General features: G+C 34.9%; 1 protein-coding gene across 1 annotated transcript; it reads left to right on the forward strand.

Annotated features, from left to right (window-relative positions):
• Positions 1–15400: 15400 nt before the first annotated feature.
• On the forward strand, positions 15401–115050 carry LOC136027041 (bumetanide-sensitive sodium-(potassium)-chloride cotransporter-like). The gene is made up of 20 exons (XM_065703963.1): positions 15401–15543; positions 17422–17655; positions 29804–29954; positions 32134–32229; positions 33646–33899; positions 37149–37263; positions 38970–39109; positions 42560–42754; positions 44569–44800; positions 47706–47827; positions 57475–57610; positions 72941–73152; positions 77154–77395; positions 86226–86383; positions 88645–88771; positions 94758–94867; positions 99883–99997; positions 103090–103232; positions 109435–109549; positions 113900–115050. Exons 1-20 carry the CDS (start codon positions 15499–15501, stop codon positions 114033–114035), a joined length of 3078 nt encoding a protein of 1025 aa, XP_065560035.1. The 5' UTR covers positions 15401–15498; the 3' UTR covers positions 114036–115050.
• Positions 115051–144179: the final 29129 nt, after the last annotated feature.

Below are 144179 nucleotides of genomic sequence, written 5' to 3' on the forward strand. Positions count from 1 at the left end.
CGCTGCTCTGTGTGAAATATCTTTCAGGCAAATTCCCAATCTCTTCGGTTCTGACAATTTCGCCTTTTATCGTCCGAGCCCCGCTTTTTTCTCTTGTTTTTTTAATGAATGTGCATCTGCGTCCATGTCGTTTTCCTGTGAGTGTTCTTCATTCCATTGCACCGTGGCCCTAACGAAAAATCCCGTTTCCTATATACATATCATTAAACAAAAAATGCTTACGTGTGAACTCATCATTAAATTTGAGATAGTATGGTGGATAAATATTATAACGTAGAATGGAAAAGCACCCCTCCCTTCCGAAACCCAAAATTTTCTTGAATTTCGGGGCACCTCTATTCAAATTAAAAAATAAAATAACTCTGTCCCTGGAGTTTTTCTTATTATTTCCCCTCCACGAAAAAATATTCCTGTGTGCTTGTCTGACCACATCCATCTTATACCTTGAATGTTTCTCTTATTGATAATCTGATAATCTGATGAATCTCTTTCTCTTAGAATTTGTTTACTTTGTATGTTCTTGTATGTGTATTTACTTGTGTGTTGAAAATCTTAAGCGAACTGGCGAAAAGAAAGATATTCCGAAAGATAAGAAAGGCTTAAAAGACTTAATTATTATTCCAAACTTTTCTCTTATCATAATCTAACATTTTGATCACACCGTGCTTGGATACGTGATACCTTTTTACACTAATAAATGATAAAAGATAGACAGAAAAAAGTATTTAAAAAACAGTCATAGAAAATAGTTTTACACAAGGTGACAGAGAGCAGTATATGTGAGGCCATCGGCACTGAAAACTAAAGCATAAATAAAAAAATTAATTATGTAAGAAAAAAGTGTGTAGCAAATAACGTGCAATGCAAAACGCTACAGGATACATAATTAAAAGACAGGAAAGCATACGACAAAATGAAACAGGATAGGTAGCAATAGGAGGAAAGCTAGATCGAAATAACCATTCAATGACAAAACAGAAACTAATCCTAAAAAATGAAGTTTTGATATATGTCTAAGAAGTAAGGCAGGACCCATATCTAGGCTTTTGGGCTATGCAGACGTACCCTTCTCTTCTACTGTTTTAAGAGCGTATATCTGCGAAACAATATTCTGATGTTTTCATAGTAAAGGCAGTGTTGTTGGCAAATATTTGAACTTGTAAACATGGACCCTCAAAACGAAATTGTTTTAGGCCATCCGTAAATTAAAATATTAAACGAGATATTATGAGCGTAAACCCATATTAGAAGACTTTTCACAGATCCTGTGTTTACGCTATATTTTTGGACCACTGACGCTGTCAAGTTTGGGCCACTGTTTGTTCAGTTGGGGTGAAATCTGCCCTAGATATTAAATCCAATTAACTGAGGATAAAAACGCTGAAAGGGAGAGTTAGTCGTGAAAATTTCTAGGTGCAAGCATTCTACTAGTCGAACAGGGTGGAGTATGGGCGTATAGCTGAATATGCCCTTTTAGTAGAATACGGGCATAATTTGCTCATGTATTCTGCAGGAGTAGAATATGGCCATATTGAATAAATATGAACGATTTTAGTTTTAAATTCTACTTCTGTTGACCTCTTTAAATTATATCCAAGATAATTATATCCTATTTTGAGCTTATTGTTTGATCGCATTTCCTTTTATTTATCATTTTTGTTATAGTTATTATGATTAACCTCGAACCCACCACCTCAGTGACAGAATGAATATTTTATAATTTTCGAGGAAGTCTCTGACGGTTCATCTGATAAGTTTTATTCGTACCTTAAAGTCTTGATGATTAATTTAAGACATTAAATCTTTAAACATTGTCACTACAAATTTGAACTTTTCCTGACTAAGTTCCCATTGAAATAATGAAAATTGGTTGATTTCATTTATTATTATTGACGTTGTTGGCAAGATACAAACACTGAAGTTCCTTTCGAGGCAGACAGGGTTGCTAGAGAAAAAACCTAAAATTAGCGATTTTTATGGAAGTTTAGGAAATTGTAGGGGTAGTCGAATAAGTTTCAGATCTTGGTTAAAGATCATAGGCCCGAAGCCCGCCTCTGAACCCCACCCCTACCCCCTGGATCCACTGCTAGCATTCTTATAATCACAGTCATTCACCTGAATTCCGTTTTTTGGGAAGATTTTCTGGAAAAATTTTGGCTAGACTAATCTCGTACGTAACCTGAAACGCTTCCGTGGCAAATTCCTTGAGTGGCTTTTTTGTATTTAGAATTCCGCTGAACTGGCTGTATCGCTGCTAAACAAGTTTTTCTTAAGTTCCTGGAAGTCTGTATATGAACAAAATTGCCAAAAAGACAATTAAAAGGAAATGCAGGTTAATTTTATGTAACCTTAATGTCATGCAAGGTTGGTAATTTATTCTTCCGGCTAACTTGATAAGAAAACTGAAGCTTTTTTGTTTAACTGGGATTTTGACAGTAAATTGGTTACTTCCGTATCGGTATAGCCTCTTGGTTTAACATGAAAGTAGTCCAAAGTTTCTTTGAATCCATGTTTCAAGGAGTTAGGATCTCTGTAAATTTTTATGACTTCGCCATGCTATCAAAAATACAGTTTTCGGGATACTCCAGCTCCAAGAAAAGCAGACGTCTCTTTAGTCTGTGTTCTACGGAACCCTGTGAGTATTTAACTAATTAATATTGGGACTACACCATAGTGTTAGTGGGATGTAGTTCTTTTTTTAAGGAGGATGAACGAGCGTAAAAAGACTTTCTGGGAGGATGCAACGGTCTAAAAAAAAATAGAGCCAGAAGGGATCCGGATTTTTTCGAATGCTGTCAAATTTTGCCACTTTTGCATATTTTTGGTCTTCAAGGGGTGGGTGCGGGCAAACGCCTGGTCTGACTGCCCCCTTCCTCTCTTTGACGCTCTATGGTTGCAAATGGTGTGAAAGGGAGCAAGTCACCCACTAATTTGGCTATTACGTCATTATACCAAGTTGGGTCTTGAATGACGTGGCTACTAATCTGTGTTGATTTTGAATATATTCATGCTCTTCATAATATACCCTCAATGTATCGTTTGTCTGCCATTTCGAGGGATACTGTCCTGTCCCTACTAAAAAGCTGCATAAGTTATTTATAAAAAAAAAAAACAACATGGAACAAAAAGTAAGCCTTAGACAAAACAAAATTCTGATTTTTTGACAAGTTTGTAAAAAAAAACTATCTTAGAGACACGCACGCGACAAGCTAAAAAAAGAAGCAAATGAAATTGTATTAAAAGAAACTCCATGAAAAACATGATAAAATCCAGATAAATCGTATAAATCTCTATATATTTATTTTAGGGAGGGGGCTAATCAAGCCATCAATCCCATCCCCTATTTACACACAGGATACCAATGGGGAGGGGAATTTTTTCTCCCCCTTCTGATTTAGAAAAATACCTTACTTCGCTATTTCCATTGAATTCATTACAAAAAAAATACAATCCCCCCTAGATATTGAAAAACATATTTTGCATCTTCTGCATTTTCGTGAGTTGACGCCATTATTTGCGCATTTGTTCCTTGTGGAGACTGTTTGCGGGGTTTATTTAAAGACGAAAATCAAATCTGAATTACACTTTAATACCAATCTTCTTGTTGTTATTAGTTTATTTCTGATAGGACCTGTGTTATAAAATCTTCTCTGTTTTCGTGTTTTTTTTAAAGTTTTCTTCAGGAACACCCCCCCCCTCTCAAATTTGTTCCGTTGTAATACTATTTCGAGATTTCATGCATAAATTCATGGCAAATAGGTATTATTCTATGATAAACGGATGTTTATATGCAAATCATGTTGGTGCTAGAAAAACCCTTACTTGCTTGGTGCCTGAATTCGCGGAAATTTAGGAGGGGGATGTTTTTCAAAATTTAAGCAGGACAATTCTATTGTTTTCTTCAATTTTTCGGTGAACATTACAAAAGAGTATTTTTGAATGAAAATACCTCAAAACAGGCATTTTTAAAATCTAGGCAAATTACCCCCCCCCCACCCGCAATTAAAAAATCCATTTTTTCGGATGTTAAATGACCAGGAGGATTTACGATAGACTTTTCAGTGTCGTTGCCTTCCCCCACACTGAATCAACTCCTGTATGTAACCCTTCACACAGATTTTGAAACTCTTAAGTGATTTTCAGAATATACAAACAGGAATTAAAGTGCACACCGAGCACCTTGCATATACTGCCTTTTTTAGTTCTGCACTTCCATAGAATCACGTGTTTTAAATTCGAATTTAAATTTAAAACGTCAGCGAATCTCAAAAAACGACCTTGCTCCCATCTAATATAAGTTCTCTTATTTACAATTTCTGTATATGTATTTGCCATTGAATAATGAGGAATCCCTCCCACCTAACTGGCTAGTTTCATATCAAGTTTTCTTGCTTTTGATAAACTAGTATTTTTTAAATGATAATTTTTCATAATTAGAAGATTAACTCTTATGTTAATTAGCTCTTGTAATTACGTTTGATATTCATATTAGTTAGTGTTTCCTATATTTTATGTGGTTCTCTTCCGGTGATTTGATGTTCACAATAAAAAAGTACATTAGTTTCTATCTTTCGTTGTTCTAAATTTAGGCTTGTTTTGGGACGAGAGACTTCTTATAGAGTAAATAATAGCGAAGAGGCCACGTAGGCCTTACTGACGTGACCTTGAAATAGTATTAGGCAAAAGAATGCCTGCAAAACAAGCAATTGTAAACTTATTTATGAAAATCTATGAATTTACAAGAAAATATATCGGTTGTAGTAGTAGCTGTAACCTAGTTAATAGCGAACCACAGCTCATAGTAACCAAAAGTTGGAAAACGCGTTTTGAAAAAAAAAAAAAAGTCTAATGAAAAACACCATTTGACCCTGTTTCAGGAATGGTAACTATTATTTTCGTTAATCTTAAAAGTCAGTTTATTGCGAAAAAAAATTTATGGTGATTTGGAAAAACAGCCTGGAACCCCCCAAAAATGGCGTCGGATGAAAAGTGCATTAATGGAATCAGAATGGTTGAAAACCTTGCATTGGAGAATTACATTCCTCCAACTTGAACAACAAGGACAATCACTTTTTTGCATGGATAGCAATGATGTCAAAAGCTGACGTGTCTCTTTTTTGTCTACTTGGGCTAGCGGGTTACCAGAACATCATAGAGATATGCTTAATGACTTATTTAAAACCAATCGCTCATATCTACGTGCTTTTTATAAATTTATACCATCTGAAGTGCCACGCGGCTTTACAAATAACACTTTTGATGCTCTTTTTCAAGTGCTTGGACTAGCGGTGGTCCTAGAAGATCCACAGAGGGCTCGTTAAAACAGAAATTAAAATCACTAGAGCCCTTTCTAAATGACTAAACAGATTGCAGGGCTGCTAGAGACCCTCTCACTCCAACCCCCTTCCCTCACTGTCATCTGATCAAAATTATGAGATAGCCATTTTGTTCGTCATAGTTGAAACGTCCAATAAATATGTTTTTGGTGATGACATGACCCTCTATTGTCATTGGGGAAAGGGACAGTAGGTTACGCATTTTGTGGTGCTACATAAACCAGTAAATTAAATCAATATACGACTAGTTCAATCGTTAGAACATGGACCTTTAAATGAGAAATTAAGGGTTTGTGTCTTATTGGGCGCGCTTCTTCGATCATGGTTTTGTGCCTTCTCTGTGCGTCCAGTTCCTATAAGGGCACATTTGCAATATCTCAGTAATGATGAAGTGTATTATGTTAACTCCTTCAGCGAATGCTGAGGAGGATTTTCATTAAATTCAAAGAAACTAATTGTATCCATGTTGTCAAAATGACGTATCTGCAATATCTCTGAAACGATTAAGTCGAAATTTTTTAGAATTATCGAAGGGGATATTGAACTAAATCAAAAGATACTATGCGCATATAGGTGTTAAAACAGGCGCTGCAATATCTCAGGGACTGCAAAAGGTCATAAATTAACAGTATAAGGGACTTAGCTGAAACTCTAGGCGAATAATGGGTAGAGAGATCCAGTAGACTATAAATTTTGACATGGGGGGGACCAAGGGAGTTCATTAAGAACAACAAGTATTTGATACAAATATTGTATTGATTTTTAGCGAAAAAATGTTTTTTTGTGTGTTGATCTGATTAAAATTCCAGGTCACGAAAACGTGTTAATTAAAGTTTCATAACGAAAGCAGCACCAACGGGAAACAAATCTGGTTGTCCTGATTCTTGATGATCTTTTTTTTTTTTTTTTTTTTTTTTGTTTAAACAACAGATCAGTTCTTTGTAAGTGAGCTCAAAATGCATTTATTTAAACAGATAAGCAGGCCAAACACCAAAACAAATATAACACCATAAATTTTTATAATAGAATGATCGATTAATATTTGTCTATGCTAAAGATTATAACATCGTAGGATGGGGGTCAAAATGGCTTCAGCCCTATACGAGCTCAAGGGTTATTCAGATTTTCGATCCATTTATCCAAATAATCTTCCCCGCACCCATACATCCAGCTTAGTATAACACAACTATGAGAAAAATTTTCCCAAAATATAAATTATAAGCCAAAATCTTGATTCTTAAGGAGAAAAACCTAAGTAAAATTTCAAAAGTATTCCTATTATTAACCATTAAAAAAAAATTAAAAACGGACAGATATAAATTTAATTTTTTTCATAAGAGAAGTTTTTCAAATACCTTTTTATTGACAGTAAATAGATATAAAATTATTTAACTGGATATTTCGAACACATATACAGTATTCATCATCAGAAGTAAAACTAAAAGACATGAATAAAAATAAATAAATACGTCCCACATAAGAGCTTCCACAAGTACATCGGATTTTATAAACCCCACTTTGTTGCTCTACGGAAGTCCGATCATTTCCAGAATTTAAAAAACTAGCCAAAGTATTACTACCTCTTAAAGCTACCTTTAAACCATTATTTTGTAAAATTCTTTTAAGTTTTTCACTCAAACCTGGAACATATCGTAGAGAACAAAAAATATCTTTCTTTTCTGTTGTTTCCAGAATATCATTAGAACATTCTAGAAATTTTTTCCTTCTTTTCGAAAAAGTCTGGTCAATTAACCAGATAATGGTTACTTATTAAAATCTCTTTTAACAACAATAATTCCTCCTCAATGAATTTTGGAGAACAAATTCTAAAAATGCGGTCAGTTAAAGATATGATTAAACCAATTCTTACTTGGCGAGCATGACCGTAGAAAAACGACAAAAATCTGTTATTGTTAGTAGGTTTTCTGTAAATCTTAAAATCCAGACTATTTTCATTTTTTAAAAGAAAGACATCCAGAAAAGGAAGTTTATTATCCTCTTCTAATTCTATTGTAAATTTTAAATCCCCTCCCCAAAAATTAAGATGTTCTATAAAAGTTTTTAATTCCTCCACCCCATAATTCCATACTGAAATTATGTCATCCGTATATCTCCCCCAAAATTTATGTTTTAAAAATATGAATCTAACGCTATTGTTTCAATATTTTCTACAAAACAATTTGCTAATAAAGGACTTAAAGGGGCGCCCATGGGTAAACCATTTACTTGTTCGAAAAAAAACCCTCTGAATTGAAAAAAAAAATAAGAGAACATGTTGCACAACCTAACTAAATTCATAATTACACCGACTTCCAAAACTGTTTCACCACCAATTAAGTCCAAATTTCTTAGTATCTTTCTCTCAAGAAGAATTTCTGCGGCTTTTACATCAATACTTGTATACACTGACACTATGTCGAAACTTGAAATTTTAGAATTTGAAAAAATCTCAACTTCTTTTAGTTTTTTTACAAGCTCTGACGAATTCTTAATGTAAGAATTTTGTGTAGACATTAGTGGTTTACACAATGACACTAGTCACTTACTCAGAGCACTTGTTGGTGATTCGCAACAATTGGTTGTAATGGCAAATTTGGCTTATGTATCTTTGGAAGTCCATATAATTTAGGGCACAAAGAACCTCTTGGTAAGAATTTGTAGAAAAGTTGAGGTGCAATCTTCCCTTCTTCCTTCAAACTCTTTAACTCGTTCTTAAACTTCTTTGTGTATGAGTCCGTCGGGTCAAAAGAAAGTTGTTTGTACGTTTTTCATCTTTCAGTAAAGCGTTTAATTTTGAATCGTAGTCCTTGGTGTCCATTACCTCTAAAGTGTTACCCTTGTCTGCTTTTGTAATAATAATAGATTCATCCCTTCTTAAATTATTAAGAATCTTTATGTCTTTGATAGAATTGTTGGGGATTTCTGGTTTTAAAGCAAACTCTGACAGGGTTTTAACTGTAGAAGCTCTTACTAGGCTGACATCTTTGAGTAGGATGGGGTTTCTATGTAAAGATGTTTCTATTGAAGAGATAATTTCTTCTACAGGGACTTTATTAGTTTTAAAACAAAATTTTGGACCTTTTTCTAATACGGACTTTTCTTGTAACGTTAAGGTCCTTGACGAAAAATTAATTACACCTGGTCCAAGAGTTGACGAAGGTATTACGGCTTTATTTTCAGACAATTTTGAAAACTTTTTAAGTAATCTTTCTCTGGAAAGGTGAAAGTCCTGATTGAAATGATTTCTTCCTGTTTGTTGAATAAAACAAAAATCACTTGCATTCACCTTTTTTTATATAATATTTTCCAGGAAAAGTTTATCTTTCACTAATAAAGCTCTTTTTCTCCTTTTATCTTTAATCAGACGATTTAATGTCTTGAATTGTAGACCTCGTTCGAACTTTTTTCCTTTAAAAGTGCCTAAATGTAGATCGAATTTTATTGAAGGGGGCAAAATCCTTTTCTTCTTACATTGATGAAGAAAATCTTGTTGATTTATAACATTTGCATGTCTCTTATGGGTGTTTATATATTCAGACACATCCTTGGTCACATTATCCCCATATACTCGACGTAGATAACTTCGAAGACCACACTGCCTTTCCATGATGAAAGTAAAACAGTTCAAAATAGGGATGATACCTTTTTATTGACAGTGAATATATATCAAATTATTTAACTGGATATTTCGAACACATATACAGTGTTCATCATCAGCAGTAAAACTAAAAGACATGAATAAAAATAAACAAAATTTATACCTAATAAACTAATTACATATAGTTTAATGTAAACTAATTGTATATGTGTTCGAAATATCCAGTTAAATAATTTTATATCTATTCACTGTCAATAAAAGGTATCATCCCTATTTTGAACTGTTTTACTTTCCTTTATGCACCGGATGGAGGTGGGAAGAAATATGTACACCTGAAATGGAAATGAGTGCTTGGTACCAAATTTACAGTCACCATACCTTTATTACTGAATATCTGTAAATATACTTAAAATTTCACTTTCGTCTTCTACATTTTAACTTCCATGGACTAATTTTATTGGTTTCGATGACATCTCTAAATTCGGTTACAGCAATGAATTGCTCACCCCTCCCCCGCACTTGTTTTCTATTATTCAAATACTCCTGAAACTTATCTTAAAAAGTTTTTGGGGAAGAAAGATCTTTTCCCCCTTTCGATCAACAGAATCACCCATTCAGTGAGGTGGAAGGGTTCCATTGAACTCTTACTGTATAAAGTACATTATAGTTTAACGGATTGTTTTTCAGAACCGAATAAATAATATTGCTGAATAATGTGTGTTAGTTGCTTATATTTTGTTCTTGAGTATTTGATCGTGTTATGATACTTTAGATTTAAAAATCTTTCCTGTGCAAAACTAATCTTTTAATTAATCGGAGCCATCGATTATAATATTTTATTTTACAAATATGAATATGAAATCTTTGCGATTGGAGTATGCGCAGTAAGTTTTTTAAATTAATTTCTAAGCCAGGAGCAGCTCCAAATTTGAATTGAAGTGATGATTTTATTACATAAAATGTTTAATTAGATACTTGGACCGTAAATATGTTTTGTTGGTCATTTATCAGTATAACCTGGTGCTGATGGACAGAAATTTCAACTAAATAGAGTTGTTCGTAAATTTGCACTCTATGTGTGGGCAGAGAGTACCGATAGCGGGGGGCTAGTGCTGTTACAAGGCAAAGCTTGGGTGTGAACTCAAGTGCCACCCTTAGAAGCTTAGGGCTCTGCTTTGGAATGTATAAGAAATAGAGTTTTCGAAACTGAGGTTGAGGCCCTGTCTCCTAGAAACTATATTTATGACCCAACTTTAGGGCCTAGAAACCAAAAGCATGCTTTTAAAACCAACATTACAAAGCTGCTAATTTCTCAAAAATCCCGAAAAAGTTAGAACCTAAGTTAAAATTTTGTTTGTTTTGCTATAATCATCAGTACTACTCAAATTTCCGCTTTTACTACTTGTTGGGGTAAATGCTAATTAATTTTGACATTAGCCTATACTGAGGAGCAAAATAGTTAAGTTTTTATCTCGTTTATTTGTCTAAAACTGATGATAGTAAAGATTAACAGCACCATCTGGTGTCACACATCTTGGAGCGTTACACTTGGCAAACTTCCGTCACACTTTTTCGCGTCACACATAGCTTCCAATGCTAATGGGCCTATGTGAAGGTCTTATGTGAAGGTCTATGTGAAGGTCTTAAAACCATCAGTAGTATTTTAAAATCACCGTTGCAAATCTATAAATTCCTCAAAAATCACTAAAAACCTAGAAACTAAGTTGAAATTTCACTGCTAACTTCACATCACGTGTGACTACAATCTGACCACGGTTGGTGTACGCCCCTAATGTTTGCAATTTTGAAGAGTGAGCATCCCCTAATGAGTTGCTCAACTTTATTAACACAATAACTTCGATCTGGATCCAAGCAAACACGAAATTAACAAGAGTATTTGCTTTGTCCTCAATGCAATCACGCTAATCAAACAAATATACTTTCGGCTCTCTTGTTCTCATTTAATAAAACTTGCGAAAAAGGACATTATTCTTTGAAAAACTGAGAAAATAATTTAAAACTTGTTCAAATCCAATTTGCGCAATGTAAAGCTGCTTTTTATTTGCGCATTTTCGCATAAGTTAACCCGAAATAGTCCAGATAAAATACGGATCAAAACAGACAAGTACTGGGAGTAGGTAGAGGGCTTGGGGTCTGTTCTCCTGAATTCCAAAAAAAAATTCGTGATTTAGAGCTCTTCTTGACCGAAGTATCAAATAACATTTTTTTTTCTCTTGTTGCCCTCCCGGACGCTTGGATTAAAAGCTAGTATTTGGAGGTATCAAGAGCCCTTTTGGAAAAAATTGCTAATACAACGGCTATAGACGTTACATCTTCCAGGCTTTGAATCAAATGAGCTTTCCACCTCTGTCACATTGATGAAAATTTAAATTCTCCCCTTGTGTGAAAAACAAAAGAATAAAAGCAACCTTTTTAGCCTTTAGTTTGCGGCAATGGATGTTTCTTGTGAAATTTTGAAGTTTTTTTTTGTTGGGGTAGGGTAGAAGGTGTTGAAACTTTGAACTAATCCCCTCTTTTTGAGCTGCAAGATCAAACTATTTCTAATCTGGTAAAGCAATGGAAACAGTTCACACAAAACCAAGAATTGTTCATGGCGCTATTTCATTGCTACCAACGGTAGTTTTACGACAGGTTCATTTATTTAAATAAAAAGAGAGAAAGCGTAAATACTAGCAGGGAAAACAAAATTTTTATCTTGCAATTTCAGGGTGGCGAATGTGGTTATGCGTCTCAGTTTGTGTAACGTCCCGTTCTAGCTATTTTTGACCAGTGCGCTTACACACTATGAACATTTTAGAAACTATATCAAACATCCATAACTTGAATCAACGGTCACATGGAATTCTAATTTTTTTCTGTTAAATAAGCATATTTTTTTTTACTTTTCTCTTCAAGTTCTTTGCAGTTTTAATGGAGTTTCAGGTTTTAGCTAGAATAGAAACTTGACTTTTCATAGGTATACTTATTTAGACTATAAGTTTAGCCATTTCTCTGTGTTCAAGTCCCAAGTATAAACAGGCATATTTATATTTAACGTGAATGAACAAACCCTTTCTTAGTTTCATCATCATTTAATTCATAGTTTCCAATGGGAGTTAGGTTTCATTGGTTAAAAATTTTGACTGTTTGGCAAAATTTGGGAAAGTTGCACAAATTATACTTACTTTATGCCTATCTACCTTAGTTCTGCCCTAAGATGGATACTAGACTGTCATCGAGAAGTGAAATTAATCATTCTTAAACTAGTCTGAAAAAGTTCAGCCAGCTTTACTTCTCACAGAAACTATAGATCATGTCTTAACTTTAATTAGCCATGGCTTTTGCTCTGAAGTCTAGTCTATATTCACCTCCACCAAGTTGATAACTCCCTCTGTCACGGATGCTCAAAAAAACAAAACAAAAATCCAGAATCCAGGAAAAGTTCAATTGCTCCTACAATACACAGATTCAAACAACTTATATTTAACCATTGCTGGCTCAGTGGCGAAATTTCTGCCTGCTACGCAGGTGGCTGGTGATAGGTATCCGCTCGTTTTACATTTTACTATTGCTTCAAAAATTGAAATTGTTGTCGTTTAAGCAGAAAATTTTATTTTAATAAAATAGGAAGGGTAATGAGAGGGTAATGAGCCAAACTCGGCTCTAGACAGTCTGCAAGAGTTTTTTTTTGTTTTTTTTTTAATGACCTTATTTATAATAAAAAACAATGTCTTTAATTGATTTGATTGACTTATATTTTTTAAAGCTTGGCTTTTCATAGGTATACTTATTTTGACCCTAAGTTTCGGCATTTCTCTGTGTTCAAGACCTAAGAATAAGCTGGTACATATATATTTGAGGTGAATAAAGAAACTTTTCTTACTTTCTTTATCAATTACTTCATAACGTCCAATGGGAGGAAGATTTCATAAAGAATGAAAGTACGGCTTTTGATAAATATACGAATTTTGACTATATGTTGCCTCTCTCTTTCTTCTCCTGATGGACCAAAAAGACAACGAAAATTTCAGAATCCAGGACAAGTTCAATTGCTCCCACAATACACACACAGAAAAAAAGTATATTTACTCATTGCTTGTTCAGTAGTAAAAGGTACACCTGCTACCCAGGTGGCCACTGGTCGGTTTCCGCTTATTTAATATTTCAGTATTGGATACTTGTATGATAAAGCCCCGACCTAATATTCTTCATCTAAGTGGAGCCTGTTTCTCTTTTTTTCCGATCAAATGGGCCTTTTTCGGAGTTTCTACGACAGCAAATGGCCTTCTCAAAGTTTTTATCAGATGTATTTCGGGAAAAGACGAGGTACTTGGGTGGGCTATCCACCCTCCCATCAGTCTGATTCTCAAAAAGGGCACTAAAACTTTTGATTAGCAATCCAATGATCCCCCTACGAAGTTTATACGATCACCCTTTCTATAAATAAACCTTATCTGCCCCCAGGGAAGGGGACAATTAAATCGTAAGAGCAGAAGTAGTAATAGTAGCATCCCCAAAAGTTTCAACTTAATACCCCAGTTGTTCTTGATATATTTCGAAGTGTCTTATTGGCAACCATAAACAAAATGCCCTTTGGTTTATTTTAAAACAACATTTAGTTTTAAAACATAGCTCCACAATTGCATAATTCTGGGGGGTTGACAAGTCTAATATCGCTAAAGACATAGCTGCTGGACAATTCTACTATGCTGAGCAAAATGCCTTTCTCAAAGTTTTGACTGGATGCGTTTGGAAAATGAACGGGCTTGAGAAAAGGGCTTTTTGCCCTCAAATCTCTTGTTACTCTTAAAAAGGGAACTAGAACTTTTAGTTTTGAATTCACTTAGCTCCTTTAAACGTTTCAATGATATTTCCAGCTATTATAGAGTGATGCTTCCCATGATATTGCTCATATGCCCTTTTGAAAACCTGCATGCATATAGTTTTTTCCTTTAATTAAAACTCCTGAACTCTCCCTAAGAATTTCTTCTTAATACTTTTAGCATCATTAGTTACAATAACTGGAGTTAAATTATGCATTTAGTGCCTTCTGGCTAGTTCAAAAATCCCCCACAACTTACCCTTAAAGGCCTAAATTAATAATAAAAGTTGACTATCTGGAGAGGTTGACATCGCAAAAAACATTGTTACTGGATCTTTCAATAATGCTGAACAAAATAGTTCTCTTAAAATTGTGATTGGATGTATTTTGGGGAATGATAGCATTTTGTGGGTGGCTGGTTGACCTCTTTTACTTTTGATTCTTAAAAAGGGCACTAGATCTTCCGACTTCTAATTGAATAAGCCCCATCCGATCTGAAGCTTATACGACAATCCATTCCATAAGAATCTTATATGCCCAGGGCATAACTTACAACCCTTGTGCCTGGGCTCTGGAGGATTGTGTCCACCTTGAAGCCATTGTTAAATACTCTTTGGACTATTATGAACAAAATGGCTATTTCACAATTATGAGTAGATGCATTAAGGGAAAACAGGTTGTCAGGAGGGGGGGCTAGTTGCTCTCATCAATTTTGACTCTTAAAAAGAAACTAGAGTTATACATTTCCAATCAAATGGGCTGCCTCTAAAGTTCAAACAACCACACCTCCCGTAAAAAACTTATATGACCCCAGGGCATAATTTACAACCCCGGCCCCCTAAATCTGGTGGCGGGGGTATGTCAACCCCAAAGTTCCTTGCTATGTGATCTTTGGATTGTTTTGAAGACATGACCATCTCAAAATTTCAGTAATATAGCACATAAAAAAAAACAATTTCTTAATATAACAGCTTAATAGCTATAATACATACTTATCATTTATTAATCTTATTTTAGAACAAACTTATCTTGTCTTGTGTGTTTTAAACGAAAATATCTGTTTTGCTTTCGCTTTTCCGTTGAAGACTCAAAGGCCATTTAAATCTTCTCATCCTACAACATTAAACGACATAATACGTTTAAAATGTTTTAATCTTTTTAACTTTAATAAATAAAAATGATTAAAACCTTAAGGAATATATATCAGTATATGTATACTAAACTGACAATCCACAGCCATTTTTTTTAGTAAAGCGTAAATTATGTTCTGGTCTTGAGAAAAATATAGAAAATTATAGAAAAATATTGACTAAAAATGTGGATAACCCCGTATTTGTGTTTAGACATATTATGTTTTGTGTTTGAACATACGTATGAGTTGAATGGACTATTTTTCGTATGAAAATGCTCGTGTGTCGAATTGCAGCTGTTTGAGCCATCATCGTATTAAAAAAAAAAAACGAAAAAAACGTTATAAAACGTGACTCCTAAAAGAACCTTATCCTCACTTAATTAAGCATAGTTTGTTCAAAGTGTACTTAAGAGCCAAAAATCTCATAACAGTTTCGAAATACTTGTTCAAAGTTCGCAAGTTTAGCTAAGAATTTCAAAAATTTAATGATTCTCTCTTATCTGTAATTTCTAACCTCTCCTTTCTCTTTAAGGCAACAGCTTCTCTGTCTTGGGAAGCTAGTTCTTCACGGACTTCTAGTAGAGAAGTACTGAAGTTAGAAATCTCTACAATGGATACAGATGATTCAAATAGGTTTACTGTGGATTCAGTTGAGGTAAGGCCAGCGTCATCATGTTTATTTATACTGGTTTCTTATGCACATTACCTTTCATTAGGTCCGAAAACAAAAATTAATAAGGTGTAATTACGTTGAGAATTGGAAGATAGTAACTTGGTGAGCCTTTTTGGCTATTTTAAGCTCACTGATGAAGGCTCCTGAAGTTGGCCCAATAAAGGCGGCCACTCTGTCTTGATTTCAATCAGCCATTCCGTGTTCCTTCAAGTTTTTTCGCTGAATTTTTCAATGTTTCGGGCAATATCATTCAAATCATTAATAACAAAAGTAGGATTATAAAAAAGTTCTCAATACCATTTTTAATTTAGCATGAAAAGCAATGCTAATGGTTAAAATGCATTATTTTTTTGCTAAATCCAAAACAGCCGAAGTTGGAAAAAAAACCCACCAGAAACACTTGCTGATGGAAAAATTACGGCCATATTTGGAAAACAACATAATTAGTTCTATTGGAGTCAAATAGTTAACTTCTTTTACTGAAGCTGCCAATCCCTGCGATTTTCTCGAGGTAATAAAAATCCTGGGAAAAGTACGAAATAGTACCCTGAAAAAGTATATTAACTACATGTGTTATCATCATTTAATGTATTTTCAAGTCTTCAGATTTTCTGCAATTGAATCTTGTGTTATTACTAAAATTTTTAGTGGCAGCCCCAATTTTAAACCTTTCCAAAGTTCTTTTTGTTATTCTTTTTGTTACTTGCTTAAAAACAATTAAAAGATTAAAAGTAATTCATACACTTATGCTTAAGAGTCTGAAGCTTCAAAACAGTGCTGTAGCCTGTAATACTTGTTCAAAGTTGCTGGCTTTATTTATGTACCAACAATAAAGTGTTTAGAGGACTTTATTTAAAAGCTTATATAGTTTTTTTGCAGGTAAAAATATCCAGTTTTATTTTTATTTTGTTTAAAACCCAGCTTTATTTTCATTTTGTTTAAAACCCAGTTTTATTTTTATTTTTTTCGAAACTCAGTTTTATTTTATTTAAAACCCAGTTTAATTTTTACTTTGTTTATTCCGCTGTTATAAAGTTTTTCAATTTGAAAACATGTTTTTTGTATGTTGACAATGTTTGTCAATCCTGACCCATGACTGAAATTAATTAAATAATTGTATAATTGGCAAATTTCTGCCGTCATTGAAATTACTTAAAATCAGTAAGACTGATCTGAAATTGTAGCAGATTGTTCTAGCATTTAGCCATTTTTATTTTCTACAAAATAATCAAATATTTTGGAGAGAGAGCGTTCCCCAAAATATTTTTGAAGAGAGAAGATTCGTGACACCTTCTCTTATTCTTTATAGAATTTTTTTTTTTTTTTTTTTTTTTTTTTTTTTTTTTTTTTTTTTTTTTTTTTTGTTAAAAGCATAAACAAAGTATGGTTAGCTATCAGAAAAATTTTGACCGAAGCCTTGTCTTGATTTCATTTTCTTTATATTTTTCACTTTATGTTAAATTTGTATGATGGTTTAATTTAAAATACAGGGCTAACATTGTCGTGAAAGGGATTTGCTGGAGGCTTTAGGTTTTTCAGTTGCACCCATTTACATTTTGTTTTCTAATCTTTTTGAAGTTTTCACAGTTCAAATCTAATTGGTATAAGTTAAATTGAAATTCTTCATATGTGTTAATGATTTATATGCAGTAGTTTATGTGTATGAATCTTGTCAGTAAATTTTTTTTCATGCGAATAAACGAAATTCTGACATTACAACCCTGCATGTTCCAGGCTTACTCAGTAGCAAAAAGCAGTTTTCACAGTTCAATAATTGATATAAGTTAAATTGAAATTCTTCATATGTGTTAATGATTTATATGCAGAAGTTTACGTGTCAATTTTGTCTATTTTTTTCAGGCGAATAAACACAACTCTGACATTACAACCCTGCATGTTCCAGGCTTAGTCAGTAGCACAAATTCTGATAACACTCCAAGGTCACGAAATAGTTCTTTTTACGAGAAATCCTGGCACCATCACACAAAAGAAGCCTTACCAAGATTAGACAATTACAAAAATCTTCATTCGTTCAATGTTGGCCAAAGACCAACCTTGGAAGAGCTGTACGACCCGTCCCTAGCTAAGCTTGAGGTCTGTCTAATATTGAATTTTGATAGGCCTATACGTTTTGAAGTTCTTAGTCTTATTCACTTTCTTCATAATTTCCTCTTTTAAAATTTTCAATGAGTAAAAGGGGGTTTTCCTATTTTGTACCCTCTCTTCCTCCATGTCACATGTACAGATTAAGACATTTTTTTTTATTATGTAATAACTAAGAAAGGCTAAAACAGTCCCATTCCCCGTACTGACGGTAATGCATATGACGGCAATGCGGTAAACGTCTCTTCGGAATACTACTAGATATGAAAACTCAGCGAAGCAACGAATTTAAATTTGTGTCGGTTCACCTAATGTCGCAAAATAAATAAACCATGTATTTTATGGGGTTTTATATTCCTTTCCACTTCCAATGTAATGCCATTGTTTCAGCTCTGTTTCAGCTCTGTGTCTTCTCTATTGGGAAAGGAAGTTCTTAAAGAACCAAGAACATTAAATCAAGACTTTTGTACCCGTCTTGGTCTATTCATGCCCAAAAACCACAATTTTCGAAGATTTTCTTTTTGGCTGTTTCAAAATTATGAAGTTAATAGGGCAATAATACATGTCCGTCAATGTTACCATTTTAGACCTTGAAAATTTATAAGCAAAATTAATTAGTTAAACTCGACACTGCTTTTGTCTATAAAAATTTAAACATTAACAATCTGTTAATAATCAAAGACTACATCTTCAAAGGAAAGATATGTCTTCTTAAGCAATTTAGTACCATATTTTTAGCTTATTTTTTGCATTTTTCATGCACTTTTCGTTCTTCTAAATTTAAAATAAAAACACCTGCTACTGCTAAAAACTCCATAACTGTACATTGAGGTCTTTTTCATTAAAAAATTGATTCCTACTTTTTTGTAGTTTTAAAGGCATATACTTGTATGGTTATGTAAATGTCCACTTAATGGTTTCGAACGGCCCTATTTTGTTTTCCCTGTCCTTGGCACTTTGAGTGCTTAATCATATATAAATAAAAAGTAAATATTGCACGGAAAATGATGTTTTGCTTGATTAACAAATAAGAGATAGCTACTATGTGTATTTAGTAAAAACAGCATGAATGCGATATCAGTGATAGAATACTACAAGTTTGTCAATATGTTTTTTTTTTTTCCGAATATTGGACCTTGTACATAAACTTCTTTTTTCATGAAATTTATTGTGAGCATCCAAAACATTGCATCTGGGTACAATCACTTTTTAAAGCACCATTATCAAAGGTTCGACTGGTCATCTAGCGAACAAGTCACTAGTCAAACCTAGTCAATTAGTTACTATTTACGAGTCACCGTGATCTTGTCGACTAGTTAACGAGTCCTAGTCGATTAGTCACTGTCAAGGTCGTATCTTTGGGGTAGGGCTTAGGGGGTTTGAACCCTCCGCCCAAAATGTTTTCTGACTCGTAAAAATATAAAAAAAATGCATATAAAAATCTTGGATATGACCCTGGTCACTGTCATATATGTGCAGGACACTGACGTCTAATGTTCATACAGTGTCTCGCACCCCGGTGAATTATGTAACATGATTCGACACCCCTTTAGAATATACTGCAAAATATTCTTTGTATAGTTTCAGTAAAACTTTATACTAAAAAATAACATTTTTTTCAAACTATTGTAATTGAACAATGAGTAACAAACTGGATCTACTAAAAACTAGATAAACTTAGAATATTACTAAAAGGGGCACAAAATAGGTGGGGGTAGGGACAGGGGAGATCCAGGTTTTGAGCAATACCTTTTCCAAGTTAAAAAATCTTTATTAAATAAATAAAAAATCCTTCCCCTCCCGTACATTTTCGATGTTTGACGCGCCTGATTACTAAGTATAGTTTTTTTTTTTCTGCGATAACAAAACTAGAAAAATGAGAGGAACGTAGTAAAATCAACGTACATTATAGGCATTGGATATTTACAGTCACTTTTTAGTGCCCAACAACAGATAAAAGGGTTAAACTACATCACTAGGCACTAGACCCAATGGGTCCATTATGTATGTGTGTCTGTTAACTTGTACTGTTTTGTTTGTTTGTTGTTTTTTTTTGCCTGGTATGATTCAATCGTCAATCCAGGCTTTTCCCCAAAGATCTAAAAGACAGAATATTGACTTATATGTAAGAAGATGTTATCGGTTTCTACCCTCCCCCCACTAAAAAAAAAGAAAAAGGAAAACCTGAGTCTTTGTTTATTTCCAATTTTGAAAAATCTCCATTGGAAAAATATTATTGGCTGACCAGCCGAAGAACATCTATGTATTTACTTTAGAGAAACTCAAATATTATTTGTTTCGTAATCATAAAACAGGTCTTCAGTAAGTAATTTTGTGGTCATAAGGATTAACCTATTTATCTGGTGATAGATTATGGATTATCTGGTGATAGATTATTTTATGGTTTCCTAATTAAAAAAAAATCCTGAATTAAATTAAGGTAGAGTTAGTTTGGAAGTTACGTCATCCAAACTTCAGTGACCTCATTCAAGTGCTCATTTATTTCAATTGCTGGGTTAGGAAGACAGCTCTTTTCTTCATCTCTCTCTCTCTCTTTCTCTCTCTCTCTCTCTCTCTCTCTCTCTCTCTCTCTCTCTCTCTCTCTCTCTCTCTCTCTCTTTCTCTCTCTCTCTCTCTCTCTTTTTGCTTTGTTTTGTTTTTTAGCCAAGTAATTACCTCAAAAACATTGCTGTTAGTAACAGACACACGCGTATAAATTTATTTCGAAAGGCACGGCACGTGGTCCATGTCCCATTTTTGGTCTAACCCCAAAATAGAAGAGTTATACTAAAAATATGAGAAATTCTAGGGGGAGTTAAGAAATTTCAAGAAATTGGTAGGACTAACAGTAACACTAACGACAGTAAGTAACAGTAAGGACTAACGAAACACTAACAGTTATTTGATCTTCTTTAATTTATATAAACTAGTTAAAAGTAAAACCGCCTTTCTCGCTCAAACAAAACTTGTTTCTACTGAATAAGATCATTTTTCGAATCAGTAATTCAATCAAATAATAAGTGTAGTGCTTATATTATATAATGTAGTGCTATTATATTATATAATGTAGTGCTTATATTATATAAAAATTTCTTGACAGTGTATTAAAAATGGGTAGAATTTTTTAATAAGACAATGAATTGATTTTTTTTTTTACTTTTATCTACATAATAAACAAAAATGTTAACTATTACAGACAGAAATCATTACTCTACGGAAAAGTTTAAATTGTGCCAACGCGTATCGATTAAGTACATAAACATTCCTAAAAGTATTCTAAATTAGTAATAATAATAATAGTAATAATAATAAAAAAAAACTACATAAATATTCCCAGAAGCATCCTAGACTAATTAAAATAGTAATATAAAAGGAATAAAAAAGAAAATAAAGGCCATCACCTTCTCTCAAACACCCTCAGGGTAACAACCACCATCCAAATACGACTCCATCCATCCTCACCCCTTCAAACCACTCCTCCCTTCAGCCCTATAGCCAACTTGACTCCCCCCCCAAAAAAGAGAAAAGGCTAAAAAAACTAGTTCCCCAAGAAATACTCTTTTAATCTTTTTTTAAACTGTGGGAGGTGCTCAGTCGTCCTAACACTCACAGGAAGCAAATTCCATATAGCTATTTTATCTTCTTTTATTTATATAAATTAGTTTAAAATAAAATCGTTTTTCCCCCTCTAACAAAACTTGTTACCACTAAATAAGATCACTTTTCGAATTAATACTTCAATCAAATAATAAGTGCAATACTTCTATTACATAAATAATTTCTTAATAGTGAAATAAAAACGGGTAGAATTTTTTATAAGACAACTAAATAAAAATATTTATGCAAATAAAATGATAAATGCCTGAATATTTTGGCTTCATATCCGTAAGGCCTTATAAAAAAATTAGTTTGACTTTTTGTCACAATTCTTTATGAACGACTCCTGAAACACAAGGGTTGTTTAATTAAAGTAAGAAGCTTTTTAAAGTAGCGAAAACTTTAGCAAAAACTTTAGTGGGGTATTGAAGAGTGGGTAGCCCATTTTATTTACGGGATAATTTCTGTTGGTTTCAAGTTTCAATGTTGCACCTTGCTTTCATTGAAAAAAAAAACTATTCTTTTTGTATTTAGTTTCTGACCGTTTTTCAAATAATACCAGGGGTAGGGGTAGGTTAAGTGGACGAACCCTATATATCTCTGATCATAATAAACATTCGATTCCTTTGATGTATCTATTGTCAGCAAAACTCTTATTTTAGACTTTCGATTACTATTGAGCCGCGTCGCTCCTTACTTACAGTTCCTTACGACGAACTGTTTGAAACACATTAATATTTTTTTTCCTGTACGAGAGGTGGGTAACAGTGCTCCTTCAGTGGCGTTAATTCACCAAAAATTAGGGAGGGAGTACAATATTTTTCAAAATCCTGGCGGGGGGGAATTAGTTATTTTTTAATTTTCCATTAGTTACCGGGAAAAAATATTTTTCAATAGAAACATCTTAGAAAAAGGGAAAGTTGGCGAAAAATCATCAAAAAGTAAGCAAAACACGCCAAATCCAAACAGCCAGAAAATTGTCATTAAGCCGCTATTAAGATTGCAAACTGCATTAATGGCAAACCGAAATTGGGATCGCTTGACGTTTTGAGGGTGTTTCCTTCCTCTTTTTGAAAATCTAGCAAATATTCTCAGGTTCGATGTTTTTGATGGGTAACATTGAAATTAATGAACTTTATGTTTAGAATCAGTATAAAAAGTCAATTCTTTTTATGTATCTGCTGTTATCAAAATTATGTTTTTTTTGGAGTTTGGTTACTATTGAGCCGAGTCGCTTCTTACATACAGTTCAAGTTTAATCATTTTATTTGTTCACATATACATATATATTTGGCATAGGCCCATGGAGAGACAAGCTTGAAAAACTTGGCCTAGACAAAGGTAAAATAACAAATAACACTACAATACAAAGATAAACACGACGGTAAAGATACAATAACACAACACTAATATGAAAGTAGCAGCTAGCTCAGGATCCATGAATAAATACAAGAAATTTCAATATTATTAATTATAAATTAATACTAGAAGATAGCCGAGAGGACCACATTCACCCAGAACAGAAAACCATACAAATAACTTTATCATAATAAATAGACGCTAAATTAAAGATAATCTTGAACTAAATAAAATTAAGATTTATTTTTATTAATTGGGTAGAAGAAAATTTAGTAATAAGATCCTTATAAACATCCCAGCACCGGACTATTGACACAAACTGATCGAATTTAGATCTCTCAGCGCTATACTTGTCAATGTTGATACTCCTTTTTTGTCGGGTGTAATAATTATGTAAATCTTGTGATTGGAAGAATAAACAGTGATTGAGGTAATATGGCGGTAATTTTCTTAATGTCATAATTGAATTTGAAACGAATTGCTCCAAAAGTAAATTGTTGAGAAACTGGAAGTATATCTAGATAAGCATATAAAGATGCTGCTAGCGCCAAAGGCATATAAATTGGATCTTTCAACTATGCTGAACGAAATGGCTATCTTATTATTTTGATCAGACGACTTTGGAGGAAAAGGAGGCAGGAGAGGGGACTAGCTGCCTTCCAATCTTTTTCGTTACTTAAAAAGGACGCTAGAACTTTTAATTTCCGTTTGAATATGCTCTCTCTCGATGTTCTAGGATCACTGATTCAGTACGATCACCCCGAAAAAAACTGATAAAGACGTATCCATGATTGTGAGTTCCATTAAGATTTCTTGACTTTTACTTTGACTTAACACTCTTGCTCAGCAGGGTCTCCAGCGTAGAGAGAATTGGTTGACAGCGCTGTCAGTCTTCTCCAAGTAGCCCTGTCCAGGGCTAAGGAAGGGGCCTCATTTTGGTTGATGTCGCGGCTGACCAGGCGTTGGTTTATTACACCAGCCCATCTAGTGCGTGGCCTTCCTCGAGGGTGTTTCCAGCCATTTTCCGAGGGATTGAAGTCCGAGATTATCCTTGCGGGGGTACTTAGCGGGATACGGAGTAATTGGCCGTAACACCTTAGAGAGTGGGCTTCTACTTGGGTAGAGAGGCTCGCTAGCTTGAAGGTATTCAGGATCTCAGTATTGCGGATCTTGTCATACCATTTGAAGCCCTCGACTCAACGCAGGTGTCTAGTCTGAACGGCATCGACCTATCCTAGCTGTGCCTGGGTTATCGGCCATCTCTCAGATGAGTATAGCATGAGGCTTGAGACTGTGGCGTTGTAAATTCAGGTTTTGGTATGGCGGCTAATTTGCAATTTGTGGAAGATTGCTCTCAGGAGTCGTCCGGACACAGAGCTTGCCTTGACTGATCTGGCTGAGATTTCGGCGTCAAGTGTGTCAATTGAGGGTGTAATTGATCCGAGATATGTGAACTGCCTTAAACATCGACAGCTTGGCCGTTAATATGAACAGTTGAGAGTGGTGCTGATGCGGTCTTTTTTCGGGCGTGGTCTTCATTTTCTTCCAGTTGATATGCAGCCCAACTATAAAGGATGTCGAAGAGAGCGTCTTGAGTGCAGACTTAAGCTGATCGAAATTGTTACTAAGGACAGCTACATCGTCCGCAGTCAATATCGGACAGAGTCCTCCCGGCATAACTGATGCTGAAAGGGTGGGCATGGTGCGTCTCGTTCAGGATGTGGTTGATGACGCAGTTAAACATCTCAGGTTCAGCAGCACATCCTTGACGTACCTCATTTTGTGTGGGGAAGGAAGAAGAAAGCTTCCCATTAACCAGGACGGCGCTTTCTGTGTTGCTGTAGAGTTCTTTGAAGAGGCTGACTATCTTTGCGTGTATGACCACAGCTTTTGAGAATAGCCAAAGGGACAGTCTGTCAACAGTGTCAAAGGCAGAACGAAAGTCAATGAAAGCTATGTAAGCTTTTTTGTTAAATTCCACTGTCTTCTCAATGATCTGTCTAACCGTGTGAATCTGTTCGGTTCTCGATCTTCCTGGCATGAACCTGACCTGTTGGGGGTGACGCAAGACATGTAGGAAACTTGTTGCACATTTCAGCAGCAGCAGTCTAATGGTATAACTTCAGTGCACCCGATTATGCTGAACATCATCTGCAGCAAGAGTATCATTGCAGGACCGCCTGTTGCGAATAGCTCAGAAGCGATGCCATAAGTGCTGGCTGCTTTATTGTTATTAAGTTTATTTACGGTCGATCTGACCGTCTGTCTGTCTGTCGAGTGACGTCATTATACGACGTCAGAATTATTTCATCATATACCAATTCAAAAACGAATGTATTCAAGCCGAAGTAGCTGAGTTGGTAAAGCGCTATGTTCCAGGTTCCAGGTCCAAGAGGTTCAAGGCTCGAGCCCTGGCCTTAGCATTAATACAAAAGAAGAAAAAAAACAAAAAAAGGTAAAAAACTACAAAAAAAAACTAAAAAGAAAATACTAAAAAAACTAAAAAAGCTAAAAAACCAAAAAAATAAAAAAAGGTAAAAAACTAAAAACTAAAAAAGAATGAAAAACTAAAAAAAAACGACTACAAAAAAGGTAAAAACTACAACAAAAACTAAAAAAAACCTAAAAACTAATAAGAAAACTAAAAAAACTAAAAACTAAAATATATATATATATATATATATATATATATATATATATATATATATATATATATATATATATATATATATATATATATATATATATATATATATATTACTCAAATATTTACTGTCTTTTTTTACGTAGTTAATATTTACGTAGTAAAATATTTTTACTGTCTTTTTCAAATATTTTGTAAATATTTATAAAACGCAAACTAATTTTTTAATACGTGACATATCTCTTCCTGGCAGGAAAAGGAGCACCCCGACAAACACGTAACGTGAGGTGAAGCACAAGACGAGAAAATCTTTCCAAAATCTTTCCGGCAAAACATACCCCAATTTAATGCAATCGAATCACAACTAGACCGGAAACTTTCCTCTATTTGACAACATGTTGCCTCTCTTGTCTGATGTAACGAACAAGCGAACCGTGCTCCTAGATACATAAATGAATCAACGTGAAAAATAGCAGAAGTACCGATAGAAAGAGAAACTGGCTAATCACAGGATAACGCTAAAAATGTATACCTGGAACTATTAATTCGCACACCTATACTAGAAAATCCATGCAAGAACATATCGAGATAGATTGAAGAGCTTTGCGCGTTTTACCAATCAGCAATGCTTCGTCAGCATACGTGAGATACGTTATCTCCAGACCGTTAAGAAAAGAAGTAGGGAAAGGGCCATCAAGAACATCAATAATAGCCGTTTTAAATAGGCTGGATGAAAGAACGCTCCCTTGGCAGATCCCACTTTTATTTGAATCGGAGCACTCAGCCTCGAATTCCCTTTAGCAAAAACAATAGAATTGCAATACCGATAAAGTAGCGTCTCACATGCACTTTTATTGAATACCCTTTCAATCAAAGAAGCGATTGCTGAATTATGATTAACAAAACCGAAAGCCTTCGAAATATTAACTATTCAAAGGAACACGGAATCCTTCTTGGATTGTGCGTCAAAAAGGATCTTAGGCAGAATTCGATGGGCATGCTGAGAACCAAGACCCTTCTAGAAACCGATTTGATTTGCACCGCAATCTTCAATAGAGATAATGAGCAATATTAAATACTCGAATACTTTGCTCACATTACAAGCAATTGTGATTAGCCTAAATGATTCACAAAAATCTGTAAATTTAACTCTTTTTAGCATAGACATTATATGGCCAACTAGAAAACCATTTGGCAAGATTTCACTGCATAAAACCAGGTGAAAAATGAACTGGAGGTAAGAATGAAGTTCATTCGGTACTCTAACAAGGTGTTCTGGGCAGAGATCTTCAATGTAAAGTGAAAACGAGAGTTTCAACTTCAGTAAAGCTTATTGGAAGCTTGCGATTGTATCAGCAGGGATATTTGATTGCGTGGATCGAGCGGACAGTAGTAAATGAATACAAGCATTGATTGAAGGATTCTTATTGGAGAAAGTGTCCTTATAACATTCTTCCCATGCAGTTAGTGATAAGTGAGAAATTGGAAGTTTAACGGCCGTTTGAACTCTCTTCAGTTTTGTGAACTTACCGCCATGATTTCTGTGAACCAGAGAACTGAAAAATTCCTTTCGGGCGAAACACACGGAGTTCTTTCTTATACTTACGCTTTGTACTAGACTTTAGGTCAAAATTGATACCACGGTGTAATCTTCTCTAAGTAATCCCGATGCGCAGCCAAAACTTGGCATGCAGATTAGCCTTCAAGAGATTTGTGGAGAGAGATGAACCAGGTTTCTCTGAATCAACTCGGACCATTTTGAGTGGAACTGCAGAGGCCTCAATTCTACGTAAAGAATGTAGAACTTGCTCGTAATACAATTTAAGATCAAGCTTTGATGTCGATTGGCTCACCTCAACTGTTAGGAGAAGGTATATCACTTTAATAAGAGACAATAAAGCAATGACAGTTAGCGAAAATAGAGCGTTGTCACACTTTGACCAGTCCCTTTTGTGTGACCAGTCCACTTCGATCTACTCTTTGGTATATCAAGCGGAGGGGCGACCTTAAACGTAATCGGTTTGGTGATCAGTGCAGGTCTTGGACTCAAGGACTATGATAGGGGAAACTATATTTGCATTTTGCGAGCAAACAACATGCTCTAAATCATATGTAGCGCCTGTATTGCGAGTGTAAGTAATGTCTTCGCTTTTGTTACAGATTATATAAGCAGGAGACAGGCAATTTAAGAAAATGTCACTACGCGCTCCAGGGAGGTGTGGATTACAGTTCAAATCACCGCAAACAATCCATGGCTTATTTGTAGAGTAAGTAGCCCGAAGGAGCTTTGAGATATCGTCACACACTTTAGAGAATCGGGTCCAAAAAACTGTCGTGTGGTATTCAGTGGGCACATAAACATTCACAAGAACCATTCCCGGAATTGATAACGTTATAGTTCTATCCGTAGAAGAGATCAGTTTTGTCTTCAAAGCCCTTTTTGGAAACATAGCCAGACAACTGGAGAGGCATCCTGTCGTCTTCTTAGCTGCAACAAGAAATACTTCGTGGAGGATAGATCTTCGAAGAAAATTTAGATTGTCCTTTGTTCCTCGTGTGGTTTCTCCTGAATACAAATGACGTCATATTTGCTTAATAAATCCTCAGTTACTCTGACCTTGTTATAGGTGCCACTATATTCAACAAAATAATAGATAACTGTGCGAGAGAGGGAGTTTGGCTGGAAATTTTTAGTTTTTTATTACTTTTGGAAAAACAGGGAGTTTTAAACTGAAGCTGACGAGGTCCTTACCACATTTTCCACATTTAAGGTTGTTCGAACAAGGTGCATCTCCTCAGAGAAAGAAGGGGCACCACCACACCTCGCGCATTTCTCTGACTTATCGCAACTTGTCATCTCCTCCGTAAGAACCTGCTGGAACTGAATGGTTTGAAGCTATTAGCATTAGTTTGGATTTGTATTGACTTTTTTTTTTGTTATTTGAAGCTCTTAATTTTTGGTTCGCTTATTTGGGCCAATTCCATTTTGAAAATAATAGTCAGTTTTTAAAAGTCAAATTGTCCAAAAACGATTTCCTGCTTAAACCTGTAGAAAAAGTTACTACATTGAAAGATTCTCTGATTTGTAGCTTATCTAAAAAATATATCAGCCACTTATTCCAAGAATATCTACGTATTTACATATGGGGAATTTGAATATTTCTTTTTCGTAATGCTCAAACTAATCTTTTCAATAAATGATTTCGTAATCCTTAAAGCTTTTCTATTTACCGTCTAATACCTTTGGTCATGGATTATTCTATAATTTCTCGATTTTATTCTCTTTGGTAAAAACACCGTTGAATTATAAACGTTGTTCTTTAACGTACCCTCTACCAATCGTTCGGTTGAAGTTTAAACTCACTAAATGCGTTTACCTTTGAGAAAGTCCAGTTTGAAGTTATTTTGTTGCTGGTAATAGCAGGCACGTACACAAAAATGTATTTTGGACATTGTCCAATGCTTTAGAAGGGGGTGGGGAAAAAATGGAGCTATCCAAAGTCATTACAAAATACTCAAAAAGGATCATTTCGTCTGCCTTATCCCTGTTGGCTAGCCAGTCCTTCCAACGCTAGACCAATAAACACACCTGTACTGGCAATCTTTTCATAGCTTTTGATTGCAAACTTTAGAGTTCCATTAAAATCAGTTAACTTGAAATGATACAAAACACAGGATGTTTTTTACACGCTAATAAAAATGCCTTGATATCTTTGATGTCTGTATGTTTTCTTTTTATACAAGATTTTTCTTATGTAATCAGAAAGATGCAAACTGAATACTGGCACCTCTCGGAAAGCATACCTAAGACCACGGTATATGCATAACTACAAACTTGCCTGTGAATTTATATTATTAATTAAAGCTAATGCTACTGCTACTGCTAACAACTCTCTGCAACACCAAGCCACCCGAGGCCAACACAGCTACGCACGCTCCTCCTCCATTCCAATCTAATTAAAGCCTCCCTTTCTACTCCGCTCCAAGAAGCTCCCAATTCCCTTAAGTCTTTTCTTACGATATCCTCCCAATCCACTCACGGACAACCTGTGTTTTGTTTGGCTCTAGATGGCTGGCCGACAAGGAATGTCTTTGGCTAGAAAGTGTGATTGAACCAAATTTTTCACACAGCTTACTGTTATACATACGGCCAGTCTGTCAGGTTATCAAAAAAATCCGGTGGTAATTTCTCTGTAAAAGATCAAGCAAATCTTCCTCCGTCTTTTGGAGTGCCCACACTTCTGAACCATACTTGACCAATGACATCACTGTAGCCTTCAATATTCTAATCTTGGTTCGAAGACTTATCTTCCAATCTTTTTTCAACTGTCAAAAACATCCTGAGCCTTGGCTATTCTACTTTTAACATCCTCACTGCTCCCATCGTCTTTACTACTAATACTACCAAGGTATATGAAGCGACAGCCCCTTCAGGTAAATGTGCACTTGTTATGATTCCTTAATCATGAATCGACTGTATTTACTTCATAGATAAAACTCTGTTAAACATTTTAGCCTAGTGTGATTTTTCTTTTGCAGGATTCAAGCACCGATTTAGCTGAAAGAGGGGGTCATAGTCAAGGTACCAAATTTGGATGGATTCGAGGTGTTCTTGTAAGATGTCTTCTCTGTATTTGGGGTGTTATGCTTTTTCTTCGGCTCTCCTGGGTCGTCGGCCAAGCTGGAACCTGTAAGTGCTTAAAGATATAACACATGGCGTTGTCTTTCTGACTTTGGTGTTTTTGTCATTGTTTAGCCAGTTTTTTACTGCTGTTGTGCTATTTTTATGATTTTTGTTTTCTTTATAGTTTTATGACTCCGAAATGCAAATTCGATCCTTTTTGGCTTGTGATAGTAATTTTTGAAATGTAATATCTTATCTTATATTAATAAATTATTACTTCAAACTTTCAATATATCAGAACTTTCAAAAAATTCAATTCAAGCTAGTAGTATCTTCAAATAAATATTTCAATTGTAGCCCTAATAACGTCAGAGACTGTTGCTTAATTACGAATAATTCTTTCAAGCTTTTATTATTTTAAATACATATTCAAAGTTAGACTTAATAACATTTGGGGCTTGTCTAGTCCTAATAGAATTTGGGGTTATATTTCAAGTCCTAGTATCCGACTCAAAAGTAACCGAAACTATAAATACTGAATTTTGATACCAATAGATACGTCAAAAGAATCAGATTTTAATGCTGATTTTAAACATATAAGTTTCATCAAGTTTAGTTTGACCCATCAAAAGTTACGAGCCTGAGAAAATTTGCCTTTTTTTCGAAACAGAACGAAAAACCCCTAAAATTCATAAAATTTTAATGAAAATCACACCACCAGTTTTAGGGTATTAGAGAACCCTACTGTAAAGGTTTCAAGCTCCTATCTACAAAAATATGGAAATGTGTTTTTTTTTTGCCAGAAGAAAGATCACGAATGTGTGTTTATTTGTTTTTTTCCCATGGGTGATCGTAACGATCCATTGGTCCTATAATGTCGCAAGAGGGCTCATTCGAGCGGGAATTAAAAGTTCTTGTGCCTATTTTAACTGACCTTAAAATTGAAGGGCAACTAGGCCCCCTCCAACGCTAATTTTTACCAAAGTCACCGGATCAAAATTTTGAGATAGCCATTTTATCCAGCATAGTCGAAAAACTATTTCTCCGAGGACGACTTAACCCCATACAGCCTCCGGGGGAAAGACTGCAAGTTCTGGACCTTGTCCATTGCTTACGTACAGTATTGGTATCAGGAAGTTTACAGATATTTTCAGGGGGATTTTTTTCCAGTGGGGGTTCGCAAACCACCAAGGTTTGCTTGGTGGGGGTTCGGGGGAAGGGGTCACGTTAGAGATCTTTCCATGGAGAAATTTTTCAAGAGGAACAGATTTTTCCATGAAGGGGGCGCCGGTTTTCCCATTATTATTTTAAAAACGATTTAAAATTAAGTATAAAAACAAGTTTTTTCAACTGAAAGTAAGGAAGAACATTAAAACTTAAAACAAACTTATTAAAGAAGTCGAGATGCTTAGAAATGTGAAGTTGTTCATATTTAGCTCACCGAACAGTGACCCTCTGACCATGGGAGCTTTGCAGTCCGTGTAGTGCCTGAGCTTAGGTATCTTGGTATCATGATTACAGATTGCCAATAAAATTTGATTTGGTTGGCATGGAGTGGAAGGGGGCTAATTTTGAATGTTGTTTCGGATAGTTCGTTATGATTGAGGGTAGTGTGGGAGAGAGCGGTAAGGAGAAAAATTGGCAGGGAGGAATGGTGGCGGGGTGGCAGACAGGAAGGGAGGTTGTAGCAGGGTTTTGCTATGGCAATGCTATTGTGGAGGGAATCTTGTATTGTTAAGTGCAATTTTGTTAAAATTATTTTTCTGTTTGTGACTAAAGGAACCCAAATCTAGGCAAACAGCCACGGCCATTAAACGTGCTTGCGGGTCTATAGTCCTGAATCTTCGACAATGCTCCAGAATGTCCCTGGCCGAAATTTTCCGTTTCGTTTGACATTCGAATGTAATTTACCTTTCCAGTGTCCCTCACATGCTGACAATGAGAGTCAGGAAAAGGAAAATCAAACTGTGCTGCTATAGGTACACAAAATATTTACTATACATTCCCAAGCGTTATAAGAACTACAGATTTATACAAATATGATCTTCCAGAGCCATCCAAGCAATGGTCAAGCATTGAAGATCATTCACTGCTGAAGTGGAAATTGATTTCTCTTCCCTTTTATTGTTTTGTTTTCAACTATAATATTTTTGCAGACAATGTGTAATTAAATGATTATTATCATCATTATCTTAACTAGTATATGCTCTTCAATTGTGATTTATTGCTTTATTTTCCTTTACAGTAGAAGCTGTGCTAATTATTCTCCTGGCCGCTGTTGTGACAACTATTACTGCCATTTCCATGTCCGCCATAAGCACTAATGGAACAATCAAAGGAGGTTGGTTTTTTTTCTTTTGTGTTGGATCTGTAGCAGGGGAGTAGTAAAACAAAAGAACTTGTGGCTAAAATAAATTCATAGAATTTTTGGAAAAGATTATGGATTGAGGGCAGGTAGTACGCAGGTGGAGCTTTGGTTCCGTATCCTCTTAAGATCTCGAAATTTTCACGTTTTTTTCTATAATTGATTATATTTCTTATCCAGTTCTCCTATCTTTGGCGTTTTTTGAGGTTTGAAACCCCTGACTTACATGTAAAGAATTCCTGTGCCATAAGAAGCGGGTTCACTAATAAAGTAGATATCCATAAAAAGTCACTTCCTGATCTCACTCCAGGAAATGACTTTCTAGTGTCGCTTTCAGCTGCAATGGGGCATAACCAGTACATGTTGTAGAACGATTTGCTACTAATGATAACGGTGTGTAATGTAACGTACTAACGATTTGTAAGTGTAATAACGGTAAAAAAAAAGAGAGAAAAGCAAATGGAATGTAAAATGAAAATTGATTTTAGGGTTAATTATCTTTGCGATGGAAAGGATAAAACCATGGCAGTATATCCAGTTAAAATGCATTGCTTCATCCACTTCAGTGACTACACCATCACAAGGCACAAATATAGTACAGTTTGTTTTCAGACATATTCCATAAATCTGTCTTGTATGTTTTTTTCACATTTTCTACTTTTCGATTTTTACTGCTATTTTTACATTTACTAACTATTGTACAAGTTTCTGCTAAAAAAACCAGAGATTACTCTCCCATTCTTGTTTGGTAAGAATTGTGCGTCAATTATATTTGTCTACGTTTGTGACGTATTGCATTGTTTCTTAAGCTTATTTCAGAAAGGAAAGTCAAATAAACTCACGTTTAAAAGTCTGATTGGTCCTCCTGTGTATTTTTTTTCAAATTCTAAGCCAATTAAACAAACAAAAAGCTTTTGAGTCATAAGATTTTTCTAACTTTGGTTTTCTTGAAATTCTACCCTGATACTTGCTTTTCTTAAATTTTTTCGACTATAAAAATATTAGCCAAATTGTAGATAAAGAGTAAAGGATAGATAAAGGATTGGTAATAACTTTTTTTCAAACAATTCGTTCAATGAGATACTAATTGGAAAGGCCACAATTTTATAGCCTTGTTGGACATTTAACACAACATAAAATATTTAAATTATATTGTTAGTTTGATCTCATTAGTTTAACAACCAAAAAATGGTAAAAGATTTTTGAAAAAAATTCGTTTCAAATGCATTTTTTTAATGTTGAAGTAACGTCTGAAGCTGGAAACCCAGCTGATTCCGGACTCATAACTGAGAGCTTCAGATGAAATAACTAAAATATTGTGGAAGGAAATAGTTTTATACAAGTTTTGAAAATCCTTATTTTTACCTCGCTCACTTATTTTACTTGTTTCAGGTGGAACTTACTACATGACATCCAGGTCTCTTGGTCCTGAATTTGGGGCTTCAATTGGGGTTATTTTTAGCATAGCAAACGCTGTATCTGTCGCTATGTATATAGTCGGATTTTGCGAATCTATGAATGATCTTTTGAAGAGGTTTGATGTTCAGATTGTAGATGGCGGCGTTAATGATGTTCGAATTATTGGTGCCATTACCCTGGTTGCATGCACAGTAATCGTCTTGATTGGTATGGAATGGGAGGCAAAGGTATGAATTCCTTTTTGTTTTGACCTGAATTTTGGTTCAAAAGTTTAGGAGAAGTGACAGATTAAACAGATTTTTTATAACAACCTCTACAGCTATTCAGAAACCACGTTAAATAGATATACAATTATATATTTTTTTTTAATTTAGTGTTTAGTTACCCGATTGAATCTCAGTTATGCATGCTAGTCCTCACATTGAAAAAAAATGAAATTGAGATTAAATTAAGGTTTACAGTACAGAATGACCAAACAATTTTTGGGTGTTGGATAGTGAGCATCTACTTCTTTCAATGACGTTGATTGAATTATAAACTAAAATGCATTATAAACATGCGTGTAACAGCAAAAACCGAAAAAGAAGGTAATTTCTGGTTTGATTTTAGTTCATCGGTATCTGGTTTCAAAAAATGGTCAAATATTGTTGTCTAATTGTTGGGATAACGAGAATTAATGTTATGTGCATTTTGTTATTGGATTATTTGATCTGAGCATAAGAGATTAAGTTTCAGGAGGAAGGGAAGGGGGTATCAAAGTCCACAATTTATAGTACACTTATCCCAAACTGATGATAATTTGAGAATTTCAGATTCACCATTTTAAGATCTAGAGGCCCTTTTAAACGACGAAAAAACAGCGGGTATCCAACAACCCTCTCAACGCCCTTTATGGGGGTCTTTGTGTCCCCTAAGTACATTGGAACAAATATAAAGATTAGTGTTTAAAAAAAAAAACGCGGAAATCCCAAAATATTCTTCTTGGTTGGAAGCAGAAATCATACACCGCCGATGTCTAGGGTGCCAAATCATAAAAATATTAAAACAGAGTTTTCATAGACAAACTTTAGTACAAATTGTAGAAATCAGAATCCTTCAAGAATTTTTCATCTCAGTGATTGGATAGCTCAGAACAGGGCTCTAGAGCCCAAACACTACCACGCAAACTCGAACAAATGGACACTTTGCACTTCCCTCCACCCATAATTACTTAAAGAATAGTATTTTTTTTAAAATGAATGGCCCAATAATTTTTAAAGATGAAGACCTTTGTGCTAAGATATTAATATGAAAATTTCTACGTACGGTTTGGCTATCTAACCGACAGCCGTTATAAGGGAAATTGAAAATAGCTGTTTAAAAACCTTAATAATTCATCTCATCCAAAACAAAAATGAATTAAAAGATGCTTGATTTTCCGAGGAGAATATTCCGCGAGGAAGTTTTTTGTGGGGAGATTTTTTGGAGGAAATTTTCCGCGGGGGAGACTTTCCTGGAAGATGCTTCGGAGAGAAGACACCGGACTGCTGATGATGAACACTGTATATGTGTTCGAAATATCCAGTTAAATAATTTTATATTTCACTGTCAATGAGTTTTACTGCTGATGATGAACACTGTATATGTGTTCGAAATATCCAGTTAAATAATTTTATATTTCACTGTCAATAAAAAGGTATCATCCCTATTTTGAACTGTTTTACTTTTGTGTAAATTATAATTTTCAGCTCTTCGGTGGTTTTTATTTAGTTAGCTCTTTGTTTGTGAAAACTACTGTTAGTTAGATACTGGAGTATTTGAAAGAATTAGTTTGCTAATTTGAAAAAGATCTCATTTCTTAGGTTTTTTTTCATAAACAGTAGAAAGTCAGTGTAGATTTTGCAGTTAACTTATTGTTTTTACTTATTGTGCCGCCGTACGTTATTACTTCCTTTTAAACTAGTAGGATTTAGCCCTCTATGGGGAAAACCATGGGTGAGGGCCACTAAAGGGTAGAAACGCTATTTTTGAATTTAAAAAAGAGGGAATAGTTGTGGGAAAAGTGGAAGTCATGGCAAATTGTAGAAAAAAGCCAAGACAGATTGTTGAATTAAGTGGGCAGCCCAGTCAAGGGTTAATTTTATCCCTTTGATTGCCGTTGTTACTGTCTACCATTTATGCTACACCTTTCCGTGCATGTGTGTCCCTTCACAAATGCCAAACTAGAGTCGTACACAATCTTTTTGGGTGCTTAAAAAAGGCACTAGAACAATTAATTTCCGTTCAGCCTTCTACTACTCAGCCTTTCTACGTAATCAAAAAAGAAAGAAAAATAAAAATAAACTTTTATCAATGGTGTTTCATCTGAAAAAAAAAAATGTAAAATTCCGCCTTTTTATTAATTAGAGCTTGAAACCCCCACAATGAGATTCTCTGTTGTGCTGAATTTGATGATTTTTTTAACATCAATTGTCATTTTGAGGTTTTTTCCTCCCTTTATCGAAAATCAGGAAACTTTTCTTGGGCTCCTTGCTTTTTATGGGTAATTTCCAACTTAGTGATTTTTTTGGTATTTTGGAAGCGATTCGTTCTATCTATTTGGTAAAATAGATAGACTCTTTGGACTCTTTGGTAAAAGTCGATTCGTTCTATCTATTAATTCTACTTGTTTAGATTTATGGTTACTGCATGAGTCACTCCTTAATTGCACTTTGTTACCACGAACTGTTTGATCGGCGTCTTGGAGGTATTTTCAATCTGTATAATTAGATAAGCGAAAGCTTGGTACCTAGGCCCATGCCTCCGCTGCTATCATCATTAATTTCTAAAATTTATTCTTAATGCAAGATTTGCAGTGCCCCAAACTATTTGATGGTATACCCTTAGGTCTGGTGAATAGGTTTCTAATTGTATTACGAGCTGCATCCCACGAAATAGATCACATCCTCAAAAGCTAATGTTCCCTTATATACAATGAAGATTGGCCAAAAAGTTTTCAGCAAAAGGGGGACTAAAACTAAAAGGATCTGAAACCTGAATGTCTGGGCAGTTGAGAAAAGAAAAGGATGCCTGCCTCTTCCAGAATACTCGACATAAAAAAAGTGTTTCAAAGAAAATACTTTTTGAAACTTTTTGCTTTTCTGAAATACTTTTCTGAAACTTTTCTGCAGTTTTTTTCTGCATGCTTTTTCTGAATGCTCTGAATGCTTGTCTGAAACTTTTCTGCAGTTTTTTTTTCCTTCCCCTGGAAATCTTGGAATTCTAGAATTTTTTTCTTCCAATGGGACCAAGGTCCCCTTGGTAGTCAGAATTGCCAATTGGCACTCAGCTGACGAGAGCAAATCGTTACTAATCCCAAAGTTCACGCCTGTAAGTCTTCCTTGGAAAGTTTCCAAAGAGCTCTCTTCGTAGAAAGTGTCCCCAATATTCGTGCAGATGACAAATACCACCCAACCACTTTCATTTCAACTGTTATTAAATTTCTTTTCTTTTTTTAGGCTCAACTCTTCTTGTTGGGAATCTTGGTCATTGCTATCATTGATTTTTTCATCGGAGCATTTCTCGGTCCTACTAGTGACGATGAAATTGTGAAGGGTTTTCTTGGATTCAATGGTAAGTCGTTATGGTTATGTTTGAATAATTTTGAATAATTTGAATAAAGCTATTTCAGTAATTCAAAAAATTTAGGACAGTTTACCAAGTGCCCAAAAATTAACTCAGGGTTTTTCTTTGACAATTTATTTATTTTTACTTTTATTTGTGAGGCTTTTTGTGTCATTTGTAATACGACATATTGGACATACTAGAGGCTAATCTGTATTAGTATCTTGTAATATCTTATATTAACTTCAGCATTATAAATTTGTTACGCATTGTAAATAGGAAAAAGGTGGTATTTTCATAAGCAAATGATATCTAACAGTACAAAAACTGGACATTTTAAAACAACTAAGTTTTCAGTCTTACTCATTCGTCCAGCATATTTCGAGAGGAAAGAGACAGAATCGTCGCTACCTCAAAGTCTGATAAATTTTACAATAATTATCATAACTTCTTATAGTTTTCGTATAATCCATTTGTTTTAAGGAATCAACGCTCTTTCTGTTTGAATTTTTTCCAGTCAATGTTGTCAATTTACACCCTTTCCAAAAACTGCTTAGTGTCGGATTTGACGGTTTATCCGTTCGGCTCCTTGAGTTCTCTAACGATATTTAATTGCAGTTACACACTATAGAGCTTTAAAAAAAAAAAAAAATCAAAGATCTGGGCCCTGATATCCTCGAATTTGCTATGGGCCATTATTTTTTTAAATAATGCGAGAATGAAATGGGCGCTGTACAAAAGGTGTAATTTTCAAACTCATTGCTTTCATAGCCTGCTTAGGTTTATATCTTATCAGGCAGGCTGATGTATATAATAATGACGATACTTCTCCGTTATGACTTCTTATGAGCGTCTCGATTTATTCATGGTGAGGCAAAAGCACCAAATCCGTAACAAAATATATGCAAAAACTTGCTTTTTGTCTTCCACGTCTTCTTCTGTGACGTGAAGTCCGAGACCATTTACCCCTTTAGAAGCAGATTATCACTTATTTCTGTCATGTAATAAGCTACTTTCATCTTTTTTTTTGTAGCTACAATCAAAGTCGAACACAAGTTTATAATGATTCTAAACCATTTAAACCCTGAGTTGCTCTCGAGTAGCTCAAATAAATATTTATTATAATAAAAAGAAGAAAAGAAAAAAAATTCTTTGGTGAAAATGTATAAAAATGCACACATTACATAGAAATGGAAGAAAATAAAAGGCCAATAGAAAAACTTGACATTTGGGAGAAGGAGAGGCGTCTAAGGCCACTGAATACATACGTGATTCAAATATTGTGTTTTTTTGCGGTTACATGACCCTCATAAATAGTTAACTTACTCACTTGAGGGGAGTTATTTAAATAAATAAAAAAAAGGGCTGCTTTAGTGTCACCATACGACAGAATACGACACCATACGTGAATTTCTGTCCTTTCTTCAGTAATGCATTAAAATACAATGTGATTGTTTCCTAACATCTAAAATTTATTAAAATCTATGACTTTTTACTGATACTATAATAGCAATACATGGTCTCAGGAAATTCAAGCACCATCTTGTGTCTCATCGGAGAGCAAGTTAGACAATTCAAGACTGAATTTCAAATTCATTGAGGAAATTGTATATGCACATAGCATCCGAACTGGACGTGAATATATTCATATCAATCAGTTTGTTTGTTTTCTTGTTTTTATTTTTATTTAATTTGCTTAAACCATTATTATTTAGGGACCCTATTCGACGAAAATTTCTTGTCAGATTACCGTGAGGATGATGGTGTGAATTACAGCTTTTTCACTGTCTTTGCCGTCTTCTTTCCTGCAGCTACTGGTATCCTAGCAGGAGCAAACATTTCTGGAGACCTCAAGGTAATCTTTTTTTTTGTATAAACTTGAAAAACAATATAGTATTTTGAGGTTTAATTTACATATCTAGGAATTTTTTCTGAGTTCTGGTACTTTAGATTAAGGAAATCGGGATTTCAGAGGCTCGAACGAAGGGTTTAATTTTCGGTCTTATGCATGTCAGCAGACATTTACCGATCAAAAAAGCGATGTCTATCTCTGAAGAATACATTTCTGAAATTTCATAAGTACTGGCACCAAGATTCTCCAGAGAGCTGGAGCCCATCACCTTATCTCGACAAATTTAACGTACTAGGATATACAAAACGAGGACTGATGCAAAGTGGAGACGTCAAGCCATTGTCGGACTCTCTGAAACTCTGAATCCGGAAAATGTGTCAGCTAAACAATACTGAGGCTAGATATTCAGCCTAAAGAATAGGGCTAAAGATGTTGTTTTGCTGTCTCAAGACACTGATTCAACCACTTAAGATGCTGATCCAAAAGCTCTTGACTCTTCCATTTAGCGGTGTTGTGGTTGAAAGACAATTCGGTTTGAGGATAAATATCAAGACCTTTTTCAGCAATCAAGAACTGCAGTAAATACAGAACAAACAGATCCAAGAGCATTTCAAATCCATTAGTTTAAACCTTAATATGCAGGAAAGGACAAAAGGAGTAAATGCCAGTACCAACTGAGAAAAGGCAGCTGTGCTGATGCGCCACAAGTAATTTATCTCTGGATTAGTTTTTTGTATGTGCAGTCATTAATAAAGTTAATCTAACTATTACCTAATTTCAGTTCTACTTCGTGGTCTCCACCCTGTATTTCCCCTTGGGTTGTTTTTACGAATTTAATCTGTCACTTGCAGTAGTCGTCTCAATTTTTTCCTGTATACTTTGTTGTTGTATTTTAAGTGCTCAAATGCAATAAAATGTCTGCTGCTCAAAAATCTCAATAATGGTGAGTTTAAAATTGCTTACCACTTAGTGAAAAACTTAAATTCAGTCATGGTTACATAAAGACAGGAAGTGACAACTATTAATGCTAGATTATAGAATGTTTTCTCTTCCTATCAAAAGATTCCTTTAAGATAATTTTTGCCAACTGGTACATGAAGAGGTAAACATAAATAAGGGTACTTTACAGCCACTGGGCACTTTGCATAAATAAAGGGACTCTACAATATAAAATACTGATCCATTTGAGGCTTATTATTTCTAAAATAGTTTTCGAAGAGGCACACATAGTAAATAGTATACTCTTATGATATTTATTTACAAAATTTGGCTGATAATTTTTTGGCAGCATCTTTTTTGCTTTTGGAAATTTTTTTTTGGCTGCCCATTCTTTTTTGCTTGTAATAAGAACTGCTCAACATGAGAGTTCAATATTTTGTCAGTTTGAGCCTAACATCCTCTCAAAGAAAATTCTGGATCCTAGTTGCGCAAAGCCACGACTACGATTACATCTATATCAAACAGCTCGTGGTACCGAACTGTACTAAGGAGCAACCCGGCTCAAAAGAATCGAATTTTCATGCTGATTCTAAATATATAAGTTTCATCAAATTTAGTCTTTGTCATCAAAAGTTACAAGCCTGAGAAAATTTGCCTTATTTTGGAAAGTAGGGGGGAACAACCCCTAAAAGTCGTAGATTCTTAACGAAAATCACACCATCGCATTCAGCGTATCAGAGAACACTATAGAAAAAATCTCAAAATCCTATCTATAAAAATGTAGAATTTCGTATTTTTAGCCAGAAGACATATCACGGGTGCTTGTTTATTTGTTTTTTTTTCTTTTCCTCAGGGGTCATTGTATCGACCAAGAAATCCTAGAATGTCGCAAGAGGGCTCATTCTAACGGAAGTGAAATGTTCTAGTGCCCTTTTTAAGTGATCATAAAATTGGAGGGCACCTAGGCCCCCTCCCACGCTCTTTTTTTTAAAGTCAACGGATCAAAGTTTTGAGATAGCAATTTTGTTCCGCTTAGTCGAAAATCATAATATCTGTGTCTTTGGGAATGACTTAGTTCCCCACAATCCCTGGGGGAGGGGCTGCAAGCTACAAACTTTGACCAGTGTTTACATATAGTAATGGTTATTGGAAAGTGTACAGACGTTTTCAGGGGGATTTTTTTGATTTGGAGGTGAGGTTGAGGGGAGGGGGCTATGTGGGAGTATCTTTCCTTGGAGGGATATGTAATGGGGAAGAACAATTTAATGAAAAGGGGGCAGAATTTTCTAGCATTACTAGCGAGGTATTTAGGAGGAGATAAATACCTCGCTCTTTATGCTAAAGTATTTTTAGTAATTTCAACTATTTATTCTACGTCCTTTCTGATTCAGGGGGTAATTCTTAAGGAATTGGGATAAAAATTAAGATTTAGTGTAAAGAGCGACGTATTCACGAGGGTAAAAACCCCCTCGTATACATAATAAAAAATATAAGAATATAAAGTTTGTTACGTAAGTTAATTCTTAACTTACGTATATTTTTTACTAATAGAAACGTTTATTAAAAATTAAAAGTTCTAGTTGCCTTTTTAAGTTGGAGGGCAACTAGACTTCCTTCCCAAACCCCTTATTTCTCAAAATTGTCTGATCAAAACTAAGAGAAAGCCATTTAGCCAAAAAACGAATTAATATGCAGATATCATTTAATAATTTATTTGTGGAGAGCCAAAATCAAATTTGCATTAATTCAAAAACGCTCGGAAATTAAATAAAAAACTATTTTTTTAACTGAAAGTAAGGAGCGACATTAACAGTTCAAACGAACAAAAATTACTCCGTATATGAAATGTGCCCCCTTCGCAATCCATCGCTCTTTACGCTAAAGCTTTTAATTGTTTTAAAAAGTAGAATTGTGGCAAAGAGTCAAACTTTAGCGTAAAGAGCGAGGGATAGCGGAGGGAACAACCCGTTTCATATACGGAGTAATTTCTGTTCGTTTTTGAGTTTTAATCTCGCTCCCTACTTTCAGTAAAAAAACTAGTCTTTTTTATTTAATCCTGTTTAAATCGGTTCTCTATTCTTATGTGGTAATAAAGAATTGAAGATGCCTTTACAGGATACTGAAAAGACCCATGCGGCCAGCTCATGGATCTGAGTCAGAAAATGTCACCTATTGCTGCATAAAACCTCTTGTCTCTCATCAGAATAATCAAGAGTTTACTATAAACTGCTTAACACTTTAATTTTCAGGTAATTAGGTAAGGGTCTGAAGATTGTCTAAAACCAGAAATTATTTGTTCGACCTCTATCTCGAATAAAATGTTGCATCGTTATGGTGAAAAGAAGCAAATATACAAGCATAGCTACGCATAAACGATAACGAAAACAATAATCACAAGTAGTACACAATAATTCTCCCAACAACTCTTTTCTTTTTCTCTATACCGAGATAAATACTCCTTGAAATTTATCTTCAATAATTGTAGATTCATCCAGAGTCATTATGTAATTCTAGGACGCATCATCTGCTCTCCCAAAAGGAACTCTTCTCTCCATCCTTATTTCTTCAATTGTTTACATTGCATTTGCCTTCTTTTGTGGTGGCACCGTTGCTAGAGATGCCACTGGAAACATAACTGATCTAGAAAACTGGGCATTTTTGGACTGCGCTCCGAATGAATGTGCCTGGGGTCTTCATAACAGTTTTCAGGTGAGTTTTCAAAAGTCTTTTGCAATAGCCATAATTAATTAGACGGAATGTAATCTTAAATTTACTGAGTCTCTTTGTGTTGAGTTTCATTAGTTTAAAGAGTCTCGACAGATTTTCCTATTTTTAGTTAACTGGATTAAGGTTTAATTATAGCTTTCTGTGTTGAAAAGTTGAGTTCTCTTTTGAGATTTTGCAATGAGTTGAATGGAATATGTAGTATTTGTCAAGTTCTGTGTTTAAAATTGACTGGTTAGAGCTGTCTATATTAAGTTTTATGTTTGAAGTTGACTGGGTTAAGCTGTCTATGGCTGTTTCCTGTGTTATGAGTCTTCTGGGCTTAGTTTCTCATGTTTCATTAAATATGTGTTTTGCTGTGCTAAGCTAACTGGGTTGAGTCTTCGACCCAGTTAGGGTCGAGATTTTGGCAGGCTGGGTTTTCAGTGTGTGTCTCTCTTTAATTATTAAATAGGCTTCATATTTTTAAGCTAACTTTACTGCATTAATTTGTCGATCGTGAGTAGCATGAGCTATATTTATTCGTGAATACAGTTTCTTTTTTGGGGTTGATTGTGTTCAGCATCCGATGTGTTTTACTGTCTGATTCAAGTTTTCCTAGATTCATTTGACTGCGGTGAGCTATTGATTTTGAGTTTACTGCATTTTGTTGACTACGCCTAGTAGTCTGTATTGAATTTACTATTTTAATTTGACTCAGTAGAGTTACCCAGGTTTGGTTGCCTTTGCTAGGCTAACTGTTTTTAGGGACGAGTTTGATGTGTCACAGGCTCAGTTTTACCTCCAACCATGCAATATTAAATAATTTCTAAGACAAGGTTCAGCAACTACAACATAGAAAAATGGGCCAGTTGCATAAATTGGGGCTCAAGCCCATGGGGTTGTGAGATTATTTTGCCAATGAAAGTGTATTTTCTAGACTTATGTATTTCATCTAAATGGCCATATTAAGAGTATACTCCAATGTTACGGTAGGGGGGGGGGGATACAGAATTTCCTAGGGCAAACACAAAAAGAAGGAGTAGGGTATTTCCAATCCATTTTAACCTTTAAAGAGGGCAGTAGAACTTTTAATGTCAGATGGAACGAGCCTTCTCCCGGGAGTGGGGTGCCAATTTATTGCGAGTTACGAGGTTTTTTTTTCGCCATAAAAATGAATTTTCTAGACTTATCTGTTCGAGCTAGACGGTTTTCTCTAAATTTTGACCAAATGTCACAGTGAGGGGGATATACACGGAAGTTCCCAGAGCAAACACAAAAAGAAGGGCTAGGGTATCTCCAGTTTAATTAATTTTCAGTTTAATTTCCAGTTAACTAGTCGGAAAAAATCATAAGTCAGTTTATTAAAGCTAGTTTTGTAATTATATCACCCTTAAAACAGGCTAGAACTTTCAATGTCATACTGAGTGAGCCCCCTTACGAATTTTTATTACCGCCATTTCTATACGAAGGGGCAAGAAAATATGTGAGACACGTGACTCTGTTCCTTATTAAAAAGAAAAGAACAGGTTTTTTCAAATCAAGTAAGGAGAGACATTAAAACTTAAAACGAACAGAAATTACTCCGTATATGAAAGGGGCTTTTCCTCCTCAACGCCCCGCTTATTACGCTTAAATTTGACTCTTTCTCTTAACTCTACTTTTTAAAACAGTAAAAAACTTTATTCATTGAAGAAAAATTTGGCAGATATTTTGCAAAATTCCAGATGAACTAAACCGTCAATCTTTGATGAAATAACCCAATTAATATTGAAAACTTAATGAAAACTTAAATGTAACAATGTTATTTTACTTTTCAGGTTATTGAAACAGTCTCTGCTTTCGGTCCCCTTATCTTCGCTGGATGTTTTGCTGCGACTCTTAGCTCTGCCCTTGCTAGCTATGTTTCCGCCCCTAAGATTTTTCAAGCTGTTTGCAACGACAACCTCTATCCAGGCATTGGGTGGTTTGGCAAAGGCTACGGCAGAAACAATGAGCCTATCAGAGCCTATGTGCTAACTTTTATCATTGCGCTTGCAGGAATTGCCTTAGGTAATTTGTTTGTTGCATGAACCGAAATCTAACAACGAAGCAGCTACGCTACATAATGAAAAACGAAAAAAGAAGAAAGAACAAGAAAACATATCTGAAAAAGCCCTAACTAAAAACATAACTGAAAAATAAAGAATATTTAGGATGTGACAAAACATATTGAAAATATATGGATGCCAAAAATTAAAAGGTGTCAAGTCCTTTCCTTGGTTTTATTGACCAAGAACTACTCAAATTTTTAAAATATTTCAACCACTCATATGTCTAATATTTTTTCGACATATGAACAAGTGAATTGTATAGCTAAATTTCAAAAATCTTTATTCTGTTTTATTCTGTTTTACAGTTTAAACAAAGAGGAGAAACCATATTAGAGGATGTTGGACACAAAATGAATAAGAATTATTCGTTTGATTTTGAAAAGCAATATAGTTTATGAATTAGTTATTTATTAACGAAGCATATCGGTTTTATAAGAACAAAAGCTTTTTTCTCTTTGGAATAATTTATCGCACAATGTATTAACGAACACTAAATTGTCTATATTGCTTATTTAATCTGGTAAATTGTTTCTATGTCACAGTGATAATAACAAGTGATTGTCAAGATAAATAAAAAACTAGTAACAGTAAAAAACGGGACTTAAACATAATATAGAACTAAGTATAATTTGAAAATTGTCAAAGATTTTTTTCGAACAGGAATCTTAAAAGAAAAGGAACTGTTTCTTTTAATGATATCAAAGCAAGCATGCACTTGAATGAAGGCCTACCCCTGCTATTTTTTCCAGTACCAGAAGAAAAGTACTGAAATAAAAATAAAAAACTAAAATGAAAAAGTAAAAAAAACAAGTAAAAATAAAAATAGTAAACAAAAATGTACTAAAATAAAAGCAAAATGTACTAAAAATAAAAGTAATAAAAATAAAAGTACATAAAAGTGCCAAAAATAAAAGTACCAAAAATGAACTGTTTCTTTTAATGATACTAAAGCAAGCAGTTGAATGAAGGCCTACCCTTGCTATTTTTTCCAGTACCAGAAGAAAACTACCAAAAATAAATGTTTGCAGGTCTCCTAAATAGCAGATATTAATGAATGTCGGTCTTTTTTCACTGCATCCGCTTGCTCAGGCTTCCAATCCATGCGGATAACGAATACGGGCCTTAAAATCTCCTTGGCTATGGAGATCTTGCACTGATATCAACAGAAATCTTCTTCAACATTTGTAATGATATTCTTTTGTTATCATGTTCTGTTTTCTTCTTTGTAAAAAATGCTTTCAGTTTTTTTTTCGATTGCTTATAGATTATTTTTTCCACATTTTTAAGATTAAATTATAAATTTGACTGCGAGTTATTATAACGAAAAAGTTTTGTTATACAAAAAGCATCTCATTCATCTCTGTTAACTGCAAGTTAGATTGGTGACTAAAGCTCTAAGGTCTGGTAAGCAGCAGTACTAGTTGAACGCATCCAATAATGCGCATGGATCTTCTAAGAAGGTGTGGTCATTGGTGATTGTTTCGGGAAAAAATGATTTCTCTTCCGAATGGGATGATGACTACGGATGGTAAAACAGCTGTTGAAGGAAAAATGAAGGTTGCTAACACGATCAACACCCACTTTGCCAAAATAGGTGGAAAGGCGTCAGATAAGGCATCCCAAAACTTAGCACCAAATTCTGCTAACTTCCAAAGTATTTTACCCTCCTCTACTCACCGATCCATCTGTAATCCTGGTCAGTTGAATGCCAATTGAACATTATCTATCGATTATACAATGGTTCGGGATTGGACACCCTTATCAGCTGAAGAAAATAATGCTGAATGAAAATGATAACGATTACTGCTTGGATGCATAAAATGGCCAAAAAATGGATGATCGATGCTCTATCTTTTTCACTAACCTACTTGATAAAGGGGCCCATAACTTTCGTTCTAATAGCCTAAGCCTTGTTTGTATTATGTAAATGAATCCTGTTCATTAAAGATTAAGTTAGTTTTGATGGCCCTTTTCAGCGGATATTCATTTGGAATGCTTTCCAATGACACCATTGTACATAAGTGGAAACCTAGTTCAACTGAGCTGAAAACTGTTCAATGAAAATGATTATTATTATTACTTTTATTAACAATTATAGTAACTTACTGACCTGCCATCTTTTTTCTTTGAGCACTAGACAAAAGCTGCTAAATATCAAAACGTTGGCTCTGATAATCCTTCTTTGTATTATCTATGGCAAATTTATCCCAACTATTTGTCATATTAAATAGGAAGCTTGCCAATTCAATATTAAACTGGAAACTATGTCAATTAAACTGGTATTAAGAACTCTAACCAGTTCATCGCTGAGCTGAGCTTTTCTACAAAGCTTGGAAACTTGGATGCTTTGTTCAATTTTGCTACTTGCCGTGAAGCATTGCCCATTAAAGTTAAAATAAGCTGAATTTTGAGTATAAAAATATGAATCTCAATTAAAGGTCTAAGTTTATCTAAAGCCAAGATAATATCCTAAGAAATTAGGCAGATTTTTCATTTTATTCAAAAATATACACAAATATATCTATTCGTCGTTTTGACAAAGAAGTGGTTCTTTTAGCTAAGACCCGATGCGATAAAAGTTAAAAAAATTGTTTAATTTAAAAAAAATTAAACATTTTTGCTCAAATTTTATAATTGACTTCATAATTCTACACGGTAAAGCTAGTAGATGTTGCACAGTTTTCTCAGAAAATACCATGAGCAAAATCGTTTTCGTACACTCTTTGCATTGTTCTTTTAATTGACGGCACGTGTGATTAGGATCAAACCCTATTTTGTGTAGATTTTTTGCCATTAGCAATGCTGTTGAATTGAATGTTAACTCGAACAATGTTCAGTGACGCCATTTTACTCGCTTTTTTAAGGTGAATTGAACGCCATCTCTCCATTGATTTCAAATTTCTTCTTGGCTGCTTATGCACTTGTCAACTTTTCAACCTTCCATGTCAATTTAATTAAGCCTATTGGATGGAGACCTACTTTTAGGGTAAGATTGTTTTATTATAATTTTATGTCCCAAAAAGTAGTGCCACCTGCCCAAAAAATCAAAGTTTCTAAATGTCTCGTTCAAGACTTTTTAAATGATTAGCCATGTTTAAACGTTTAAAACTTTTAAGAAATTCGTTCATTCATTCATAGTGATTTATGCGCTTTTTTGGTTATTGACTTGTAATATGTTTTTATGTCTGCTCGTTTTCAGATTTTCTGTCACCCTTCACTTTTCAAAAATTTGGTCTATTAAAACTTTTTAAAATTCAATTTCTGTTCCTTTTTAACTGATTAGAATTGAACAAGTTTCTATCTAAAGTCAAGGGTACTGTTAAAACCTATGAAGAGGAAAGAACATCAAGGTCCTACAAACAAACGACACAAAAACAACCTGATCCCGTAGTCAGTACTTCAGTACTGAACTAGCTTTCAAAGTTAGAACATCTCAAATACCTGGATTGTATTGCTTCAGAGTTCAATGTAAAAGGATTTGGTTTGATTTGGATATTTATGAAGTGTGAGTAAAACCGGTCTACTTTAGTATGACTAAATTTATATAACTATATGAGCGGATTAGTGTATCTGATTTCATCTGAATTGAATAAATTAATTTTTCAATCGACTATATTCTGTTAACGGGGGATAGTCACAAACCCCTTTGGCTTTAAAGATCTGAGTGTCCGTACCGCATAGACGTACTGTGTTGTAAGTTTAACCTGAAGGATTTTATTGCATTATAAGCTTAATGGATCGCTAAAGGCTATTTTTTTTTGCCTTGCTTATTTAATCCCAGACCTAAGGAGTGAGAAATGTCAATATTTATTTGTCCTAGTTGTGGTCGATCTTGTGGCAAGGGGATCACTCTGCAATGCACAAAATGTCTCGAAATGTTTCACCCACAGTGCGCAATCATTTCCCCAACTGAGCATAAAGAAAAACCGATTTGGATTTGCTTAATCTGTTCGAATAATGATGAAATTAATGAATCTTACATCTCTAATAATACTCCCTGTATATCCCCGATAATCAGCGGTCAAAAATTCATTCCTGCTAATGCCAATTTTGTAGATGAAAGCTGGTAGATTGCAAGAAAGGAGAGGAAAAACAGCTAAAAAAACTACTGCCTCGGACATAATGCGTGTTATCATAGAACCTGATTCGAAACAGATCATATGGCCTGTAATCGTCCCACGGAGCTTTAAAGAATGTCTAGTATTAAAGCCTGACATCAGCGTCCGGCTTGATAAACTTGTTTATGACTATTCCCGAAAGCTTGAAAAAGCACAGTCTTCTATTGAGCGTATCGAATCTAATTTGGAGAAAAAAAAGGCTGGCAATGATATTGATCTCAATCCCCCCACTGTGCCCCACCATAAATGGCCACCTCTCCCACTAAAGACTGCCCTATTAGAGACCATAGTGATAAGAAAACTCACCCGCTCTCCTACTGAAGGATCCTGTCTGACGCAAGAAAGAATTTGATAAGACAGGTTATGCAAATATTCGTTATGTTAAAGTGACTAAGAATAGTGTTATGGTATCGGTACCATGTCAAGATGCATCGAAGCTCAGTCTAAATGTTAATTTTCCTGAAAGCATAATAGCTTCCAAGCCTCGGCGATTTTTTGGAATTATCAGGAGTGTGGACATTGATTTTGATGTTAGTGCCTACGCATTGGACTTTCTGGGTATAATCGAGTTTAATCAACTAGGAAAATCGCAAACTGTAAGAGTTATTTTTCAAACAGAAGAATACCTGTATTTTTACATCACACATGAGATCAAGTTCGGTTATGAGCTTTTCCGAGTGAAACGTGATCGTATTCAGCCTAGGCGTTGTTTTAAATGTCAAAGTTTTAACCATGTCCAAAATCCATCTAAATCTGAATGTTTCAAATGTGCCCGATGTAGCGGTAATCACATTTCGACTTAAGACTCCCCATGTCAAGCACCAGTTAAATGCGCCAGTTGTGACTCAAATGATCATCCAGTCTACAGCTTTAGGCGTCCGGTTTTAAAGAAGTTTTGTAAATGAATGTATTACTTCGTGTTACGTCATTTAATTCAAATGGTGTGCTAAGGAAATTACCTGTACTTCATAATTTTTGAATGAAAATTCATCGTTTCTATGTCTTCAAAAACTCCACCTCCTTGATCATTCGTTGAATCTGCTTTCTAGTTTGTCTACTCAGCATGATATTTTTGCTGTTCCCACTACACCGACTGGTGGCGTCCCTCCGGTGGTTTAGGTACTATTTTACCCAAGTCTCTTAGTGCAACTATTCTAGCAATTGATACAAATTTCTTAGCTTGTAGTTTTTCAAACGTAGTTTTAATTAATTGTTATTTTCCGACTGATTACCATGATGATATTTCTTTTGATGAGTTTACTCAATGCTGTTTTAATCTTGGTCGATGTGTCTATCTTAGACTAGTTTACAGTCATATTTGTGTACTTATATTTTAGGTGATTTTAACTGTAATCCAAATATAGCAAATGGAAGAGATGCAATTTTAACATCTTGTCTTTCTAATTTTTCTGTTTTACTGAAGTCTCAGGATTTTACTTATATTCATTGGATTGGTAGTACAACTAATATTAATCGTTTCTTTTCTTCTAACCCAAGTGATCCTTTGCCTGTGGCTATTGTATTCGAAGATTTCCCCATTAGTAACCACATACCGTTTCAATTTCTTTTACCTCCTTTGCCTTCTTGTCCTCCCCCAGTTCGTTTTTCTGGTAATAAGCTTCCTAAATTTTTTGATCGGGTTGATTGGAATCCAAATTTTAAACTGCTTTACCAAGATAGAGTTGGGACTTTAATTGATAAAGTTTTATTCCTGATAGTTTGGATTAAATGGACAGTAATCCCTCCTTGAGGGAAATTGTCTTTATTTTGAATTAAGCTATTGCTTAATGTATGGTGCCGCGGCAGTTTTTCCTACTAATAGGATAAGATTGGACACGCAGAAGCCTTTTTGGAGCCTCAATCCTTTTTTGGTAAATTCTAATAAGGCGGCAAAACAAGCGTATTGGGAATAGCGGGCGCTTGGTAAGCCTAGAGACTCGCATCCAAATTTTTTGCTAATGAAAAAGAGAAAGGTCGAATTCCAATCGGAGCTCCGTCTTCATAATAACCTGATCATAGAAGAATTCTTCAAACATTAATAACGACAAGGACAAGAATCTCCTTTGCAATGTTCTCTGAGGCAATAGGTGGACTAACTTGCCTGATACCAATTCCACACCATCGCTAAAAGAGTGGGAAAATTATTTTGGGGAATGGCGGGCGCTTGGTAAGCCTAGAGACTCGCATCCAAATTTTTTACTAATGAAATAGAGAAAGGTCGATTTCCAATCGGAGCTCCGTCGTAATAATAACCTGATCATAGAAGAATTCTTCAAACATTAATAACAACAAAGACAAGAATCTCCTTTGGAATGTTCTCCGAGGCAATAGGCGGATTAACATGCCTGATACTAATTCCACACCATCGATAAAAGAGTGGGAAAATTATTTTTCTAAGTTGTCGACTTCGCCCGATTCTAACAGTGTTGTCTTGCAATTAGATGAAAGGTTGAAGAATTTTCCAACTGATTACAGGATTTCTGAGGATATGTTACGTAGAACAATCAAAACGTTAAAGGCGCAGTCGGCTAAGGATCATGATGGCGTATTTGCTAATCACCTTAAACTTGCTCCTTCTTCTTTTCTTATTACTCTACTGGCATTTTTCAACTTTTTACTTATTACTGGTTTAGTACCATCGTCATTCTATATTTGCATAGTTACGCCTATTCCTAAGAGCGGGAAAAAAGACTTGTCATATTGTAGTTCCTTGAGACCAATCACTAGGGATTCTATGATTGGGAAAGTGTTCGTGTTGTATTTGAAGGATCTTCTTAAAATTCTTGACGGTGGTTCTAATCAATTTGGTTTCAAGTGAGGTTTGGGATGTGACCACGCCCATGCATCTTTCAGCAAAATTATTGAAGAATCGAGAATCACTGATCAACCGCTATACGCCCTCTTGATTGATATCAAAGGGGCCTTTGATAACATTTCTCATACATCTGTACTGTTCGCTTTAATCCATACTGTATTGCCCTCGCTCTTGGTATTCTGGATTAAAGATCTGTATTTGTCCGAGTTCGTCTTCATCTCAGTCCAAATTAATTCAAGTGGATAGAGGAATTAGAAAAGGAGTAATTATTTCTCCTTATATATTATATTTAAGTTTAACTACTGCCCTTAATTCTCTTTCCTGCTCTTTTGTTTCATTATCTCGAAATCTGTCTTACATTGCATATGCTGATGACATTATCCTTCTAAGCCGGTCCTGTCTAGTCTTGTTTCAAATTTTAATATTATAATTAATTGTTTAAAAGGTTTGGGCCTTTCTATCAGTTATGAAAAGAGGCTAATTTTTTGTTGTAAATTCAGGTTGACTTTCGATTGCGGCAATGGTGTTATTTTTCAGTCGTCGTCATTAGTCACCTATTTGGGATTACCTTATGCTGCTTCGAAAAGAGATTTTAAACCAGTCCTGGTTCAGCATGTTCAGATGAAACTACGCAAGGCATTTGATCTTTTAATTCGTTTTCGGGGTCTTTATCGTCGGGAAGTTCTTGGTCGTATGTATATCGCTGTTGCTCTGCCTCACGTATTGTTCCCGTCCCTATTCTTCCGTAAGATCAGACTTTCTGATCGTTTGCCCATTAAAGTTTCTTATTTTAAATTGTGTAAATTTTTACTTGGTTTCCCTCTTTCTTTTAGTAACACTGAGATTGTTTTAAAGCTTAAAGTGAAGGATCCTGTAGACTGTATAAAGAAAAAGTATAAAACATTTGAAGATAAGGCGAAAATTAACCTTTTAGACCACAATTTGTCTCCGCTTTTTAATAACAGTTCTGGCTCTTGATGATTTATAGGCTAAACTATTCAGCAAGTGTTTTTGTGTCTTTTTTCTCTTTTTAAGTGTCTGATCAATATTTGATAGGTTTTGATTGTAAGTGTTATCATTTGTCTTTTCTTTATATTATATTGTAGCGTACTCCTCATTTTTCGAGGAAAATAAAGAAAATAAATAAATAAATGAAATTGTACAGAATTTCATAAACAGAGAAATAGAATCACTAAAAATATAAATCTGTCGCTAGCTTTTCAGATTTTTGGAACATTTATGATGGAACTCAAAAGTTTTTTGGTGAAGGGGTTTCAATCCTAACCTCCTCCGACACAATCTAAAGTCAGAAATTGATGTAAACATTCATAGAAGACTCATTGGATAGCCCCTCCTGTGGTTTTGCTCTTTCCTATATTATTTTTTGTTGTAAATTTTTGCGCTAAAGTATTTAATACTTAAAAAAAAAAAGCTTCCCATTTTAATAAACGGCCCTTGTGTTTCAGAAGTCTTTTTGAAAAAAAAACTTGGACAAACAGTCAAGCTTCAGTGCTATTTTTGATGTATTGCGCAAGCAATAAAGTAAGAAAGGATCTTAGGATTGACGCTCTAGATCTAGATAATCCTTTATAAACATTAAATTTTGGTTTATATCCTGCTTAAATTAAGACGTTGAAATACAAAATTAAGGCAATTACGTATATTCGTTGGGTATCTTGATGTTTAGCTGGAAAAAAATTCACAGATAGGAACATAAAATGATGAAGAACAGAAATCCTTGACAACAGCGCAATATATTCAATATAATGTGTAAAATGATATATATTGGTTTTGTAGTAAAACAAATCTATATAGTAATTTTTACTGGCTTTGGACAGACGGTTCCACGAAGTATCATTTTTGCCGATTTTTTTTTTTCAAGAATTAGGCGAGAACGTTCGAAAGAGAAGTCAGTTATTTTCATTAAAAATTAACAAACTCAAGTGGATTATAATTTTTTCTAGCTTTTTATAAATTACTCCTCAGAGTTTTAGTTTTACTGGTGTTTTTTTTTTTTTTAAAGAAGCCGAGATGCTTAGAAATGTGAAGTTCTTCACATTTAGCTCACCGAACAGTTCTCTTTGAAAAAAAAAACTTGGACAAACAGTCAAGCTTTCTATGCAGGGGTGGATTAAAAATATCTTGGAGGGAGAAATGTGACAAGGGTGCCAATAATTGACCAAGTTGACAAATTTATTCCAAAAAACAGTGAAAAAATAAAAAATAGGGAAAGAGGGTGCAAAAAAATCTTGGGAGGGGGAGGGGCAGGGCCTCCCTGGCCCCCTGGACTCACCGTTGATTTCATGTTTCTGACACTAATGTGTCAGATACTACACGATGCAGTATGATTTAAAAATTTAATCCCAATATGTTTTTAGCCATCTCCTCTGTTCACAATACTCCAGTAAATAAATACTCTACTTCATAAACTCAAACTGAATAAGTGGCAATATTATGTCTTTAATAGAGATCACATAATAAAATACAGGGATGCTCTTTAGTTTTGAAGTCGCTCACTTACTTTCATTGCTCATTTAGTTCATCAGTTGAAATATTAGCAAAATGGTTCTAGGTGTTTACCCTCCACCGGTGATTACCTCCCCCTTCCGAAAAATTACCCGCGAAAAATACACCAGCGGGGAAAATAATCCCCGTAGAAAATGCCCCCTGGTAAATCCTTCCCCTCTCCCCGAAAATACCCCCTGTGGAAAATAAGGCTTTCCAAATTTGAGAATTTATTTTAGTTTTGTTTTTTTAATCTCCGTAGGGGGAAGGAATTTTGGTACTTGTGTATTACGCGCCGCTCACTCAAGTTTACGCTGTGTAAAAATCGGGAAAAAACTGGTTTCTTTGTTAGTTTCTTCCAGCTTAACGCGAACCAAGACAAAGCCAAGTGATAGAATATACGGGAAATAAATAATTTATATATTTGCACCTCAGGGGAGAGGAGGGGTTAATTTGGAAAGATATAAGTAAGAAAATAACTCTTACTTCATAATGTGCAGAATAATTGTACCTAACACATTTTGCTTGCAGGCACACTATACTTTACCCCCTCCACCCCCTAATGTGCAAATCTATAGTCCAAATTTGTTTCTAAAGTAACGAAGAAACTAACGAAAAAACTGGTTTGTTTTCGAGTTTTGCGCATCGTAATCTTGATTGAGTGGCGTATAATACACAAGTATCGGAGTTTTCCATGGAGAGAGAGCCAGATTTCCCGGTAGGCTATTATTTTAAAACGATCAGAAATTAAATTAAAAAAAAAGTTTTAAGGATTATCAAAAAACTAATATGTGTCCATGTCTTATTAACATAGTCTTTTCCCCAAAAAATTCCCATCTTTTTTTCTATTATACTCGTAGTTTTTACTTTGAAGATTATTTGACTGCTATGCTATCTGTAAGTAATAAATAAAAACAAAAACTAGTTTTTCAATTGAAAGTAATGAGCAACATCAAACCTTAAAACGAACTGTAATGATTACGTATATGGAAGGGGTTGCTTCCTCCTCAAGACCTCGCTCTTTACGCTATTTTTTTTTGCAGAGGATTTTAAAACAGCTTACTGCTCTATTTAAATAACCATTGTGTTTCAAGAATTGTTCTTAAGGAATTAGGACAAAAAGTAAAAACTTTAGGGTAAAGAGCAAGCTTTTGAGGAAGGAGGGACTCCTTTTAAATATGTAATAATTTATGCTCGTTTTAAGTTTTGATGTTGCTCCTTACTTCCCGTTGAAAAAACTCAAAATTTAATTTCTGATTGTTTTTAAATAATACCGGGAAATCCGGCTCTCTCTACATGAAAGATTTCGGTACTTGATTATTATACGCCACTCACTCATGTTTACGCTGTGCAAAACTCAAGAACAAACTGGTATCTTCGTTAGTTTTTTTGTTACTTTAGAAACAAATTTTAGCTATTGATTTGCACATTAGGGCGAGGGGTAAAGTATAGCGGGTCTACATGCCAAATGTGTTAGGTACAATTATTCTGTATGAATATGAAGTAAGAATTGTTTCCTGACTTCAAATTGTCCAAATACTTTACTCTCCCACCTTATGTGCAAATATATAGCCCAAATTATATATTTCCCATCTATTCTGCCACTTGTCTTGTCTCAGGCTAAGCTGAAAGAAATTAACGAAGAAACCGTTTTGTTCTCGAATTTCACACAGCGTAAACTTGAGTGAGTGGCGCATAATACGCAAGTACCGAAATTCTTTCTCCCTACGGAAATTAAAAAACAAAACTTAAATAAAATGATCAAATTTGAAAAGCCTTATTTTCCACGGGTTATTTTTTACTGGGGGGGGGGGGGGGTGTTCACCAGGGGCATTTTCCGCGGGAGGGTATTTTACACGTGTGTGGTCATTTTCATGGGAGGTATTTTCCAGGGGTCTTTTCCGTGGGGGGTATTTTCTAGGGGGTATTTTCTGCAGTGTATTTTCCCAGTAGGGGAGGGGTAAACACCGGCCACCTAGCAAAATATGACCAGAGGAGAGAAAACGTTCACTGTAAAATTTATTCTCAAGACATTTGATTCGAAATGTTTTTGTTTCAATGGGAGGGACTAGTTTTTTCCAAAGACGGAAGAAGATTGGCTAATTGTTTTCCACTGAAACTGTGTTTTGGAGAACGAACTGATAACCAAATATAATAGTCACTTCTTGCAACTTCGAAAAATAAAACGCCAATATAACGGACGAATTATACGAAATGTATCGAAATAACATGAAAAACTGTAAATGTATCGAAATAACATGAAAAACTGTAAACTTCCTAAGAGCTATCCTTGAAACCTTATGAAATTGAGAGTAAATTAAAGTGCATTGATGACTAAACACAAAAAAATATAAGTGACATATGGGACATATTTGATGTACTATTGTCGAAGAAAATTTTTTTTAAATTCAACAAGCTCATGGAGTTTAACGATTAGTACTCCTGTGGGGATAGGACCCAAGGACCTATCCCCAGGGATTGTGGGATTATGTTATCTTCAAATGTTTCGCTTTGGAACCTTTCATATATTTTGAAGAAAATGGTAATTTCACACCACATCACCCTTGTGGAAAAGAAAAAAACACGCAAACACACAAAAAACACAAAAAAAATAAACACACATCCGTGATCTTTCTTCTGGAAAAAAAAAACAAACAAGATTCCACATTTTTACAGATCAGCGCTTGAAACCTTTACAGTAAGGTTCTCTGATATGCTCAATCTTATTTTCACGAGAATTCTTTTACTTTTAGTGAGTGTTTTTCATCTTTTTCGAAAATCATCAAATTTTCCCAGGCTCGTAGCCTTTTATGGGTAACACTAAGCCATAATGAATTTACATATTTGGAATATGCATAATAAGCCAATGCTTTTGATATATCTATCAATAACAAATATTTTTTGGGTTTTGGCTGCTATTAAGCCATGCCACTCCTTACTTACAGTTCGTTACCACGTATTGTTTGACATATATCTCATTTAGGAGCTTTACAGACAAAAAACTGATGAATTTTGTTAGTTCCATTTATGCGTTGCATACATGCGAAATTTTCACGTCGTTTTAGTTTCATCTTTTCTTTCTACTGGCCGTAGTCTTGTTTGTTTCTTCATTATTGAGATTTCTCTCTTTGTTGTTTTTTAATTCTTTCTGCTTATATTTGTTAATTGTTAAGTAATATAGATTTCAATTTTTAGTATTACAACGGCTGGGTCAGTTTGATTGGTGCGATATTATGCATCGTTGTGATGTTTTTGATGAGTTGGGCAACTGCACTGATCACATTTGCCGCCTTTATTGTCCTCTATCTTGTGGTTGTCTATAGAAAACCTGGTAAGCAGCATGTACATTTATTGCTTATTATTATAAATCCCAGAACGGGTGAGCTTAAATTTTCTTTGCAAATGTGGCTAGTAATTATGGTAAGGATTTTTTTTGTGAGATAACAGCTAAGCAGCTGTATTAATTGGACAGGGCAGGAGTTGGAAAGAAGAAAATGCAGAATGGTGGAATGTCAAAAAGGTTTCTAAACTGCAAGTTAGATCTTTGACTGTGCAGTGGGAGTTTTACTCCCAGACCTCTCCTTTCAACTAGTTTAGGTAGTGATAAATTATAATTGAAATAAAATCTTTTATCGTATTTTAATGCTTCCTTTGCAGGGGTGTTAATTCATAAAATTTGAAGGGGGGGGAGGGAAGTTTGTTTTTTATGGCACTTGGTATCAGTGCTGCAACAAGCTCTCCAAATTTTTACTTAAGTATCAAGTATTAAGTACTCATAGTTTTTTTTACTTAAATATCAAGTAGTAAGCACTCTCCCAATTCTTACTTAAGCATCAAGTATCAAGTACATGCCAAAATTTTACTTAAGTAGTACTTCAAGTACTCACTCTATGTATTTTGACATAGCTATATATATATATATATATATATATATATATATCAAGCCCATGCTACCTTTTTGTTAAAGCCATTCTGAAGGCTTCTTAGCCCTTTCACTTGCCCATAACATGTCACCCCCCGCCATTCCTCTCCTGAAAATCTTAATCAAGAACCAGACTTTGAATTTTGTCGTGTTTAACCATTTTCTTCGTTTGGCAACACACCCAACAAAGTCCAAAAATAATCTGAACCGATTTTCAACACAACGGCTTGAAATGGAAAAGACTGTCGAAACAATTAAGTGCAGCCAAAAAAACTTCTGGTGATTAGTGTTCAGTCAAATTTGGCGCGTTTGAAGAAATACAGGGTTATTTTGAAACGTTTGGGAGTGGTTGAAAAAATCTGGAAAATAGAAAAACAAACTTAGGATTGGCTTTAAAACAGATAAAAGGTAATAACGTAGTCCATTCTTCAATAAGCAAAAACTTTAGCAAAACAAAAACACAAATTTAAAAGTAAGGAGTCAATTGAATCAGTTGCATACTTTTTAATTAGAGAAATCAAAGCTCAATAAAAAAAGAGAAGCAAAAATTCACACTTACGGCAGCTAGCTGAAGGTCACTGGCTGTCAGCGTGCTGAAAGAAAAGAACAGTACGAAAATGAAGTCTTGATTCATATGACTTCAGCTTTGCTGCACATATCGAAAACGTGATTAAAAGTGCAAATGCTAGTCTACTGACTTTAAACGGTATGCTTAGGTTCAGTGCGAACAAAGAGAGCATCAAGAATGCATACATAAAGTACGTCCACCCCATTCTGGAATATACTTGCCCTGTTTGGGTGCCCTCAGCACTTAGAACAGTGTATCTTTGTCAGGAGCTTAAATTGGTTAAGAAGCGAGTGGTATCGATCATCTTGGGCCGCTGTGACATCCCCTACGAAAAGGTTCTGAACGTGCTTGGTCTGTCGTCACTCCAAAATCGGTATGATAATGAGTTTTGGAAAGTTCTTGCTTTCTAAATCTTAGAACCGTGACATTCTACTTGATCAACCTCTACCATCAAGAACGAGAAAGCAAATAAGTTAGCTCCCGTTAAAGCAAGAACAAACTGATATGATAATTCTTTCGTCCCGGTTTTCGTTGATATGTACAATAAGAGTCAATGTTTATAGTTTGATTTATCAAGCAAATCATCGGTAGCTGTCAAGTTTTGCTATTGAACCTGCCCACTAATACTACTATTTCGGTGAGATCTATCACCCTCGGTGCCTTTGCAAGGAAACTGCCTCAAGTTTTCAGGTTACATTTCAGACGCGCAATGAAAATATATGGCATCTACTTCCTACATGTCCGGTTTTCAATCAAGCAGGCCGCATGCTGCGTAGTCAATTCAGATGGTCAGTAAAACTCTCTACAAACGTATATTGGTAAATCACTGGCCTGCAGCAAGCCCGCTGATTCAGACGCATTCCATACGGTTGGTCAAACTGCAGAAGTTGCAACTTATCTATTTCTAGGAGTAATTTTCACACCACGAAGTGGCGAAAACCATGAAATTAAATCGGAAATCTCCCGAGAAAAAAAAAGAATAAAAAGTAGTCTTTCTCCGGGGATGGAATATTCTGTTTAAGGTTGGCTTTAGTATGGCTCATTTTGGAAAAGGATTATTTCTAGGCTTTGGGCAAGCCATGGGTAGAATTAAAAATCATGAAATTAAGAGACCCAGACTAAAAAATCTTACAGCTTCACTACAGCTTTTCAATTCTGAAAAAGGGATATCTTTTGCTTCTGATTTTCCAGATTATGGGTAAACTATATGTAAGATAATAAGCCTTATTCAAGAAATTGGGAATCTACTGACTAAATCTTTTCTGACTAAGACAGTCTAATTTTATTGACACATCCCAGGTAATCCCCTGTTTACTAGTAGTACCAGGTCTTTATTGAAAGCCGGCATGCAGGTATTTCTTTAGTACATGTATCTATTTTTCAGAAACTAAACACAACCCCGTGGTTAATACTTGAGCCGAGCGAATCAGGAGCTCTTCTTCACGTTTAACCCCACCTATTTGTATAAACGAACGTAAGAGGGCAATACCACAATAGCCCCTCTGTCAACTGAGAAATCTTTAACAATGAAAAATTTTAATGCAGAAGGAATAAAAATTTGGTACATAACATTCAAATTTTTAGGCTCCTATTAGCTTTGAGAAGAACCAGGCTTTCGAACCTGTGATCTGCCAAGGAGCTACGCCTTGGACAGAGAATCACTCCCCCCTTCGAAAAAAGACGCTCCACTGGCGCTGATGTAGGTGTATGCAGTTGAACTTCCAAAAAACCAACTCCACCATAGGATAGTGTCTCAAAACTTACACATCTTGTCTAGAGTCACTTAGATAACGCAAGACTTCAACTCTTGTTGTTTTCATTTCCTCCGACTGAATGGTGGCTTCCTCTTCGTCAGACATTTAAAAGAAATTCTGTGGAGATCTCAGTAACTCAAATCCAACTATGTCTTTGCTGGTACTCTGTTTACTTCCTAATGCCTTGGCCTCGTTCACAAGCATTCTCACAACAGTCTCCTTGTCTTCATCTCTTACAAATTTATCTTTAAAATAGGGATGAGAACTGGTGGCCAGGTGGTAGTCAGCATAAAGAGATGGAGGTCCACAGAGGAATGGAAACCTTTGCTTAAGTCCTTCTAGCAGGGTCCCAACCAGTACCTTTGTATACTTGACAGAAAGCTGGAGCTTTTGCAGCTTTCTTTCCAGTGACCGAACAGTAGGGAAAATTATCCCGAAGAAAGCTTTGTCTTCTACCTGGAGCATGTTAAGGGCTATTGCTACAGGTTCCAATACAGAGACATATTCGATTAGAAAGTCTATCTGAATTTGCTTAAATCTTGGTTTCTTTAGTACGTCGCAAACTGTGGTCAGTTTTCCAGCCTGTTGGCATTCGAGAATTCTTTTCAGTGCATCATATTAAGAGTTCCATCTTGTAGCATTAGGGCGAATCAACTCAAAAACATCCATGACAAGATCGTTATTCTTTGAGCTGTGGCTTAATGAATTCCGCACTGACTGACACTTTGCTCTGACGTTTAACAGTGTTCTCCTGAAGTTAAGGTCTTTTTCTAAGGCGTGCTTTGCATCAGTTGTTGCCAACAGGTTCAGCGTGTGGCTGCAACAGCGAAAATGCTGTGGCAAATACATCTCCAGCTCGTACTCAGACCCTTCACCTGTAAACTTATGAACATGGTCACTGTTGTCACTCATAGTTTCCGTTCCTGGTTTTTTGTTAGAAGCTAAAGGGTGATTCACTCTGCCACTATCTTCACATACAAGGGAAAAAGTTGTGGTAGCAGATTCAATTATGTTGACTGATGGTGACACTAAGCCAACACGTCCATAAGTATCAAAAATTTCGTGCAAATCAGTTGTCTCGATATTATCTGGCTCACCCTCTTGAAAATCAATGTCTGTATCCGAGTCACCTTCTTCAATCTGTGGCTAAATGGTAAGCTTTGCATTTTGTTTGAATGCTTTTACAAAATTTGATGCATTGTCCGTCACAATTGCTCTCACGTTTTCTAAATTGGTGTCCAAACCGTACTCTTGAAAAATGCTGAAGATCGTTTCAGTTATTCTGTCAAACGTATGTGAACCTGTAAATCTTCTAACAGCAAGAATCATTGGCAAAAAATGATTGTTTTCATCTAAGACATGAGCAGTAACACCGATGAAACTCCGTTTGCTACTAGACCAGATATCGCAAGTCATTGTGACGTAATCGGTTTTCTCCAAAATCTCAGTAATTCTTTTCTTTGTATCGAACAGCGATTGGTTGATCTTTTTTGCTAACGTCTCTCTAGACATTATTGGGCCAACATACGGATTGAGGCCTAAAATCATGCTTGTGAAAGCTTCACTATTCACAGTGCTTAATGGTCGCATTTCCGTCACAACATAGTTCATGATCAACTGGTTAGCTTGTTCTTTCGTGCATCTTAGCTTCTTTCCAAAGATTTCCCCTTTTACAGTTTAAATTTCAGTTTCATCTGATACATTTTCCCGAATTTCACTTTGTTTTCGCTTCCCTCATTTTCTTGACTTTGTAGCTATAAACTCAGTGTATACGGTGGGATGACCTGCCTGAAAATAAAAGATTCTATAGAGCAAGAACAACAGGTCTGGTGAATTCTAGTGGGATCCAATGCGGTGGTATTGTGTCAAATTCATTCCTGCAAATTCAGGTATTCAGACGAATCTGATTTCAGATTCGTCACTCCATCCATAAGTTATAGGCCCTACTAAATTGAAGTCAAAGTCAAAATTTTCTTAAAACTTGAGACCGCCGCCCTCGCCCTGTTTGAAATAGGGTTTGTAATATCAGAATTCGATATAATCCCTAATCTTAGGCATCTTTGGTCTAGCTTTCATTTGGATCCGTTGCTCCATTTGCAGGTTATACTAAATTAAACAAGAACCTCAATTTTTCTGAACTTAAAAACCACTCACCCTCATTTTATTTGCGCTAGGGTTTTCATCTCAAAACTTGATGCGTCTCATGGTTTTGGGCATCTTTGGTTCAATTTTCATTGATATCCATCATTCCATTCGCAATTTGCACTGAATTAAATGAAAAACTCAACTTTTTTTTAGCACTTAAAGCCCCCTACCCCTCGCCCTAATTAAGCTAGGGTTTTCATCTACAAGTACCATGTGTCTTATGGCATTTGTCATCTTTGGCTTATCTTTCATTGAGATCCATTACTTCATTCGCAAGTTAAACTGAGTTAAACGGAAAATAACTTTTGTGCCACTTAAAGCCCCTCCCCCTCCTCCTATTTGAGCTAGGGTCTTCATCTTCAAATTTAATGTGTCTCATGGTCTTGGGCACCTATAGTTCAATTTTAATCCAAATCCAACTGGTGGTTCTCTTCATTTTGCTATCCATTGCCCAGACGGACGGACGGACAGACGGATCCCAAAAACCTATCTTGATGGATTTTTTCCACCATCCAAGAGTTGACAAGATGACAAAAATTAAACACTAATGGACTACAATATTTAGGCAACATTTAGCACCAAAAAAGTGATTTTAGCTCACTGACGACCAGTGAACTGTGAAATAATAATAAAAAAATATTATATAACTTTTAAATAAAATTAAACTGAGTGATAATCATACTGTAATTTTTCTGTCATAAACAATTACCTTATTTCACATCCAAAAATAGGACATGGAGCTATATGTGAGTTTACTCTAAATCCAGAGGCAGACTTTGGCAGTTCAGACATAATGAGGATTTTATCTTGAATTTTTGTCCATAAAATCTCTTGTGAGTCACAGCTTTAGTTGAACACCACCAATTCCCCATTAAGAGGTCATTATCAGATTTTTTTTTAGAAGAAAGAAGCTGATTCTTAGATATAAATAAAGATTGGATCTATATATCAGCTATGTAGACACTGTATCATGAAGAAGGGTGTGAAATATTTTTTTCATGACACAAATACCATCTATCTGAATGCAACATTTTCAGTCTGAATCTTCAGGAAATCTGCATAAACTGTAGGTGCAATTTGATAAGTTTTTACACATAACAAGAGCTAATAGCTCATATGTCACTTGTGACGAGGCAAGAAGAGCTAAGATACCAAGTTGGTATTACCCAAGTGACGTATAGCAATCGCCAATTCTGTCGGTCTGTCTGTCTGTCTGTTGGTCTGTCGGTCCCGGTTTTGCTACTTTAGGCACTTCCAGGTAAACTAGGACGATGAAATTTGGCACGCGTATCAGGAACTGAACCAGATTAAATTAGAAATAGTCTTTTTCCCAATTTGACCATCTGGGGGGAATGGGGCAAAAAATAAAAAAATGAAGTATTTTTAACTTATGAGTGGGTGATTGGATCTTAATGAAATTTAATGTTTGGAATGATATTGTGTCTCAGAGCTCTAATTTTAAATCCCGATCGGATCTGATGACATTGGGGGAGTTGGAGGGGGAAAACCTAAAGTCCTGGTTTTGCTACTTTAGGCACTTCCAGGTAAGCTAAAACGATGAAATTTGGCAAGCGTATCAGGGACCGGACCAAATTAAATTAGAAATAGTTGTTTTCCCGATTTGACCATCTGGGGGGAGAGTGGGGGGGGGGGGTAATTCGGAAAAAATAGAAAAAATGAAGTATTTTTAACTTATGAGTGGGTGATTGAATCTTAATGAAATTTGATGTTTGGAATGATATTGTGTCTCAAAGCTCTTATTTTAAATCCCGACCGGATCTGATGACACTGGGGGGAGTTGGAGGGGGAACCTAAAATCTTGGAAAACACTTCGAGTGGAGGGATCAGGATGAAACTTGATGGGAAAAATAAGCGCAAGTCCCAGATATATGATTGACATTATCGGAACTGATTCGCTCTCTTTGGGGTAGTTGGGGGGGGGGGAGTAATTCTTAAAAATTAGAAAAAATGAGGCATTTACAACTTACGAAAGGGTGATCAGATCTCAATGAAACTTGATGTTTAGAAGGATATCGTGTCTTAGAGCTCTTATTTTAAATCCTGACCGGATCTGGTGACGGGGGCGGGGAGTTGGGAGGGGCAAACCTAAAACTTAGAAAACACTTAGAGTGGAGGGATCGGGATGAAACATGGTGGGCAAAATAAACACAAGTCCTAGATAGATGATTGACATTAACGGAACGGATCCATTCTCTTTGGGGTAGTTGGGGGGGGGGGGTATTTCTGAAAAATTAAAAAAATGAGGTATTTTTAACTTACGAACGGGTGATCGGATCCCAATGAAATTTGATATTTAGAAGGATATCGTGGCTCAGAGCTCTTATTTTAAATCCAACCGGATCTGGTGACATTGGGGGGAGTTGGGAGGGGGAAACCTAAAACTTGGAAAACACTTAGAGTGGAGGGATCAGGATGAAACTTGGTGGGAAAAAAACATAACGAGTCCTTGATACATGATTGACATAACCAGAACGGATCCACTCTCTTTGGGGTATTTGGGGGGGGGGAGGTAATTCTGAAAAATTAGAAAAAATGAGGTATTTGTAACTTACGAACGGATCTCCATGAAATTTGATATTTAGAAGGATATCGTGACTCAAAGCTCTTATTTTAAATCCTGACCGGATCTGGTGACATTGGGGGAAGTTTGGGGTGGGGAAACCAAAAATGATGGAAAACGCTTAGATTGGAGGGATTGGAATGAAACTTGGTTGTAAAAATAAGCAGAAGTCTTGCATACGTGATTTACATAATTGGAACGGATCCGCTCAATTGGGGGGGGGGGGGGTAATTCTGAAAAATAAGAAAAATGACGTATTTTTAACTTAAGAAGGAGTGATCGGATCTTCATGAAACTTCATATTTAGAAGGACCTCGTAACTCAGATCTCTTATTTTAAATCTCAACCGGATCAAGCGTAATTGGGGGGGGGGCAGTTTGGGGACCGGAAATCTTAGAAAATACTTAAAACGGTGAGATCACGATGGACCTGGATGAGAAGAATAGAAACCTGTCTAAGATACGTGACTGACATAACCGGACCGGATCTGCTCTCTTTGGTGGAATTGGGGGGGGGGGGTAATTTTGAAAATTGAGGTATTTGTAACTTAGGAAAGGGTGACCAGATCTTAGTGAAATTTGATATTTAGAAGGATCTTGTGCTTTAAAGTTCTAATTTCAAATTCCGACCAGATCCTGTGACATTTGGGGGAGTTGGAGAGGGAAACCGGAATTCTTGGAAAACGTGAAAATTGGGGTAGTTTTATCTTACGAATAGATGATCGGATCGTAATGAAATTTGATTTTTAGAAGGAATCCATGTCCCAGAGCTCTTATTTCAAATCCCGACCAGATCTTTAGACATTGGGGGGAGTTGGAGGGGGGAATCTTGGAAAAACACTTGGAGTAGAGGAATTGGGATGAAGCTTGGTGGATAGAATAAACAAATGTCTTTGATACGTGATTGACAGAATCGTACTGGATTCGCTCTCTTTGGGGGAGTTTGGGGGAGGGGTTCAGTGATTTGGCGAGTTCGGTGCTTCTGGACGTGCTAGGGCGATGAGAATCGGTAGGCGTGTCAGGGAGCTGCACAATTTGACTTGATAAAGTCGTTTTCCCAGATTCGACCATCTGGGGGGGGGGGGGCAAAAGGCAGAGGAAAAATTAGAAAAAATTAGGTATTTATAACTTACGAGTGGGTGATCGGATCTTAATGAATTTTGATATTTAGAAGGACTTTGTGACTCAGAGCTCTTATTTTAAATCTTAACCGGCATTAAGCCTCTTATTTTCCTTTTTAAACCAATTTATTCATTCATAGAATTTCGTTAGAGCTCATACCATATGATCTCTTGGCACTTAGCTCTTCTCGCCTCGTCACAAGTGCCATATGACCTCTTAGCTCTTGTTGAATCTGGGGAGTGGGGATTTTGCTGTTTTTTCTCTATTCCTTCCATGAAAATACCAAATCAAAGGACTTTGCCTTATTGAAAACATCAAAAAAGTATTCTTCAAAATATAGGTGGAAAACTTGAGCAAGTGAGCCAAGTGGAAAATTATAACCCTTTACACCTCCCTCTAACTGAGGCAGCTATTTCCGTGGGACACTAAATGAAGCTATTTAACACATGTTACAGAATACCACATATACAATGGACATTGGCAAATTAGATAGGTTGATTATCTCTGCTGTAACATATTCTCCAAAAGTTCTTATAATTAGGGTAAACTGAGGCAAGCAAATAATGTTTGATGCATGTAATATAAAATTTTGGAAGAACAATAGAATGGTGAGTGGAAATAGCTCCAAACAAGAGAAGGTACATAAGAACTAGGATATTTTTCATTCACTTAAGATTTGACCAAATTGATAAACCACCAAGTGTTTTATTCTTCAAAGTGTACTTTGGGCTGATTTTTTCACCATTTCTAACGGAGAACTTCAGCTGTTTATAGATATGAAGAGCTTGACTTCCCACCTTTCCCTGTGTGCAGTCTGATAAAATTTTTCACTTGATCATTTATTTTCTTAACCAACATTACCTTTTCAGTTTTGTTTACTCTTATTAATGCTATTATTATCGTTATTTTCGATCCATTGATCAATATTATTGCAGTAAATTAATACCTAACGGAATAGATAAAAATTTAACGTTCAACTTTTTGAACTTTGCTAGGCAATTCACCAACTTAGCTGTCATATTGAAATCCACCAACATACAACTATTAATTGTTAAGCTAAGATTTAAGCTTAAGTTTAAGCAATGCTTATACTTAACACACAGAAAGCTAAAAAAAAAGTCCAAAATTCTATGAGCATGCATGCTCTATTAAAAACCTTTTCTAAATTCAGAGTCACTGCCAGAGCCGTGTTTGGCCTGTCAAAGCTGCCATGGGAATAAACTTTGTGTCTATCATAGTGGTTTGCTCTATCAAGAACAGTGACCCTCCTGGCAAATTTATCATAGGAAGTGACACACATCTTTACTACTGTGATCCCTCTGATGGCTTTGGTCTCTCTTTGGGATCAGAGTTGCATATCGTTTACAACTGAGATAATTTTATGCCAATTTCCCATCTGCCTGGTTTATTTTGGTTTCTTTTAGAGCTAAAAATTCATCTTAATCAAGTCAAAAAATTTACATTTTTGATTTATTTTCTGTACAAACAATTTTGTATTATGGAAAAGCTTAAGGGATGGATTGGTTATATGCAGTGATATAGTAAGTAGTAGCAGTAAGTATGACAGCACTAGACCCTCAAGGTCCAAACCGGCGGTGCTGATCAAAAATGGGGGCTGGGGACAACCCATCCTATGCTTTCGCACACCCTTCCTGCTGACCTTCCCCAGATATCTCCAGGAACCCATTTCAAGCTGGGTCCACTGACCTCCGTCTCAAACCAAATAACCGGCCACGGCAGGGATCGAACCCGTGCCCCTCGGACAAAGGATTCCCAAAACAGCACCCCAACCGCTTAGCCTGGACGACTTAAGTAACCACTTAGCCGAGTGACGACGTAGAAAATAATGCTCCTAAACTAATGAATCAAGCAGTGATATAGGACTGTTATTATTATATAATACTCTTTTTGCTATTTTATTGAAATAAATGGTCCTTAACAATTAACGCTTATTCTATGAATTATTTAATCTAGCCGTGGCATAAATGTATCAGTCTTAATAATTGACTTCTATCAAAAGAATTTTGCCAAGTTCGAAAAAATTTATTTATTAAGGTTTTATATCAAGTACCTTCATTTTTATTGCGTATAAATTCAACACTGATAATAGTTTCTCAATTACGAGGTTAACTGGTACTCAAGTACACAGGGTCAGACATCCCAAAACTTGTTTTCGGGTGAATTATTGTAAATATAGTCAAATTTTAGGTACTCTGGAATTTCTCTGGTCCCAAAAGTAGCAAGCTGCTCTCGAAATTTAGATCCTATAACGTTGCGCCTAGGTATCGAAACACCCAGTTTTACTTTGATTTCAATCCCAAAACCTGTTTTCGAATGAATTATTGTAAATATAGCCAAATTTTAGGTACTCTGGAATTTTTCTGGTCCCAAAAGTAGCATGCTGCTCTCGAAATTTAGATCCTCTAACGTTGCACCTAGGTATCGAAACACCCAGTTTTACTTTGATTTCAATCTCAAAGCCTGTTTTTGGATGAATTATTGTAAATATAGCCAAATTTTAGGTACTCTGGAATTTTTCTGGTCCCAAAAGTAGCATGCTGCTCTCGAATCCTATAACGTCGTACCTAGGTATCAAAACACCCAGTTTGAATTTGATTTCAATCCTAAGACCTTTTTTTGGAAGAATTATTGTAAACTCAGGGGCGCTTCGTCCCGGTCGTCATTTATATTCCCTCTGTCCCGGTGTCCCTGTCTGTAATTTCTCTTTGAGTGTCCCGGTCGTCATTTATATTCCCTGTGTCCCAGTTGACGTCAGTCGACAAACAAATTCATGACAGTATAATGTTCAATCCTTATCCTTACAATACCGTCAGTCGACAAACATGACGTCAGTCGACACACAAACATGACTTCAATCGCCACACAAACAACTTATTTTTATCTATACAGATAGATAGATGTAGTCAAATTTTAGGTACTCTAAATTTCTATGGTCCCAACTAGTTGCAACGTCCTATGACGTCGCACCTAGGTATCGAAACACCCAGTTTCACTTTGATTTCAATCTCAAAGCCTGTTTTTGGATGAATTATTGTAAATATAGCCAAATTTTAGGTACTCTGAAATTTTTCTGGTCCAAAAAGTAGCATGCTGCTCTCGAAATTTAGATCCTATGACGTTGTACCTAGGTATCAAAACACCCAGTTTGACTTTTATTTCAATCTAAAATCTGTTTTTGGACAAATTTTTGTAAATATTACACAAATTTTAGGTACTCTGGAATTTGTCTCGTTCCAAAAGTAGCAAGCTGATATCGAAATTTAGATCCTCTCACGTTGCACCTAGGTATCGAAACACACAGTTTGACTTTTATTTCAATCTAAAATCTGTTTTTGGACAAATTTTTGTAAATATTACACAAATTTTAGGTACTCTGGAATTTGTCTCGTTCCAAAAGTAGCATGCTGCTCTCGAAATTTAGATCCTCTAACGTTGCACCTAGGTATCGAAACACCCAGTTTCACTTTGATTTCAATCTCAAAATCTGTTTTTGGACAAATTTTTGTAAATATTACACAAATTTTAGGTACTCTGGAATTTGTCTCGTTCCAAAAGTAGCATGCTGCTCTCGAAATTTAGATCCTCTAACGTTGCACCTAGGTATCGAAACACCCAGTTTCACTTTGATTTCAATCTCAAAGCCTGTTTTTGGATGAATTATTGTAAATATAGCCAAATTTTAGGTACTCTGGAATTTTTCTGGTCCAAAAAGTAGCATGCTGCTCTCGAAATTTAGATCCTCTAACGTTGCACCTAGGTATCGAAACACCCAGTTTCACTTTGATTTCAATCTCAAAGCCTGTTTTTGGATGAATTATTGTAAATATAGCCAAATTTTAGGTACTCTGGAATTTTTCTGGTCCAAAAAGTAGCATGCTGCTCTCGAAATTTAGATCCTCTAACGTTGCACCTAGGTATCGAAACACCCAGTTTCACTTTGATTTCAATCTCAAAGCCTGTTTTTGGATGAATTATTGTAAATATAGCCAAATTTTAGGTACTCTGGAATTTGTCTCGTTCCAAAAGTAGCAAGCTGATATCGAAATTTAGATCCTCTCACGTTGCACCTAGGTATCGAAGCACACAGTTTGACTTTGATTTCAATCTCAAAGCCTGTTTTTGGATGAATTATTGTAAATATAGCCAAATTTTAGGTACTCTGGAATTTTTCTGGTCCAAAAAGTAGCATGCTGCTCTCGAAATTTAGATCCTCTAACGTTGCACCTAGGTATCGAAACACCCAGTTTCACTTTGATTTCAATCTCAAAGCCTGTTTTTGGATGAATTATTGTAAATATAGCCAAATTTTAGGTACTCTGGAATTTTTCTGGTCCAAAAAGTAGCATGCTGCTCTCGAAATTTAGATCCTCTAACGTTGCACCTAGGTATCGAAACACCCAGTTTTACTTTGATTTCAATCTCAAAGCCTGTTTTTGGATGAATTATTGTAAATATAGCCAAATTTTAGGTACTCTGGAATTTTTCTGGTCCAAAAAGTAGAATGCTGCTCTCGAAATTTAGATCCTCTAAAGTTGCACCTAGGTATCGAAACATCCGGTTTTACTGTGATTGCAATCACAATAACCTGTTTAATCTATTGAGATACTCTGTGAAAAATAAAGTTGATTTAATAGCCGAAGGAAACAAATTTAATTGTTTCGCTAGAAAATAAAGCCTCTCATTCATTTTCCCCAAGCCGTCTTTGACAGCGCTGCAACACAGACCTCAAAGAGGCCCAGTACAAGATTTTTATGGAGAAGTTTACATTGCAAGCTTAAATGTTTTATATAGTTTATAATCGAAACATTTTGTTTTGTTTTTTTTAAGATTCCTTGTTTGAACAGGGCAGATACAAGTAGAAAGTAAAAACAATAACATTCGCATTTTACCTACTGAGAAAGACAATGAAGCATCGAAAGTCATTCAATGACAATCGATCATACAAAACTGTTCAAACGCTATAAAAGGAAAAACAAAAACTGAAAAGCAATAATGTGAATACATTGACAATGCAGAGTAGGCTGTTCAGAAAAAATACTTTTGAGATAAAACCCTCTTTGCCCATGACTTGAAAGTAGGATAGCTTGGTACATGCTTCACATAATTCCATCCGAACACGAGGGCTATAATGACGAATAACTAAGGTACTCAAGTGGTGCTTCTGAATTCATGAGTTATCTTATCCCCATTTTTAACATAATGATAATCTTGGTCTTTATTGTAGGTAAAGAAAAAATCAGAACATCTCTTAAATCATGTTTTTAATGCTTGCAAGTAGGAGTTTTGGCTTTATTTTGAATCTTAGTGGTTTTGACACCTTTATCATAAAATTTACGGAATGTCTTTTAGACATGTCACAAAACTGCTTACCCAAATTTAGCATGCTTATGTTGTGAGTGGAGAATATATAAAAAATAAATTATTTAAGAATTATTCTAGAAAAAATATTTTTATTCTATTCTCAGTTTAAGGATTACCAAGGACCCTGCTTAATTTTTCATTGACAATGCAACAAAAGATCTATGTTTTGAATTTATTACGTGGCCACTGAAAAGATTTTTTTTTGAATTTTATTATAGTTGATTACTATAGGGTCAAAGATCGTTCAAACTATTAGATCACAATCGTGGAAATCTTCTCCGATCTCTTAGAAGAAGGTAAGAATAAATAAAAAGGAACGTGGGTAAAGGAAATTAAAAAAAAATCATCTCTTAATACTTTTAATAACAATAATTTTTCGATTTAGAGGTTAACTGAGGCTTAAGCACCCAGGATGATGTATCTTTCATGGCTGAACACGGAGAAAAAACATTAGACCATTCATATTCAAAACTCTTTTATAGAAACTATTTCTTATAAGTCAAAACAAACCAGTTTAATACATAAGGAACATAAAAATTTAAGGAGAAATTATCTATTTTACCCGTCTAAAAGTATAAATCAAAAGTATTTTTTCTTTATTGAATGCATTAAAAAAGCGCTAAACATTGATAAAACAAATTAAATAAATCTTTAATAGAAAGTAGCACTAGACACATATATAGAAAGTATACATATATAGAAAGTACACATATATAGAAAGATATAGAAAGTAGTACTAGACACATATATAGAAAGTATACATATATAGAAAGTACACATATATAGAAAGATATCGAAAGTAACACTAGACACATATTCAGAAGAAGGATACAATGTTTTTTTTAGTTTTTTAGCTTTTTAGTTTTTTTTAGTATTTTCTTTTTAGTTTTTTTTAAGTTTTTACCTTTTTTAGTTTTTTTTTCTTCTTTTATATTAATGCTAAAGCCAAGGATCAAACCTGAAACCTCTCGGACCTAGAACCTGGAACATAACGCTTTACCAACTCAGCTACTTCGGCTTGAATACATTTGTTTTTGAATTGGTATATGATAAAATAATTCAGACGTCATATGCGGACAAACACGACGCCAGTCGACAGACAGACATACACACAAACAAATAACTTATTTATATATATAAATATAATGTTTAGTAATATAATTTAATAATAATAACTTTTCGATTTAGAGGTTACCTGGGGCTCAAGCACCCAGGCTCAGACATACAAGTCTACTGTGGATTCAGTTTATCAGCTGTTAAACTTAGAAGAGCATGTGAAGAATTATCGTCCCCAGATCTTGGTATTGACTGGCCACCCTGCATCTAGAACCCCATTGGTAGATTTTGCAAATCTAATCTGCAAAAAACAGGGCTTTATGCTATGTGGACATGTTAGCAAGGTTCGAGTTTTAACTTTGATATTTTCTATTTATAAATTTGAAAGCTGAACATCCTGTCCTACATCACTTTCATTAAAATACTACATACTAGAGATATCCAGAAATGTACCTTAAGATTACCGTAAAATACGTATTTCACCCGAAATGTAAAATTTTTGTAAATAAAATATGTCCACTCAAACATTTTAAGGCCCACCCCTTTCTTCGCGAAATAATGTCTCATGCCGTCTTTCTGAAGAAGCTTAGATTGTATACATCCATATTCCTTGCCCCTTTTCTACATTGGACAGCTACCTTTGTTTCTTCTTCAAAACTGGTACAAAAACATACCCATCCTGGTACCCATCCTGTTAAAAAATATATAAATACTTATTGATACATATATAAACATATGTAATTATAGTTTTAGTTATTATACATAGTTAGAACTTCATGTATATACATATATAAACAAAACATAATTATAATTGTTGTTGTTATATCTAGTTAAACATACACATATAAATATTTATAGTTATAGTTTTAGCTATTATATTTAGTTGAATATACATGTATACATGTATATAAATATATGTATATATGCCCCCAGATCTTGGTTTTAACCGGTCAACCTGCATCAAGAACCCTGTTGGTAGACTTTGTAAATTTAATCTGCAAAAAAACAGGGCTTTATGTTATGTGGACATGTTAGCAAGGTTGGAATTCAATTATGAAAATCGTCTTTTTTGTGGTTTGCTGTATTATTTAGGCTATTTAAAACACTTTGAAGAGTCTTTTTTAAATTTTAATTTATTTCTACCTAGTATGCCATAAAAATTGTTTAAACCTATTTGTTAGCAGCAAAATGCTTTGATGTCTTTTACTTTCCTAAATTAATTATGTCCTGTTTTTATCACAATTCAAATAACTCGGTGTTTGATACCATTGATACCAATTTTGTTCTACGTCATCCATGAATCTGCTCCGGAAACAAGAAGAAAACTTAAAACTACTTATAACGGACGTTTCAATATAATCTGTGCAAATGTTTGCCAACAAAGGACATGCCGCTCCCATAGGGAAAGAATCTACTCCAGTAACAAGAAGAAAACTTAAAATGACTTATTGCGGATGTTTCAATATAATCCGTACAAAGGTTTGCCAACAAAGGACTAAGTGCCACTCCCATAGGCAAAGCAAATACCTGCTTGAAAAATATCTCCTGAAGCCAAAATAAAACGAAAATTCATTTACCAGAATAACTAATTTCATAATAACCTCACCATCCGAACTTGCTATGGATACATCCTGTAATAAATCAAAATGGTTTTGTAATTTACTATCTCTTTACGTTACAATTAGAATACACTGAAACAATGTCGAAACTGACGACAATTGAATTTTCTTCCAATGTAAAAACTTTCAACTTATTAGTGAGATCCACGGAGTTTTTTAAATATGATTTTTGTGTTCCTAAAAGAGGACGAAGTGCCACAGATAACCATTTTCCTAATTTGAAAACAGGCGATAGAAAAGTTAGTACAATGTGACGGAGGGAGTCTCCAGTTTTGTGTATTTTGAGTAAACCGTGAATTTTGGGCGCGGAACAGCCTCTTGGGTAAAATTGCGGAATTATGTGTAATTCCGTTTCAGTGCATTCAATGGGTTTCCTTGTTGACTTAATATATTAGTCCGTATGATCAAAATCGTTTTTTTATAAATAGAGGTATCAGAATTAATAGCTTTCATCTGACGTTCATAATCACAACTGTCTATAATTACAATAGTGTTGCCTTTATCTACTCTAGTGATAATAACCTCTTAATCCTCTTTTAATTGAAAAAGTATCTTAACGTCAATTTTCGTGTTATCGTTTTCAATTTTGTCTTATTAAAAGTTTTATAAATCTCGACTCTAAGTTCCTGAGGAGCCCCAACCTTATCAATAGAAGCCATAATGCCTTCTTCTACCTCAGAAATTTTGAATACGAAATAGATGTTGGAAAACACAACTTAGAACCTTTTGACAAAACTGCCTTCTGTTGGCTAGTAAGAAGTTTTGAAGGCAGATTCTTAATTGCAGGAAATACACAAAAGCAAATAAAACATAATTATTATAAATCCTATATAAAAACATCCCAAAAATAAATTCTAAGGTAGAAGCAGGCATTATGGCTTCTATTGATAAGGTTTGGTTTCTCAGGAACTTAGAACCGAAATTGTAAAGAGACTCAACACTTTTAATAAGAGCAAAATTGAAAACGACAACACAAAAAATGACACTCTATTGTATGAAATTTTCCGTCACCTGTTTCCAAATTAGGGAAATGGGAAATTGGAGAAATTCTCTGCAGTTTTGATGTTGTTTCAATGTATTCTAATTGTAATGCAAAAAGATGCAAATATATATTAAGCATTAACTTACAAAAATATTTGGATTTATTACAGGATGTAACCATAGCAAGTTTGGATGTTGAGGTTATTATGAGATTGGTTACTGTGTAAATCAATTTACTGTGTAAATGACTTTACTGAATTTATTGATTATGAATTTAATATATAAATGAATTTGCAAATATTAAGGTAACTGCAGTTTCACAGTCTTCAGAATTGAATATGTAAAAAAAATTTTATGTCTTTACCATAGGGGCCGGGTTTGGGGGAAAAACTCAAACAAGTTTTACAGAAATATAATATTAATGCATGTTTTCAGTCAATAAGACCTTTAAGAAGTTTCCTTAATTCTGGAAAGGATATGACTCGGGGCAATTTGGTTATTGGGGTTTATAGTATTCTTTGTTCTTGTGGGAAGTTTTACATTGACAGAACTCACCGATAATTTGTTAAAAGATTTATTGAACATCGTAACTGAATAGAAAAAGCTCTAAAATTAAGCAAGCCTCCTGAAACTTTTGTTTCGGTGTTGGTTGAGCACATTTTCTTCAACCCTGATTATCAGGTAAAATTTGAAGATGCCAGTGCCATTTCTAATAGCAGAAGTTATACTCAATGGGCGAGGGAAGCCATTGAAATTAAAAAAAAACATATTTGCTAACATTTTAAGAAATGGTTATGGTAAAGGATACGGCATTAGACTTTACAGTCCCTACCGGCGGTGCTGATCTCCGTTTCTTGGCCCTTCAGCCAGGAAGTGCAATGGGGGGTTGGGGGCCAGCCATCCTGTGCTTTCGCACACCCTTCCTGTTTACTTTCCCCAGATTTCTCCAGGTACTCCAGATTTCTCCAGAGCTGGGTCGACTCTGGCTAAGCTTACAGAGTCATGCCATTAAGAAATGGGGATACATGAAATTTAAATATTGATCCAATTTTTAACATAATTCCGAAAAATAAACCAGTTTTTAACAAGGGTATTCAGATTTTTCAAGTCATTTAGCGACGAGATTAAAGACAAGACCAAGGAGAGTTGGGTCAGTAATAGCAAACAACAGGATTATTTCACAATAGAAAAATTAACTTAATTTCCATTTTATATAATTTTTATCCAGTTACTTTGGTGCTTTCATCGATACAACTCTATTAGTAACAGTAACCCAAGTGGTCTGTTGCGACAATCGTAGTTTAATATTGGTGGTGTTTTTTTGTATGTCTTAAGTTTATTTTAGTTTTTAACTTTGTTTGGTTTACGCTGAAGACGCCTCGTGTTTATCTAGGTGAAATATCTGCGTCGTTTTGGTTTTTTGTCTTTTCGATACTGGTCGAAGCCTCGTTTTATCTGTTTTATTCACTGAGTTTTCTCTCTTTGTTCTTTATATGGATAGTTGAGAGCTAGGCAATGGATTTGGTTGGCTATCAAGAAGAATTTTGTTCCTTTCAAAATTTTCCCCTCGTCCGAACCTGAAGTTTTGGTTTTCTTAGATTGATGCGTGTGAATATACCAATCACTACCATGTTCAAGTGATCTATATCACTTGAATTAGAGATTTATATCTCTATCTCAAGGAATTAGGATATAGGAAATTCCCTTGAAACATAGTTCTCAACTTTTTGTTTCTCATTGAACAGGAAACATACAACCACCGTCAAAGAGAGGCCATAGCACGCAGTGCGTACAGCTGGCTAAAAGCACACAAGATCAAATCTTTCTACACTCTTTTGGACAGTTCAGAGCTAAGCAATGGAGTTGGTGTACTGATTCAATCAAGTGGATTGGGCAAAATGAAGCCAAATATTGTGATGATGGGCTTTATGGCAGGTTGGGCTACTCGAGATCCGAATGAACTCAGTGAATATTTTGAAGGGATACAGTAAGTCTCTTGTAGTCGACTTTTTATTTTTCTTTGTTTTATTTTATGTTTTATAATATTGTGGAAATCTGAAGTCTCGTTGACATTAGAGTTTATCCTGCTTAGTCAAAGTATTGAACCAATTACATTTAACCAACATAGAAATTATAGGATTAATTACCAACTGCTGAATTGCCAAAATGATTAGAATCGGTTCGCTACCGAACGGAGAAATAGGTATGACCTATTTCTCAAATTAATTGCAAAATGTACTGCAATGGGTAGCTAAGAATAAATAATTTTCTTTTGGCAAAAGAATGTTAGGATGAATATATATTTCAAAACCGGAATTAAGAACTCAAAAATTTATACAATCTTGATTCCTACGATTACCCAGGAGAACTGGTTTTTTGCTGTTCCAAAGTTTTGAAGGGATCCATTTCGTTGCAGAAACAGAGCCGAGATATAAATTCTTTGGCCACTGATGCTCCCACATATGGAATTCCTGAAAATGACCATAGACCTTAAGTCCCAAGAAAATTGTACAAGATTTTAACTATGACCAAAGATATACAGCTACAGACTTGATGTCGTGTACACATCTACTTACAAAGAAGAAATTGGAGACTCAATAAATGGGCCGAATATTTATGCATAAGAAATAAAAATTGAAAGCGTGAAAGATAAAAAATAGAACACTATGAAATTCATACCACTTGTCGATAATTTTAAAGGTTTTCTGGTGAAATTTACTTTTAAATCTGTGTCTCTCTCTTTGATATACTGGAATCAAGGTTACCGTATTATGAACATTTCAAAACTGCTGTATATAATTTATATAAATGCGTGGTTAAGTCATAAAACAAACACAAAACAATTTTAATCTACACGAATCTGCCAAACAAAGTGAAACTTATACGCTTTTATCGTGTATCACATAAGACGTTAAAGTGATAAGTTCTATGCATGAGGTTAATATTGCTGATATGCGGACTATGATTTGATTCGGTGGGAAATCAGCAGCTAAGCATAGTTATGTTCCATCTCCATTTACATTGTCTATTTCTATCAGTTTTGTCCTAAGGAACTCAATAAGGGCCATGGAAAAACATAATATTGACTGGGAAGGTAACACTCTCCTAGACTTGCACTATGCAAATGATTTAAGTGTACTAGATAAAAATGTTAGCAAAACGGATGAGATTCTGATGGTTGTGAGAATTCAGGGTGGAAGAATAGGCCTTAAAACTGATATTAATAAAAATAACTTGCTTTGACTACGTGTGAACAAAGAGATGATATTAGGAAATGCTAAAGTCCACCAACTGGACCGACAATTTGAGCCTTGTCATGATGTCATCAGGTCTAAGTGAACCTTAAATTAGAAGTAGCGCCTTTGTAAAATTACGGTTTTTATTGGACCTTTTGCCTCAGCTTATCTTTTGTCATTACGAAGGACATATAACAGAACCTTTGTTTTTTTAATTGTTCAGATAGTGGACAGAAACTTCTTCTTTTGCCTCGGCTTGTCTTTTGTCATTATGCAAGACATATCTCCAAACCTTAGTTCCTTTTAGTTGTTCAATTTTTGGGACAAAAACTTCTTCCTTTGCTTAACAGCTCGTCTTTTGTCATTGTTAAAGCCATATTCCCGAACCTTTGTTTCTTTTAATTGTTCACGTGCTGGGACAGAAACTTCTTTTTCTTCCAACTATTTATCTAGTCCAGGTTTTTGATTTTAAAAGGTACCGTAGGCATTGATGACCTTATCCATGTCAAAATCTAAAACCTAATAATCATCGCCATCATTTTAAATTTTTTAGTTCGTTTTACCTCGACTTGTCTTTCGTCAGTATGAAATAAGTATCGCAAAACGTTTGGTTTTTAACAAAGGTATCGTAGGCATTGATTACCTTATCTATGTCAAAATCCTAAATCAAATTATCATCGCTATCATTTTCATTTTTGACTTGCTCACATGCTCGGTGTTGCATATCTTCTAACCACCCATGTCTGCTCTTCATTTTCATTTTTGACACGCTGTCGCTGTTCTTCTAACTGCGTGTGTATTTGCTCTTCGATTTGTTTTTGACTCGCTCACACGCTCGGTGTCACATGTCTTCTGACCGTGTGTTTCTTTGCTCTTCATTTTCACTTTTAACACGCCACCGCTTTTCTTCTAACCGAGTGTTTCTTTGATCTCCATTTCATTTTTGTTACAGTCTAATTGTCGTTTACACATATCTTCTAACCGCCCGTATCTTTGCTCTTCATTTTCTTTTTTGATATGTTTTTGGATTTTGATTACTTCAGACAATTTAGTAGTGACCAGTGCTTTAGCTGTCGTATTAGTATTGTCACAATTTATGGTCCAGGTTGTCGATTTTCACATCTTATCATGTTTGATATTTTACGCGTTGGTTCGAAAGAATCAGCATTTATAGTAACTGCAATAACAAATTTTCATTTTTTGGGCCTTTTTTTCATTTTTTGGGCGTTTTTTTTTTATCCGAGAATATCCCAAGATACCAACTTTCTCGGAAAAATACGGAGCTTTTTTCAAGAAAAAGTGCAAAATTATAGCTCACACATAAAGATAGTATAAATAATTGATGCGTTGGAAACACAATAATCTTGTTTATAACATACATGATCTATGTATATATATATATATATATATATATATATATATATATATATATATATATATATATATATATATATATATATATATATACATATATAGGATTGAACCTATCACTAATATTTGGTACAGGATTATCGTCTCTACCTGACATATAGCCAATATTTTCATAATAATTAATTCAGTGTCCAAAGAATTATAAATAAGCGGATTATTTTCAGACTTGAGTGAAAATTTCCTTGGGAACAGTGATTTCTCTTATCGATTTTTTCATGAACTATATTTGATATAGGTCAGGATTAAGCAGTTGCGAAAATAATTATAATTTCCGATATTATAGACGATTGCGTTACGATAAAGGTGAGAGGAGAAAAGTAAGCAGAAGGGTGGGGGAGAGCTGTTTGCAAGAGCCGTGGTACCCGCCGGGCTTGCCCCTTAAATTGCGGGGACAAGGTAGGCAGCCTCCAACGCTTCCCTTACTTCTCTCGCAAGTGAACCTTCAATCTAGAGAAAATGGGAATCGGTAATTGGTGCGAAAATGAACTTTTCTACAATCCTATCCTGTGCTTTGTACAGAAAAATCTTGTTAAAGGAGTTTCGCCCGATACAATAAAAGAGTACTTGGCCGATTTCTTCGAGTCTTCTTCTCTTGGGGAGACCCGTAAATTGCTTTTTTAAATCTTTTTCCGAATGAAGTCCCATCGAGGCGCGTAGGAGCCAATGCTGCATTAAACTGTGCTTCGGACATTATTTCTTCGCTTGTAAAGTGCGATTCCCAGAACATAAAGCTTCCAGACTTTGTTATCAAATGTCCGAGCGAAGTGCCAATGATCCCTGTCGATGCCTTCAGTACCCTCAGTGCCAAGGTGAATTCTTGCCTTGGACAGCTGCGTGATATTGCGTCCAAGGTTACAGAGGGACAGTCTAAGCTTGTAGCCCCTACTCAAAATACGAAAAAACCGTCCTACGCTGTCGTTGTAAAAAACCCACCCCCGGAGCTCAGCGACCCTATCCTTCGCATGAAGAAGCTCGAAACGTTGGATGATCACGACGGAATCATAAGTCTAAAATATAAGCCACATAGCAAAAGCTGGGTTGTGATGGTACGCGATAAGCGCTCAGCCGACTCGCTTGCTGAAGCTGTTACTAGCTCCATCCCTAACGTTGGAGCCAGAGTGATTGATAAAAAGCCTTTAGCTGTGGTCCGGTATATACCCCATAATTATTCAAGAGCTGATTTGGAGGCCTCAGTGGAAGGACTTATTAGTGCTAGTCAAATCGGCGACTCTCGTACTTTTCGCCTCGAGTTCGTCGACAAAACCGCTCTGAATGCGGTTCTGGAGTCAGGAATCCGTATTGAATATGAAATTTTTCGCGCTAAGCCCTTTCAATCCATTCCGCGTCGATGCTTTCGCTGTCAAAGTACTGATCACCTGATTGGAGCTTGTCCCAGCTCACCAGCACATCCCAAGTGTTCCAGATGTTCTGGCCCTCATGTGAATTTCAAGGAAAACCCTTGCCAAGCCTCACCAAAATGTGCAAATTGCACTATGGAACACGTAAATTTTAGCCTGAAATGCCAAGTTCTCCGATCGGCTCTCAACAACGCTAATAAATGAATGCTCAAACTCCGTTTAGCTTTGTTTCCCTTAATATTAATGGTACAAAAGGCAAGGATCTACTGATAAGTGAGCTACTGGAAAATGATATTGTGTTTCTACAGGAGCACCTTCTCTCTGAAGTGAATGTTGATAGCCTAAAGCGTTCTCAGACCCATCATACCTTCTTGAGAGCCACCCAAAAAACCCGTGGAAGACCATCAGGAGGTCTGGCCATCTATTTCAGACACAAGACTCAGCCGATATTATTGCAAAGTGACGCTAACATCTTAGCGATAAAATGTGGTGATACCGCATTTATAAACATTTATTTCCCCTGTAATAAAAAGACTGTGCAGTCATTGTCTAGTTTTTCACAAGCATGTAATCGCCTACGAACACTACTTAGCGACCTTTCAAAACAAAATACCAAATGGGCTCTCGCTGGCGACATGAACACTGACTTATTATCCAATTCTGACCGATCTGAAATCTTCCTCGCTTCACTACCCGGAGGATAACCATCTTGCTGATAAAGATCTTCTATTTACTTATATTCAAAATCTTGGTGGTCTTACTTTCAACCTTGATCATGGAATTGTGTCAGATTCAACTCTACTTTCATCAATAGTTCAAGTGGACAACTCTAAAATCGACGATGATCATTTACCAGTCACATGCCAACTATCTTGCTCCATGGCGACCTCTGTGCAGCGTAACTCTCCCAAGTGGTTCTCAAAGTTAAATTGGGAAAATACCAATGTTCCACTTTATGTATTGTTATTATCATCTATTAAAGTGCCTTTCCACTTATTGCAAACATCTGTATCTACAAATTCAACGCGGATAGATATCAACTCGTATCATCAGCAAATAGTGTTCTGTCTAAAGTCTGCCGCTAATACAGCTGTACCCTCCGAGTGCGTGCGAACGGGTATTCGCAATCCCTTTCGGAAAGTTGATCCTAAAGTGAAGATAGCTAAACAAAAAGCTAAGTTCTGGCTCCGTATGTGGATAGCCTGTAATCGTCCTTCTTCTGGTTCAGTACATCAAATAAAACAGAAAACCAAATGAGAGTACAAATATTCCCTGCGTAGAGCGAGACTGAATGCCTGGGATGGTCCTTGTGACAAGAAATCCTGGGATCGTGTTATAAACACTGCTAAGTGTTCACCTCCAATTAATTCGTCTCTTCGGCTATGTGACTTCGTTTCTCATTATAAAAATATTTTTCTTTCGTTCAATATTAATCTCCAAAATCATTTTACAAAGCTTGTAAACTCAATCCTCCCAATTCGTATCAACCGATCTCAAGTGTTATCGGTGGAATCTGGTGTTATACTCCGAGCTCTTATGCAAGTGAATAAGTCTGAGTCTCTCGATAGTGATGGTCTTTGCTTCAAGTTTTTTGCTTATGATTGTCCTGAACTGCTGAAGCATTTGCAATTATTGTTTCAGATGTGTTTGGCACAGTCCGTTGTGCCAGATAGTTTTTTGTCCGGTTGTATATCTCCCATAGTCAAGAGGGGTAAGGACCCCAGTGCTTGCTCTAATTATCGTCCTATCACTGTGTCTTGTTTTGTTAGTAAGCTATTTGAATATGTACTGCTACCGGCCATTAACTCCAAGTGCAATTTTACACCCCTCCAGCTTGGTTTTAGAAAAGGTATGGGCTGTTTTTAAGCACACCATATTGTGGGTCGGCTAATGAAACAAGCTGTTGCTCAAAAAAGTCCCCTGTATTGTTTGACTGTTGACATATCTAGTGCTTTTGATAAGGTAATTCATACAAATGCTTTGTTTTCTCTAGCAGCCTCGGGTGTTAACCTTTCTATTGTTTCCGTGCTTAAGTATTGGTATGCTAATTCTTCAGTTAGGGTGAAGTGGAGTGGTGCGGTAGGGGAGTATATTCCTGTTAAAAAAGGCGTTAGGCAAGGTGCCGTGTTATCCCCGATCATTTTTAAAAGTGTTTTAGCTTCGTGTCTCCAACGTCCTCAACCGTCAATTTTTTACAATGATAATTTAGGCATTAGTCACGTTGCATATGCTGATGATGTTCTGCTTCTTAGCCGGACAAAAAATAGTCTAATTACCAACTTCTACCGGCTTTCAGCCGCACTATCCACAGTCGGCCTTTCAGTTAATGCCTCCAAATGTGAGTTTTTGTGTTTTGGGAGTCCTCCACCAGCATCACCTCTTTGCTTGGGTTCTTCAACTATACCATGCTCGGCAAGTATTAAATGGTTGGGTCTCTCTTTTTCCACGTCACTTTCGTCTGCTTACTCCGCTATTACGTCCAGCGTGCTGAAAAGTATGCGGGTTGGATACGCGAAAAGTTCACCAAATCGTGGTCGGTATAACCGAAATGGACTATGCCGTCTTTATTCTAGTTTTTGTGCCCCTGCTGTTTTTTATCTTTCTGGTTTTGATTTCCTCCTTCACAAGAAGGATACAAAGAAAATACGCTCAGGATATTTTAAGTATTGCAAGTATTTGGTGCGTCTGCCTCGGTGGTATCGGAATCATACAGTCGTCTCTAAATTTGACATCGTTGATGCGCACTCGCGACTGAAACATCTATCTAAAGATATATGTTTTAAAACTCGGCAAATGGTCGATGTTTTTGACCCTCTTTGGCCATTTTTTTATTGAAGGTAATTTATTTATGTTGTATGTCGTTATGCTGCTATGTTATTTATGTTGTTATGTTTTTTGTCTTGTTTTTTCTTTTTTTGTGTGTTTACTCCACAGTTTAATGTACTTTGTGGGTTATAAATAAATTATTATTATTTATTATTATTTGTCGACTGTCGACTGAGGTCATGTTTTTCGAGTCGACTGACGTCATTATAAGGATTGAGCATTATGCCATCATGAAGTTGTTTGTAGACAAACGTCATGTTTGTCAACTGACGAAATTACAGACCGGGACACCGGGACACAAATGACGACCGGGACACCAGGACAGAGGGAACATAAATGACGACCGGGACACTCAAAGAGAAATTACATATTGGGACACCGGGACACAAATAACGACGGAACACAGGGAATATAAATGACAACCAGGACACAGGGACACACGCCGGGGAGCACAGGGGGGATATATAAATGACGACCGGGACACAGGGAATGCTCGATTAGCAATCACCATCAGCAAAACTCAAGGGCAATCATTAGAATAATGAGGTATTGATCTGAATACGGATTGTTTTTCCCCTGGACAATTATATGTTGCATGTTCAAGAGTCGGTAAGCCTGACAATCTATTTATATGCACAGACAATGGGACAGCGAAGATTGATGTATATTCACAAGATATAAGTATATAAAGCTTTGTATATGACGTCATTATAAGATGACACTTCTAACCTATCTAGACTTCTAATCTATCTCAGACTTCTAACCTATCTAGATCGTTTTTTTTTTTACGCGAGAATATCTCAAGATACCAATTCCCCCAAAAAATACGAAGCTATTTTCGGGAATGTACATAAATACACAATTATTGTTCACTTATAAAGTAAACATTTATTTTGTATTAATATTACATTTAACTAATCAGACAGTTTTTCAGGATGACAGAAATTGTCTTTTTAAAATTTATATGAAGCTTGTGAGGTCTAGAATTAACAAAAATTCAATTTTTTGGTCAATCTTGTGGGTGAAAAAACTCTCAATAATAGAGAGAATACAAAGTTACAGAGTCCTAGAAAGCTATGAATAAAACAAATAGTTGTTCAGTTTTGTTATTTTAAACATTAGGAACTTTAAATGAACAAATTGATATTTTATAAACTTAAACTATTAATATTTGAGTGTAAATAGGGGCAGAACTGCTGCAAACTCTACCAGCACGCACTCGCCCTTTTGAGGACCGTCAAATCAAGACGAGATAAAATAACGATCAAATTTACTTTTGGAAACATGAATACATGCTAAGAAAATGTCTGAGGTGAAACTCACACAAACTAAAGTTTAATTTCCATGTGATAAATGCGATTTCCCACATTTCTATAGCTGTATCTTGAAGCGAATGGATAAGCTCCTTATATTGTTGAATTTATTTGTTTCGCATTTCATATTTATCTATCCTCTGAGTCAGATCTCTGATATTAGCTAGACCTTTGATGAATAGGAATATTTTCCCATTGTTTCACGTTTTCCAAACTTTGCTGACTCCTTCTTCAATATAGAAATTGCAAACAATATTTCAAACACTTAATTCATTAGATGGACAGGTATAAAGCTGAGTATCAGCTATCAAATAATAACATTGTCTCACTACGTCAAGAAATTAAAAAGTGCAAGACTTGAGAAAAGTAACATCACAAGAAATTGCAAATGGAATAAAAGTCCTACTGAAAAAAACATTATTGTTTTTTGTTGAAGTTAAGGACAAGAATGTCTCAATAGTTTTATACTGCATTCATTAGTGCTAAATCTTCACATGTATTTTTGTTTTTGGGGGGGTCCCTTTAAATATAGGGATACTGTTTTTGTTCGCTCTAGGGTTTCTATGGATTATTGTCTCAATAGAAAGGAAGTAGAAAGGAGTTTTAAATACAGTCATAGGCTAAAAATAACAAAAAAACTTTTATTATTTTAGTGCTGCGTTTAGCCAAGGAGCTGCAGTAGCCATTCTACGGGCACCACAAGGGTTGGATTTCTCTGATTATATCAGATTCCTAGATGGCGTTGTTGGCAAGTCAGTTGGATCACCAAGGGTGTTAGAAAACGGAGAAATGCCTAAATTTGGTACACAAGGTAGTTTCGTTTTCGTTTATTTTAATTTAGGACTGGAAAAATGGACTGAAAGAAGAAAAACTGATAAAATAGGTATAAGATTCAACTCCGAGGAATAAAAAGTATAAACAAAAACAATTGTGCGTGTTTCTTTTTATCCCACTCTCGCCTTAGATTGAGAGGAGAATAAAAGAGCCAGCTGAATACATATGTAAAAAATAGCATACATTTTATTTTTTAAATCTACCTCTGGTTATTTGATAATCAGGAAAAAAACGGGTTTAAAACAAAAGAATCGGACTCGTTCATTGAAATTAGAAACTGTATCCAAACAAAAATAGATCCCTAATTGATTTCTCGCTATGTTGCAGCATATGCTGCAACATGATTCATATATTGGGTTTCTTCAGTAGTTTGCTGACCTCTTATTAACGGTGGTTTTTATTCTTTATTATGATTACGACCTCTTTATGATTAACGGTGGTCTTTATTCTCTAGCATATGTTACCCCTCCAAAATGTAGGGGAATTGTTAAGGGGGGATCTTTTATTTGATGAGTGAGAATTCTTCAAAAGCCACTAACATAATATTTTCCCAAAGAATAGAAAACCATGGAATTCAACAAGATTCACTCAGACACAACCACTTCTACCAGGTCACAAGTGATATACTAAAGTCTGAAATAGGTGAATAAGATTTTTATCAAAGTTTGAGAAAGATGAATCGGATTCTTTTTAGAGTTAGAGACATATGAAGTGGGAATTTATCAAGATTCAGACCTGAAAGTATTATTAACGGGTTAATATTAGAATCTATACTACTGCCATCTATTCATCTACAGTTATAGATGGGAATTTCGTACTACCCCAGGTAACCGGTCGGAGGTAAAAATCAGTTTTGATGCCATCTATAAGGGTATTGGAATAGATGGGCGCACTTGTGGTAGTAAAAAATTACCATCTATAACTGTAAATGTCTCTAACTTTAAACTTGAGATAGTCAAAACGTGTCGTCATCTTTGACTGAAAATGAATGGATAGCAGTGGTGGGAATGTGACCGACCGACCGAACGTAATAGTTAAAAATCCTGCTTTTATCGCTTAGGTGTCTCTGGTTTTGAGAAAAAATACAAAGTACCAGGACTTCACAAGATTTTTAGATTTATTTTCCGTCTTATTTATTTTAAATTGACTCTCAAGTTGCTGATTACTGTAATATATACCTCACATGCCCCCAGGGCGTGACTTGAAACCCTTGCCCTGAGGGCTGTGGGGAGCTTTCATCCTCAAAAACATAATTTCCCGACCTCTCAACTACATTGTAGAAAATGGCTATCTAAAAATTCGGATTGGATGAGTTCGGGAAAATGGTGGGCGTGGAAGGGGGGTTAGTTGCCCTGCAATCACTTTCGACTATTAAAAAAGACACTAGCCCTTTCAATTTACAATCAAATGATCTCCTTTTGAAGGTTTTTGAGACAACAAATAGCCATATCAAAACTTTTATCAGATGCATTTGGGATAAAAATGAGGTGTGGGGGGGTATTCACCCTTTGTCAACTTTAAATGTAAATAGGGTGCTAGAACTTTTGATTACCCATGAAATATTCTCCTCCGAAGTTTATACGATCACTCTTTCCATATATACCTCATATGCCCTCAGGGTGTAACTTTAAACTCTTACCCTGAGGGCTCTGAGGGGCTCTGAGGGGGATTTGTTCAATAAAAAGTCGAGAGGGGGGCAAAATCTTAGGATGATGGGCATTGGAGTACTGGGGGGACTTGCAGCCCTGGAGGGGTATATGAGGACCCATACTCATGTGCAAGCCCGGGACGTATAAATAGGACACTACTCATTTCGTTTAATTGTTAATTCATGAGGTGATAAGTGAGGGTTCTTGTAAACGTAATTGTAAGAACAATTTATTAGCATCGAATTGTTAGTTGGGTTGACGAGCACGACACTCCTTCATCTTTAGAAGTCCCAAGTTCAAATCCTACACCAGTCAAATATTCCTGAAATTTTCACCTCTAATAAGGATTTAAGTAGAGTAAAAATTACAGTGAAAACTGCAGAATTGCAGCCTGTCAAGCAGCCCCAAGAGAGCAGAAGCAATAAAAATTTGTCTGTAATTTTAATAGAAGTTCGATGCCTTCTAGGACGAATCCAGCAGTACATATTTCACAATTTTGGTTCTATGTCTAAATTCCAAATTTTAGTTTAATGTGATATTGTCAGTTAAATATTTAATTATTTTATGTTAACTTACTTACTCTTTTTAGGCATTCCAAATCCAGCATTTGAATCTCAAGAATCTGTGGGATCCGTAGACTCCATTGTATCTGTTGATGAAAAAGCACCCGAATCTAAAAAGAAGAAGAAAAAGGACTCGACTTTGAAAATTGATGTGTAAGTTACTTTGCGTTTCCGCTAAATTTGAAAGATCCAAAGTTGAAAGATAAAGAAATTATGTATTTGACGTGACAATCCCACAAAGCCCTCACGGCAAGGGTTGTAAGTTATGCCCTGGGGATATTTCAGGCTTATCTAGAAAGGGTGATCGTATAAACTTCGTACGGAGTTCATTGGACTGGTAATCATAAGCTCTAGTGATCTATTTAAGATTCAGAGTAATCAGAGGGTGGATATCCCCCCACACCTTTTTAATAGTCAAAATTGATTTGAGGGCAACTAATACCACTTTTACACTTTTTTCAGATACATTTTGAGAAATTATAAGATGTGGAGGGCGGTATCTACCTTCGATCACTCTGAATCTTGAAAAGAGCACTAGAACTTTTGACTACCAATCGAATGATCCCAAATAACAATAAATATAAAAGATGTCTTATTTTTGTTTTACTCAAGCTCATATATTATATGAAAGTGTTAAATCAATCCTATTCAGTGAGGTATTTAAGAAGAAAACTAAAGAAAGCTAATAAGGAAAATAGTTGTTATACACTTAGCAAATATTATTAAATATTATAATTAATAATTATATTAATTATAAGCAAAATATTTATTAAATTGTTTGAATGAATTTGATAGCGCGGAAGATCAAAGTCTAAAATTGGCTAAATATAAAGATAAAAGAAGAGAATATAAAAGTTTAATAAAAAGAAAAAAAAGAGTACGAGAATAAGAAGAAACTGGATATAGCTGATGATTTTAGAAATAAAGATTTTAAAAAGTTTTGGGGCTATATAAAGAGTGATAGTGGAAGGAGAAATGTTAATACCCAGGCTGTTCCGGAAGCTGATTCATGGCCTGATTACCTAAATAATTTAGAAGGTGTTTGTGCAGATGTTCAGGAGGTAGCGTATACCCCAGAGATGGTTATTTATCCCATGAGAGAACATGAATTTTCTTTCCATTTTGATGCCGATAATTGTTCTTCTTTGTAATAAGGTGTTAAGATCAGGGCAGTGGCCAAGCGCTTGGAAGACATCATTGTTTACACCACTTTTTAAGAGAGGAAACCCGAAGGCCCATGAAAATTATCGTTTAATAGCACTTGTCTCTGCTTTAAGTAAGGTTTTGTAGAAAATGTTAGATACCAGGCTTTCCAATTGGTTAAATAAAAATAATTTAATACATGAGGAACAAGGAGGTTTCAGGAAAGTGTATGGGACGACAGATAGTGTTTTTTTTTTTTTTTAAAGGCATTAATAGATAAATATGGAAAGGGTAAAACTTGTCTTTAAGTAAAAGGGTAAATCTGGGATTTCTGGATCTCCATAAGGCTTTTGATAGTGTCGACAGAGAGTTATTGAAGGATGCCATGCTAAATATTGGCCTTCCCCATTCATTTGTTAGATTGATAGTGAGCATGTACACTTGTGTGAGAGGAATCATTCAAGTTGGTAATAGGTTTTCGAAGCTTTTTGATATTAAGCGGGGAGTAAAACAGGGCAGCACCTTTTCACCTAAGTTGTTTAATATTTTTATTAATGATGTTGTTAATTTTCTAGGAAATAGATGGGCTCCGAAAGTTAGCCTAGGGACTAAAAAACTATCTCTCTTATTATTTGCAGATGATATTGCTTTGGTGGCTAATAAACCGCAAGATCTACAGACTCTTTTGAATCTCATAGAAGAATATTTGCATATAAAAAGTTAAGGCTGAATACTGAAAAGAGCGAAATTGTTATTTTTAAAAAAAGGAAGGTTGGGGACGACTAAAAATATACATTTATATTTAATAATAAGGAACTATTTATAAGTAAAAGAATAAAATATTTAGGCTTTATCTTATCGGAAAATGGAAGCCTAAGGAGTCATGTTGATGAAATAATTAAGAGAGGTTGGGTGGCCATGTCAGCTATATTTTTAAACCCGACGATAATGGGGATCAAAAACCTAAAAATGCATAAAAGAATATTTAACACAAAAATTTTACCCGTGATAGAATATGGAGCAGAGATATGGGGTGGAGAAACGGTGCAGCAACTGGAGTCCCTTCAGCTCCAGTATTATAAAAGAGTGTCTGGTCTACATCAAACAACTCATTCACAGATTCTGAAAGGTGATATGGGCCTGTTTTCTTTAAAGCTACGTAGGTATATTTTAATGCTTAGATTCTGGTTGAAGTTACCTAAGAGTAATTAAGATAGACTAGTAAGAGTGGCATATGAAGAGATGTTGAAATGTGGTTTAAAACCGTCGTGGCCATCCCAAATTAAATCATTACTAGAAAAAGTAGGAATGCCTTATTTATGGAATAATGGTCTTTGCTCTCATGATGTACCAACAAATTTAGAAAGCCAGGTATGATTTACATTAGAGAGTCAAGAAATCGACCATTGGCAAGGGCTGGTTTTTAATTCTACAATCCTACAACATTATAATCAGGCAAAACCTACTTTTGGGGAGGAAGTTTATTTTAAATTTAAGTTACCGGCTATGATTCTACGTCGTTGGATTCAGCTTAGAGCAAATTGTCTTCCAATCCAGAACAGGCAAAAAACGTTCGACAAAAATAAAATGATAGTTGGTCCTGATAGACGGTATGTTTGTCCCCTTTGTAAGGATGATGATGAAGACTTGGATCATTTTCTCCGGAAATGCCCAGTGCTCTCGGATTTACGGGAAATTTATTTGCATGAAATTAATTTGATGCTTCCGGGTATTCTACAAAATAGTAACCCGACCACAATATTTCGAGTGGGAGTATATATAGATAAATCTTTAATAAGAAGAAAAAGTTTTATATGATTAATTTCTTTTGTAGTTAGATTAGGTATTTTTTGCGTTGAATTCTGTTTTTTTGTGCGTTTTCGTACTGTTGTTAATTTTCTTGGTTGTTTGTTATTTATTTATATTTTTGTATGTATATGGCCCACGGGTTTTTTAAATACACTATCTATCTATCTATCTATCTATCTATATTTTAAACCAGAAAATTCATATTTTAAAGCGCTGAGTCTGGTAAATTGTTTTAAATAACAAAAAGATAAATGAGAGTTAACATTAATTTTTAAATGAAATACCATGGATTATATTAACTGTAATGAAAATAAACAGTTTTTTTTTTAACTCAGTGAATATTATCGGAGGAAAGTTCTACAATGATAGTTTCAGTTTTACGACAATCACCCATCTTTTTTTATAGCTATTTGTTCTATAGTCCTTTCTACATTTATACCACTGTAGTCAATTTGAACAAGTGTTGACTTATTTCTTGTTGGTACGTGCACTGGGATCACTTTTGTGCTTATACTACAAGTGTGAAAAAGGCACAATTGCATCTATACCTGAAAACCACAAATAGCGCATACAGTTGCATCATAATAAGGAAAGAAAGAAGCATAGGAAACAAGTGCAAAAATTTCATAGGCAAAATATATCTGAAGGTTTAAAAGAGACAAAGAATAAAAATCATTAATGCTACTAAAACTCACTACAGCACTAAGTTGACTGAGGCCAGCAATGCACGCTCCTCCTCCGTCTCGATCTATCTAAAGCCTCCCCTTTTTACACCCTCCCAGGAAGTACCCGTTCCCCTAAAATATTTAATTACAACACCTTCCCACCCCAACCGGGGATAACAAACTTTTCGTTTGACCCTAGACGGTCGGCTGAAAAGGAAAATCTTTGGCAACATGTCATCCTTCATTCGTAGAATGTGCCTTAGCCATCAAAAGCGGGATTGAATCGCACTTTTTGCACAGTCTACTGTTTTAGATACGCTGAGTCAGTCGGGTGCCCAAAACAATCCATAGGCAATTTCTGTGGACAACATCTAGCAAACCTTCTCCGTGTCTCGGAGCGCCCATGCTTCAGAACCATACTTGGCCAATGTCATCACTGCATCTTCCAATATTCTAATCTTGGTTCTCAGACTTATCTTCCTATTCTTCTAAACCTTTTTTCAACTGTGAAAGAATACCCTGGGCCTTGGCTATTCTATTTTTAACATCTTCACTGCACCCATCTTTCTTACTAATAATGCCACCTAGGTATATGAAGCTTCCTGCTTGATCTATATTCTCGCTATCCAACAATGAAGAATAGAAAAAGAAGAAAAAAAATATTTTTGGCAAAGCAAGAAAAAAGGTGAAATGAAGGGAAAAATAGAAAGCGGGTTTCCACTACCAGTGGAAAATAATAAAATACTAAGAGGCTTAGAAATATTTTGAATACCCCTATGTTTTTGAATAATGATATCTCCATTTTTATTTACTAGAAAAGCACATTAAGCGTGTTGACAACACTTAGTTCTTATATCCAAGCTAGAAGGCTCGGTGTATCGACTGGAAATAATTGCACTATTGAATGTAATTTATTTCTATTTTTTTTTTCATTTTATCCGTCATTTCTACCTCTTTTTGGTTAAGATATGTTTTATATTATCTTTTTTATATTTGTGTGCTGTGTTAAATACGAAGTTTGTTTATTTTCTTAAGAATAGAGTCAAATGTATTGGAAGATAAAGATATATTAGCAAACGAGTGCAGATATTGTTCCTTCTGTTAGTATAATATGAAAAAAACTTCGTTTTCTTAAAGAGTTAAAGAGGCTGCGTCCAAAAGTCGAACCTTAAAACGTACAGGAATTAGGAGAGGCAGTTGGGGGGCTGCCGCCTCCCAAACCCCCCGCTTTTAAAGACTCTTTTGTACAGGTTTTTTTGTTGTGGGGGGCTGCCCTGCCGCCCCCCTGACCCCCCACTCTTGGCTTCGGAAAGGCCCTCTTTTAATTAACAAAACAAAAAACCTGTACAAAAGAGTCTTTAAAAGCGGGGGGTTTGGGGGGCGGCAGCCCCCCAACTGCCTCTCCTAATTCCTGTACGTTTTAAGGTTCGACTTTGGGACGCAGCCTCTTTAACTCTTTAAGAAAACGAAGTTTTTTTCATATTATTTCAGTACGTTTTTCTACAATCCATGGTGGATGTAATTTAATAATTCCTGTACTCCTCGTACAGGAATTAGGACTGTCTCTCCTAATTCCTGTACGTTTTAAGGTTCGACTTTGGGACGCAGCCTCTTTAACTCTTTAAGAAAACGAAGTTTTTTCATATTTTGTGGAAAAAAACCGCCAGATAAGGGACTTGAACCCTTGACCTTAGGATTAAAAGTCCCACGCTCTACCGACTGAGCTAACCACCTGCATGTGCGTAAATATAACTTTTAAATCCGATGTCGGCTGTGACCTGTAGGCGTGGCAGAAAAAAAGAACATGAAAATTAAGTGGCTATGCGTGGTTTCTGGGGAGTTATCGGATCGAGCTGAAATTTCGCGGATAAGCTCCTGGGCCCTAGGGGACCTTAACTTGTGAATTTCAGCCTGATCGGACAACGTTAAAGGGGGCTGGGGTTGGTGGGTCGAAACTTTCGGCCAGATTTTCCCCATGAAGGAAAAGTCGGAGGGGGATGAAATTTTGCAGGTTTCTTAGTTGGAACTCGGGCTACGAAATGCATCTTTCCACATCTCTCTGCGACCACTGGAACCGAAAATCGCTTAACATTGTCGTGGTTCGCCTCTTTATAGAGGCACGAGTGTGCCTCCTTGATGTGCTAAAGAGACTTCAAAGAGAAATACAAAAAAAGGCGAAGAACGAAGAAAAATAATTAAGAAAGAAAAAAGTTAATGGGTGTAAGGGTATTTTATACACTGGCTTTGCGGTCTCAGAACATATTTTCGTATAGAATAGGTTTAAACAAGTAGAAAAGAGGCTTAATTTTTTTTAGGCTGTTAGAGAATATGTAACTGGTCGAAGCATCAAAAGGTGACTCTTGTTGAGTCTCTTAATTTTTTGTAAGTAATCTATCTGGCCATCTGTGTTCAAGTTCATATGAAGTTTTACTTTTAGTACCTTATTTGAAATACACGGTGATATTTATAGCTTTTGTCGATAGACTTAATGGTTTAAAATTGATTTTAGAATTAATTTTTAGTTCGGTGTACGGTGAAGACGTTCCAAAGAACATATTAGAAAACCTTACTGTGTTCAGGAGAAAGCAACCCAAAGGTTTCATTGATGTCTGGTGGCTTTATGATGATGGAGGTAATTTCTGTGTATATTTGTTTTTATGTCTCTTAAGTATTTAATTATTCTTCTCTTTATTTTGCCCAAGATTAAAGTAATATTATTTTATTTAATCAAATTCATTATTTGAATCATGAATAAAGAACAGATATGAAGAGTCTTTGGAAAATCTTTTTTCTGTCCTAATAATCATCCTAGAAGGTTCATTAATTGTCCTATAAATAAGTGAATGCTAAAAGTAGAGAATGGATATGCACATAAGTAACTGAAATAATGTACACAGATAGGAACAAGTTCGTTTAATTAAGAGTAACCATGGGAACCGGCAGGGGGAGGGGCAGGGGGGGTTACCCTCATAGAAATTTAGGACTATAAAGTAATTAGAAGGAAACCAAAGGAAAAAGAGCAGCATAGGAAAAAGAAACATGGGAAAAATGTGTGTTACCCTATTGTTGGCAGACTGCCAATAGATTTTATCCTTAATAAAGAAAATATAAGTTCTAATTTCTGACTGAGTGAACCCTTTCCACTTTTGCTGGTAGGAATGACAAAAAAAACTCAAATTTCTTCATAAGAGCCTAACTATTGATTTTATTAAATCAATGAATCAGCTTTTTATGGTGATTCTAAATATGTATTTTTATTAGCAATTAGATCAGTTATTAGTACACAAGGAAATTCGTATAACAATAGAAAAAACAAGGAAAATAACTTAATAAGGGGTAATTTTGGCAAAAATACGCCGTCGACTTTAGCTTGCATTGGAAGAGTACCGATAAGTTGATATATGAAGCCAGTATAATCCAAAATGTTTCCCCTAAACAGAATGCTGCGAATTTCTGTATTCCCCCCCCCCGAACAGATAGGTTTTTTGTGTTTTATTATGATTTATTTATTTTGGCTAGGAGTGATTGTATTTATCTAGTTGTCACTTTGAAAAAGATTTAACTTTTTACAGTTATGAAGCATAAAGGTTTCAAATATTATTTATTTGTATTCAATATTAAATTTAAAATATTTAATTAAAATTTGTTATCTAATTTTCTACAAACTACATTGATAATGCGTTATTTTTTACAAAAACTAAATCTAAAGGCATTAAATATTTTGGTGTTTGATTACCAAGTTCAAAACTGTCCATACTATTAAAAAATATCCGTCCAACGCTTCGGCATTGCTAAACAGAACTGAATACTGAAAGGTTCTACTTAGGGCCGGGTTTAAAGATTCGATGCTTCTAGGCCCAAGCATCTTTGCTGCTCCGTATTCATACCATAGCAGGGAGGGTCAATTTTTCTTAAGAAACTAATCTTTATGATGACAATTTTCGCTTTACAGGGAAATAACATCACTTATGATTATAATTTGGGGATTAAATATTCCCACTGAATACTCCCAGAACTGAATGCTGGGAGTTTATATCTTAGTTTTTGTAAATAGGCTATTGTTTTGTGTATTTTTACAATTACTTATTCTTTTCATTTTTATATACTTCTTTTTACTTTAATTGACATACTTTTTCCATTGCCTTTAGAAATATGTTTGTCTCTAAGCTTCATCAAATATAAGAAAAGTTTTCTCAGCTCAAATTAAGTATCTACATTAAAACTTACAACGAACAGAAGTCATTAGGATATGAGGGGGTTGCCTCTTGCTTAACATCTCGCTCTGCACGCTATAATTTTTGGCACTTTAAAAAAGTTACTAATTGTTCTAATTAAACGACCCTCGTGTTTTAGGAGTCGTTTTTAGAGAATTGAAACAAAATTTAAACCTTAGCGTAAAGAGAGAGGTGTTGAGGAGGGGTTGACCCCCTCAAATATGTAATAATTTCTGTTCTTTAAGTTTTATTGTTGTTCCTTACTTTCAGTTGAAAAAATAATTTAATTTCTAATCGCTTTTTATATAGCGCCAGGATATCTGGTTCCACCTTCACGGAAAAATACCACTCCCCACAGAAATATCCTCTGGGAAATTCAATCCTGGTGAAAATTTTACCCCAGACAATTATCTTTAATATCTCCACGCGTAAAGTTGAATCGGTAAAGAGAAAGCAAGATACAAAGAAATTTCACATATGAATTCTGGCAAATGCACGCAGTGTAAAATCTCCCCTGAAAATTGAAAATCCTCCCAGCAGAAAATTCATTCTCCCCTCCCCATCCGAAAAATATATGCAATCCTACCAATCGTCTTATAACATCCAATGACGCGTCAAATGGTAGTATTGATAATAATGTACCAAGAACCAACTAAATCACACATTCGTTAAATAGCTAATTGAAAAGTATTTAAGGATTTATAGAAAATTTTGTTGCAAATCCAAACTACCATTCTTCTGTTGGGGTATTCCTATTTTGCTGAATTGGTAATTTGGTCCTAAGAAATTTTGGCAACCCTGATTCAGACGATCCTTTCTCTGGCTAAAATATCTCGCATATATGGTTTTTTTCTATTCACCCTCGTCGCCCGAAACGAGGTTGGATGTCAGTACTAACGAGGGAGTCATAAGTTGACCCTCACGGCACTGATGGTCTAACATTAACAAATAAGAGACACGGAGTGTATTTAATAAATTTTACCTGCGTCGACTAAAGGTCTTATCTGACAATTTAACAATTTGACAATCTGACAATGATTTAACAATTTTAAAATAATTCTCAAAAACCGTTCGTTGAAATATTTCAAACAATTTTAAAATAATGCTCAAAACCGTTCGTTCAGATATTTCAAACAATTTTAAAATAATTTTCAAAAACCGTTCATTGAGATATTTCAAAAAGTTTGTGGTAACGAACTGTAAGTAAGTAGCGACCCGGCTCAATAGTAAACGAAACTCTAAAAAAATGAGCTTCGATACCACTAGATGTATCAAAGTTACCACTAGAGTACCACTAGAGTACCACTAGTGTACCACTAGAGTTTTATGTTGATTTCAAATATATAAGTTTCATTAAGTTTGATTTTACCCATACAAGGTTACGAGCCCCATATAATTTGCCTTATTTAAAAAAAAGGGAAAACACCCCCTAGTAGTATTATAATTTTAATGAAAATCCCACCAGCTGATTCAGCACATAAAAAAGCTCTACAGTAGAGGTTTCAAGCGCCTATCTTTGAGGAGGATTTTAAACTTAGTTTTAAGGGCAGAAGGGTTAGATTAGTGGAGGGATGGTAAGGTGTTAAGTTTAAGGCGAAAGAAAATTTATTTAGTAGCTATATAGAATTTAGGATCGAAAAAGGTAAGCCATGTTGTAATGTGGTATGAAGAAGTCAGCTTAGGGATATCAAAAAGATCCAAGTAGTTAAAGCGGTTTTCAGGGCTGAAATTTTAGGTGTGAGCAACTATGGATCTGAGGATATGGGAAACCAAGTAAGTGGATTAGTTAAAAAGATTTTACAAGACACAAAAATACAGGCATGGTAGGTCCAGCGTTCACTTTTGAATTCACTGGGTCTTTATTGTCGGTTGAAGGAGATTTGGGTGAAGTTTTATTTTTTGAGTTGGGTTTGAATAAAAATGAAAGAAATTTGTTAATCAAATGAGGGCTGGTAGTTTGCCCCTGGGCCAAAGAAAAAAGTTTATCGGGAGGGAAAGGTCAAAGACTGGTCCTTATTTTTGTCCTATGTGTGGAGGTTTAGATGAAAGTGTACATCACATTTACACCTGATGTGTGAATGTGAGGAGCTGAGTGATTGGAGGCTTGAAGTGTTTTGTAGGGGGGATTATGATTTTGAGTGGTTGATGAGAGTTTGTGAAAAGGATTGTTTTATGCTTATCAGAAGCTTGGCACGATTCCATCGTCTCACGATGATCATAGAAGTAAATTTCTGTGGGACTATGTTAGGAATTGTGCAATTTCTTTGTAACTGTTCGTTGTTTATATTTTTGCTATGGCCTTTGGGTTTTTAGCGCAAATAAAATCTATTACATTTGTTAATGGGAAGTATGCATACATTTTGGGGGAGGGGGATTTTCTGTTGGTGGGATTTTCCATGGGGATTACTTTCCATGAAGAGGGAAGTTTCAAAAGGGTGAATCTTTACGGTGGAATTTTACACTGGGGAAATTTGCCAGAATTCCTATACGAAATTCCTCTTATGTCTTGGTTTCTCATTTCCAACTCAATTTTACGCGTGGAGATGTTAAGGGTAATTTTCCAGGGTAAGTTTTTGCCAGGATTTAATTGTCTAGAGAATAAATCCTTGGGGAGGAGGGATTTTTCCGTAGAGGAGTAGCCAGATTTTCTGGAATTATTTAAAAAACGACCAGAAATTGATTAAAAACAAGTTTCAACTGAAAGTAAGGAGCAATAAACGAACAGAAATTATTCCGTATATTAAGGGGGCTACTCCTCAAAACACTTCACTCTTTAACCTGAAGTTTGAATTCTGTCCCAGTTCTTTAAGAACGATTCCTGCAACACTATAATTGTTTAATTAGGACAATGATTCTAATTAGGACAAGCTTTTTTTTAGTACGAAAAAACTTAACTAAAAGACTTTAGTGCAAAGAGCGAAATATTTTGGAGAAGTATCCCCCACATATACGTAATAATGTCTGTCCATTTTAAGTTTTAATGTTGCTCTTTACTTTCAGTTGAAAACACCTGTTTTTTAATTTAATTCTCAAAGGGATGACCAGGTGGACAATGCATGTTAAATCACGCTGTGATCTTCCCTATCAACATTGCCCTGTTCATCCTTCCTTTGAGAAGAGCTTGGCAAACGGTCGTTGTCAATTATCCCAGAAGTTTGATTACATCATTCACGATTGATTTTATAATCCTTGCACATTCCATTTAATTCACCAATTCTGTATCCATTTTTTAATCCCACCAACCTAAAATAGATTCCTTCTAACACACCTTCTTCTAATTGTGTTCATACTACTGACTCTAGAAAGCTGCTAAAAATAGGCCTACCACCTTTAGATGCTTTAAGTAGATGTTCAAAATAGTAACTAAACAATATTTAATGTAAAGGAAGGTTTAGTACAGATTTGCAGAGGAATTAATGATTACGACTTCTAGGATTGAGCGTTCTACTACCTTACATTATGACTACCCGTAAGGCATGGAAGAACTCAAAACTTCGTATTTTCTGTATTGCCAACAAAAGAGACGAAATCGATATTGATCAAAAGGGGTAAGTTTTTACTTTTATTTTTATTTTTATTTGATGTCGCTTTTATTCGTTACACTATAAGACATGTTATAACTATATATACGAGCTTTAACATAGTAAGGGTTAAAAGCCTTTTTCACCAAATTGTTATTTTATGCTTTGCTGAATAAGGTTTTTCTATTCTTTTGGGTAGTACAAAACCCCATAAAAGCCTTGGAAGAATTGCTGTTACAGGGAGTTTCTTTAGTCAGAATCTCTTTGGCAAGGGTCTAGCACAAAAAATACTAAAGGTTCTTTACAAAGGCGGCTTGATCCTACTCTATAAAACAAGAAACAAGAACAGACTATATGAAATTTTCAGGAATAATTTTTAGGAATAAAAGTATTGGTGTTTTGGAAAAGAAGTCAGGCCGAAAGATTTTATATCTGCTAGAGTCAGGGGACGAATCCAGTGATAAATTTTGGGGGGAGATGGATAAATTTGCTGAGGCATGATAGTACGGATTAAAAAGAGTAAATAAAATTTTAGAATATAAGGTACATTCTTTATTGAGACAAAACAATAATTATGCAATCATAAAATAAAATCAAGCCACCTTTTTGTTGTGGGCTAGTTTATACAAAAACGTCTTTTACATCGACTGGGATATCTCTGCGTATGGATAATAAACCCAATCTATTAAGCCGTTTCTGACCCGAGGCATTCCTGGCATAAGATTTCACTCTTCTAAGGGTAGACAAGAACGGACGCATGTAGTTGTAGTGACTGCACCAATCTTCAAAAATTGATGTAGAGTGGGAAAGTTTTTATCATATTTTCTTAGGCACATTATGAAATATCTTGTTCCCAAATTTCCCAACTATATCCACATTCTCCTCCGCAAAGCTAACTCATCTTGCAGACTTCCCCTATAGCTGTATGCATCAAGATATCAAAAAGAAGTCATACTATCCAATATATCCTTTGTTTTTTCTTTATCGAGGGAAATACAGTGCCGAAGAAATAGGCATTGCAGTGAGTCCAGCAACTTTCTGTGACTAAGAAATCTCCGACGCAGCTGCTACAGAAAGTAGTCCATAAATGGGATGAACACCGAAAGTGGGTAATACTTTTCAGAATCCTCTTGCTCTCTTCCGCAATTATCCCTCTACGTTTATTTTGGAACTCATCTTGGGACTCTAATTCTGGTTTCAGAATCTTGATACACCTCAGTTACTTTGGCAAAAAGTAGATGAAACGTAACTTCACTACTTTCTTTCATGTCTCTAACTTTGTTCTTAGGATTGTCAGCGCGTCGAAAATCTGAAACAAATTGTTAAATTGTCAGGACAAAAAATTGTCATGAAAAACCCAATTCATGATGGACACACTAGTAAATGTTTTACTCCTTTTTGATAATGAAGGATAATGAAGATGTTTAAAAATTTCAAATAGGTTAAATTACAAAACATTTGCGATTGCTGTTTAAAACGTAATTCCTATTAGTAACTTTTTTTTAGTTTCTTGCTTTAATCTCCCCCTTTTAGGCTAAGGAAATCTAAAGTAATACAATCTTGTCAATGAGTCTACTTCATGCTTTGAAAATATTATCGACAGCAAAACGTTTGGCTGGGCTTGAGCAAGATGAAAGATGGCTAATTTGGCTCTGCATATATCAGACATGGTTTTTTTTCACTTCTTCAGGTTCCCCTATAAGCTAGGGTCAAATTCATGAAATAAAATAAATAAATAAAATAAAAAAATGAAAGGACATGGAAAAGAAATTGTAAAAAATTGAAAATTAATGACCTGAGGAAATCATTTTACAAATCAAGAAAAATATTAAAAAGTCACATACTAATATATTGATGCAAATAATTTATTTTACGTATACGAGTTTCACCGGAACTTGGGCTAGAACTTTACCATGATCAGACCAAACACTCCTTGGATCAGAGGTGCTTCGGGGCGTGTTTAATAGATTGCAACGCCTTTTAGTTAGGTTTTCAGACACAAATACACCTGACTTGGCCAACTCACCTTTTTGCTGCAAATAATTTTCGAGTAATATCCAAGCTTGAAAATATTTCCAGAACGGGGGGCAATTTTCACCCTCCCAGTTTGATTAGCAGGCATACGGAGTTGATTAGCTTTTAAGAGGTTTGAAATCTTTCAAGCCCAATTTTTGCGTTATTACTTCATTAAGATTATCCACCAATTCCACATTTGGGTTTGGTTTCACACCATAGAAAATTTCGGTGTTAAGTAAGGTATCCTGCTCAAGCTGTTCAACCCTGTATGATATTTTAGAAATGTTATTTTCAAGTATGTTCACTGCATTATAAAGTATTTGAAGGGTTGTTTCGGTTTTTAAAATTTGGTTTTATATTCAAGGGAAATAGAATTTTAAACTTCGTTTAACAATATCTTCGCTCATAATTTCCGAAGATCGGTGATCATTCATTGTGTCTGATACGACACAAAAAGTGTTCATTAGGTTGGACTTAGTGTTCATCAGTTCCTCTTGAGTTTCATTTATTATTTCCTTTAAAGTTGATGCTGATGCAGAAGTCGGAGTTGACAGTGCTGGATTTTGATTTAGTTTTAGTGGGTAGCAATAAGTTGGTTTTACTCAGAGTCTTGAAAATATCAGGGAATAAGCACTGCTCTTCAAAAGCCTTATTTACATCTTTATCCGTCCTTGTACAAGCTTCTTTAACGTGATCATTCCAGTTGCAGACATGTGCATCAGCTACATTAGGCTCAGAGTGGGCACCGTAGCTAAAGACTAGATATCTAGCTTGATTTTTCTTTCTTTCTGGTCTTTGGTGGTTTTAATAACCTCTGACGGTTTTAATAACCTAGCTTGGACAAGATAGAACGGTTTGTATTTTGCCATTTTACAATCTGCAGTCACGAGGGAGGGGCACACCAAGTAATGAACTTCGACAGTAAAATGTTCTAATTTGCCACATCTAAAGTTCTCACGTTTATAGTATGCGCCTGGGTTTCCGCGCAAGCTCACCAAATTCCAGCAAGGACTACATGCGATTCAACTGAAAACCTGCTTAGCTTTTCACTCATTGAACTTTGTTCCAGCGAATTTCCCAGAGTAAAGTCACTTATTTTATAGCATGGCTGCCTTATTGAGCAAGTTTAGGATTGATTACTCGGATGTTATTGCCGTTACTGACGTGAATAGAAGTCCTTCAGAAGAAACCAAGCAATGGTTCAATGACCTTATTAAACCTTCACTTCAAGCAAGTGGATCTGAAGGTGAGTAATAAAAGATTTATTTTCCTTTGATAATTGAGACATTCCTCGAATGATAAATCAAGTATATACTAAGTTTTTTGGCAGTTTTGATCTCAGATCCCTTCTTAGAATTTTCTGAGATCTGTTTCTACCCATCATTCTTACTAATTTTTTTTATCAGTATCAGTTGATTTAAAGGAACTACTCATATAATTTACAAGATGAGGATACAAAGCCGTAGAGGTATAGGGCTAGGAAATTTTCGGTGACATATGACCAATTAAAATGTTTAATTGGTTTGGTCGGCACGTAAGGGGTGGACATGATGGTCAAAATAAGTAAAATCGGTTATTTTGCATGACTATTTGAGGTACTTTGGGTGATAAGGACACGCTGTTTAACATACAAAAATTAAAAATTCATTAACTGGCTCAAGTTCAGTTTTATCGAACAAATAAAGAGAGTCTATTTTTAAATAAATCAGAATCTAGATGACTAGCTTCCACAGTTTTATTCTTTTTTTGGATTGTAGCTGAAGCTTTGACTCTTTCCCTGTCCAGCATTAGCTTCTCGTCTAAATAAATGCACTTGGAACTTTCTTGAACCCATTTCATGCCGTATTTGTTTCCAAAAATCTGTGCAGCGTTTGTGTTTTGAGCTTGTTTTGATTTTATAGTTTTATCTGCACTTGAAGATTTTTAATGTTTGAGAATTCAAAAGTAAAACCAAATATTACAAAGGATTTTAGAAATGCCTATAGCTTGACTTGGGCAGTTTTTTATTTCTATGAAAAAAGCAGATGCTAGTACTTAGCTGCATCATTATTGTCAATATTTTCAACATTGGTAAGACTTTTCCTCCTCCACCCCTGCCCAATTTGGTGTTTATCCTACAATATCTTACGATATTTTCTAACGAAAAGTTGGAGAGAAACTATCTGTTTTGACTGAGCTGATACTGGATCAGTACTATCATTTCTTCATGATATTAACTTCCATTCTAGAAATAAAATCAAGCCTTGAATCATCTTTTCTTCAAATCTAGGCCGATAAGTAGCTTCGCTTGAAAGATTAAGGGCTCTACTCGGCATAGGCGAGGTAACCTGCTTCTAATTAGGCAGAAAAATCACATTTACGGCACAAAAATCCTAAGCCATATCATTCTTCTTAATTTTTGCTAACCAAAGTTTTAAAATCAAGAAGACTAAAAAAAAACAAACAAGAAAACGAAAAACTTTCAAGTCCTAAGATAGAAATGATCGCCCCCTAAAAGTTTTAAAACTCATATTTTAAGGAGGATAATTTCAGGTGCTAAAATTAATTTTCTTTTCAGACTTGCCAGCAGTGTGATTTCTGGGATTTAATATTGTTTTAGTTTGTATCACGGCAATATAGCCAACGGTATAAAATCAGACGAAACTATAAAAATAATCAGGTTGTGTTACATAATCATTCAACAAAACATCATTTTTAACATGTTAAACGCTAAAGTTTGACTCTTTGCCACAATTCTACTTTTTAAAACAATTAAAACTTTAGCGTGAAGAGCGAGGGATTGCGGAGGGGACAAACCATTTCATATACGGAGTAATTTCTGTTCGTTTTAAGTTTTAATATCGCTCCTTACTTTCAGTTGAAAAACTAGTTTTTTTTTTATTAACTTGCAAGAGTAGAGCCTCAAGAGTAGAGCCTGACAATAGTGTTTGAAAACATCCATCAAAGCCGTTTAGCGTTTTGTGTTTCTTGGCAGATTTTTATTTATTTATAGGGCAAAATGATTGGCAAAATTAGTGTAATAACAAGTGTTTGACCTCAGTTTCTTACAAAAAAACCATTACGAAAGTTGAAAAATTTGAAGGAACGCCAAAGGCTAGATGACGTGAATTTTTTTTAGAAACTACCATTAGTTTCCACTTTTTTCATGTAACGACAAAAACTCATCTCAAATACAATAACAGACTGAGCTTGATGAAGGCATTTCGCTTAAATCAAAATACGTGTATCTTTAGTCATTCGTCTTCAAGACCAATTTTCTAATTCTTATTAACTTATTAAGTTTATGCATTGTATTTTTGCCACATATAATGTGCCATTATTACTGATATAGGTATCATATACTGTCTAATAACAAATAGTTAAATCAAATACAAGCTAGTATACATGGGTACTGGCGGGGGGAGGGGGGTATACCCCTTGGAAAGTTGAGATTATAAAGTAATTATAAAGAAATCAAAGGAAAAAGAGCAGAATATGGAAAAACCATAGAAAAATTGTGTGTTGTCCTATTGTTAGCTGCCTGCCAATAAATCTTGACTCTTGATAAGGAAAATATAAGTTCTAATTTGTTGCTGAGTGACCCCTTTCAAGAATTCCACCCCCTCCCCTTTACGCAATGTTCGTCTTAAGTTTTAATCTTGAACCTAAGTTTCAGTGAGATTTTTTTTTTAATTTCATTTCTGATCATTTTTTAAATAAAGCCAGGACACCGGGCTCTACCTCCATAGAAAAATCCCACTCCCCATAGAAATAGGCTCTGGACAATTCAATCCTGGGGAAAATTTACCCCGGACAATTACCTTAACATCTCTACGCGTAAAATTGAATCGGTAAAGAGAAAGCAAGACATATAAAGGCATTTTGTATAAGAATTCTGCCAAATTAACCTAGTTTAAAATTTCAACTCCAATAGAAAAATATTCCCAGGATGAAATTTGGCCTCCCCTCCCAAACAAAAAAATATATGCATACTTCCCAATAACAAGTAAAACAATGGGAAAATGTCATAACTTAAAAAATTTTCCCCTGGGGAAAAGGGGGGTCATATATCTCCAAAGACATAGTTGTTCGGCCTTTCAACTACGTAAAACAAAAAGCTATCTCAAAATAGTGATCGGATGACTTTGGGGAAAAGTTAAGTAATAGGGGGCCTAGTTGCCCTCCAAATTATTTTAGTCACATAAAAAAGACACTAAAAATTTTCGTTTCCGTTAGAATGAGCCTTTTTCCAAAGATCTAGGTCCACTGGGTCGGTAGGACCACTCCTTGGAAAAACAGAGCAAAAAAAAACTATAAACACATTTCTGTCATCTTTCTTCAGGCAAAAATAAAATTCCACATTTTTTGAAACAAAGCCAGTTCCTTTTATGTATCTATTGGTATCAAAATTTCCTTTTTCAGAGTGTCGGTTACTGTTGAGCTGGGTCGCTCCTTACTTACAGTTCGTTACCATGAACTGTAAGTTTGATGACAAAAGTAGACCCTTTCAAGAGACTTTTAATATTCTACATAACTGAAGCCATCAGAACCTCTAACATAGTATTTTCTTATTGAAAAACACATTGCACATTTTTGAAATACATTGAAGTACTTCATACAAATAGAAAAATAAAAATATTACCATTTAAAATTCCTGAAAACTAAGTTCTTAGCAGTATTTGCCACCCCAAAGAAATTTCCTGGTGGGGCTGATTGTGACCTGCCTTGCCTTTCCAACCTCTCTGCTAGCAGATATGGGATTGTAACATTTTAGCTGTATGGACACACATTTTAATTAATCCCTACTCCCCCCACCTCTTCAAACATTTATTTGAAAGCTCGTTGTCTATAAAAATGTACTTTTTTTAGGAATATACATTACCCCTATCTAAACAATGACTTCACTCAGCCCCCCCCCTTATTATAGCTGATACGCAATTAAATATCACCAAACTTACCCGAATTTCGTTACAAATAAAGCGAATCAACTCGGTTGAACTCAGTACTACCACCGTGTGGCACTACTTCTTTTGCAAATTGGAAGCCAATATAGTTATTAATACTTTTAAATCTATTAACTTCTCAGAATTTTAAATTGATTGCAAATTCGTCCTCTTTTGGGTAAAGTTGTAGTTTGATGCCCCAAAATGACAGAAACAAGATTTGTCCCAAGCCCAATCTGTTTGGTCACTTAAAAGAAAGCTTTAAATTTACTTAAGAAATAGTTCCCTCCCAATTTTCTAGGACTTGCGGCTTAATACAATCACCCCTGTGAAAAAAAAAACAAAAAAAAAAAAACAAATGAACATGCATCGACGATATTTCTTCTGAAAAAAAAAGTGAAAATCCATACATTGAAGACTGGAGTTTGAAACCTTTACGTTAGGGTTTTCTGATATGAAATATCTAATAAAGTGATTTTCAGTAAGATCGCTTCCTTTTTGGGGGGTGTTTCCCCTTTTCAAAAATCAGGCAAGTTTTCCCACATTTTTGGTTTTGTGTAGGTAACAATAAACTCAAAGAATTTTAAATATTTAGAATCAGCATAAAAAGCCAAATACAGCCGGCTTAGCAATTGTCATGAGAATTCCATTTTTAATCTTGGTGAACATTCACTTTTACACTCGCACTCACTAAAGTGAACAAGTCACTTTTTACTTCCAGTTTCTTCATATAAACTATTCGATAAAAATCTCTTGTGAGGAAAATTTTTGAACTTGTTCATTTTATTCAGTTAAATAGAACGATAAAGAGAAGAGGGTCGCTTTGGCAGCTGGTTATAAGTCTTTCGCTATTCTATTTTTGTTGTTTAAATGTCTGAAATTTACGGGATTTAAGTTTGAGGGGAGAATTGTCCTTTTATTAAAGAGGTATATTTTACATGGCCTTTATGAAATCAAAAGCTGGTATCTGTGCAGGCAGGATGATTTTGAGTATCTATTCTCCTTCTGTAAGCTATTCTAAGGCATAGGAAATTGCATAAAGACAAGTCTACATCTGTTATGATCTACGGAAGCAATAAATTTCTCTGTATTTTTGTTTTTTGTTTGATTTTCATTCAAGATTAAATGAATAATAATTAGATTTATTATTGATTAAATAAATGGATCCCTTGGCCAGGAATCTTTGTCGTTTAGAATATGCTGTATTTTGTTTCATTTTTCATCCAATTTAGATGCTCTTTTTGTTTGAGAGTTTTTTCCCTAAAACTACTTTTAAAAAAAATTAATTTTTTATTAAAAAATAAACTTATTCTTACGGAATTTTTCGTTTTGAATTATGTTCCCTGTCACCCGACCACCACTTCCATTTCGGTGTCTGCCCCCCACAGGAAATTTTCTGCCGGCAACCTTGAGAGCATATAGTTATATTTTTTGGAGAAAAACCTTTCTATTATTAATATTTGTATTCACCAGGATAGGGCCTATGTAATGACTGGATAATAAGAATAAAAGTAATAACCCAGATGTCAGTTTTCTGTGTATGTACAGATATAGTGTAGAGTTGTAGTAATGCATTGCCTAAAAACCACCTCAAGGGAACATTACCGGGGAAGAGCACATTTTTCATTCTTTCCGTTTTTACATCTTTTTTAGTTGTTTATTTTTTCGTTCTGTGGGAAATCCTTTTCCTTATAGTTTCTTCCTAAGGATGTCCATTGCGTAGACATAATAACATTGATGAAAATCTAGATTTTCAATGATTGTAATCTTGGCAAATTTTCATATGATTGTTAAATTTGTTGAAGGATCTCTTCCAGATGCTGTGATATTTATCGTATTCCTTCCTAACTTTTTCCCTAGATTTGCCTGAAATTAAAGTTTTATCTAATGTTTTTCACCAAATAAATAGTATCTATTTAATTTTTTTTCTAAGTTTCCACGTGGAAGCTTTTGGAGACAAACATTTTTTCAAAGAAAAAAGAGACAATATTTTTCAAGAAAAAGAAAATCCACCCTAAACAAGGAATACCCTCAGAACATTATTTTTAACGATGAAAAAAGATATTAGTATTCCTTCTAATTTGATTTTTTGTGTGCTTAGTTATTGTGACCACCATTTTATGGTATGAATGATTATTTAGAACACATTATAAAACATTTTAAATATATATGTCTCTCTCTGTGAGTTATCAATGCTTAAAAATGGGAACAGGGTTCGTAAAGGAAGAAAAAAAAAATCACCCTTATAAATAATACTGAAAACCTAATTTTAGAGTTGCATATGATATAGAAAAATAGATGTCAATTTGAAAAAAAGTCCAGCCACTGAGAATATGTTGGCTACACTATAATTATGTTCATAATTTTGAACCTGTCAAATTACATATTTTGAAAACCCTACTAAATCAAATTGCTCAATGATTTTGGGTGCGGTGCCATGAGGTTCTTGCGTTGATAGTAAAATTGCTACAAATATTACTTATCTGCAAAACTACTCTTTACAAACCCTTTTCTGTAAACTTCTAGATCGTAACAAAATATCGGCAAGTGAGCTGTTGGCGATGAAGGATAAATGCAATAGACATATGCGGCTACGGGAGCTTCTCCTTCAGTACTCTAAGGACTCAAATATGGTATTTATGTAAGTATTTAAATAAGTTATTCTTATTAGCTGGTCTGAATCGAAACTTCTTTTTTCGTTTAATACCAATCAAACCAACAATATGTTGGATTTGAACAGAATGCAGGATTTTATATGGGATATATATAAATTCATATTTTTGTTTAAAAATAAAGAAAATAACCCTCTTAAAAAATACAAAAACTTATGAGCCTTGGAGAGCTGTTTTTTCAGCAAGCTAGGGATATAAATAGCGAATTCTTCTAAAACAATTGAAGAAAACATAATTTCCAATTGGAGGTACAGAACATCATTAAAATTTAAAACGAACAGAAATTATTCTGTATATGAGTGGGGGCTGCCCCCTCCTTAATCCCTGCCCTTTACGCTTAAGTCTTAAAGCAGTCTAAAGAAAATCATAATTTAAATTCAACGGTCCTTGTGCTTAAGTATTTTTTCTCAAAGAATAAGGAAAAACAGTCAAACTCTAGCGTGATAGCGAGTGCTGAATAGAGGAACTCTATTCATATATAGAATAATTTCTGTTTGTTTTAAGTTTTAACGTTGCTCCTTACTTTCAGTTGAAAAAATTTGTCTTTTTAAACCTAATTTCTCACACCTTTTCAAATTATGCCAAGGAATCCTCTTCCTACTGCCAATGTAAAATTTCCCCTGAAAAATTCCTCGGGAACCTTTCATTTCCTTCAAAAATTCTCTCCGTATAAAACCCCCGCTACCCACTATACACACACGCACAACCCCCACCCTCAAAAAATGATACATGTATATTTACCAATAACAAGCACTATATGGGAACAATAGGCAAATTGCATAACATATAGCTCTCTCTAGGGACTATAGAAGGCTTACATCACGAAATGAATAGTTATTGCACCTTCAATTATGCTGAATCAAACGGCTATCCTAAAATTTTAATCGGATATCTTAGGGTAAAATTGGCAGGGGAAGGGGGTTATTTGCCCTCCAATATTCTTCGTCACTTAAAAAGAGTACTAGAACTTTTGATTTTAGTTCAAATGAACTCTACCGATCTTCTTGATCTCCTGGCTCCATACAATCATCCCTGGGGAAAAAACCAAATAAAGACGCCTCTGTGATATTTCTTATGCCAAAAAGATAAAATCTTTTAACTTTTTTTGGCATAAGAGTTTTTTCGCTGAGTTTGAGAGTTTTTTTTTGGATGAGTTTGAGAAGATTTTGGTTTCTTAAGTTGGGAGCCTTAGGTGGTAGTGGGGCTAAAACAGCTTAACCTAGGCTTTGCGAATGGGTTGCTAAAGCCTCTTTCGAAAAAAAAATTGTCTGTAATAGTACTTTATATGTGTGGAGTTTTGACATCTCCGCCACGTTTGATTCGATGATCTGTTCCCAAACCCCGTTAACATTATTAGAATCAGGGCTTAATCATGGGATAGTGCTGGTTCTCCAAGATTGGTATTTATACCCTGGTATTTATGAGTGCTTGGAATAGATGCTAAATGTGTGATGCAAAAATGTGGTGCTAAGATGGTGTCTATTTTGAGCCCAGTTATTTGTAAATGTAAATTGTATCGCGTTATCCGGTATATAAGAGGCTCATTCCTTCTCTAAGCTGTTTACTTGAGCTTTATTTTGTATGCAGATGATCTTACTCTACTCAGCAATACACTATTCGTCAAGCCTTTGTGTTCGTCTAGCCTTCAAGAGCATCGGCTTATGTCAAAAACTGAATTCATGATTTTTAATGAAATTTCCAAAAAACGGAGCGTTCACTAGAAGTGAGTGACCAGACCATTATGCAATCTTGCCTGTTGAAGTGCCTGCAGATTTTGGCATAAGATAAAATCTTATGCCAAAATCTGATGGTGTGATATTAATCAATACCACTTGGATTTTATTGGAGGTGTTTCCCTCCTTTTTTGAAAATCAGGTGAATTCTTGAAGGCTCTTAGCTTTTTATGGGTAAAACGAAATTTAATGAGTCTTATATACTTAAAATCAGCATAAAAAGCCACTTTCTTTGATTTGTCTATTGTCTATTCATTTTATCTTTATAATAAGTTTTTTAGAGTTTTGATCAGTATTAGGCCGAGTCTTTTCTTGTGTAAAACTCGGTACAACGAACTGTTTTATCTAATTCAAGCTTCTCTTGTTGGCTGGTCCGAGTTAAAAAATAAAGGCTTAAAACTATTCAGCACCATGAACATTTGAATTCAATAATAAAAAAAAATCCGAAATTAAAAGTTTTTACAGAACAACTTCAAATTAATGTTTCAGGCCCAGAAAAAAGAACAACAAAAAAACAATAAAAATTCTTATGCTGTACAGAAGACCAAGAGCTGAATACAGAGAAGAAGAAGAAAGATAAGAAATTTAGGTATTTTTGAGAGATTAAAAATAGAGAGAAAGGGAGGGAAAAGGAGAAGAGAGGTTGAAAAAATGGACAGCAAAAGTGAAATTTTCCTTTTTTCATTTACCAAACTAGTCAAGTCTTGAACAACAACACAATCTCCGTCGACTAAGGAGATGAACTAATAATGTTTAGCCATTTTTGGCTTTTAGAAATAATTTCTTGCTTGCTTATCTCCTTCTATTCAGATAGAAGGAGATAAGCAAGCAAGAAAGTAATTTTTATACAAGCTAAAAGTATTTTAGCTTGACAGCCAGAAAAGTTTCGCAAGAAAACTACTTATGTATAGTCACCTTTTATCATTGATAGCCTCTAAGAAACTTTAGCTAAGCCATTATTTGACAGAAAAAGATCCTTTTTGTACTCCAGCTGCAGCATGTTTAGAAGAAAGGCTTTGCCATAATCCAAGAGGAACAGACCCTCAAATAATATTAAGTTTATTTTCAAAGCTGAGGCAGGCCAGGTTAAAATACAAGACCAAATGCTCTTAAATACAGAACGCTTCTATGATTCTTCAAGTACCCTTATGTTAAGATAAAACACATTTTATATGATATGAGGAACTAGAGGGGTAGTCAACAAATAGTCAAAATTTTCGGTGATTTTCAACAGCAAAATGTTTCAAACTGAAAAAAATATTTTTGGTTTAAAGTTGTTAAAGGTTTTGCCTATTCCAAATATATTTTTTATTATTCAAGACGAAAGCAACAAATTTCAAATTACAACTCCAAACACGAGTGCTTGTAATCGGAAGTTTTTGACCTAACCGTTGACAAACAAGGTTTCTTATTTGCAATGATTAACTCTTAATTGCTAAAACCTAAAATTACTTGTTCAATTCATGTATAGAGCAAAAATGAAATACCATCCACGATGTTTTTTGGTACTGCAGCTGGGGTCGAACGGAAAGAAGAACATCCTGTAGTGGAGTAGGAAGGGGTAATTAGAACAAAATCGAAAAAAGGAAGAACTTCAGTGGTGTCGATCCAAGAAAACTTAGGGGTAGGCTGCATAATGTATTTTCTAGAGGGGTAAAATTTGTCATTTTTTCCAATTTTTTCAATGGAAATACGAAAAATATTATTTTTAATGAAACAAAAACTCTTAAAAATATATTGTTCAAAACAAATAAGAAGGGACGAGTCGAGGAGAGGGGAAAACCTCCTGATACTTCTCTTAAAGAACTTCCTAGTAGGGAGCAAAGGGTGTAGCTCTGACTAGAATAGGATGAAAAAAAAAATTGAGAGATTTTGTCAACCTAAGGGGGCTTTATGTTCTGATGAGCATTCGATGGTAGTAGTAGCGTCTATGATACTTAGAAAAAACCTCTTCTGCAAACTCTACTTGAAAAAAAAAACTGTAAACATCGAATTTTTTCTATGAGAACCGTCAAAGAGTCTCCTGTTGGCTTTTCGTTTTTGAATGGTAGCCAAAGGGGGGGAGTAGGGGGAGGTCTGTTCAGTCTATCAATTCTATAGAATAGCAAATGAAAAGCATATGTTATTATTCATCAAACATAACCTATTTTGAATAGAAACTATTTTTGAATAAAATTCATGAATGAGGAGTTACCTTAAACTGTTTTAACTACATAATGTCTTTTTACTCACACAAGTGAAACAAAACATAACCTTATAACACTCCATAATAAACATATTATGTTTATAAAAATAAAATCTTATTTTTATAAAAATAAAATCTTATTTTTTAACCATTCAATGATATTTTTCCTTGCCATAGAGGGCCCTTTAGACTACCCATCTTGGTAGGACGAGGTATTTTTTTTGTATAAACATAGAATTTTCCCAAAACACTCAATTCCTATTAAATCAACATCTTTCAAAACTGTGTATGTTTCATGTATCATAAACAGTGTATTATATACAAAACTGTGTATAAGCACTAACCTGAAGTATTTTAATGCTTCGCCAGTAAAAAGTCACTTTAACCGACATTTTTTTTAGGACATTACCAATACCAAAACGAGGAGTCGTATCTGCAGCTCTTTATATGTCATGGATGGAAACTCTAACAAAAGACATGCCCCCTTTCCTATTGGTCAGAGGAAATCAGACATCTGTTCTCACCTTTTATTCGTAAAACTACACAGAAGATTGTAAGATTTTCTGAAATAGAGAGTTCTTCAGAACAAAGCAGAGAATTTACAAAACGCAGCCGAACGCTAAACTCTATTGAACAGAATAGTATATTTTAAAGAGTATATAATATTTATTCATTATTATGCCTTAGGTATGATCAGGTAGTACAAAACATAATGCCTTAGATATCCTAATTTGCAATAACTTAGCCTGCTGCTTATTGTACAATACAAACATGCAGTCAATTAACATTTTGTAGAAACCTAAAAAATCTACATGTGCTGGACTGATTGACTTTACTGGCTATGCAAAAAAAAAAATAAATAAATAAATTGCTAAGACCAATCCGATGAATTTTTTGAACTAATAAACAAAAACAAAATCCAAAAAAAGTTTCAATGTTAAAATTGTAAAATACAGTAGAAAATACTAAGAAAAGCCGATTATAAAATCGAAATTTAGATTATTTTTATTGTTTTACCATATAACTAGTTTATATCGTCGGAAATATTAAAATGAAATGAAATGGTTTCTTGAAAAAATTAATAAAGGCAAACCAAGGTATTAAAAAAGGAATTGACGTTAAAATCAGCTCTTAAATTGGTTTTAAGGCAATTTAAAAACTTTCTAATGTTAATAAATTTCAATAATCCTTTGGAGGGGCTTCCTAGTGCCTATTCGTATTACTGATAGTGTTTATTGCAGTTTTAATATTGTTTTATTGTTTTCAATTATTATGATCTATCAGCGGTCCTTTTTATGGTGTGTTTAATGTATATAATGTCATGATTGTATATAAAATCAATTGGGATTTGTTTGTGCCTTATGATTTCACATTAATGCAAATAATAGTACTAGAAACTGATAGCAGGGTTTTCAGTTGTTGGCTATTTAGACAACCCTAATTCATGGATAGGTACTTAGATGGCCCTACGGCGTGAGGATTCTAGTGATATACTGTGTCATTTTCTATTTATTTTTGTCTTGCCGATATAGAATAAAAGTTAGAAGTATAATATTTTTTTATTTTGCTATTAAAAAGCACCAAAGACTAGATTTCAGGTTATGTTGCAGATGAGAAAGAGCAAATAGGCGTTATTATCACCGGAGAGCTATGGCAAGGAAATACAGTTTAGCAGTCAAGACACAAGGCCGTACCCAGGAGGGAGGAGTGTAGGGGGTATAAGCCCCAACGTCTGAATTTTAGTTGTAACCGCCCTGAAAACAAAACGGCTCTGTCTAGACACAAGATTTTTTAAGTCCTCCTCCCTCGTCAACAAATTCTATGTTTTATGATAGCAGTGGGCTGATAATTGAGGGATGTTATAAGGTTAGGTTATATTTTAAATCCTTCTTTTGCCGGCACTTTTTCTTTTTTAGGCTGAAATGTGTCGAATAAAACAGGCGACTGGAAGACGCTGACAAAAAGGAAACAAACACATCCAGTCGCCTGTTTTATTCGACACATTTCAGCCAGATAAAGTTTTTCAGATTCTCCCAGGTGATAACTAATTATCTCCTTGTCCATTTCAGGAGTATTTGAGTATATCAATACTCCTATCCCCGATTTTCTATCAAAACGTGAACTGTCAGGCTATCGCATTAATTGATTAAGAAGCTCTATCTCCTTCTCCATTTCGTCATAAGGATATGACGAATCCTTTTCTTTTTGATATGACGAACCCTTTTACAGTTTTGAATTGCCTGTCGGTTTACTGTCGGGATGAAATTACCCTTAGGCATCTGTACCTGCCAGCATTGAGGCAATGAGCTATAGATATCAATTTGTCCATTATTTTTTTCATTTTGTATCTGCTGTCTTTGGTCCTCTGACCATTTATATGCAATCTGACAGCACTTTTTATTGCTTCTTCCCTTGGAAAATTTGCTATGGGTTGAAGTCCCAAGATAATTTTTAAGGATACCGTTGTGGCTCCATGATATGCTGATGTAATCATTAGGTATGCCAGCCTTTGGACCCTTGTTAAGAGGGTTATATGGCTCGCAATTCAAGTTGAACTGATACGAACCACTATTCCATATGACATATTTGTCTGACTACACAAATGAATTTATGATCTATTTAGGATACAAGCCCCATCTATTTCCCAACATGCATTGAAATCGACCTAGGAAAGCTGTACCTTTCTTTTTCAGGGTAGCTTTCCATTTCAGCTAGTGATCAATTATCACCCCTAGATGTTTCACCTGTTTCTTCAAGTATAACAGGTCAACATAAATCTTCGATAATCATAACTCGTAACTTCATCTGAGTCCCTACTATCTCTGTTAGTCGGTTCTAAACTGGCGTTTAGGACTATGGCTAATACCTAACAGTCTTAGTCACAAAGTTTCCCACCATGATTTTATTATTAATGCCCTGTCAAAGCTTCCTTATAGATCATGAATCCACTCACTGACTCAATAATACCTTTATCCTACCTAAGGAAACAAATTTTATGTAACCTAGTTACATTTATTTTATCCTTAGAAAACGAGAAACTAAATCGCTTATGAAGTTCAATTCAAATTGTTTATAATGTATCGGTCAAAATATCAACAACATTGTTATTTTTGAACGGCGCAAGTGTTCACATCACAATTTTGTTTTATTAAATTATTAATATTGGCAGGGTTTAAAAAAAAACAGTCCAATTGTGGCAGACTGAGGACCATTACCTTCCACTCAAGTCCATAAAAAGTATTTGGGCCACCTTAGAACCGGATAGAATAAATTGTCAGACCACCACTTGTTTGAGAACTTTCATCATGGTTAACAAAACTTGACGGTACAATCGTATCAACAAGAGTTGACGTCCTGCCTAAGCAATCTCGGCTCTTTACCTCAGACTCATTTATCCCGGCTAGTTTCACACCATTCTTGAGAGGCCCCCCCCCAAAAAAATAGATAAAATAGCTTAATGGATATTAGAAAGACCAAAACAGACCGAAGAACAGAATAACTGTCTATTGAGGAATATTCGATAAAATACTGACTCGTTACTAGGCTTTCAGTTTTACGAGAGTACTACCCCTCAATCTATTCTCGGAGACGACACATCGTCAAAATAGCTGCAGTCCTATAGACTCAACCTATTATTCTCGACGGATTTTTCAGAATTTCTAGAATAGTTTGAACAAAGAACTCCATTGTTAAGAGGATATATAAATAAATCGACCCTTTCATTCTAAACTTTAGAATTTATCGTAACCGTAAAGCTTACAACATTCATTGCTGAAGCGTTGAAATTAAGCACGGGGAGACAAAAAGGCGAAACTTTAGCGTAAAATAGGAGGTTTGAATGGAGCAGCAGCCCCTCTCCCCCTCATTGAAAAGATACTTTTTATCGTTTTAAGTTTAAACTTTGTTCTCTTTTTTCTTTTGTCAAAACTTGCTTTTAAAACAATACTTTTGTTCTTTTTCAGCATCATATTTAGCTTCCGCCACACTGATACCCAATCATTATGTACCATTTAAATTTTTCGTGACGATTCTAGAGAATAAGGGCTCATTTCGATGTATTTTCTCAAATTAAGGTTTTCTTAAATGCGGAGGAGGCTTTGGCCTACGTCAGTTGCTCTTTGCATGAAATCTAAACCACTTTTAAAATGCTTTCAATTATGTTTTAAAACTTCCATATTCAGTTAAAGTGCATAGTTTTTGTAATAGGAGGACATATATTGCTCCCTCCGCACCCACATTGTACGCTTTAGACACTTTTACCACCAAGACCAATGTTAGCTACCAAGAGCTAACTTCCCCTGACCTTCTTAAACTGTTAGCAATGGTTAAGCTGCCGTGCCAACTAAGCCTAATTTTAACGAAAGATAAAGTAAGTTATTAGTCCAGGACTTTTAGCTCAAAAAAGGGCCGAACCCAGAAAAAATTGCAGTATAAATGAAAATGGTAAGAGAATGATCAGAATAAATTCTGTACAATATAATATAATTACCCCATAAATCCGAGTGGGACGAGTGCCCAAAAACAGGGGAAAAGGAGGAAATTGGGAAAACTGCCGAACATACCCAGAAAATAGTTCAAAGCGAGTTTTCTATGGCTTTCCCATACGCTGATCACGAAACTGACATCTAAACTTCAGCATAGAATAAAAGTACTACGGAAAACAGGGGGAACAGGGGGAAGAGGGGGAAACATTTAAAAATACAGGGTAGGGGTAGAAAGCGCTTTGAAATATGTTTTTTGGGGTCTTTCTATCTGCTTGTCCCGAAACTGACATCTAAAATGAAATAAGGAACATGAGCCCTACCATAACGGGGGAAAGGGGGAAAGAGGAGAAGAAAAGGGACAGTTGAAGTCAAGGGTAGAAATCAGTTTGAAATGTGTTTTCTGGGGGTTTCCTATCTAGTGATCACGGAACTGACACCTAAAATGAAGGAAAGAAAGCAAGAACCATGAAAACCGAACAAAACTGGAGGAAATAATGGAAAAGGCGAAGGGAGGCCTAACTCCTGAGCCAGCTGGTAATGACTAATAAGTAGGCCTATGGACAAAATAACTCGCTTAAGTACCAAACTTTTACTTTCTTGAATCACAGAAACTGTGATCCATACAACCATTTGAATTGCTAAACATAACGAAAACAACCGCTTGACAGTGATCACACTATAAAACTTCAGCTATTATAGGTGAAATTTGCACTTTCGAAGGCAATATCGTTGAATAAGAAAGTGGACTAGCGAAAGCAATATAGAAAGAAGCGAAAACGGACTCGATTCACCACCTGTCAGTGTCAGATCGTGTCACTGTAGTTGATGGAGGTTGGTTGCTTCAGCAGGTATCTTGGAAGATTGGTGATACTTATGATTCAATCTGTGACAGCTATGGTAGTTTCGTTACTCGACGTTGTACCTCCCCTACTGTTGTTTTCGATGGATACAGCGCAGGTCCAACCACGAAAGATGCTACGCACAGCCGACAGTGTAAGGAAAGCCATCATCAAGTGATCGATTTCAGTTTAGGGATGAAGCTCCAGAAAAAGAAGTAAGAGTTTTTAAGCAACTCTCAGAACAAACAGTGAATTATAAGCTACATCGGAGAAAAACTCAGAGCCAAAGGATTTGAAGTTGTCTATGCGAAGGACGATGCTGACTATATAATCGTGAAGACTGCCGTAACGACAGCATAAAACTCTGAAACAAAAGTTCTTGGCAACGATACTGACCTTCTGATTCCACTCTTGTATCACCTCCCACCTAATGCAAAAACACCTTACTTCGAATCGTCAACGAAAGCAAAAGAAGCGATAACACGGTTCTGGTGCCTCAAAGAAGTGCAAAAAAAATGGGAGAAGTATCCAGGCTGCTTCTGGTAGGGCACGCACTCTTGGGATGTGACACGACCTCACGAGTTTTCGGACCTGGAAAGCAAACTGTTCTTGATGAATCATCGTCCAAAAACTATGAAATCGGGTGAATATCTTCTCTTCAGCTTGCATAAAGTACGACCAAACGAAGATCTCACTAAGCTACGACATCGAATTTTCTTGGAAAAAGTTTCTTCGTCTAATGCTAGGGCGTTTGTTAAGCCTGAAAGGCTTCCGCCAACCAAAGCTGAGCTTCATTCCACTCCCAGCAAGTGGGCCTCCCGGTATCCCATTGGAAAGGGGAACCAGCTGACCTCAACCCAGCTGACTGGGGTTGGGTCCTCAGATGTCATAAATACTCACCTGTGATGATCGATATCACTTTGAACTACTTTCTGGGTATATTCGGCAGTTTTCCCAATTTCCCCTGTTTTTCGGGTACTCGCATCAATCGAATTTTTGGGTATTTTTAGTATATTGTATAGATTTTTTTCCGATCATTTTGGTACAATTTTCGTTTATATTACAATTTTATCCGGGTCAAACTCTAAAAATCCTGACAATATGTTATCACATAGCGGTGGATTTTCTTGACAAAAAAAAAAAAAAATGGAAAATTGAGGATTTGCTTGACAAACGTTGCAAAATGGTAAATTCCTCCAAAAAAATTGAAAACAAGTGAATATTCTTAACAAAAAACTGAAGAACTTTGAATTTCTTTGAGAAAAATGAAAAGGCGAGAATTCCCTCAGCGAAACTATGAAAGTGTGAATATTAGTGGTATACTAAAGATGGGTACGGATTATACACCCTTATTTGGGCACTAAAGCTTCCCTATACTAAACTAGAGCACTGACCTACTTACATAACCAGCCGCCCAGAAAGGTATCCTACGCTTTTGAGTGAATGACCTACATATTCCTGTCAGGAAAGGATTAGCAAATATTCCATCTTCGCGGAATAAAAGCAATGTCATGTTATTATAATGCTTAATATTCAAGTCACCACAATTATATGAATAAACTTTTTGTCTTTTGAAAATATTGTTTAGTATTGGGGTATGCATAAAGTTGAAACTAATAAAATGTTATATATTTTAAGCAATCCTACAACAGCCCTTGGTCATCTATGAACCAATCTCCTAAACCCCAATGCCCTTCCCCAACTGTTTACCCCTTTTTTGTACTTAACTTTTTTTAACTTTAAATTTCTTATAATTTTTTTTAACTTTAATTTTTTATTTATTTACTTAGGAACTTTTTCTACTTTTTTTTACATGTCTTAAAATTACATAAAATATACTTAAAACTTAAAATATCGCTTGTAATATTTTCGAAATACCAAATGAAGTTGTTATAAATATGTTAATAGTGATTTTTCTTATTAGAAAAATAATATTTGTAGTGACATTTTTTTAATTTTTTTACTTCCATTTTTTTTAAGTATTGATTAGTAGTGGGGTATGCATAAAGTCGAAATTGATAAAGTTATATTTATTTTAAGCGATGATGCGATAGCCCTATGAGGTAAATAATAGAATAAATCCTATTGAAATGTATTGTTTAGTATTGAGGTATGGACAAAGCCGAAATGAATAAAGTCGTATATATTTTAAGCAATGATACATGTGTGTTCCCTGTTTCAAAAACTAAAACTAATGTTTCTTAAATACTGAAATATTATCAATAAAATCATATGTATTTTAACAATTTATGTTCTTATTTTTCAAAACTAAAGCCAAACTATTAAATGATCAAACATTTTTTAAAAATAAGAAGTATCTTAACCATTTGTGACCTTATTTGTCAAGACTAAAATCCTAGTTTCCTAAATGATCAAATATTTTCAATAAATCGGATGTATCTTAACCGTATGTGTTCTGATTGGTCAAAACTAAAACTCATGTTTCTTATTTGATCAAATATTTATAATAAATAAGATGTATCTTAACCATGTTTTTTCCTATTTGTCAAAACTAAAACCGAAGTTTCTTAAATGATCAAATTTTTTAATAAATCAGATCCATCTTAACAGTGTGTGGTCTTATATGTCAAAACCAAAACCCAAGCTCCTTAAATGATCAAATATTTTTAATAAATCAGATGTATCATAGCCAGGTATGTTCTTATTTGCCAAAACTAAAAACCAAGTTACTTAAATGATCAAATATTTTTAATAAATCACATGTAGTTTAACCGTGTAAATTCCTTTTTATGAAAACTACAACTCGAGTTTCTTGAATGATTAAATATATTTAGTAAATCGAGTGACAGAGACAAACATACAGGTCAATACATACAAACAGACAAATACAGATACAGGGACAAGCAAACACCCACGAGAGAGAGAGAGAGAGAGAGAGAGAGAGAGAGAAAGAGAGAGAGAGAGAGATAGAGAGAGAGATATATATATATATTTGTATATATATATATATATATATATATATATATATATATATATATATATATATATATATATATATATATATATATAGAGAGAGAGAGAGAGAGAGAGAGAGAGAGAGAGAGAGAGAGAGAGAGAAGGAAACAGCCATTCACAGAGACAGGTACAGAAAGACAAAAACCCACTGCTCCTGGGGAAAGGTCTTTAGTTTATAAAATTTGCCCATTGTGTACGTATAGTATTTACTATTGATAAATATGTATATATTTTTACGATGGGGAGATTTTTATGCTAGGGAGTTTTTTTACTGTTCGAATTCTACATTGAGAGGGAAGGTTCCGGGGGTGAAATTTGAGGGGAAATTTCACACTAGAGGAGTTTGCCAGAATTCAAATATGAATTTCTTTTTATTTGTCCTACTTTGCTGACTCAGTTTTAAGCATGGAGATATTAAGGGTAATTGTCGTGGGTAAATTTTCATTGTTATTGAATAATATATAGGATTTTTCCGTGGGGGGCGGAGGGGGTATTATTTTTCGGTGAGATGCAGCCGGAGATCCTGGAAAAATTTAAAAAAACGATCTGAAATCAAATAGTAAAATAAGTTTTTTCAACTGAATGGAAGGAGCAACATTAAAACTTAAAACGAACAGAAATTGCTACGGCTATGGAAGAGGTTTACCCCTTGCTGTTTACACTCGCTCTTTAAAAAAGTTTGAATTTTGTCCCAATTCTTTAAGAACGAACACTGAAAAACAAAGGTTGTTTAATTAGAACGATATAAAGCCTTTTTTTTAATAATAAAGGACTTTAACGTGAAGAGCGAGGTATTGAGGAGGGGACAAACCCTTTCTATACGGAATTATTTCTGTTTTGCTTAAGTTTTAATGCTGAACCTTGCTTTTAGTTGAAAAATCTTTTTTTTTATTTGATAGTAGTGAAAGGAGACTTCGGGTAATAGGTTAATAGATGAGTTGTTTAATTCGTCAGTGTTAATGAAGAGAAAATTGCAGTTTCAATCCCCAGACCAGTCAAATGTTTCGTACACTTATTAAGCTTGTGTAAAAAGAAGAAGAAGGAAACTATTAATTTTGATATTCAACAAAACAATCTTATTCTCATTTCTTTGGAGATAGTAATTAATGTCTTTTGTCACTCAATGGTACATGCTTAGATCAGGTCATGGTCGCTGGGTGCCAATCCCATTCAAAGAGCTAGCTCAAGCTCGTCGGGTAATTCATTCAATTGCATACACAGAGATCATTACCATGCCCCATCAGTGGTATATAGAAAGTTCTTTTTCATGTCCCATCTTAGCATATTTCATTACCCCCCATCAGAAACAATGCTATTGCCCCAGCAGTATTAGAAAATGTTGGTACTATTGATTACCTCCCTCCCTCTCAAAACAAAATCATGTTCAAATCGTGCATCCCATCCAAAACATTTGTGTGAACATTACAATTATTACAAATAGGCATTAATTTTGTCGTTTGATCACATATAGTTGTGTCGAAATTCGCTTTAAATTAATGTTGGCGTTCTGCTTCTTTCTAACACCCATTTATTTTTAATAATATTTTTATACCCAAATACCTTTTATATTTAAAAAACCCATACAAAACCCTTTAAAAATACCCTTTAATAATATAAAGGTCTTTAATAATATTTTTAAACGTTTGCTTCTTCCTTTGACAAAATTTGGCAAAATCCATAAATCCAATCACAATCCCTTGCCAATTTTTCCGCATAATAAATATATTCATCCTTAGGATTATGAAAGTAATTATCTTAGATCTGCTTTAAGATGAGAAACAATAAACATTTGAATTTCTTAAAAGTAAATACATTTAAGCTCTCCACCTAGTCAGCAAATATTTGTTTTTAATAAATCAACTTGGGAATAAAGGAGGTGTCTGCTCATGTAATCTTAAAGTGCCAAGGAATATGAAAATGGAATATAATTATTTGAATTAGTTAGGTGGAAATTTACACAACTATGCGTTACTACTACCACTAATGATTCACCGTAGCCTCAAGCCCCCCCCCCCAACCCGAGATAAACAAGTATGCGCATGCTCTACATCCATACTAGTCTATACAATGCTTTACTCTTTACCTTCTGTCATGATTTTTTAATTTCCTTTTAATCTTTTCTTGTGACACTTTTTCAGTCCCAGTCTGGGACGACCTGCTTTCATTTAGCCCCAAGAACGATGGGCTAGAAGAAGTTGATATACCTAAACTACGTAGATATATCTGTTTCGCTCTAAGAAAATGTCTCTTTTTAAATCAATTTTGGCTCGACTTCATATTTTCAAACATGCCCAGTAAACTATACACAAAGATCTTTGGTTAATTTAGGTGATGAAACCGAAAAAGTCAACAGGATTTTTTGTTAAAATACGACATTAAGCATAGATTTTTTCTTCCTACCTTCCATAAACTTACCCACAAAGTGCAACTTTTGTCATATTACTAAAGTCACCGGTATCTTTGAGAATTTTAAAATAAGATATTCATTTATTTTAATGGAAATTGGAAACAAACAAAATATGTTTAAAAATGAATAATTTTATTCATTTGGTAGCTATTAAAAACCAATCTTGCGATAACCTCCGAGCCATCGCAGAAAAGAAAAAAATAGAACTAAGTGCTGAGATGTTTACTAATCATGCGAAAAAGTCAAGTTTCTCCTATATAAAGTTGGGGCTGTGAGCCTTAAGTTGAGGGCTGTAAATCGTGACAAATCGATTTGGAATCTTCGAATGTTTACACCCCGTCATTTTGACCCTGTTTAATCGAAAGGTGACGTTTTGTGGTAGAAAATTGTAGAAAACGCTCTTTGTTGTGTCACGATCTCTCTGTTTACTTAAAAAGGTCACCACATGACGATCATATCATGAGTCAACAGCAACAGCGACAATCACATCAACAGTCTTTCTTAATCACTTCATCATTCAGTCATTATCAATTATTGATTTAAAAGTATATCCATAGATTTAGATAAATCACATAATCGAAAGTTTTAATTTAGAAAAAAAGAAACATGTCAGGACTTTTCACAAAATAAACTTTTCTTGTTTTGAAAGATGCTTCTTTATTTCTTATTTGTCACTAAATGATGTCCTGTTTCTATCTTTATCTGTGACAAATTCACCCAGTCTACCTATAATCACTTTCTTAACATACAAAGACAATGGCTTTCTAATTTCCTGTCGGTCTTCATTTTCAGGATACTCTGTAAATTTATTCAATGCCTCTCTATCAAAACCTATTACTTCCTGCTTTAATGCCTCGTCTACTTCCTTTACTTTTTTTCATGATCTATCACTCCGAAAGTTCCTGTGCAAACCCTTTTTTCTTCTACCAAGCTTAAGGCACTTTTCAAATATTCCCAGGCCTTTTAAAAAGTGTTCTCCGTCCCGGTTTTGCTACTTTAGGCACTTCCAGGTAAGCTAGGACGATGAAATTTGGCTAGCGTATCAGGGACCTGACCAAATCAAATTAGAAATAGTCATTTTCTCGATTTGACCATCTGGGAGGGGGAGGGAGTGGGGGGCCGGTTGATTCGCAAAAAATAGAAAAAATGAAGTATTTTTAACTTATGAGCGGGTTATTAGATCTTAATGAAATTTGACGTTTGGAATGATATTGTGTCTCAAAGCTCTTATTTTAAATCCCGACCGGATCTGATGACATTGGGGGGAGTTAGAGGGGGGAAACCTAAAGTCCTGGTTTTGCTACTTTAGGCACTTCCAGGTAAGCTAGGACGATGAAATTTGGCAAGCCTATCAGGGACCGGGCCAGATTAAATTAGAAATAGCCTTTTCCCGATTTGACCATCTGGGGAGGGGAGTGGGGGGGCCAGTTAATTCGGAAAAATAGAAAAAAATGAAGTATTTTTAACTTATGAGCGGGTGATTGGATCTTAATGAAATTTGATGTTTGGAATGATATTGTGTCTCAGAGCTCTTATTTTAAACCCTGACAGGATCTGATGACATTGGGGGGAGTTGGGGGGGACTTAAAATCTAGGAAAACACTTAGAGTGGAGGGATCGGGATGAAACTTGATGGGAAAAATAAGCGCAAGCCCCCGATACATGATTGACATAATCGGAACTGATTCGCTCTCTTTGGGGTAGTTGGGGGGGGGGGTGTTTCTGAAATATTAAAAAAATGAGGTATTTTTAACTTACGAACGGGTGATCGGATCTCAATGAAATTTGATATTTAGAAGGACATCGTGGCTCAGAGCTCTTATTTTAAACCCGACAGGATCTGGGGACATTGGGGGGGGAGTTGGGAGGGGGAAACCTAAAACTTGGAAAACACTTAGAGTGGAGGGATCGGGATAAAACTTGGTGGGGAAAAACACGAGTCCTAGATACATGATTGACATAACCAGAACGGATCCGCTCTCATTGGGGTATTGGGGGGGGGGGGGGTTAATTCTAAAAAATTAGAAAAGATGAGGTATTTTTAACTTACGAACGGGTGATTGGATCTCCATGAAATTTGATATTTAGAAGATATCGTGTCTCAAAGCTCTTATTTTAAATCCTGACTGGATCTGGTGACATTGGGGAAGTTTGGGGTGGGGAAACCTAAAATGATGGAAAACGCTTAGATTGGAGGGATTTGGATGAATATTGGTTGGAAAAATAAGCAGAAGTCTTGCATACGTGATTTACATAATTGGAACGGATCCACTCAATTGGAGGGGGGGGATTCTGAAAAATAAGAAAAAATGACGTATTTTTAACTTACGAAGGAGTGATCGGATCTTCATGAAACTTCATAATTAGGAGGACCTCGTAACTCAGATATCTAATTTTAAATCTCAACCGGATCAAGCGTAATGGGGGGGGGGGCAGTTGGGGGGACTGGAAATCTTAGAAAACACCTAAAGCGGTGAGATCAGGATGAAACTGAATGGGAAGAATAGAAACCTGTCTAAAATACGTGACTGACATAACTGGACCGAATCTGCTCTCTTTGGTGGAATTGGGGGGGGGGTAATTTTGAAAATTGATGTATTTTTAACTTACGAAAGGGTGACCACATCTTAATGAAATTTGATATTTAGAAGGATCTTGTGCTTTAGAGTTGTAATTTCGAATTCCGACCAGATCCTGTGACATTCGGGAGAGTTGGAGGGGGAAACCGGAATTCTTGGAAAACATGAAAATTGGGGTATTTTTATCTTATGAATAGATGATCGGATCGTAATGAAATTTGATTTTTAGAAGGAATTCATGTCTCAGAGCTCTTATTTCAAATCCCGACCAGATCTTTTGACATTGGGGGGAGTTAGAGGGGGAAATCTTGGAAAAACACTTGGAGTGGAGGAATCGGGATGAAGCTTGGTGGATAGAATAAACAAATGTCCTTGATACGTGATTGACAGAATCGTACTGGATTCGCTCTCTTTGGGGGAGTTGGGGAGAGGGGTTCAGTGATTTGGTGAGTTCGGTGCTTCTGGACGTGCTAGGGCGATGAAAATTGGTAGGCGTGTCAGGGAGCTGCACAATTTGACTTGATAAAGTCATTTCCCAGATTCGACCATCCGGGGGGCAAAAGGGAGAGGATAAAAATTAGGGATTTATAACTTAAGAGTGGGTGATCGGATCTTAATGAATTTTGATATTTAGAAAAACTTTGTGACTCAGAGCTCTTATTTTAAATCTTGACCGGCATTAAGCCTCTTATTTTCCTTTTTAAATCAATCTATTGATTCATAGAGTTTTGTTAGAGCTCATACCATATGATCTCTTAACTCTTGGCTCTTCTCGCCTCGTCACAAGTGCCATATGAGCTCTTAGCTCTTGTTTGTATTGCCAAATTCTTGGACTGTTCAGATTAAACTGCTCTCATATTCTTCCCCTCATGTTCTGATCCTAAAATCTAGTAACTTAATGACTACCAAAAAGGTATTTATCCTTTGTGACTTCCACTTGTAAATTAACTATATACATTACTACATGGTGACGTTTATATAACATTAATAACAGCACTCTCATGTGCCTAGTGTCTTGTATTGATTAAATAAAAAATACAAGCTTTTTAAAACTGAAAGTAAGGAGCAACATGAAAACTTAAACCAAACAGGAATTACTCCGTATATGAAAGGGGCTGCTTACTCATCAACACCCCCCTCTTTAAGCTAAACTTTGACTCTTTCTCTCAACTCTACTTTTTAAAACAGTAAAAAACTTTAACGTAAAGAGGGCGGCGTTGATGAGAAAGCAGCCCCTTTCATATACGAAGTAATTTCTGTTCGTTTTAAGTTTTAATGTCGCTCCTCACTTTCAGTTAAAAAAACTTGTTTTTTTATTTATTTAATTTCTGAATGTTTTTTAATCAATATATGTTTTGATTAAGGCTCTCCGCAGATGAATAATTAAAACGAAATTTGCATATTTATTATTTTTGGCTAAATGGCTTTCTCGTAGTTTTGATCGAAAGATTTTGAGAAAAAAAGGAGTGGGGGAAGAGGCCTAGTTGCCCTTTGATTTTATGATTACTTGAAAAGGCAACTAGAACTTTTAATTTTTTACGAATGTTTTTATTAGTAAAAGATATACGTAACTCGATTTCCAATTGAATGAGCGACCTTTGAAGTTTATACGATGACCCCTTCGATACAAAGTGCCCCAGGGGGTAAAATAGAACAGTGGAGCCGCAAGACCTTCAATATAGGCAATGCTATAAAGTTGCCTCTGATAAGCAATCAAAAACTTTTTTCTTGTAGTATTTACAACGTATTTGTATGATTAAGTCCTTTAAACCCTATATTAAAAAAAAAAAACAGAGCAAAATTTCCAAAATGACAACCAACGCCATTGCACATTGCCATATGTACAAACACAAGAAACGTGTTTGTACAGATAGCATTACCAGGTAGAGACCTTATGTACTGCCACGATCACGAGAGTCTGGGGTGAGCAAGGGTAATTATTGAAGTGTTCCAGTCTCCATTGGTAATTATGTAGCCAAATGTGACTTCTAAATAATTTGACAATTTTTAGTGGAAGGGTTGGCACAGAGCTCGAAAAACTCTTTAAATGACGATGTTCATGCGAAACTTTTAAATTTCTTTTTTATGTTTTACTTTAAAAGATAAATTCCAAAGGAAGCAAAAAAGCTAAATCCTTAGCAAATTATAGGTCCATAAAAATTCAATAAAGCACATACCTCAAGCTCAGCTAGGTCAGCTAGGGTCATAAAGGTCCTCAATAGCTGGTTTTGATCAAAATTCAATAAATGAAGATTTTTGTAATTATATAATCCTGGTAAGGCTTATTTTGTGTGATGATGTGATTTGACGTACTAACTCATCTAGGAACAGGCAGTGTTGCCTTGTCAGAGTTATCTGTAGTCACCTTAAAAAGAAAGAAAATCACAACAATGAAATGATAAGGACACATAATCTCAAGCATCAATCATTGTTCCATGCGCTGAATTTTAGTTACGTCTTCATCAAATTTTGTGGAAAGTTTAGAAGCACGAGCAGATATAAAAACAAATGGCTCATTGGTGGTGCCCAAGGATTCCGGAGGGTCCTTTACATGAGACCAAGTTTCAAACCGAAACAAACGACTTTTAAAAGAATGTTAATGAAGTCGACGGAAGGTAGTTGTCAATCTCTCAGTACTCTAGCTTCAGCCGAAAGGCTATGCACGATTAAGGGCACATTATCTGACTCTTACGGTGTTTTCCCCTTGAATCCCCTGGGCGCTCATTACAAGTTGAATCGACTCTAACCAAGCTTAAAGTTCTACTGTCTAACCCTTTTACTAAAGTGATATAAAGTAAAAAAAAAGTGACACAAATGAAATCAACAAAGCTATTCTAAAGATAGCATAAGCTTTCATGTATCGAGGAGTACTCCCTCTCCAATATATATAGCCATTTCTTAAAAAGATTATGTTTGCAAAATAGTGAATCAAGACGGCTCAAATTTTATGTCAGTTTTACCGATTGGTGAATGATTTTACTAATGTGGATGCATAAAATTTTACCTAAGATAATAATTTGTAAACATTAGCTTCACTTTTCTCCGCAAAAAAGTACCATTACTACACACTCTTCATCCTAAATTTTGAATTAAATTAAAGGAAATTACATTAAAAAGTAACAAACAAACTAAATTCAAGAAACTAAATGAAAAAGAAACCAACTAAAAAGTTTTTTTCAACCGAAAGTAGGGAGCAACATTAAAAGTTAAAACAAACAGAAATTATTCCGGATATGAGGGGGTTGCCCCTTCCTTAATACCTCGCTCTTCACGCTAAAGCTTTTTAGTACTATTAGATAAACTGCTTATTCAAATTAAACGGCCCTTGTGTTTCAGGAGTCATTCTTAACCGAATTAGGACATACGGTAAAAACTTTAGTATAAAGACGAGTTATTTATGAGGGTAGCCCCCCTAATATGTGAAGTGATTTCTGCTCGTTTTAAAATTTGATGTTGCTCTATACTTTTGGTTGTAAAAACTCTTGTGTTTTAAATTAATTTCTCATTGGTTTAAAAACAATACAGGCTTCTACGGCTTCTCCCTCATGGAGAATTCCCTCCTTCTTGAAAAATTCTCCCACTATAAGTTCTTTTTACGTAAATTCCTTCCCGGGTGATTCCCCCCCTTCCTATATAGTTCCATCCTCGCTGAAAATCCCCCCGAAAAGTATCTTGCGGACGATTCTGCCTCAAAAATTCTTCTTTGCACTCTTTCATTTGAAAAAAAAAACAACTTTATTTTCTAAACATTTTTCTTGGTTCAAAAAATTGTTCTTGGTTCTAAATTTCTGGTTCAACCTGTCCAAGACCATAGATAGGAGTGCCTTGTTTACCTCTCATTCCAGGCCATCTAATGGTCCTATATCAATTTTAAATTCTTGGTCAACCTGCCTGACTCTCTAGGCAGGCGCTAAAAGATAACAAACAAGTATTGGTCCAATAAGAGAGGCACACTTACTCCCCCCGTTTACCCGTGCCATTTAACCAAACACTTGGGAAACTATAAGTTCTATGACTATCTTAGCTCTATGACTACCTACCCTAATTCTACTGCCCTAGGAATGACGCATGGACGGATAAAAGACATCTTTTTTATACAATCCTAATAAGGGGGATTAATGCACGAATTGTCTCTAACTCAATTGGACTATCTGTCTTTTCTTTTTCTACAATTAGCCATGACTTGATACCCAAAAACTATTCGATTTTAATTCAAAATCAATGGAAAACTCAAACCTTTTTTATACAACCCTAATAAGGGGGGTTAATGCCAGAATTACCTATCACTCAATTGGACTATCTCTCTTGGCTTTTTCTACAATTAGCCATGACTTGATGCCCACAAGTATTCCGTTTTAATTCAAAATCAACGAGATTTGAATTAAAATGGAATAGTTGTGCGCACCAAGTCATTGCTGATTGTAGAAAAAGCCAAGACAGATTGCCCACTTGAGTGGGAGGCAATTCTGGCATTAGACCCGCTGATTAGGATTGTATAAAAAGTGATGTTAGTTCAATTGTTAATATATATATATATATATATATTATTCGACATTCCTACAGCAGTATAACTAAGGTAGATAGTCATAGAGCTAAGATAGTCATAGAAACTATAGTTTTCCAAGTGTTTTGATTTCTGAATCATTTCAAAAATCTGCCCCTCCCCATGAAAAGTTGCTCTCACGGAAATTTTCCCCATGTAGATGTTTGTGTGTATAAACCCTCTCAAAGGAATAAAAAATCCTCTATGCAATTTCAACACTCCTGAATATTTCCCTTGGAGAATTCCTCTGGAATACGTCCACATGTAAAACTGAGTCGTCAAAGAAAAATTAAGACAAATAAAAAGAATTTTTTGTAGGAGTTAATGAAAATTTTCCCAGTGTTAAATTTCCCTGGAAAGTTAAGCCCTGGAAACTTCCCTAAAAAAAATTTTTCCTGTTGAAAATACCTCTCAGTAAATTCCTCCCTCCCCAAAAAATGTCAGTATACTTCTCAATAACAAATACTATGCGCAAACGATGTGCAAATTTCACAACTTACAGCTCCTTCCCTCGGGGGCTCAGTGTATTGTCACCAAAAGCAAAGTTGTTGAACCATTGATCTATGCTTAACAAAATGGCTATCTCAAAGTTTTCATTGGTCAACTATTGTGGAAAAAGGGCGTGGGAGATGGTCTGGCTGCCCTCCAATCTGTTTTTGTCACTTAAAAAGGGCACTAAGAGTTTTATTTCTTTTCGATTTAGCCATCTCCCGAAATTCTGGGAGCATTTGGTCGATACCTTCACCCCTGAAAAAAGGACGAGAAATAAACCCGAATCCGTGATCTGCAAGAAAAACACATTCCAGCTCTCTTAGAAGAAGACAGGAATTGTGTTTGCCAAATAAAGGGTGTATACCAGCCAAAGAGATAATTCAACTGTAGATTTACAAACGCTTAAAACATCCTCAACATTTGTAGAAATGACGTCGTAGTTTGAAAAAACGGAATTTCAATCAGCACACAAAAAACTGATCCGTATATTCGAGGTAATTTTCCAACAAGCCGGTGAATAGATAGGTCCCCAGTATGAATATCGGGGAAAAAAAAGGCTAGACACCAAAGCCAAAAAGAGATTTTTCCATAAACGGGCCACCTAAATAGAGGGACGATATATATATATATATATATATATATATATATATATATATATATATATATATATATATATATATATATATATATATATATATATATATATATATATATTTATACGCGAAACCCAAAGAAACTTACCCCTCAAGTTCTAGGCAAAATGAAGTGGAGTCACCAGTTAGGTATGAAAACAAATACTAGCCAATATATATACATACTCACATATATATATATATATATATATATATATATATATATATATATATATATATATATATATATATATATATATATATATATATCATGAAAAGAGAAATCACCAATGCTACAGCACAAACACAAACACAAAAAAAAAAAAAAAAAAAAAAAAAAAAAAAAAAAAGAGACAGAAGGAGAAAAGGAAGACTGTTTTCCTAAATTAGTGATTAATATAGACCAGCACTTGAATGAGGCCTTAACCCTATTCATCCATACAATCACATAGGTCAAACAGCATAGCCACACACAATCAACCATAAAGAATAATCCATGGACAGGCAGTCATGTCGTCAATAAGTATAAGTCGTCATTTACCGAACAATAGAAAAAATAATATAGACAAATAATTTAGAGGCAACACCCCACATAAGGGCTCATCAGGAGAATACACTGGCCTATATAGGGTTTCGCCACTCTAAATTCTCTACCCAGCACAGTGTTGCGGCTACCACAGAATATCCATGGCATCCCCGCGTCAGGTATCACCCCCAAAATACATGCCTATGAAAAAAAAAAACAGCAAATGTAAAACAACCAAGTAAAACCAAAACAAGCTTATCTTGTTAATATATCACTCCCTTTAGCAACAATAGGTAAACTAAATATTATAAATTTTACCAAATCACAAATATTAACACATTGCAAAAAACCTGAATGAACTAAACAATTATAGAATTCATCTTTACCATGTGGCTAATTTTTAAAAAAAATCCGCTCAATTAGAAACACAATTCAAAATAAATGGCGCTGTGACAACATTTCTCGAACCTCCGAAATTAGTTAAAAATTTCTTTAAGTATTTTTAGATAATTTTTTTGATATTTATTTAAAAGTTCGTTATAATGAAAACTAAATTTTTTAAATTGCCAAGTTAATTTATTTGCAGAAAAACCTCTTGATATCAATTTTTGGCTTAAGATTTTACATCTATTTTTAAAATCAATATAATTACTACAAATCCTTGCATAACGAAGTAACTGTGAGAAAAACGCTGAATATGTGATATTTGAGTGTATATTACTTTCAGGGAATGGGAAACTAATCACTTCAAAATCAAAATCATCCGTTTTATTATACATTTTAAAACTTAATTTATTATTATCACAAATATTAATATTTAAATCTAAGAAATGATCTTCATGACCAGCGCCATGACTAGGCTCAAGAATAAGCTCTGATGGATATATATTTTTAGAAATATCAATGAAATCCTTACAATTTAAGACCAAAATATCATCTAAATATCTTTTATTATTTGACAAAGCATGTTTTAAATTAATTGGATTATTCTTATCCATCATATATTTATATTCTAGTTGACTTAAAAACAAGTCAGCTATAAATGGGCTGGCATTCCCCCCCACCCATGGGAATTCCCATAATTTGCTTGTACAGATCACCCCCAAATCTTATATAAGTATTGTATAAAACAAATTCCAATAACTCAAAAATCATATCCAAGCTGTAACATCTCAAGTTAACTGTAGTATTAAAGCAGTTTGTCCATATGGCTTTTTTATTATAACTGTCTATTTTTAAGAACCTTTTACTAGATAAGAGGAAAGATTTCTTTATAACAGTTTTTAAATTATCAAACACTAAATTAAGTGATAAATTAGTATACATTGTCGCAAAATCGAAAGACTCAATTCTTTTAGCTGAAACCATTGTTAAAGAATCTATCACCTGCAGTGAATTATTAACACTCCAATATGGATTAAAATTCGAAAATTTTTTAATACCAGAACAATAGGTTTTAAGTTTATTTACAATTTTCTTTAAAATTAAAGAGAGGTCAGTAGCAGCAATGCGGGTTGGACATTTAGCTGCTCCAGCAATAAACCGTGGTTTAGGGGGATTCTTATGAAATTTTACAGTCCAATATAGGAAAGGGAACTTTTTATGATTGTCATTTATTTTAATATTAAAATTTTTAAAAAGTATTTCTTCAGTCTTTTCAATTAAATTCTCATCCTCTATATTTACCTTTTCATAAACATTAGTTGTGCATAACTCCCTTTTTAAGATATCACAATACAGCTTCTGACAAATTATGGCAAAATTATTATTTGCTTTATCCACTGGCACAATTACAAATTCATTCTTTAGATTAGCAATTGCTTGTTTAATCTTCGCATTATAAAATAATGATTTAGTGTTATTTTTTTTTTAAGTTAGAATATATTTTATTTCTTACTCTACTAATAATTAAATTTTTCCACCTTTGAAAACTCTCTTTATTTTTATTCTCTTTCTTACACCACTTATCAATAAATAAATCAAAATCATTTTCCAAGCCATCAAGAACACTCGATGGTTTCAGATGATGAGAAAGACGGAAATTAGCCCCTTTATTCATTATAATTTTAAGATCATCTTGCTTTATTATTGACAAGTCCCCTGTTATAACATGTTTGTAAGTAGGATTTACAAATGGGCCAAGTTGCTTACAATTACAAACCGGTTCCCAATTTATATCGCTATCTAGTTTTTTTAGTATTAAATTATAATTAAAAATAATTTGCCCAATAGTTTTTGAAAATTTATAAGTTAAAACTGGACTATCATTATAATTTAAATTACTAGGAAGGGCCTGTTTCACACACACATATATATATATATATATATATATATATATATATATATATATATATATATATATATATATATATATATATATATATATATATATATATATATATATATATATATATATATACATTTATATATATATATATATATATATATATATATATATATATATATATATATATATATACATATATATATATATATATATTTCTCCTTCTGTCTCCTTTTTTTTTTTTTTTTTTTTTTTTTTTTTTTTTTTTTTTTTTTTTTTTTTTGTGTTTGTGCTGTAGCATTGGTGATTTCTCTTTTCATGATATATATATATATATATATATATATATATATATATATATATATATGTGTGTGTGTGATACATATATATATATATATATATATATATATATAAATATATATAAATATATATATATATATATATATATATATATATATATATATATATATATATATATATATATATATATATATATATATATATATAAATATATATATATATATATGTATATATATATATATATATATATATATATATATATATATATATATATATGCGAAACCCAAAGAAACTTACCCCTCAAGTTCTAGGCAGAATGAAGTGGAGTCACCAGATAGGTATGAAAACAAATACTAGCCAATATATATACATACTCACATATATATATATATATATATATATATATATATATATATATATATATATATATATATATATATATATATATATATATATATGTGTGAGTATGTATATATATTGGCTAGTATTTGTTTTCATACCTAACTGGTGACTCTACTTCATTTTGAATACTAATTACTAGCCAATATATATACATACTCACACACATATATATATATATATATATATATATATATATATATATATATATATATATATATATATATATATATATATATATATATATGTGTGAGTATGTATATATATTGGCTAGTAATTAGTATTCAAAATGAAGTGGAGTCACCAGTTAGGTATGAAAACAAATACTAGCCAATATATATACATACTCACACATATATATATATATATATATATATATATATATATATATATATATATATATATATATATATATATATATATATAGAGCAAACATAATCAGAGAATGAATTAAGAAAATTAACGAAAGGAGAAACCGAATATAATGAATTTCTTCGTCCAAAAAGAGGAGACTGAAAGATTAACTCGAGAAGAAAAAGAGGAAGCAGACGGGAAGGAACGAAAAGAGGAGGCTAGTAGAATGGCCATGAAGCAAAAAGAAGAGGCTCATAGAATAGCTAGGAAACCAAAGGAGAAAGAAGACAGGAATAAGAACAGGAATGTAAGGTAATGAAAGGAAAAAGCAGATATAGAAGATAGGAGGTCATGGATGTGAGTTATTGCAGGGAGAAATTCCAAAGAGCCCCAAAGACTCCCTGTAACAGTTTCAATGCATTTGGTAAACCTCCAACCAATGAAAGAAACCGAAGATGTACATCTGTGCATTTACAATTATGAAAAAAAACCGCCTAACTAAAGGGATGACCGAGAAAAAATCGGGTGACATTGGTTCAACCCTCTCTCAACAACAAATCACAATCTGAATTTGCGGCATTACCAATTTATCATGCGAAAGAATTTGAAAACACAATAGAAGTCATTTAAAAAAAATCCACTTTCTCCCAAATACTTTCAAAGGCAATTCACAATTGGAAGAAAAAGCGACAAAGAATCGTGCCAAGAATTTTATTACAGATTAGAAGATTTTCGCCGTAAATGGCTAGAGTTAGAAAGGTGTACAGTGATAAATGATGCATATGAAATATAGGAAAACCTAAGGAAAGAAGTAGAACTAAAAGTGAACGAACAAGCTCTAGATAATATCCACAGAATTTGGCAAATATGCTTAAAAGAAAAAATCCTCGAGGCAAGTTAATTGAGGAAAGATACGGGAAAAAATGGCCAAACTTCGGGAGAAATTGTAACATAAATAGTAAGAAGCATCAGCTGAACTACACAAAAAAAAAAATCCACCCCAGTCTTCCTTGCACAGATTTCCTAAAATTACCCTTGAATAGGGAAAATAAGGGGGGAGGACTAATTTTTGTTTTTATAAGGATTTCGGAGCTTAAATAGTCGTTTCCTGTCAAGCATGCTGATAACAAATCTGAATCCATGTTTTCATTTTTCCGTACCTTAAAGCCCATTTTCACCCTAAGAGGACGGGGGTCATTTCCTACGAAATCAATGGTGATGAATTCGAAAATGAAGTTAAAAACTTGATTTTATGTATTCAAGTACCTCATATTAAGTAGAAGGGTTGTGAGTTTTGACCTACATGATTTGGTTATTTTAATTATTTTGGGCTGATTTACCATTTCTTATCGAGCTAGGAATGGCGCCTTAGAATATGAGTCCCGAACAGGTTAATCTCAACCCAGTATTCCAGAATCCCCCTCCTGCTCCAGTTTGCGGTTTCCATTCCGTAATGCCATTCTTTAGATGATCTGATCAATGGGGCTATCTACCATAGTACTTAAAAGATGACTGGTTTCAAGGCTGTATACAAGGTTTGCGCTGTTTTATTTAGTTCAAAGAAAAAAAAAATAATAATCTGGGATCCGTTAGCGTTGAGTAGAAGTATTTAGCGAGATAGTGCTTAGGATTATGCTTCCAATTTTGAAAAAGAACGTGAAAATGGAGTCATTGGAGCAAGTGGTTTCCATGTGTGCAACTAGGGACTTTTGGAAACCCTAAGACAAGTATACGCACCTAACACTGGGCATAGTACATTACAAGGCGAAGCTGTCTCTTGTTTTGTGTCTGTTGGAGGTAGCTTTTTATGTAAACCTTTTATTATCAGAACTGAATAGCAGAGCGTTTGATGGAAATAAAATTCCTTCCAGAACCCCTTGAAAAGGCAAAACAGGTGTACGAGTCGCTCCTTGAAGGAGGTGCCATCGACGAAGCACAGGTGTTGGAAGCAGCAGAGTTTATCTATGAAATAGTTCATAGTGTAACAGAACAGTTATCCGAGTCCAGAACTTCCTGTCTTTGGTTTCAGCATCTGGCCCTACGTGGAATCCTGAAAAAAACCTGAGCATTGCATTTGCTTGCAGATCAAGGTGCGAGCATTTAATATGTGAGTTGAAAGTGTAAATGCTTTCCTTAAGGCAGAGTGGTGTTCGCCAACTTTTGCTGCCACAAAGTACCACTTTTACAGGTGTTATTTGCGACTAACGAAGTGACAAGATACGTACAATTTTCTAAGGCGTGGGGATGGCACCTCTCTTAGTTACGGAATATTTATCTCCCTATTGTGACAGATGCTTCACAAGCACCAGAAAATCCGCTGAAGACGGTGCGGTGACAGTGTACCAGCGGTTGCAAAACTTTCAAATACAGCTGTCGTTGGAACGATTTGCTTGCAGCTTTTCCGACAGGGAGTTTAAAGCGGCGTAATGTGCTAGGCTGCTGCAATACAGAATGAGTATGTTAATGGAAATGAACAGGAAGAAAAATTGGCTTTAGATGGTGCTTTTAAATCAAAATATTTTTATGATTAATTTTACATGAGTTTTAAACGTTCCTTTTTAGATCTGATGGACCTGAAGTTTTGATCTCGATTAAAGAAGTGGTTTTCAAGATGTTATACTCCGTAAAGGCCCCTTAGAGACAGAAATCAGATAAATAATGAAAAAAAATCTGCTTTTTGAACTCATATTTGGATTTACTACGTCTGATTCGGATTTGTCATACTTGAATTAATGGTAAACGACTTTTAAACTCCAAAATATTTATATACATAAATATTGATTTCCCCCCTTATTTTCCCCCTTCAAGGGCAAATTTAGGATACTTATACAAGGGGGCTCGGATGGATTTCTTTTGTGTGACTAAGCTGATTTTTTTGAACACTCTGGAGTGAAAAAAAAAAAAAAAAAAATCTGTGACAATCAAATGGGAGAGTTGCCGGATAGATTGACCAAAATACGAAACGAAATTTCAGAAAAAGACGATCCCGACGCAAAGAGTACAATAAAAATAGGGACGACGCTGAGCAAAAAATACATTTCAGCAAAAACAAGGGGAATTAACTTGTTACAATTGTGGTACTACAAGGCATTTTGCTAGAAACTATATGAAGAAAAATGATAAAAAAAAACAAACAAAAAACTGATGAAATGACCGCCTGGACTATGGCCCATAGTAATATAAATACTGAGGAGTTTGCAAAATCATGTAAAATACAAGGAATATTGAATGGATGAAGCCACGCCGATTGTGGTCAGGGACGACGGGCCATTCCGTAGGAGAGTTGAGGAGACGAAAATGGGAATGTGAAAAACCCACTGGAGGAATTCAGTTCCAATTTAATCATGAATCGTCAATTTTTTTGCAAAAATAAAGTGACCAACATGAGAGACAAAAAAAAAATGCAAAACAGAACTAGAATTTAAGAGTTCTGTTCTCACTTAGTGACGACTCTTTTGACACCGAAAAGAGAATAAAAAACTAGGACACAGAAAAGAAATACAAAACGAGACAACAATAAAGATATACAGAAAAAGAAAAAAGAAACTAGAGTCTAATTATAATTTGAATACAAATTATGCGGTATGATTGAAAAATCAGAGAAAAGTAAAAAAGGAAAAAGGAGCATAAAAGAAGGACATAATTTGTAAAATTGGTCTTCAATAGAAGACAGTAAGATTTTGGGAGGATTAAAAAATTTCAGGAGGACTAAAGAGCTTAGGATAGAGAAGAGGTTCCTGGACTCCTTGGGGAATGCCATAGATAATCAAAAAGTAAAACTAAATGGACTACAAAGGTTTTGGAAAAGTTGGGAGGTATTAAATCTCAGATTGGATTGCAAAAGTTTGGAAAGGGGCCTGGGATTGGCCCCATAAACTATAAATAGTATTTTGCTTCACTTGAGGGGGAAGTGTCCCTTGGGTAGGATCTTCTTAAGGAACTCATGAAGGATATCCAGTTCTCTCAACACGATATTGTAGGGTCAGTGGGGATCCCTTTGCCAAGGCTGAGGCTTTCCAAACTAAAGGTCCTGGGAGATACTCACTCCCATTACCAGTCACTACACATCCCTTCCAAACCTTTACCCCGTAGTGCCATTCACAAAGACCGAGGTACTTTACTGATCAGGGGAAAATTCCCTTAAGATCCGTAATAATTTTTATTTCGTTTTAAGTTTTGATGACGCTCCCTACTTTCAGTTGAAAAAAAAAATATTTTTTTTACTTAATTTCTGATCGTTTTTTGAATAATGTCAGGAGATCTAGCCCCTCTTCCACGGAGAAATCCCCCTCTCCTAAGAAATATCTTTAAGACAATTTAATGCCGGTGACAATTTTTCCAGGACAATTACCCTTAACAGCTCCACGCTTAAAATTGAAACGGAAAAAAGAAAACAAGACATATATAAAACAAAATTTGCATATAAATTCTAGTAAATTTCCCCAGCGTGTGATCCCCCCTGACAAGTTCAAACCCCTGAAACTTACCAAATGTTTATCTATGACTTTGGGGGGGGGGTGTTAGCTAAAAAGAGCATAGATTGAGTATCAACTGCCCTTTATTCACTTTTGACTCTTAAAAAGGGCTAAGGATTTTCACTACGGAAAGCTCCCCTGTGGAAAACCCTCCGCAGAAAATTTGTCTTCCCCGTCCGAAAATGTATACATACTTCCTAATAACAAATTATATGCGTAAACAGTGAACAAATTTTCTAACTTAATGACTTTCCCTTGGGGCTTTGGGGAAGGGGGTCATATTATCTTCAAAGCCATAATCATTGGGCCTTTCAGCTGTGATGAGCAAAAGGGCAAATTCAAAATTTTGATCAGACAATTTTGGGAAAAACGGGTAGGGCAGGGAATTTTTTGCCGTACAATCTTTTTGTTAATTTAAAAAGGGCACTAGAACTTTTAACTTCTGTTTGAATGAGCCCTCTCGCGATATTCTAGGGCCTATGGAGTAGTATGCGAAAGATGGGTCTATTGGTAAGACCCGTGACGCACTAAAGCTTGCCTATATTTGTGTCATTGACCCACTTAGATGACCATACTACAGAAGAGAGATACATCATTAGCGTAATCCAGCCGGTATCTTATTTTCAAAGACCTGTCTGAACATGCTTTGCAAAAGAAAGTAAACCACTTCATTTGATTTCAAATTGGACTAATAGAAATAATGATATAGTATTGAACTTTACATGGCAGCATCTATAGCATAGGTATAGTGTAACCACTCGTATCAACATATTCATGGGAATGAGTACTTTACTCAATACTTATTTTATAAGGAACTTACGGTCAACCATGCCCCGCCTCCAAAGGCCTCCTTGCCCCTCACCCCCCAGAATTTTACCTACCCCCCTATGAAATTGGGACTTAGAATTTGTTGAACTCAGAAATTTTTGGACTCAGAGTTTTGGAGACTCAAAATTTTTGGGACTCAGGGCCTGGTGGCTGGTAATTCACAAAACATGTGAATATATTTTAGCAAGGGGGGCTATGGAGTATAAAAGGAGAACTGGAAATATTGAGTTGGGAAATATGGGGGTGTCTAAGTGGGGTCTAAATATATTTCTTTTATCTTCGTTGCTTATCAATCTATTTACGGTTTCAGTAGCTGATGTAAAATTGAGGCTGTCAGACTTTTGAAATTTTTCGATTAACCTGATTTTTTCTTTCACCTCCCCGTCAATTTGAAGTAAAAACTCTTTACACATATCACTGGATTCAGGCCCGGTGGAATTTTTTTTTAGATTGCCTAGAAGGATCGTACACCACAGTTTTATTTCTCTTAATGACATTCAAATGCAACGGGAAAGAACGAATTTTGAATGCATCGTTGCTTATTCTAGGAGGTGAAACCAAGACCGAAAGATTTTTGAGATTTTGTCATGGGCCAGAGTTTAATCTTACTTAATGAAATTCCAATACAAAGGGAACCAATGATTATCGAATGACTCTCTGTTTACGCTAAGAGTTGAAACCAAGACCAGAGGATTTTTGGGATTTTTCAGGCCACAGTTTCATTTTTCTTAATGATATTCTAATATAAGGGACAACAACGGCAGTTAAATACCTTGCTGATACACTTTCAAGTTTTAGCAATTTTGTGTGCAATACAGATTGAGCTTGAACTTTAAATGAGACAAAGCGTGTGTCAACTAAATATGAAAGTTGTATCATTTTCTAAAATTCATTTTGATACCATTTTTTATTTCTTTTGGTCAATTTTGTGTGGTGGGGGGAGTGGGAATTCTTAATATTTTTCTTTTGCACCTGGTGGAAATTTCAGATTTCCGAAGCATTGTCCGGTGACACACGATGTATAAAATTTTTTGAAAAGTACATATCTAGGATTCTTGTAGGTTTAACACGGAGGACTAGGATAGGGTTAAGAAATTCTTATTTTTTTTTCTATTTGCACTCTAAGAAAATCTCGCAATCCAAGGACCAAAAGTAGTAGAATTTATTTTGCTTAATTTCAGATTTCTGAAGCATTCTCCAGAAAGACACGACGCATAGAATTCGTAAAATGCACGTACCTCGGATTCTCGTAAGTTTAATGGGCGATGAGAGTGGGAATTCAGGGCATTTGTTTCTAGTTTGCACTCTGAGGAAATATTATTTTATGGAATCAGAAGAAAAGCCTTATAAAAGGTGTTCCCAAGGATTGCATTTTTTCGATTTACAGTCTACTATAGCCTAGGACAAAAAACAATACTATTGAATTTGCTTTAATTTTAGATTTCTCAGGCATTCTTCAAAAATATAAAACGTATAGAATTTTGTAAAACGTACATATCTCAGATTCTCGTATGTTTATTGGAGGGAGTGGGGTAGGGTTAAGAAATTCTTATTTTTTTTTCTTTTTTCATTCAGAGGAAATCTCGCTATATCAAATAAATAAAAAAACCTCAAAAAAGGTGTTTTCCAGGATTGACTTTATTATTAATTTATGATCTACTAAAGCCTTAGACCGAAGGCAATAGGATCGAATTTTCTTAATTTCAGGTTTCTAAGGCTTTCTTCAGAAACATACAACGTGACATCAAATGAAGTGGTTTACTTTAGTTTGTTAATTATGTTCAGACAGGTCTTTGAAAATAAGATGCCGGCTTGATTACGCTAATGATGTATCTCCCTCTTGTAGTACGGTCATCTAAGTAGGTCAATGACCCAAATATAGGCAGGCTTTAGCGCCTCAGGGGTCTTTCCACTGGACCCATCCTTAGCATACTACTCACTGGAGTGATTCAATCACCTTGAAAAAAAAAATACCCTTATCTCTCTTCTGGCAAAAGAAAAAACAAACTAAATTCCACATTTTTGCAAATAGGACTTTGAAACATTTACAGTAGGGTTTTCCGATACTCTGAATCTGACGGTGTGATTTTCATTGATATTCTCAATTTTAGCGGGGTTTCCCCCCTTTTTTTGAAAATCAGGCTAATTTTTTCAGTGTGTTATCTTTAAATGGGTAAGAGTAAACTTAAGGAAGCTTATATATTTGAAATCAGTATAAAAAGTCGATTCTTTTGATAAATCTATCGGTATCAAAATTCTATGATTTATAGTTTCGGTTACTATCGAGCCGGGTCCCTCATTACTTACAGTTCGTTACCCCGAAATGTTTGACTAGACAAATCATGTCACAGAGAAGAAGTTTTTTTTGTCACAAGAAACGTAAGTTTTGCCCAAAGAGGGTCGATATACCAGGTAGCATAAATTCTAAGATAACCTATCGATTTGTCATGGCATAAGCAGAAGTTATACACCCCACCCTCTTCTATTCTGATTAAGCCAGAGAAGGTTGATTTACCAAGAAAAGTAAATTCTAAGATAGCCTATCAGTTTTCCATGGTGTAAG

This window comes from Artemia franciscana, chromosome 5 (genome assembly GCF_032884065.1).
Source record: "Artemia franciscana chromosome 5, ASM3288406v1, whole genome shotgun sequence".
Lineage (NCBI taxonomy): Eukaryota > Metazoa > Arthropoda > Branchiopoda > Anostraca > Artemiidae > Artemia > Artemia franciscana.

Coding starts and splice junctions, on each gene's coding strand:
- LOC136027041 (XM_065703963.1), top strand. CDS start 15,499: ATGGATACAGATGATTCAAATAGGTTTACTGTGGATTCAGTTGAG. Junction 29,955..32,133: donor CGTCGGCCAAGCTGGAACCT/GTAAGTGCTTAA, acceptor TTTCCTTTACAG/TAGAAGCTGTGCTAATTATT. Junction 77,396..86,225: donor GAATATTTTGAAGGGATACA/GTAAGTCTCTTG, acceptor TTATTATTTTAG/TGCTGCGTTTAGCCAAGGAG.